Below are 144,179 nucleotides of genomic sequence, written 5' to 3'. Positions count from 1 at the left end.
TACTGATTCAACCCTCCCCTCTTAGTACATTAGCTTTCCTGGTTGGACCTAACAGAGTGTCCCATACTTATTTGGGATTATCTTTATCCTGGACATCAATAAACTTAATGTCAGATAAGCTACTGATTAGGGCTTCCATGACTTGCCCATTCTCCTGTATTTCTCTCTTTTGATCATCAATGAGAGTACCGGTAGGAATAACAAAAGCATTCTCAACATAGCTCCAGTGTTGAGCACCCATGTTTCTGATGTAAATCTTCATTCTGTCCTTCCAAATTTTGAAGTTATCTCTATTGAACTTTGGACCTTCTCTCTTCATCATTACAATAGGATCTTTCCCTCAAGTGGTTAGGCTTACAACATAGAGGACCTGGAGGATGCTCTGATACCAATTGATAACTCAATGATGAACAATAAGTACCTAACTGGTACTGAGAGGAGGGGGGTGAATCAGTACAGGCACAAGAACTTTTTCCAAACCAATTTGACTGCAAACACTGTAAATGTCTGACAGACAGTAACACCAGTCTAAAATAGAGTGTAACCGGTAAAGCTAAGAATGACTATGACAAGCATTAACCGTTAATCACTTAACTTTCCACTCAACTTAATACTACACTTCCATTTCACCTTATGCATGAATAGGTAATCTATCATCAGAAATATAATAATAGCTAGCTCAACATGATTTACCTTCAGACACAAATCACTTAAATCATCACATGAAAAATACTACACATGACACACAGATTTTTCACGTGGAAACCCAACTGGGAAAAACCACGATGGGGATGAATACCCACAAGCTGCTTTTGAACTCTTTAGAAGTCCACTCTGTGAGGAGCTTAGTTCAGTTAGAGACTGTTACAACAGGTTCTGCTAGGAACCGACCCTGTTAGAGATCACCTGGTTAAGAGATGGCTAAATACTCGGTTAAGGGTTAAACCCTGTTAGAGGTTACCTTGTTAGAGGATTTCAAGAACTCAATGAGTTTGAGTCACCTTGTTAAAGGATTTATAGCAAGCTAGTTAAGGCTAACCAGTTAAGGGATTTTCCAACTGTTGAAGTGGTTAAAGATCAACAGGTATTACAATGATCTGATAATAGCACTCAATGCCTAATGCAGATCCACTTAAGTTCCTTCCTTCTACACACACATTATGCAGGAATCAATCCTCTTATCTCATCTGGTCTGGAAAGAATCGCGTATCTCTACACTTAGATACACACACACCATTTTCTAATAGCCTAAACATGAAACACAACATTGACCTTATAGAAAATAGATAGGTTGGTAGCATAAACCCTAAACCCTAAACATTTAGGTTTACCAATGCAGTTGGTTCAATCCTAACCGTTAATCACATTTCATTGAATACAACGGCCTTGAGCAGATCTCAAGACATTCTCCATCATTCGTTCTTCACTACTTCATCAATGCGATAACCCATCAAGCATTCTCCACCATTTACAGAGAATTCACACATTCCCAAGGTAGATAGGATTGATCTCCTTCATGCAAGATCCTTCAAGCGCTCAAGCTTACGTGGCAACACGATCTGATCTTCATTACAATGCTGACTCATCACACAAGCTTGGAACACTTCAACCAGAAACCCTGAAGTTGAGGCTACCAACCGGTAGTCATGCAAAACCTTCATATACCGGTTCTCATACCAATGTACAGGTTTACCTCAAACAAACATACCGCTTCACCTTTTCACATATACTGGTTCACAATGTTATACCGGTTCTCGGTATCATACCGGTTCTCTTTGCCTGTTGCAACTTCAATATACCGGTTCACTCTTCAGCATATTGACATCATTAACAACATTCAATATCATTATGTCAACATATTCTGCACAAATGCCAACAGATAAAATCTCGAGCCTTAATTCAGAAAAAGATAAGAATTTTGAGGAGAGTTGGTGAACTCTGGAACCTAATTGCACCCCAGATGGACACCATGCTGAGTAATAAAGTAGATTGTATGAAGCCTATAGAACAACCAGTTCTAACAAACCTAAAGGAAGTGGAAATATATGCCTACATTTTCAGTGCATTCCTAATAGTTTTGGACAACTTGAAGAATGAGTGGGATACCCACTCAGGATTTTTGAAGAGCATTTTTGCTGACATCTTCAAGTATGTATAGAGTATCTGGTATATACTTTTGTATATAAGTTTTGGACAATACCCTAAATTTGGCATTGTTGTCAAAGGGGGAGAGTAGGAGTGAGAAATGCACAGTGAATGGCAAGTTTTTGTGCTTTTGATCTAAGGGGGAGCCTTAGAAATTTTGATCTGGTATCAAGGTTGTTTCAACAGTTAGTCATTTTTTTTCACGAGTGTTGCCATCAATGCCAAAGTGGGAGATTGTTGGCAATTGACACTCATCTATTGGATATCGATGTTTGATTAATTGTTTAGGGTTGTCATTGATGGAAACTCTTCATAAGAATCCTATCCGATTGCTATAGGTTTTTGGAGAAGTGGTCCGGTAACCGATAATCTAGCTTCGGTAATTCAAGCTAAGAAGAGAAATTTTTATCTAGAAGCTTTATGGTGATTGTCATGATCAGATTCATACATGGGATGATAAAGCCAACTTATAGAAATGATTTTATTATCATTTGGGTGATCTGCATGTGTTTTGATGATCCGGTTCAAGCTGACTTGATAAATGTTTTGTTTGTGGTTATGGATATATAAGACTGATGTAGAAGATCTTTTTGATGAGTGAGAGAGTGTGTTATGAGTCAGAAATGGCAGAGAAACTTATTTGGCGTAGTTTCACATGTGCAATCTTGATCTGGTAGCTGATTGAGATAGAAAATAGAGCAAGGTTGCAGAGAAGATACAGTCAAAGTTTGTTACTTAACCAAAACTCATCCAGGCATCAATTGATGCTATTTTGGAGTTCAATAATTGTAATTCATCATTGTAAATGATCTGTAAGGCAGAGTGCCTTCTGGGGTTGTAGTCCTTATTGTAATTGAGTAGTGAGCTCTAGGCAATGTGTTTGAATGCATGTACATTCCCCTTTTATAATATTGTTTTGCTATTGGCCATAGTGGAATAATATTATGGGTTCAAATATCACCATGATTTTTCCCATTTGGGTTTCCACGTAAAAATCTTTTTCTTATTATTTTGTTGATTATCATGTGTTTTTGCACTTTACTTTGTTACATGTGTTTTTGGTGGTTTCAGAATAAGTCAGGAGATTTGTTTACTGGTGGAACACTGATTCACCCTCCTCTCAGTGTTCCTTGATTCCAACAATGCAGACATGCCCGAACTAGACCCAGAGCTTGTATTACATCACTTGTCACTTCTTCTAGGAAAATGCTCTATCAACAAAATCTCAAAAAGATGCATCCTCAAATAGCCCTATTAGTCAAAGTGGAATTGCAGAAAGATGTAGGCTTCATAAGACCTATAGACTATGCAAAATTAATTTTGTATCTTGTGCTTGTAACTAAACCTACTAGAGGTGTTGGTGTAAATAAATATTCATTATGTATATTATTACACTTTACTTAAGTTAACTTAGGATAATGCATCTCTTCGTAGTTTGGATTTGAGACACTTAGGGAAGTGTGCACATAGGGATAGAGCTTGTAGGAGAAATTCCACCTTTTGTGGTCTTGTTTTGTTGTTACACTCCACATTCGGTGGGTCATCCACCTATTGTGGAATATTATATTATTTCTCCTACCTACCCCTAGTATTTCTTACCTACCCTTGTTTCTCATTGAGCCACATGTCATAATTGTGTGCTCGTACATCCATATGGCCTTGCCTATATAAGCAAGCCTATATTCATTGTATTGGTATGAATCCAGTTGATCATTTTCATATTGATGAGAATACAGTTTGTTCTTGTCATTCTTTTGTCTCTATTTTTATACTTTTCATTGTGCCCTTGATCTTGGCAAAATCTCACATGGTATCAGAGCCATTAGGGCTTCATTGATTGGTTTTTGGAGACATCGTGGAAGGCTTCTATTTTCAGATCTAAGGAACTGCGCTTTTTGGAGGCATCTTGGAGCATTTTCAACCTCACCATTGCGTCCGGGAGGTCGTTTCCATAAAAATCGAGTATAAATTTGACCTATTTTGGCGAAAATCAATTTTTGAGTGTGGAGGAAATTTTCTGCCCAATTCAAGCGATACGGTATGGAATTTTCGGATTTTTTTCAAAAAAAAAAAAAATTCTGAAAATTATTTTCCAGTTTGAAAAAAAATTTTGAAAAAAAAAATAAAAAAAATTTGAAAATTATTTTTGGAATCCGTACCTTCTACCCAGTCAGCAGTGCCCGGTCAACATTTTCTTTGGAAATTTTCAGACCCCTCTCCGTTGAGCAGTTTGGATTTTTGGGTCAACTTTGGAGGCCCATAACTTGCTCAATTTTGCTCCTTTTTGGGTGCAATTTTTTTTGATTTGAGTTAATGTTTCGTGCTCTTCGCAGTGGTGTAGTTGTTTTCTAGTTTTGGTGCACAAGGTTTTCAGAATTTTTGGATTCTCTCAATTGTACCTGTCCAATCCCCAATTCTGCAACTTCAAAGGCCTTGTTTGAGCTCATACGACCTCCTTTTCAGGTGCCATTTTTTTGAAAGTGCATGTTTTTTCATCTACTTTTATAATCTATAATCAGATTTCAGAGATTTTGAGTAGAAGTTGTACTTTCAGATATTGGTCTTATTTGGCCTATTAGGTACTTGTAAAGTGCTTGGATCTTAGTTTAGATCTCTTGCATTATTAGTTTGAGTCTCTTTTGGCCTTATTGAGGTAGTTGTAAAATTGAAATCAGAAGCCCACTTTGCCATTTTTTGCAAGTGGCCCATTGTATACGCACTAAGTATAAAGTGCCAAATCATCACTTTTGGGGGGGTTCTTTGATTGAGTGAATTTGGGGGGGTGTCTTGTGTGATTGTACCTCTCTTTCCTTGTGCTCTTTCATTTTTGTTGCAATGAGTCATCATAAATTTCCACCTTTAACTCCACATAATTATGCATCATGGAAAATTAAAGTATGGAGCAAATTAATGGAAAAAGGTCTCATGCATTACATAGATGGAACAATAGTAGCACCACCTGATCCTAAGGTTGATCCTAATGCTTATTTGGAATGGCTCACTAAGAATTGCATGGCTCTTGGAACTTTGCGCAAGTATGTATCAGATGACCTCATCTTTCATATTGAAAAGTGTACTACAATCAAAGATGCTTGGGATATGTTTCAGAAATTGTATGGTCAAGTTGATGAAATCAGAGGTTATAAGATTGACAATGAGCTCACCAACTTGGATCCCAAGAGTTTTGATACAATCCAAGATTATGTCACCAAAGCAAATGAGCTAAGAGCAAAGCTTAAGGATTGTGGAATTGACAAAAAGGATGCTCAGTTGATATTCAACTTGTTGGACAAGCTTGCACCAGAATATGCAGCATTTGTGTCTAGCTTCCAAACTCGTCATTTGACAGTAGGGAGTTCCTATGTTATGCCTTCATTTGATGCTTTCATAGAAATGTTGATATTGGAACAATCTAAGTTGTTGAACATGGGGCTTCTCGAGTCTTCAAAGTCCAAGGCTTTGGTGGCTAATCAAGGGAATCAAGGAAGTCAAGGCAAAGATTCCAACAAGAAGAAGAAGCAATCTAAGTCACAACCAGAATAGGAAAAAGGACAATCATCCTCTCCATCTCAAGGTGATTTTTCATCCTCTTCCAAGAAGGGAACACCACCTAAGAAGGATAAACCAACTTGTGCATATTGCATGAAGTATGGTCATGATGAGCATCGATGCCACACAAAGCAAGTTGATGAGTTAACTAATCTTCTTAAGAAAAACAACATCAACTTGCCATCTGCCTACACAAAGAAGGATTCATCTCCTTCCTCTTCCTCACAGTCTAAGGGAAAAGGGCAAGCATTTGTGGCTACAACAGGTTCTTCACAACAGTGGATACTTGACTCGGGTGCCTCATATCACATGGGTTCTACAAAGGAGCAGTTTTCTTCATTGGAGCCATCTAAGGTACCTCACATTTACATAGGTGATGGTACACAAGTAGAGATTGAAGGGAAAGGTTCAGTTGACATGGATGATGGAACATTTGAGAATGTTCTCTATGTTCCTAACTTGTCTACCAACCTTCTCTCTATCTACCAAATCACTCACTATGGGAATGGGAAAAAGGTTGATTTTACACCAGATTCAGTTATGGTAAAGGAACTTGATGATGATGCCTTGGTAGCAGTGGGACAAGTCAATGATAACTCAAGGCTTTATTCATTTTCCCACTTTGTGCCAAGTTCACCTTCTAGGGCCTTGCTTACTCATTCAAATTCAAAAAGTAAGCTATGGCATGAGCGGTTTGGTCACCTCAACTACTGCTATCTTCAGCAGCTCAGCACTAAAGACATGGTCATAGGTCTACCTCGAATCAGTTTTTCAGAGGGTGTATGTTCAGGTTGTTCCATGGGCAAGCATCCCGAGGAAAATTTTGATAAGGAGAAAGCTTGGAGAGCTTTGGAAGTTCTTCAACTTGATCACAACGATGTAGCAGGTCCATTTCCAGCACCTTCATTTAGCAAGGCCCGCTATGTCCTCACCTTCATTGATGACTACTCCTGCTTCACTTGGGTCTACTTTCTTATTCATAAGAGTGAAGTATTTGACAGGTTTCAGGAATTCAAGACTTGTGTGGAGAAGCAATCCGGGAAAGTGGTGAAGATTCTTCGCATAGATAATGGAAGGGAATATGTGAACAAAAGACTTGAGGATTTTTGTACATTGGAGGGGATTGATCTTCAGCATTCTGTCGCATACACTCCACAGCAGAACGGAGTTGTAGAATGCAAGAATAGAACTCTCAAAGAAATGGCTAGATGTATGATTCATGCACATTCTCTTGATCCCGCCTTTTGGGCCGAGGCTATCAGTTGTGCCACACACATCCAGAATCGGGTTCCTCACAAAGCTTTGCAAGGTATTACTCCTTTTGAGGCTTGGGCTGGTAGGAAACCGATTGTGAGACATTTCAGAGTCTTTGGGTGTCCAGCGTGGGCTCGCATACCTCCACAGAAATGCAAGGCATTGGAACCTCAGAGTCGGCCTTGCATATTTGTTGGATATCCTGAGGGTGTTAAGGCATATAGATTGATGGATCCTGAGACACATGAGGCATTCATTGAGAGGAGTGTTCACTTTGAGGAAAGCTCTCCTAGCTTAGCCTCTCTACCTCCTCCACCTTCCTCCATTGTGGATAGTGATGCTAGTGATTAAGATGATGAGACTCCTTCAACTCAGACTCATAGGGTTACACCTCCGCAGGGTCCACTTGCAGTTGAGAAGCCTCATTCTCCACCTCCACCTAGACCTCGTTGGGCTCGACAAACACTTGAGTTAGTAGGTTCTCTTGTTGGGGATCCTTCAGATACATAGAGAACTCGATCACAACATCAGGATCTACCACACGCATTCATTGCTACCGCTTCCAATCCACAGACATTTTGGGAAGCATCAGGGGTTCCTGAGTGGGACCAAGCTATGGAGGAAGAGTATAGTTCCTTGATGAGGAACAACACAAGGGATTTAGTCCATCTCCCTAAGGGGAGAAAGATGGTTCGATGTAAGTGGATCTATCGGACCAAGTTTGCAATGGATGGTAGTGTGGATAAGCACAAGGCTTAACTTGTGGCGAAAGGTTTCTCCCAGGTAGCAGGTGTTGACTATACTGAGACCTTTGCGCCCGTAGCTAAGATGAACTCCATTCGCTTGACACTTGCTATTGCTATAGCTCATGGTTGGGTTGTACATCAGATGGATGTGAAGAGTGATTTTCTTCATGGTGATCTTGATGAGGAGATTTATATGGAGCAGCCACTGGGTTTCATCCAGGGTACTTCCTTGATTTGCAGACTAAGGAAATCTCTCTATGGCCTTAAGCAGGCCCCCAGGGCTTGGTACACCTAGATGGATTCCTTTCTTCTCTCTGCAGGGTTCACCAGGTGTCATTCTGATCCGAATGTCTACATTTTGCTACAGGTTGACTCTCACTTGATACTTGTGCTCTATGTTGATGACTTGATCATTACAAGGAGTACTGCATCCATCATTAGCAGGGTCAAATTTGCTTTGCATGACAGATTTGCTATGACTAACTTGGGTCTTTTGCACTACTTTCTTAGGATAGAGATTTCACAGTCACCTTCTGGGATTACACTATTGCAGCCCAAGTAGGCTCTTGATCTACTTGCATGCTTTCATATGGCTGATTGTAAGCCTGCACCGACTCCCTTTGTTTTAGGAGTCAAGCTTGAGGCTCAGTGTTCTTCTCCACCAGTTGATGTCACTTTGTATCGTCAGCTTGTGGGTAGTCTCATCTACTTGACCCATACACACCCCGATATTTCATTGGCAGTTGGCATGGTTTCCCGCTTCATGCAGGAACCACATGAGCTTCATTGGAAAGCTGCTAAATGCATCCTTCATTACATCGAGGGTACACATCACTATGGGATTCACTATGCAGCAGGCACATGACTTTGCTTGGTTGGTTACACAGACTCCGATTGGGCTGGCGATCTTGATGATCATAAGTCTACTTCCGGTTACAGTTTTCACCTTGGTTCAAGCCCCATTTGTTGGCAGAGCAAGAAGCAACATGCTATTGCTCTCTCTTCGACCAAGGCTGAGTATCAAGGAGCTATTAACGCAGCGACTAAGACCATTTGGCTTCAGCAGATTCTCATAGAGTTTGGGTTCACAACTCCACAGCCGACAGTTCTACATTGCGACAATCATAGTGCTATTGCTATCTCGAAGAACCCGGTCCAGCACTAGCGGACCAAACACATCGAGATTCATATGCACTATATCCGAGAGCTGATTCAAAAGCAAGTCATTGATTTGCAGTATTGTCCTACAGCGAAGCAAGTTGCTGACATATTCACCAAACCTTTCACTGAGAGTAAGTTCCAGCAGTTGCAAGCTCTCTTGGGGGTGCAGGATGTGTCATTAGGTGGGGTCAGCTGACTTCTCCTTCCTCTCTTATTGGGGGGACTTTTTCCTCTTTGAGGTTTTTTCCTTCTTCTTTGAGAGTCTTTTGTACTTTCATCTCTCTTTTGGGGGGGAGTTTTTTCCCATTGGGTTTTCTCCTTTCTCCGTTTGTGAGAGATTGCTTTGCATAGTTTTGCTTGCATTTACATTTTGTACATGGGTACCTATCATGGCCTAGTAGCCGGGACCCATCTTGCATTGTTGACTTAAGTCTTCATTCCCCTAAGTTGCACTTAAGGGGGGGTGTTGGTGTAAATAAATATTCATTATGTATATTATTACACTTTACTTAAGTTAACTTAGGATAATGCATCTCTTCGTAGTTTGGATTTGAGACACTTAGGGAAGTATGCACATAGGGATAGAGCTTGTAGAAGAAATTCCACCTTTTGTGGTCTTGTTTTGTTGTTACACTCCACATTCGGTGGGTCATCCACCTCTTGTGGGATATTATATTATTTCTCCTACCTACCCCTAGTATTTCTTACCTACCCTTGTTTCTCATTGAGCCACATGTCAAAATTGTGTGCTCGTACATCCATATGGCCTTGCCTATATAAGCAAGCCTATATTCATTGTATTGGTATGAATCCAGTTGATCATTTTCATATTGATGAGAATACAGTTTGTTCTTGTCATTCTTTTTCCTCTATTTTTATACTTTTCATTGTGCCCTTGATCTTGGCAAAATCTCACAAGAGGCATCATAATTTGTAGAAAATTAGGGATCTAAACAAGGCTTGTCCTAAAGATGATTTCTCACTCCCAAATATTGACATGATAGTAGACCTCATAGTTGGAAATAAAATCCTTTCCCTAATGGATGTTTTCTCTAGATATAATTAGATTAGGATCACACCAAAAGATTAGCATAAGACTGCATTCACCTACCCATGGGGGACATACTATTGGAACGTAATGTCATTCAGGCTTAAAAATGTAGGAGAAACATATCAAAGAGCCATGAAAAAACTATACCATGACATGATAGAAGGCATCATCGAAGACTATGTAGATGATTTTTTTGCAAAATCCAAAACATGATATAGTCACCCAGAGGTCCTTGCCAAAATATTTGATAGAATTGAATAGAATAAGGTCTGATTAAATCCAAAAAAGTGTATGTTTGAGATAACAATGAGAAAACTTTTGGGATTCATAGTTTGTAATAGAGGCATTCAGGTAGACCCTACCAAAGTAAAGGCTATTCTGGAAATGCCACCACCTGCCTATCTGAAACAACTACGAAATCTACAAGGGAAGCTGCAATCTATTAGAAGATTCATAGCATAGCTTGTAGATAAATGTCAAGATTTACAACATCTTTTGAAGAAAGGAGTCACCTTTAAATGGATAAAACTATGTTAAGAAGCTTTACAAGCTTTGAAGGATTACTTGTTGTCACCACCGATACTAGCGCGAGCAATATAAGGAAGGTCTTTGTTACTCTAAATTTATACAACTTCATCCCTAGGAGAACTTATGGTACAACATGATAACCAAGGGAAAGAACGGACCATTTATTATACAAACAAAATACTAGTGGGGTATGAGTTGTATTACACCCCTATAGAAAGTGCATGTTTAGTAGTGATATTTTCATTGCAAAAACTTCAACATTATATACTCAATCATAAAGTAAATCTCATTTCTAGCATCGATCCATTCAAATAACTCTTAAGTAAAGATGCATTGATAGGACGATTGGCAAAATGGGTCGTGATCCTTAGTGAATTTGATATTGAATATGTGGATTGAAAAGCCATTAAGGGGTATATTATAGTAGACTAGTTAGTAGAAGCCCCTCTTCGGGAAAATCACCCCCTACTGACAGACTTTCCTAATGAGTTAGTATTTACCTTAAATGCTTCAAGAAAGTGAAAATTATTCTTTGATGGATCGTATACAAACCACAAAGTGGGGGGTAGGCATTCTTTTTGTGACACCTCAAGGTGACTCAATGCCTAAGTAATACCAGATCAAATTTCCTTGTACAAATAACATAGTAGAATGTGAGGCCCTCATCATAGGACTTCACACTATAGTATAGTGGAAAATCACAGATTTACATGTGTATGGTGATTCACAACTCATAATTAATTAGATCATTGATGACTATTCCACTAAATATGACAAGTTGATGCCATATAAGTTGATAGAGGATGATTTTAAATAATATTATATTTGAATGATTTTCTTGAGTCCAAAATAAAGTAGTCGATGCAATGGTGGTTGTTGGGTCTGTTCTGGATATGTTGAGTAATGTGGCACATTTTGAATTCCTAGTAGAACAACTGATGGTTCTAGCTTATGAGATCCCTCAGTCAAAATGTGTATGCATGATAGTTGGTCTTGAATCCCCATGGTACAAGGACATATATGCATATCTCCATGATTTGTACATCCCTCCTGATCTCTCCCATCATCAACACAAGACCTTAATGAGGCAAGTATCTAGACATATCATCATTGCAAATGCTTTGTACCAAAAAAGCCTAAATGGGGCACTCCTTCAATGCCTTGATGTTGAAGAAGAATAATTGGCCTTAAGCGAAGTACATGAAGGAATATATGGTGCTCATTCCCATAGACCAACCCTAGCTAAGAAACTCTTGCACACAGGATGCTATTGGTCAAAGATGGAAAAATATGCCTACAAATATTTGTAGAAGTGTAAACAATGTTAAATACATGGGGATCTCATCCACGCACTAGCACAAGATCTTCAACCTATCACATCACCATGGCCCTTTTCATAGTGGGGACTTGACCTTGTGGAGAAGATCAACCCTACCTCCTCTAATAGGAATAACTTTATTCTAGCTGCTATAGAATACATCACCGACTGGGTTGAGGTGATTCCTCTTACATACACAACCGATAAACAATTATTAAAATTTATCCTCAATTATATTATTTGTTAGTATGGAATCCCAATATGCATAATCACAGATAATGGATGCCCTTTTAAGAATTAGGAAGTGTGCAATATATGTGACCAATTCCACATCTAGCATCACTTGGCTACTCCTTACTACCCTCAAAGAAATAGCCAAGCAGAAAAAACAAATAAGACAATCCTAAAAATTCTAAAAAATGTTGTTAATGAAGCTGGATGAGATTGGCATCTATAGTTCAATCCTTCTCTTTGGGCCTATAGAATAGGTTTTCATATAGCCACAGGGGCTACTCCATACTCCTTGGTCTTCGGGTCAGAAGCTATTTTTCCTATTAAGCTATAATTACCACCTCTTCATGTCTCCCTAAGACATATCATTTCAGAAGAAGATTATCAAGTGGAAAGATTACAAGAAATGGACATGCATTATGAAAAGAAACATGGTGCACTAAACCATTTGCAAGGATAATAGAATAAAATGAGAAGGAGCTATAACAAGAGGGTTAGAGTAATATTATTTGAGGTAGGAGATCTAGTTCTAAAATAAAATCAAAGAAATTTGGCAGAAAGAGAGCAACTGGGTAAGCTTGAACCAAATTGGTTGGGTCCCTATATGGTCACAAGATTCCTTGGCAATGGAGCATATAACTTAACAACAATGGAAGGTGATCCCTTGTCCAAACCAATCAACAACATACACTTAAAGAAGTATTATGTCTAGTAGTTGTTTAGTTTAACTTCCTTTCATTTGCTTTTTGTTTTAGCATTTCCTTGTTCTTCATAATTGCATTGTATTTTCCTATAATATTTTAGGTAGGATAATTTTTTTGGACAAAGGGTGCTTGTGTCATTTAGTTGCATGTTTGCACCTGCACAATCCCGATTCAATCCATTTCTTAGATACTCATTCATGAAATTATTGAAATTTGAGGTTGTTCATCTTCAGTGTCATCTTGTGGCTAGTGAAAAATCTAAAATCCTACTTCAATGCTATTGTACTTCTTGAACCCACATGAGCTTCATAGCTTACAAGACAATGTGAGAAAAATAAATAATGCTAAAAGAAATACCAAAAGTTTATGGCAAAAGAAAAACCGAGAAAAGAAAAGCAAAAATGCAATAAAATGCTTGTCTTTGGGAACATGCAAGTAACTCCATTGGGGGTATAGACACCTGGTTGGAAATGGAGCAATACTTGTGAGATTATAGTGATAACCTCATTAGCGTTATAGATGTTTTCTAGTAGCGAGTCTCTATACATGATGCTTTTGAAGTCAAGATAACTCACGTAGCTAGTCACATAGGATTCTATGGGTCACCAATGATCACACGAGTTGAAATAAACCCACTTGCACACACATAGGTAACCAAAGAAAAGTATTAGGATCTAATAGAATACCTTTCTTCTCCTCTGGATATAAATTCTCGCCACCTAGTGCATTTAGTTGACTAGTCCGAAGGTTTTGAGAATAGATTGACTCCTTATCTCTGAAATGTTTCTAGCAATCCTAATCTCATAGGTGTATGCCAAAGTGATAAATTCACACAATCCCCCTTGTTCAGATAGAAAGTTATCTTGGTTTTCCGTAGCTTTGCATATTAAGTGCATTCACCCATGCTACATAGTTTGTAGTTATCAAGTTAAGTACCTAGTTTGTAAATAAAGTATGCATTATTGCCAATTACATGTGTTGTATAAGAGTTGACAAAATTGGGGCATACTAAATTTTTTTTTTAAATCAAATGATGTCATGAAAAAATCCAAAAAATCAAATAATTTCCTTAAAAAATTCAAAAAATAAAATAAGAATGTCTTGAAGAAATCATAATAATTATATAATTTCTTGAAGAAATCATAAAAAAATCTTGAAAAAAATCATAAAAATCATAAAATTTCCTAAAGAAATCATTAAGATCATAAAAAATCTTTAAGAAATCATAAAAATCATAAAAAAGTCCTAAAAAATTCAAAAAAAAAAAATGTCCTATAGAAATCATAAAAATCATTAAAAGTTGTGAAGAAATCCCTAAAAAGCATAAAAGGTCCTGAAAAAAGCCCTAAAAATCGAAAAGTCAAAATCAAAATCTTGCAATAAATTATCCCGCAGAGATCAAACACTTTAGTAAATATCTAGTAAACACTTCACACAAAGTTTAACAACAAACAAACTATCCTATCAAAATCTGCAATCAAACCGATCATCCATGTTATCAATCAAATCAACCAACCCTATCAATCAATCATCATCTTGTCTTAACCAAGGAAGGGTACACTCAAAACCAGACATATTGGTCTTACACGGGGTATTCAATCTCTGAAATTAGACATTAACCATCACATCAAACAATCAAAACAATGGCACAAATCACTATGGCTACTGGATTTTGTCTTAGTTAGTCTTATTTTTTATCAATTGGTGACAAGTCACATTCCTATGCTACTTGAGATTGTTGGCATATGTGCAAGAGTATGATGACATGGTGATATTGTATGTTGTCATTGATGTCAATATGCTGAGAAGTGAACCGGTATATTGAAGTTAAGCAACTGGCAAAGAGAACCGGTATGGTGGTGTAAACTGGTATATGTGCAATAAGTGAAGCAGTATGCTTGTCCAAGTGAACCGGAACTGGTATGTTGGAATGTGAACTGGTACATGAAATGTGGTAGGACTATCGGTTGGTAGTCTTAGCTTCAGGGTTTCTAGTTGAAGTGTTCCAAGCCCAATGACATTGTGTGATGAGTTAGCATTGTAATGGAGATCAGATAATGTTGCCACGTCACTCTCATGCACGTGAAGGATCTTGCATGAAGAAGATTGATCCTATCTACCTCGGGAATGTGTGAAGTCTTTGCAAATGGTGGACAACGTGTGATGGGTTATGGCCTCCATGAAGCTGTGAAGAATGAACGATGGAGAATATTTTGAGATCTGTTCAAGACCATCGTAATCAAATGCAAAGTGCTCAATGGTCAGGATTGAACTGATCAATTACTTAACCTAAGTGTTTAGGGTTTAGGGTTTATGCTGCCAACCTATCTATGTTCTATAAGGTCGATGTTGTGTTTCATGTTGAGGTTGTTGGAAAATGTTGTGTGTGTATCTAAGTGCAGAGATATGTGATTCTTGCTAGACCAGATAAGAGGATTGATACCTGCATAGTGTGTGTGCAAAAGGAAGGAACTAAAGCGGATCTGCATTGGCATTGAGTGCTAGTACTAGATCATTGTAATACCTATTGATCTTAAACTACTTCAACAGTTGGAAAATCCCTTAACTGGGTAGCTTTAACTAGCTTGCTATAAATCCTTGAAGAAGGTGACTCTAAGCCATTGAGTTCATAAAATCCTCTGACAAGGTAACCTCTAACAGGGTTTAACTCTTAACCGGGTATTCTAGCCATCCCCCAACAAGGTGATCCCTAATAGGATCAGTTCCTAATAGAACCTATTGTAATAGTCTTTAACCAGACTAGGCTTCTAATAGAACGGACTTCTAAAGAGTTCAAAACAGCTTGTGGGTATTCATCCCCATTGTGGTTTTTCCCAGTTGGGTTTCCACGTGAAAAATGTGTGTGTCATATGTGATGTCTTTTTCATGTGATGCTTTGTTGTTTTCTATTAAGTGGTGAATCATATTGATCTAGCAAGTTATTATATTTTTGATGATAGATTATCTATTTATGCATAAGGACAAAGTGGAAATGAGGAAGTAGGTTGTGTGGAAAGATAAGAAGATTGACCAGTTCATGTCTTTCAAAGTTGCACTGTGTTTAACTAGTAGTAATCTGGTTTGGACCACTATTGGAGATTGCCAGTAGTTTACAGCTGCAATCAAACCAGTTAAGCATAATTTTTTGTGCCTATACTGATTCACCCCCCCTCTCAGTACTGGTTTGGTACTCACTTTTCATCAATGAGTTATTAATTGGTATCAGAACATCCTCCAGGTCCTCTGTGTTGTAAGCTTAACTGCTTGAGGGAAAGATCCTATTGTAATGATGAAGAGGGAAGGTCCAAAGTTCAACAGAGATAACTTTAAAATATGGAAGGATAGAATGAAGATATACATCAGAAGCATGGGTGCTCAACATTGGAGCTATATTGAGGGGGAACTCTCACCGATGACCAAAAGAGAGAGATTCGGGAGAATGTCCAAGTCATGGAATCCCTAATCAGTAGCTTATCTGACATTGAGTTTATTGATGTCTGGGCTAAAGAAAATCCCAAAGAAGTATGGGATACTCTTGAGAATATCTATGGCGGTGATGAGCATGTAAAACAAGCTAAGGAAGAAAGCCTTAGAGGGAAGTTTGAAGACATGTGGATGGTTGAAGGTGATACCATTCAACAATAGGTATACGAATCAAAACTGTTGTTGGAGATATAAAGAGTGCAGATGGTAAAATGGAAGATTCCACCATTGTCAGCAAAGTTTTGAGATCCTTAATACTAGTCTATGCAATAAGGGTTACTGCTATTCAGGAGTTGAGATCAATAGCCAAGACTAAGGTATCCCTAGACTCCATCATTGCAAAATTAAAAGCCTATGAGATAAATAGTTTTGATGACAGTGTTTCAGAAGACTGAATCAACTTTTAGAGCATCTACTACACCATCCAGAAAAGGAAAAGAAGCAAGCACCAATAGTGAACCAAGACAGAACAGAGAAATGGATGATGAGGAGATTCTAATGGAATTTGAAGCTCTTCTTGCCAAGATACTTGCTAAGGGAACCAGCAAATACATAGGTAAGCTTCCTTTGAAATGTTTTTCTTGTAACCGGATAGGACACATCACTATAAATTGTCCTAATGATGATAGCAAGGACAAACCGGAAAGGTTCAAGAAATTCAAAGGAGGAAACGAGAGAAACTATTTTGTAGCAGTTGATGAAGGTGTCACAAATGAGGAATCAGAAGATGAATAAAATGAAGATATTGTGTTTGTTGCAGTCAAGGAGGATGTGTCAGACAAGAAGGCTCTTGTCTCCCACTTTGATAATCTCAATGAGTGGATTATTGACAGTGGTTGCTCTCACCATATGACTGGTGACTGAAGCAAGTTTATATCCCTGGAAGAGTATGATGGTGGTGTGGTTCATTTTGGTAATGATGCTCCATGTATGGTCAAAGGCAGAGGGTCCATCTCTCTAAATGGAAAGAGTAGAGCTGACAATGTGTATTGGGTGGAAGGTCTCAGACACAATCTATTGAGTGTTGCCCAGTTGAATGATGGTGGACTCACTTTGGAATTCAAAAATGGAGTGTGAAAAATCAAAGGAAAGAATGGTGAATTGATGGCCACCGGTATGCAGACCAAAGGTAACTTATTTCAGCTAAATGCAAATGTAAGTACATGTCTTATGGCTAAGTTTGATGATAGCTGGATATGGCATAGGAGACTCTGCCATGTAAACTTTGATAACATTGTGAAGGCCAGTAAGACAAAGGCAATTAGAGGATTACCTATGCTAAGCAAACCAAAAAATCCTTTGTGCAGAGAGTGTCAACTGGGGAAAATGTCTTCCTCAACCTTCAAACGTAAATCTTTCACTGCTAACAATTTACTTGATCTTGTACATACTGATTTGTGTGGTCCTATGAAGACTAGGAGTGTGCAGGGAGATAGGTATTTTATGATTCTTCTAGATGATTTCTCAAGAATGATGTGGGTCACATTCTTGAAGGACAAATCTGAAGCTTTTGGAAAGTTCAAAGCCTTCAGAGCACTGGTAGAAAATGAAAGTGGTAGAAGAATCAAATGCCTTAAAATTGATCAAGGAGGGGAATTCACTTCTAGAGAATTCAACAAATACTGTGAAGAGAATGGAATCAAGAGGCAACTGTCTGCCCCCCAGACTCCATAGCAAAATGGCTTAGTAGAGAGGAACAACCAGACTGTGGTTGAAGCGGCTAGAACTATGTTGATCCAAGGAAAGGTCTCTCACACCTTTTGGAGAGAAGCAGTGAGCACTACAGTCTACATAATGAACCGGGTACTCATCAAGAAAGGAAAGGATAAGACTCCTTATGAGTACTAGACCGGTAAGACACCAGTGGTAAGCTACTTCAGAGTGTTTGGTAGTAAATGTTATATCAAGAGGAGTGAACATCAGAGCAAGTTTGATGCCAAATGTGATGTGGGAATATTCCTAGGGTATTCCACTAAGAGCAAAGCTCTCAAATGTTTCAACAATAGGACTCAGAGAATTGTTGAAAGCATCAATGTTAGGGTTGATGAAAACTGAGAAATCTGAGGAAACCGATAGAGAGCATGTAGGAGATGAATCAGTAGTAACCTTCTGGGAAACAGTTGCAAATGTGCCCAGTACCAGCAACTATGCTCCTACACTAGGAGATGCTGATGAAGATGAGGATGATGCAGAAAAGCAAGAGGAAGTTGTTAAGAGTATACCTAGGTATGTCAAACTCAATCATGATCCAAAGTAGATCATAGAAGACAAAGATGCAGGAATTCTTACAAGAAGAAAGGTCAGAGAAAACTCATGTACGATCTCTGAATTTGACCCTAAATCATTCAAAGAGGCACATAAAGATGAAGATTGGGTCAAGGCAATGGAAGAGGAATTTGATCAGATAGAAAAGAATGGTACATGGTCCTTGGTACCCAGACCGGAGCATAAAAATGTCATTGGTACCAAATGGGTTTTCAAATTTTAGCTGAATGAAGATGGGATAGTGATAAGAAACAAAGCCAGAATGGTGTGTAAGGGGTATGCTCAAGAAGAAGGGGAAGACTATGGAGAAACCTTTGCTCCAGTAGCTAGATAGGAAGGAGTTCATATGCTTCTTGCATATGCAACTTTTAAAGGATTCAAGGTATACCAAATGGATGTAAAATCTGCATTCCTAAATAGAATACTTGAAGAGGAGGTGTATATAGAGCAACCAGATGGGTTTTCCCTATCAGAAGATAGTGACATGGTGTGTAGGCTACATAAAGCCTTGTATGGACTAAAGCAGGCACCTAGAGCATGGTATGAACGCTTGCACTCCCATCTTGTGAAGATTGGATTTGAAAGAACAAGTGAAGATAGCAATATCTACTTGAAATTAGAAGGAGATCAGATTCTGATCTATGAAGTATTTGTTGATGGCATCATCTTTGGAGGAGATGACAAGATGAGTCATGATTTTGCCAATGAGATGAAGAAGGAATTTGAGATGTCACTCATAGGGGAGATTAAGTTCTTCATTGGACTGCAGATTCAACAAATGAAAGATGGAATCTTTATTACTCAGTCCAAGTATGTCAAAGAGGTGTTGAAGACCTTTGGCATGGAAGATAGTAAACCGGTTGGTACACCAATGGTGACCGGTTGTAAACTATCAAAAGAAGATGACTCAACACTGTTAAATGAGAAGGAATACCGATCAATGATTGGTAACTTACATTATGTAGTGCATAGCAGACCGGACATTGCACATGCAATGGGTATTATCGCTCGGTTTTAGCAAAGCCCAAGAGAATCCCACTTGGTAGCAGTCAAGCAGATTCTTAGATATTTGAAGGGAACTATTGACTATGGGTTATGCTATCCATACAATAATGATTTCAACCTGAAAGTGTTCACAGATGTTGATTGGGCTGGTAATGTAGATGACTGGAAGAGCACAACCGGTGGTGCATTCTTTCTCGGTGGTAGACTGGTCTCATGGATGAGTAAAAAGCAGAGTTGTATCTCTCAGTCTACAGCAGAAGCGGAGTATGTTGCAGCTTTTATGAACTGTACCCAAACTATTTGGATGAAGCATGTATTGAATGGCTTCAAAGTTCCTGTATTTGAACCGGTAAGTATATTCTATGACAATACAAGTGCAATTAACATTTCAAAGAATCCGGTTTTACATTCTAGAACCAAGCACTTTGAACTCAAGTATCATTTCTTGAGGGAAAAGGTTCAGAACAAAGAGGTGGCATTGGAACATGTTTCCAGTAAGGAGCAGTTAGTAGACATATTCACCAAGCCTCTACCAAAGGCTTAATTTACCTATTTGAGAGGTGAATTAGGGGTGCTGCCCCTTCAAGAGGTGAACTAAAAGTAAGTGCTCCACATTAGTCAAATCTTACTTTGCTATATCTTCTCAGGATTGATGTGTTGAAGGATGATACTCCTCAAGAGAGCAGCGTAGTGGAATAAGGAAGCTTGTGCCTCCACTTTGGCATTGTTGTCAAAGGGGGAGAAGATGTGAAGTGGAAAAGATATCTGTAGTATTAAGGAGAAGATGTGATGCAAAAAGAGTGATATCTTTATATATTGCCATCAATGCCAAAGGGGGAGATTGTTGGCATATGTGCAAGAGTATGATGACATGATGATATTGTATGTTGTCATTGATGTTAATATGCTTAGAAGTGAACGGGTATATTGAAGTTAAGCAATTGGCAAAGAGAACCGGTATGGTGGTGTAAACCGGTATATGTGTAATAAGTGAAGCGGTATGCTTGTCCAAGTGAACCGATATGATGTTGTGAACAAGAACCAGTATGTCGGAACATGAACTAGTACATTTAATATGGCAGGACTACCGGTTGGTATTCTTAGCTTCAGGGTTTCCAGTTGAAGTGTTCCAAGCCCGATGACATTGTGTGATGAGTTAGCATTAAAATGGAGATCAAATCGTGTTGCCACGTCAGTCTCATGCACGTGAAGGATCTTGCATGAAGAAGATTGATCCTATCTACCTCGGGAATGTGCTAAGTCTTTGCAATCGGTGGAGAACGCGTGATGGGTTATCGCTTCCAAGAAGCGGCGAAGAATGAACGATGGAGAATATCTTGAGATTTGTTCAAGACCATTGTAATCAAATGTAAAGTGCTCAATGGTCAGGATTGAACCGATCAATTGCTTAACCTACGTGTTTAGGGTTTAGGGTTTATGTTACCGACCTATCTGTGTTCTATAAGGTCGATGTTGTGTTTCATGTTGAGGTTGTTGGCAAATGTTGTGTGTGTATCTAAGTGTAGTGATACATGATTCTTGCCAAACCAAATAAGAGGATTGATACCTACATAGTGTGTGTGCAGAAGGAAGGAACTAAAGAGGATCTGCATTGGCATTAAGTGTTATTACCAGATCATTGTAATACTTGTTGATCTTTAACTACTTCAACAGTTGGAAAATCCCTTAACCGGGTAGCTTTAACCAGCTTGCTATAAATCCTTTAACATGGTGACTCTAAGCCATTGAGTTCATAAAATGCTCTGACAAGGTAACCTCTAACAGGGTTTAACCCTTAACTAAGAATTCTAGCCATCCCTTAATCAGGTGATCCCTAACAGGATCGGTTCCTAACAGAACCTATTGTAACAGTCTTTAACTAGATTAGGATTCTAACAGAGTGGACTTTTAAAGAGTTCAAAATAGCTTCTGCGTATTCATCCCCACTGTAATTTTTCCCAGTTGGGTTTCCACATGAAAAATGTGTGTCATATGTGATGTCTTTTTCATGTGATGCTTTGTTGTTTTCTGTCAAGTGGTGAATCCTGTTGATCTAGCAAGTTATTATATTTCTGATGATAGATTATTTGTTTATGCATAAGGACAAAGTGGAAATGAGGAAGTAGGTTGTGTGGAAAGCTAAGAAGATTGACCAGTTCATGTCTTTCACAGTTGCACTGTGTTTAACCAGTAGTAGTCTGGTTTGGACCGGTGTTGGAGATTGTTAGTAGTTTACAGTCTACAATCAAACCAATTTAGGAGAATATTTTGTGCCTATACTGATTCACCCCCCCCCCCTCTCAGTACTGGTTTGGTCCTCACTTTTCGTCATTGAGTTATCAGAGATGTCCCCAAGTGACTAGAGGAGTTGGGGTGATTTGTGGTCCTTTTTATTTTTTTGTTGTTTGTGGTGTAAACCAATGAAGTTCTGGGGAAATGCTTCTTTGGGTGTTTGTGTTGGTATGTTCATTTGGCATGTATCCTATACAAAAATGAAATTCAAGGATAACTATGCTTGTGACTATCACACATAGCACGACCCTTATTGCTACACCCAGAATGGAGGGGTTCACTCCTTGTTTTCAAATTGTTTGTTTCTACAATGGGATATCATTTACACCTTGGTTCCTTATATCTCAGTGTACAAAGTTCCATTGAAATATAATAAGGCCCAATGATGATAATGTTTCACTAAAATAAAGCTACAACAATTCAAGGCAGTCTATCATTTCCATTCTAATCAATCTTTTTTCATTCATTTTTTTCCATATTACTAACATATCTTTCTACTAACAATTCTTCCTCTAAGCATTGGATCATGAAGCAAAATGTACTCTAGCATACAAAAACAATAGTACATCATATATTCATTATTAGAACATAATCACATTTGCATTCATCATTAAATTTGCATATAAAGTCATTTATATTGCAATATTTATACTGTAGACACCTAAAAATGGTCAACGCTTACGGAGTCGTATTTTAACATTGGCGCATTGCCTCATTTTAGAGTTTTTGCGTCGCATTAACATTTCTCCTATGTTACGCACTTGGTCTTTATCATTTGCGAGCATCGAGTCTTTCTTCTACATTCTTCATTCTGTCTCACTTTCAAATTTGGTCTTGTCGACAACAATCTTCAATCATGATTTTGGTCAATCTTTGTCCTTGTCAATCTCGTCGTTTTACGATCGATTTGACATCGATCGTCATCCTTTTCAATCATGTCAATTTGAATCAATTAGTCATTGTTCCTCATCAATTGGTGCATTTATCAATCCAAAATCATGATCGAATCGATATCAATTATCCTTTGTCAAGACCTAATTGTCATCTTTGCATTTCTAATTCATCTTCCAAGGTTTTATGATTTATTCATTTAATCTTGTTTGGCATTTCTCTCTCTAGGATTAATAAATTAATTATATATCCTAAGTCTTCTCATCACAATTAAATGTTCATTTAATTGGCTAATAATTCCTCTCTTTGTGAATTAATTAATAAATGAAAAATTATTAATTAATTCACTTAATTTCCTAATTTTCATCAATTTTCTATTTTTCTATTTTCTAAATTCCTAATTTCAATTTCCTCCTATTTCTCTCCTAAATTCATAGGAATGACATAGAAATTTGTCATAATTTGTCATAATTGACAATCAATCAATTCTTGCATAACAATTTGTCATAAATTGTCATAAATTGTCATAAATACTTGCATAGCAATTTGTCATACACATGTCATAATTTTGCTATTCTTGATTTGAATTTCCATTCGAATCATTATCATGCTAATTTGATCTTTTTCTCCAATTTCTCTATAAATTGGATGAATTTCTTCAATCAAGGACCCCAATTGATTGCATTTTGAATCCCCTAATTAGATTATCGAATTTCTAATCAATCACATTTCGAGTACTCTTGATCAATAATCTTGTCTACTTGCTTTCAATTATGTGTGTGCACTTGTAGGTGAGATCCACAACAAAAACTATTTGGAGAGGAAAGAAGAACAATGAAGCTGCATGAAGGAAGCATTCAGATTTGCATATGGTTTGCATAGTATTTACTTTGAATGTTTTATCTTTATGTCTCTATTGAATGTGTTTAGGATAGATCATTGCAATTGTGCTTTCGTGATTGAGCTAATGATTAATATGTTTTATATTTGCTTGTGATGATTTTCGATTTCCTATGCTACATTAATTGGTGAACCTGACGTGAACATGCTTGGATCTAATATTTTTTTGAATGTTTTGTGAAGTTGCAGATTTTTTTGTGGAGAAATTGCAGATTTTTCTTCTAAAAAAAAATAGTCATAATCAATTGATCACGTAAAAAATTTCATGTAGAATTAAAATAAACGATTTCTGGGTATATTAGATCACGTTTTTCCCTTTCCAGATCATCTTATGGTTTGTGATTTGGATAAATATTGAGGAAGTTATGACATTTTTAATTATGCTGCTGTAAATGGTCAAAATTTTCAAAAACAAAATCATGCAACCTTCATCTAGATTAATTTAGCTTGGCAAATTAATCATGCATTCATGCAAATTTTATCTAGATTAATCTAGGGTGGTAAATTTGATAAATTTCACATAGATTAATCTAAGAGGACAAAGAATCACAACTTTTATGGATTAATTTTGATGGTGATTCATTTCTCTTGATTCTCTAACATTGCTGGTAGCTTTGTGGTGAAACGCTTGACAAAGAATTATTTCACAAACTACTAATGAATTGTTTGCAGGTTTGCTAGTCAAAGACCAAACAAATCAAACTTCTAACTTGGTGATTTTGTAGGTTGCCTTGTATTTCAACCGAACTTTTGTGTTTGTGATTCATAATTAGGCACCTAGTGATTTCTAAATAGGATGAAATGAATCTATGCTTGATTTGATTGTCGAGTTTGACATTGGAGTAGGAGAGTATGCTCTCATCCTTCTTAGGGTGATTAGAAATCCAGATCTTCAATACCATGCTCATGTCTTTGATTATGTGTCACCTTTAGAGGGCCTGCCTTCCCGACCATTTGCTTTTGCAAGCAAGTGATAATCGTGAGAAGGGAACGACCCAAAGTGAGTACGGCTAGAATACCTTGGCATTCTAACTCACTATAAAAAAAATACCTGATGAGCGAAAGCTTTGAAGGAAGGGTTACGTGGGAATTGTAGTTACTTGGGAAGTGATGAACCTTGGACTCTTTCTCATATCAACATCTAAGTAGGACCTCATGGTCTAAATCGTGCTTACGTGACTATATTTGTTTGGTATCTTGATGGGCTTAATGTCTCAATCACGCTTGCATGACATCAAGGAGTAACACTTAACAGAAATCTTTACTAAACACCTTGTTTTAGAGGCCAAAAACCCTTCTAGTTGCTTGAGAAGGACAAATTCGGATACTTGGAAGAGATACTAAGTTCGCCATGGGGAGATTTCCATTGGGACTGATGCTTGGCTGCCCTGAGAAGTGAGTGTCATGGAGGGGAGCCCGTGGGGTCAAGCATCTATGTATTCTCCTTGAATCCTATAACAAGTCTACCTCTCAAGTACCTAATGTCCTTGCCTACCATAAGAAATGTGGGAATGAGCATGATTGTCTTGAGTCTATGTTAAAATATCTTGTCTTCTTTACTTGTCAAAAGTTGAATTGCATCTCATTTCAAAAAACAAGACAAAAATTTATTCAAAACAAGGTTAAACATAAGAGCATTTCATCCAAAAAACTTCAATACACCTTCAAACATGGTTGTCAAACATTCTTCAAAATCTTGTCTCAATATTCATGTCACTTACATTTAGGTTCATCCTAGGTTGCATTTTGCAAAGTTCATTTTCAAGTACCAAGGTTAGGTTTCACCTAAGTCATACTCCTTTGCATATCAATAAGGGTCATCCATTTGCATATGTCCTCTTGCATTAGAGTCATACCATTGTCATACATTCATATTTGCATACCCTAGGTCTCTTTATTAAGTTTAAGTCATTATCATATCATATTAAGGTCATTTGCATATTAATTGTCCTTTTGCATATAGTCCCAAAACTAGGTTTTGTCATACTTGAGTAATCCAAATCTTTGATAAACCTTAAGTCATTGTTAGGAAGTCTAGACCTTGTCAAACCTTTTGTCCTTTTGTCATCAATATCATTTGGTCAAACCTAGCTTAGTATCCAAGCATATAGGGGAGACATTGTCATTTTGTCCTATTGTCACTTGGTCCTTTTGTCCTTTGAGGTCTAGGCATCATTTCAATTTCCTAAGGGTCTCTTTTAGATTTGCATTCCAAAAAGTTTGTCAAAATCTTGAAAAACAACCAAAAACATAGGTTGCATGCTTGCCATAGATTTCATTCTCATTCATTTAGTTTGCATTTAGTTGCATATCATGCATTATCCTTGAAAAATTCAAAAAATATTGCATTTGCATAGTGACATGTCTATTGAAACAAGGTTCCAAGCACCAATGATGCAACAAAGTTTGACATATCAACCAACAATGCAATCACAATTCTATCCAACCCAACAACAAAGCAACATTGATCAAAATTTTTATGATGAAACAAATGTCCAAATACAAAAACTAGAGGAGAAACTAGCTCAAGAAGAGGAGATATTGGAACAAAGAGTGAAAAACATTCAGAAGAATAGATCACAAATGTCCAAAATGTTTCAAAAATTTCCAGGTCGAAATCCAAAGATTGAGCCAATTGATGTAAGATCTCTTCTTGAACGATCAGACATACCAGCTCTCCTCTCACAAATAGAGATGATGAAACAATTTCAAGAAAGGAGACAACACCAATTTCAACATTATGTGCCTCCACAAAAAGAACAAGAAGGTGTTCACTATCAATCAGATTTTCAACCAATTGTCCAACATATTCAACCAACACAACCAATGGTCCAATTTCAACAATATGTCCAACCAACTATACAATGTCCACAAATGGTTCAACCAATGGTGGAATATCAATGTCAACCAAACATTCAAAAACAAAGGTTGCAACACACACCAAGCCAAGTTTCAAACATGTCAGAACAATTAAACCAAGTCCAATATCAAACCATGACATCAAATCAAAAACAAGTTCAAATTCCAGGTCCAATCATGTCAAAACCTCGAAAGAAAGGTGGCTTTATTGCAATGATCTTAAGGAAATTACCAAGTGAGTTCTTTGAGGAAGATCAAACTAATACAATTATGTCTAGCAATGCCTCATCCCCTCGCAAACAAATTGACTCTCCAGTGGCATCTATCCCTACACCTTTAGAAGTTTCACAAGAACCTTCCATATTGTCCTCATCAAACAATACACCCAAGGATGCAATTATCCAAGGGCTATCCATAATTGATTGCCAAGATAATCCAATTCATGATGCACATCCTTGTCATGTTTTAGAAATGCAAGACCCAATGCCACCGTGCACTTTATTGCCATTACCTGTTTTAGAGGACCCTATTCGAAGTCCTTCTTCCTCATGTTCAAGCATTGATTCCTTGCCTGAATCCATCACAAATGTTCAAAGTACATTTCCTTCATGCCAAAACATTGATCCCTTGTCAGAATCCCCCATGCATATCCAAAGTCCAACCTCATGTCAAGAGGATAATTTAGAGCACGAAGAAATGAGTCCTAAAGAAAATCAAGATCAAGATCCTAAAACCTTATCATCCCATCCAATTGTTGACCAAGATCCCATTTTCCCAGAAACTCATGATGATTCCCCTATTCTTGTCCATCCTATCCAAAGTCCTATTGACACTCCATTTCCCAAGCAAGCTCAAGATATCCCAGTCCATCCAATCCCAAACGATCCCCTTCCATTTCATGAACAAAATTTTCTTTCAAATCCCATTGACATTCCACTTCCTAAGAAAGATCAAGATATCCCTTCCATCCTTTTCGATGATCCCATTAAAAGTCAAGAGCAAAGCACCTTTAAAGAGGATTCCAATGATCTTCCTCCTTGTCAAGATCAAATTATTCCTTTAAATCCTCCACAAGATCCTTTTGTTCCTCCATCTCCTTTTCTTAATCTAGCATATACACTCCAAGGTCTCATTTCTTTTGATGATCCCATTATTTCTCCCATTCCATCTCTTGAAGAGCCTGTCATTGAACCATGTCCACTACACAATCCTAGTCCCTCTCATGATCCTAATCCCACTCATGATTCTAATGTGTCAGTGCAAGATGTTCATGAACCCTCGACATTAACAATGGGTTCTTCCTCTTTGGTCCAATCCGATCCACTTCAAGATCTCATTATTTCTCTCATATCATATCCACCACATAATGGACTCGTGTCTTCTTCCCAAAGAAAAGAGTATCCTACAAGTCAAGATATTCATAAAGGAAAAGGAGCAGCTCTCCATAAGCAAGAATCCCTTCATGTTAAAGAAAATATTAAGGGTCATGGACTCAGTGAAATTCCTCAAGACGTTGGTACCCCTACTAAATCCAACATCCCTTCAGAATCTAAACATATCCCTTCCCCTTCATACTTTCCATCCATCTTAGGTCCTTATATCCCTTCATCCTCTATGCAAGGTCAGCAAAGGCACACATCCTTGAGTAAATTTCATCCATCCAAAAGAACTCCATTTCATTCATATCCATACATGCATTCATTTCCCCATCCAAGCAATTTGGATGCCAAGTATAAAAGTCATAAGTCTAGCAATCCACATGTATTCAAGGATCAACATGTCCAATATAATCAACATGTCAAAACAAAGAACAATATGATCTATTAAGAAAAAGAAATATCCAAAAGGCCACAAAGGCCCACTGAGAAAAATAAAGCAAAGTCAAAATCTATATGGGTTCCTAAATCCCTTGTGCAAGCAATGCACTCCAAGGAACCACAAAAGCATGAAAAATAAAAAACCATGTGGATCCCCAAGAAGCTCTTTGAAGCACAAAAAGAACAACCCAAATTGGCATCTAAAATTGTTGTTCCTCCATCCAAACCTTCCAAGTCTATTTCTCCATCACCTTCTTCATCCGTTTTGGGCCCTTATGTTCCAAAATCCATAGCCTTTTCTTCGTCAAAATCTCAATATCCAAAATACATTTTTCCTCCATCAGTCCATCACCCCTCAAGGTGTGTGCCAATGTCAATCTTGCCTTCATTTCCATCCACTGAAGCCCAGGTCTTCCAATACCCTATCCATTATCCAATGCATATTTTCCATCCTTCCATCCCTCTGGTCCAATCCTTTACGTAAATCCTTGCCTTAGTTTCATCTCGTTTTCCATGTCCTTATCCTACCAACGTCTTTGAGCATAATTTTAAAGGTCATGGTCCATTTGTTTTCAAGGCTACTATCCAAAAAACAAAAAGATGCTTGAGTCCTTCTTCCATCCCCTATCATGTGTCCATCTTCTATTGAAAAAGTCAAAATACAAAACAAAAAATAAAAAAAAAGTGAAAAAAAAAAGACAAAAGAAAAAAAATAAAGAAAAATAATTCATCCACTGGTGAAAACCTGGCAAACGGGCGCCTTGGGCAAGTACCATGATGAAAACCTAGCAAACAGGCGTCATGCGTAATCTATGAACTTCTTGCACACCACACTTGGGGGCAGGTTTTATCCTATCATATCCTTTTGTCCTTCATTGTTTCATTATCCTATCATACCCCTGTCATTACCCTTCATATCCTATTGTCCCTCATGTCCATTTCCTCTTTCCACCTTTGATCTTGATAAGGCTGAGAATCTTCATGAGCATCATGCATCTTGTTTGCAGCTTTTAGTCCATCGTAGCTTTTGGTCTTTATCCATTTGCTTATTACAACCTTTCATCCATATTCCCTGTCTTATTGCAACTTTCTACCACTATCCCTTAGCCTACCCCGACTTTCAGTCCATGTCCCTTATCCATTCTTGGTCTTGCTTATCCTATCCATATCTTATCACTATCCATACATTCATTCCATCCTATTTCATTCCTTGATCTTGATCTGACATAAGGACACAAAATTTAAACATGGTTTCAAAAAAACCTCTTGACATGTCCCTCATGCCATGTTCCTACTTTACATTGTCATATCCAGTCTCTTGTCCCATCACGCAATAGCCCTTGAAAATTGCATCTATATTGTCTCCATAATAAAAGGCCTTTGTCTTCCCTCTATCCACCAACATTTTAGCAAGCCTATTTATTCACTTGTCATATTCATTGCCTTGCTAGACATTGGGGGCAAAATCATTAAAAAAAATAAAATTTAAAATGTCTTGAAAAAATCTCAAAAACATTTAAAAATGTCCTAAACAAATCTCAAAAACATTTAAAAATGTCCTGAAAAAAAAAATCTTCAAAAAAAATCGAATAATGTCCTGAAAAAATATCTAAAAAAATGGAAAAATGAAAATCCCTAAAAATCATAAAAAGTCCTGAAAAAAAATGAACACAAAAATATTTCAAAACGTTAAAATCCAAAAACAATTCCTTTGGCATTTTGCATTTTTGTCAATAAATATCCTCTTGGTGCATAAGACAGATCACTGAGCATACATCCAACGATTCACAATCCAACACTGTGCTTTACTGAAATCACGCTTAAACAGATGACCTTTTCAATCAAACCAGACTTTCAACCTGATCAAAATTGTCATATCACTCAACCTCAAAATCATTTGTCCTTGTCTCTACTATCATGGGTCTTATACAGGATGTGGTATACTCGAAACCAGACTGTGTCCTATCTTAGACGGGGTACCACATGTCCTGAAACCAGACAGCATGATCATCCTATCAACACTTTCAACTTTTGACAATGAAGATCAAGATGTTTTGTTTGATTTGTTGGAATTTGTACATCTTATCTTTTTACTGATTTATCTTTGGCTTCGATCATGTTCCTATGTTGCTCGATGATGTCACTGAGTGATTTAGAGTGACCAGGATGGTTCATGGTCCTTTTCTTTTTTGTTGTGATTGTTGTTTGTCTGTGATGTGTCTGTCTTTTGCAAAAAGGGTTGCATTTCAGCTCTGGCCTTCAATGCCATGATGCTACGCTTCCATTTTGCTATATTAAAATAAAGGTTCTCACCTACAAAGTGCATTACTGAAAGCAAGTTTTTCTTCATCTCTAACTGTTTTCTATCTCATTTCTTCTTACTAACATTTCTTCTGTCAGTCTTGGCAGTCCGTTTGATCCTATCATGTTCTATCATTCTTATCGATCAATTGGCCTCTTTTCTGGATGTTTCCGGCCAATTCCTCGAGGGGGCATGCATATGTCATTGTCATTGTCTAGGGCATTTTCATTACTGTTCTTTGAAACAACGCTTAAAATCGCATTGTCTCAAAGAGGGGAAAAATGTAGACACCTAAAAATGGTCAACGCTTGCGGAGTCCTATTTTAACATTGGCGCATTGCCTCATTTTAGAGTTTTTGCGTCGCATTAACATTTCTCCTATTTTACGCACTTGGTCTTTATCATTTGCGAGCATCGAGTCTTTCTTCTACATTCTTCATTCCGTCTCGCTTTCGAATTTGGTCTTGTCGACAACAATCTTCAATCATGATTTTGGTCGATCTTTGTCCTTGTCAATCTCGTCGTTTTACGATCGATTTGACATCGATCGTCATCCTTTTCAATCATGTCAATTTGAATCAATTAGTCATTGTTCCTTGTCAATTGGCACATTTATCAATCAAATCATTTATCAATCCAAAATCATGATCGAATCGATATCAATTATCCTTTGTCAAGACCTAATTGTCATCTTTGCATTTCTAATTCATCTTCCAAGGTTTTATGATTTATTCATTTAATCTTGTTTGGCATTTTTCTCTCTAGGATTAATAAATTAATTATATATCCTAAGTCTTCTCATCACAATTAAATGTTCATTTAATTGGCTAATAATTCCTCTCTTTGTGAATTAATTAATAAATGAAAAATTATTAATTAATTCACTTAATTTCCTAATTTTCATCAATTTTCTATTTTTCTATTTTCTAAATTCCTAATTTCAATTTCCTCCTATTTCTCTCCTAAATTCATGGGAATGACATAGAAATTTGTCATAATTTGTCATAATTGACAATCAATCAATTCTTGCATAGCAATTTGTCATAAATTGTCATAAATTGTCATAAACCCTTGCATAGCAATTTGTCATACACGTCATAATTTTGCTATTCTTGATTTGAATTTCCATTCGAATCATTATCATGCTAATTTGATCTTTTTCTCCAATTTCTCTATAAATTGGATGAATTTATTCAATCAAGGACCCCAATTGATTGCATTTTGAATCCCCTAATCAGATTATCGAATTTCTAATCAATCACATTTCGAGTACTCTTGATCAATAATCTTGTCTACTTGCTTTCAATTATGTGTGTGCACTTGTAGGTGAGATCCACAACAAAAACTATTTGGAGAGGAAAGAAGAACAATGGAGCCGCATGAAGGAAGCATTCAGATTTGCATATGGTTTGCATAGTATTTACTTTGAATGTTTTATCTTTATGTCTCTATTGAATGTGTTTAGGATAGATCATTGCAATTGTGCTTTCGTGATTGAGCTAATGATTAATATGTTTTATATTTGCTTGTGATGTTTTTCGATTTCCTATACTACATATACAATAGTCACATAATGCATCACTTTGCCCTTACAATCATATAGACTCATTAATCACATAATTACATTTATACATTAGATTTTATTTTATATTAAAAAAAAAGTAACATTGCATATAGTATCATAACATCACATAGGTCACCAACCATAGCATCATGAAAAACATCATAAAAATCATATACCATTTAAAGCATATAGAAAATACATAAGTAAATCATCATTAACCATAACATCACATCATAACAGAAGCATGCACATAGGAAAACAAATAACACATCATGTAGGGCACTTGCAAAATTGCATCTCATATATATATCAAAAATGCGTCAAAGTACAATAATACAAAATGGACCAAAGGCTCAATAAAAGTGTCAACCAATGTTGCCCCTATCAGGAGCCTACCCACTAGATCCTACACTCGGATGACCTAGTGGTGGACAAGGTGGACCCATTACACCCCCAATGTTGGATTGGTTGAAAGGACCAAAATACTGAGAGGGGGGCTGAATCAGTATTCCCATAGATTCTAAAAAAACTTTCTCCCAACTTCTTAACCTTTTATAGATATATCATATTTATCAATTGAACACATCAACATGAAAAACATAGCCACAAATGGAACACCAAATTTTATACATGGAAAACCCAAATGGGAAAAAATGTGGATAGTGTTAACTCTCAAGATAATATAACTAGTTATATGGTGTTTACAAAAAGGGTGGCTCACTGCCAGATGGCTAACTACCAAATTACAAAAATGACTCACTGATAGAAAGCTCACTGCATTAGATAAAAATAAACTGAAGAAATTTGCATCTCCAAATGCATGAAATCAAGCACAAATCAAGCACAAATCACAACTCACAAAACTTATAGTAGATCAGGTAAAAGATATATGTACCACTACCCACTACAGTGGATCTAATGAAGGATTACTGCAATACTGCTCTATCGAACCAAACACCTACAACAGATCTAGTAAGGGATTACTATAATGTTGTTCGCACTCTGACTCTGCTCCAATTGCTTTGCTATCCACAATTCGCACTCCACACACTACACACTTATCTTTTACCTATCACTCTTCACTTCACATACATATCCACACACCTATATATACTGGAAAGATTACACACCGGGATAATATGTCAACCAATCACAAGCAATATGCTACCCGGGACAACATGTTATCTAATAAAGCCTTAAACACAAACATGATAACCAAGCCGACCTCCACAAAATCTCTACATTCTTCCTTTACACAATTTATTCACCGATGCATATTATTTAATTATCATAATAGAACAAGGGTCAACCAAACCCATAGATATGAACCCATAAATAGAATACTCCAGGAACAACAACTCCAAACTTCAAAAATACACATGCCATGTGTACAATAGATACTAGATAATAAAACATAAAATTTATAATGGATGCAACTGATTTTAGAATAGACAACGGATACTAGAATAAGAATATGTTTCCCATAAGAGACAGAAAGAAGACTAATAACATAAGTTTATAGTTGTATCAGGGACAACAGATTGTTATTTTCATAATATTAACCAGAACATAGTCATTGCATAACCCCCACGGTTATTTCAGACATAGCAAAGATATTATATGTTATCAGTTTGATAGGGACCATACATTATGAGTTATGAGTATCACTTTCATCATAAACCAATACTAGTTGTAGATCATATATCACTTCAGATATCAACTGTATCAATTAGAGGGATAAATATATCGATATAGCAGATTATAACCACCATTCTTATTGTAAGTGGTAACTACTATTGTATATATCAGTTCTCATGAAGGTTTTGAGTTAACTACTTAAAAAAAGAAGTCATTTGTAACTAAATAATTCCTTATTCTTAAGAATTCATAAGAATGGGCATTACATTCACCAGCATTCCACACCAAGAAATTCAAGCAACCTTATCTAGTGTAGATAATATCACAAGGAATTTATACCCATGACAATATGTTCTACAACTTACACAAAAGAAAGAAAAGTCTATTGTATTGCATTAACAAAGTCTTGATAAATTCTTGTAGAGATCTAAAAATATCTGATGATGACTAGTATTACAAAACCTTCTCATATATATGAGAATCACGAGTCTTTTGAAATGAATGGGTGCACCCCTTTTGAACTAAACAATTATCATTTGTTAAAATTAGACATAAACAAATTAAGTATGCCAATATGATTGATATAATCATCATCTTGGTAACACTGGAAGTTTGAGGTCCATTTCTTCATTGTGCTCTCCATGGTATAGGATCTCTCTATCATCTCGATCACATATGGAGCTAGATCCCCATCCTCATTGACTCGTCCTCTGGCTCTGCTCATGAAACTTGTCAATTCAAGTTGCTAGTCTCCCAACGACATGAGTTCTCCATCATGGAACACAGCTGGCAATTGGATCAATTGTTCATTCTTCGGTAATTGGATGGCATTTTTCAACTTGTCCTTGAATTTATTGTGTGCCTTTAGCTGGGTATCTTCTTCATTATTATCCTCTGGAGTCATAGAGTTGTGAGTGGTCATGATCTCCTGGGTCCATTCATGCAACCTCATATGCTCTATGTATGCTTTGATGGTACCAGTGTGCATCTTCCATAAGTCTTCATAATACTTTAGCATAACCTTAAAATGAGCATCAACTATGTCATCAAAAAGCTTGACAGTGCGAGCCTGTGCAACTTTGAGAAATCTATTCCCCTTCTCGCTCTTATACCTCCAATATGTCACGTCCTGGATTGTTTCAAGTATATCTTTATCAGTTTCATAAGTAGCAAGTCCAACCTCTATAATCCTTGGGGCCGATTCCAATTGCAATGCCTTATCCTGCCAATATTGTTTCTCTTCCTGTGCTTTCTCATAAAGGCCTTTGATAGTTTGGTTTTCCCTCACCAAGACCTCAACTTCTTCTTTATTTATCTTCACAACATAGAGGTTTAACTGAGCAGTGATCCTATGGTCTGTTTTCCAACTTGATGGATCATGAGGTGGCCAAATACTTCATTTGTGTCTACCAGCAGGGGTCTCTTGTTTCTTGGATATAAAGCCCATATCAACAAGGCCTTTTGCTTTGGATTATACCCTGAACCTATAAAGTTCTTATCAACCTCCTCTGGTAACAATTGCTTGGCATTGTGCTTCTTTCTCCTGAAGCTATCAAACATAATAGCAGCTTTGATTTCCCACCTAGGGTAAATTATCACACTAGTGTCCTTAGGAAGCTGTCTTCCTCTTTCAGGGGTCAATTCTCTTTTCTCAGCATTGATTTACTCCTACAGCATTCATAGAGTGTCTTCCTCTATCATGTTTCCCATCTTCTCCCTGATCATCCTATCTTTGTATTGATATAAGAAGGTTTCAAACTCAGGAGTGTTAACAAACTCCTGATCTGAAACAAATTCCTCATGCTCGAGTATTCTGACACCATCAATTTCCATCTTGTAGGGTCGTCCCATTTCTAGATCCATGTAGTGATCAAGTCCAAACCCAAGGGGTGACACATCTTCTTCTATGATAACAAATTCAGAAGTGGATTCAAGGGATAAGCGGGCAATTGGAGTAGTCTCCCTAGGATCTTAAATCCTTTCTCTAAAGACATACAATGGCATATTATCTATAATCTCCAATTCATGAGAGATTAGTTTGTTTTCTTTGGCCACGGGGTTGTCAATTCCTTCCAGGATTTCTTCGTTGATCTTGCCCCTCCTCAATTTCTATTCATATGCTTTAGCTACCTTATCACATGTTGACCTCTTCTTGATTGCTTCCTCCCTTTCCACATTCCTGATGAAGTCATCAATCATTAATGGCACATGTTCTATGGCTTTCAATCTTTGTGACATTCTAGCCCCCCACATATATCCTTTTGTATCAAAGTTGGGCCTGGGGTCTCCTTTCAAAAGGTGGAAATATTCTAACTTATTTTGCAATAAACCATAACTTTTTGAACTCTTAACAAGAAAATAAGAAAAAAGGACAACAAGCCATGCACAATTGACTATTTTCCATGATCTATAATATTTTTGGCATTGGCTATAGACAATTGCCTAATGATTTCCAAATAAGCAATTCTGTTCAGGATAGTCATAGGAAATAAGTAAGGTTCTCCATCAAACCCATACACCCTAATCTATGTGTAATCCAAGAAATAGTACCAATCCCCCCAGTTATGATTAATGTGGCTTTCTTCATCAAAATATTTAGGTCGAAGGAATTTCTTAACCTAAGGGGAAAGTGAAAAATCACATGGATGTCAAAGCAATTTGTATAAAGGTTTCACATAATATTCTTCAAAGTGCATGTACTGGCTACTAATGTATCTTTGGTCCCAAGCTGATAACCATAATTGCACTGGCTTGTGGATTCCTTCTCTATCATACTCCCTAATGGATAGACCTTGAGTCCACAACCCTATATCTTGACCAATGTATACATGTGCATAAGGTGAGAGTAGTATCTGAAATTCACATTAATCATGTCTCCCTTTAATTTTTCTAACCCATGGTTGATGGCACGAGCTAAGTAAGAATCATAATCAAATGTCCTTGGCTCCTTTGATTGGATGTCGACACAAATCACCATAGCAGCAATGTCCATTAATGGGGAGGCTTTCGTGCCCAACACTTGTGCAGTATAATAATAGGTGAACTTAAAGTAGGGAGAAAACAAGTTAACATCAAATGGGGCTTTATCAGTATTTGCAAACAAAGTCATAGCTCCTTCGGTCTTTGGTCTGTGTGGTGGGAGTCTCTATCGTTTATACATTCTCTCCATGTTTAAATACTCATCCACCAACTTTTTGGCGTCAAATTCATCCTCATTCCCCCATTCCAGACCAAAAAATTGCTCAATGTACTCTTTAGTAATTGGAAACAGGTAGTTCCCTTTATAGTCACAGATGGTTTGTGTTTGTGGGTCATACCTATCTACCAATGTTGTTATCAGCTCTACATTCAAAAAGATGTTGGGAATGACAAGTCTCCCTAGATTCAACTTCCAAATATTGCACACTGGTTCTACTACAAACCTTCTAGCATAGCTGAAAATGAACAATTCATTCCCTCGAACCTCTATCCACATGTCCCCTATGTTTTCAAATCTATCTTCCAATCCCTCATCATCATTCTTAATCTTTCTAGATGGGTGACTTGAGAGAGGGAATTGGTCTATTAGGTCCTAGTCTAAGGGTTGATCTTCCTTTTTCTTTCATTTTGGCTTTTCTTATTTGGTTTCAGGAGGGTGAGGCTCTTTGTTCTTCTTTGTTTTATCTTTCCTAGACGACGAAGCTTCCATCTTTATGTTCAATTCAAAAGAAGACAAGAAATTCTGAGAAGCACTTACAGTTTTTACTTATTTTTGTGAAGAATTTTGTGACCCCTACTGCACTAGTTCCTTCTTTCCTTGACAAATTTATCCACTTGAACAATTATGGTATTCGAGTAGTTTGATTATGTTAGGAACTGAGAAGGACAACTAAGAAGGGGGGGGGTGAATCGGTTGTCAACCAGTTTTAAATAAATTACAACTCAAAACCAATTAATCCAAATTGAAACTTAGTGTCGGTAAAACAAACTTAATGCCAATAAAATAGATTAACTGTTATAGCAGTACCAGTATAACTTAATGCATGAAACAGAAAGAGAAACAACATTCAGAACACATGATACAAATATTTTGATGTGGAAACCCTATAAGGGGAAAAACTACGGTGGGAAACCCTACCCACAATCAGATGATACTACTGTAGATAGTAAGTGTATACAAATGGGGTCTGGACATGCAGAAAGGCCAACCACCTAGAGCTCACTACTCAATCACAAAATAGGAGTCACACTGACTACAATTGGATGGTTAAATCCAATAACAATTTACTGCTTCAGAATAGCATTTGCAATGTTGGATTCAATACTGGTTTAAGCTCTGACCATGAGTACCAAACACCTTCATAACCTTTCTTCAACCTTTAGATAATGTCTGCATGATTCACACAGGGATCTGCTTATTTTCGCTCTTCAATATTTGCACACACTCATAATGATAATCTTCAATAAGATCTTGCAATCATTTATACAAAACCTAAGACCAAATGTTAAGGTCGGCTCACTAAAGATATTACATTTAAATCAATTATAAATAAGTCTTGATACGATATAGTATGTCGGCTCAATACATTTACACATTATCCAATCAATAAACCATTTCCAAAATGTTTCGTGCTGATCTGGAATAGATATCATGTACCGGTCCATAATCTAGACTTATCTGTCGGTAAAGGCAAATATGTGAACTCGATTAGACCAATAATAAAAACACCAAATCCAAGCATCCAATCCATGTCTTCGACATAACCAAATGATCTCCAGATGATAACAAATCATCATCACTATTAGTGAACAATATAACCTGTCGGTGAAGCATATACCGGTGACTATGCATAAGCCACTAACCATGTTAGGACCACAATGTGTCAATTCAACAATAAACTAATATAACCATAGTGCCAAATCAATAATGTAGACCTCCAAAAGGATAAGTGTTGACATCAGTGACAAAACCAATGCAACACATGACAAAGTCATCCATAATACCAACAGATTATTTTTGGAACTGCAACGGTCATTAAGAAATGCATTTTGAATTTATGATGATGTGACTCATTTGGATTCGTGTAATATTTCCCGGCAGATTGATTGTGTTGTTTTGTTGATTTCTGCCTTTTGATGCATGAGCATGCCATGTTTCCTAAAGGCAACTCTTATTTCGATGAAACATACCCCTTTGATGAATTTATTTTCATGTTCTTTGATGCCCTAGTTTCATCGATGCCCATTTTCAGTATAGACCCATCACTATTTATTTTGTTTTGATGAAACTCTCTCTTCACTCAAGTGTTTTCACCTTTTATCGATATGCATTTTCTATTGACAACCATATTTTGATGAGTTATCCATTGAATTCATCGATATTGGATTTTCAATGAAAGGTCTCATTTTGCAATGCACTCTAATGCTTTACTTGATAGCTTATTTTCATCTAAACCCCTTTTACTTCGATGAGATCTCATTCTATTTCATTGATCTATGAATCTGGCCAGAGGGCCCCACTTCATATCCACTTTGATGAGTCTCATGCTTTGGCAGATGCTTTTGGGATTTTACTAACATGTCATTTTCATCGATGAGACCATCTCTATGAGACTGTGCCCATTTTCATCAAACCAAATACTTCGATGGAACTCGGTCTTTTGATAGATACTTTGAGGGTCAAGCTAATGTGCTTGTCTCGCTTTCTTTTCGTTTTGATGGAACATGCTGCTTTGATAAATTGTTTATCCCATTCATAGAAACCCTTGTTCTATCAACGAGTTCCTTTTTCTGAAATTTGGCATGATTCCATCACAATACATATTTTGATGAAACTTTTCCTTCGTGAAGAGTTCATTTGATTCTTTCGACATCATCCTTTCATCAAAAAAGTTTGCTTTGGCAAGACCATTGTTATTTTCATTGATGTTAGGTTTTCGATGAAACTTTAGTGTTGCTAGGTGCCTTTTTTATTTCCTCAACATCGCTCTTTCACTGAAAGGCTTTTCTGGTTACATTTTAATGCCTCTCGGGTTACCCTAGTGAGGGTTTTGACAACCTTCCACTAAATTGTGAATATCTCAACCAATACTTAATAGAATCAGGTGATTCGAAAGCCAAAATGAAGTGGATTCATGCCTCCATCCAACCCAATAGGTTTCAGAACCTGACAATAATTCTATGATACAAAATAACATCTGTAATCAAACTGTTATGCAAAATTTTATAAGAAAATGTGTGCAAAAAATTACTTTTATTGACATTGCAGTATTTATTATAATTATATGACTATTACAGTGAATTCATAACTTTGGTCTACTAGATGTCTTTTTTTTTCAGTTGTAGAATCATTGCAATTTTTTTGAAAATTTATTTTTAAGTTATTTTAACACACGAATTATTAAATTAATGATTGTTTTATTATGTAAATAAGGGTAATCATTACATATGTATTAATATAATGTGTTATTTTTTCTTTTTGTAGAAACGTACTGATAAATTCAATGAAGGTGATAGAGTTAGGTTGTTGGATCCATTTGATAGTGTTGTTGTTGGCATTGGATTGACTCCTTATCTATTCTACATGGAGTAAACTTTTAAAGGAACAGGCGACACAAATGTGAACATTTTAACTATCACAAGTAACATACCTCTTCCTTATGAAGACAAAATATATGGAGTCGTACGTCTGAAAGAGAAAGAGAGAACCTTCGCAAGGTGGCCATTAAAATATTTGCAGAAAATGTTATAGTTTTTAATTAAGTAAAAATAGGTTTTAGGGACCTGAAACCCAATTACAATTTGAAAGATGAGCATTAAAGAGACGAAACAAAACAACTGCAAAACACCAGCACAAAAACCAACAGCTAAGAAAAAGACAGCAAGAAGCCAACAAGAAGTTGGCTCCAAACCTAGCATTACAAATTAATTGAAAACTTTAATAGATTCCTCAGCATTTTGAACCAAGAGCATCATCGCCTTGGCCGCTTCCCTCAGGTCGTTGTTTTCCTCTCTCAGCTGGCTATCTTTTGTAATGATCTCCATCCCAGTAGTGTTTTGCCTTGTTCTATGCCTGGGAGTCTAGTGGGTGGTGCTGGAAGTTGGAATATCATCAATGACAACCAGATTATTTTCCTGATTTTTCCTTTCCAGATGATCCACCAAAGCATTCATGTTCTGTGATGAGACTTTGAGGACCTGGAGACTATGGTTCATGAAGTTTTTTAGAGCCTTCTTGGTACGGGCAACCCAAGAGTTGATGTTGTCTTTATCCTCTTCAGCCTGTTCTTTCAAGGTTCTTATAACATCCTCTAGGTGTTTCAAATCCCCTTTGATCAAATCTTTTTCTAGCTAATCCTCCATCTCGATTTCCTCTTCAGCTTCACTGGTTTCCATCTCATCATTCTTTTTCCTAGAGTCCTTAATCAACTTATTAATCTTGTTTTCCAACTCCCTCTATTTACTTTGCATGCTAGTAATGTTGTCGACAACCCATTTCCGGAAGTTGAAGGACTCCAAAGTACAGTTATGGGCGGTATTCAAGATGGTGTTCGTAGAATCCCTACCCTGTTCAGTGCCCACAGAGTTAGGATTGTCATCCTCCTTAGAATTCAGAACAACATTCCTGTTGTTCGAGCCTATAGGGTTAGAGTGAGGGTTTTTAGAGTTACCCCCTTCATCCTCTTCACCAATGTTCTCATCCTTTTCATACTCCATATCAGTTTCAAAATCCTTACCCTTTTCCTCCTCCACATCACAGTGCACCTCCGTATCCAAATTATATGTGTCAGCTCTCCTTTTTTGTGGGTAGATGCATTGGGTTGTTCCACATCCGAATCCGAATCTTTTCCACTCTCAGAGATATGTACATTCATGATCAGAGGGTCATCTTTGGTCACCCTAGCCTTGTCCTTCAGATATTCATAAATGAGCAATATAAGCCCCTGATGGGCTATAGGGTAAGAGTCAGGCTTTTTAGCATGGTCAGCAAGACTCTCATTCAGAGAGGACACTAAATAAAAAGGCAGGGATATTTTGGCCCCATGACGGAAGTGGTTCAAAATAGAAAAGTGATAGTTATAGATTTTTGTAAATCTACCGTCAACAGTTAAATACTCCATTAAAACCCTTAAAACTTTTCGCCAAAAGGGCTTTACCTGCTAGGGAATGTAATAGGAAATTTTGTCTTTCTTCACAAGCTTGCCCTTCTCATCCTTCAATTTCAGGAAGATTTAGAGCGCTTCAGCTGCATACTTCCAATCTCTGTAAAATTTGGTGCCCTCCATCTATAGACCCATGACCTCTGCGACTAGGTTCTCATCAATTTGCCATATCTCCCCGAACAGGGTAACTCTGTTGTTACTCCAGCCTCTGGCAAAACTGTGAGAAACAGAATTTCTGCTTCCGTGAAGCTTTTCCATATAGTCAGTAAAGCCATATCTGTGAAGTCTTCTCCAGACTTTTCGTTCGCTCTTCCAATTTTCGCATCCTGGGGGCTTGTTCCTGTTTAAATTACCACCCATTTTGAGCTCCAGGTAGAAGTACCAATAGCTATAATTCATAGTCCGTAGATGAAACCCCAAATGCTTGTAAATTCTAGAGTTACTGAATAGAGACTCTTTTGTTATTTTGAAACTTATGTTTATGGCCGCACAAACGCAACAATTATGATTATAATCTTCTTCATGCATATGATCATGGAAATGATGCCAAAAAGAACTCATTAACTAGCAGTTAATCCGCCCCCAAAATCTGTCTTTGGAATTCGTTCCCCAAAATATAATCATGATATTAACTTGACCCATTGATACGATCAAAATATAATTGCTCTTTAACCTCCCTTTTACAATGAGTTTCTCCAATATATTTAACATCATTCTCTAAATTGACCCCTTCATCAGCTAAGAGATCCGCTACCTTATTGCCTTCTCTTAGAGTATGAGTTATGCTAATACTAACATAGTTATTTAGCAAATATTTAGCACTTTTAACTAAGTTAGTAATATTCCAAGAAATAGAGCTTGTACCTTTGAGGGCTTGGATGATGTTTAAGGAGTCCCCTTCAACCCAGATTTTTTTGAATTTGAATCCCTGAGCAAGCTGGAGGATTTTTAGCATGGATAGAGCTTCAGCCACATGATTATTTTGGACCCCAAAAGGAGAAGCAAAAGCTACAATGTAGACTCCCTGAGCATTTCTGATAACTCCTCCACCACCTTTGTTCCCAGGGTTGCCCTTAGCCACCCCATCGAAATTCACTTTTATCCAATCATGATTAGGAAAGCACCAAACAATATTATCTCTCCTATTCTTATTGTTAGATCTATAGACTTTATGTATTAGGTTCCATTCAGTGAGGATATCTTTTTCCATATCATTCATATCAGTAACAAACCATTACTTATTGTTCTTGTGAGGAATATTGATGTTCTCTTTTATGGCCCTGTAGATTTTTTCAAAAACCACCTGAGAGTTACACTTAGCTTCCCTAAATATTCTATTATTTCTTTCTTTCCAATTGCCCCAGCAAATCATGGGAAGGGTCAAGGACAAAAGGTTCTTGATAAGCTGGCATTTAGTAGGGAAATTCTATTGCCAGATAATATCATTGATACTCTTGTTCATAACCCAACTAACTTTCCATTTCTCCCACATTTTACACCAAATTTCCTAGGTAAAGGAGTAGTGAAAAAAGAGATGATCAACTAATTCTTCCTCTTTCTGGCATAGCTTGCATCTATTAGGGAATTTAAAACCTCTTCGGACCAAATTGTCAAGAGTAAGAATAATATTGTGAGAAGCAATCCAAAAGAAAATATTGACTTTAGGGATCAGAATGTTGTTCCAAACTTTACTCCAAATGGGATTACTGGTCTGAGAAAAAGTGTTTTTGTAGGCTGAAGCAACCATAAATTCACCTCTAGGATTACTTTTCCAGAGAAAAACATCATCATAGTCTTTGTTAAGGGAAAAGGACAACAACTCCTTCTGGAGTAAGGAAAATCCATAATGTATAACATCAAGCCTCACCCATTTGTCCTCCTTCTAGTAGACACACACCATAAGCCCAAACCTCCTTTTACATTACTTAATAACTTGACTATTGTCTTGATCATAAAGAGCTTCATTCTTCATCCAAGGGTCCTCTCCCAAAACCTTATTTTGTCACCTTTTCCAAGGACCCATCCAGCTCCATCTTTGGCCACTTTTATGGATTTGATAATACTATTCCAAATGAAGGATCCAACAGGAATGTCTTCAGAGTCAAGGACCCCTTGGATAGGCTGATTTTGAATATATTTATCAAACCATATTTGATTCCAATCTTTCTTAGTATCATAAGTTCTCCATAATTATTTTGCTAGAAGAGCTTTGTTAAAGGTTTTTAGAGCTTTAATCCCCAACCCTCCTTTGTTCTTTGGTCTACAAACTTTGTCCCAAGCAACCAAGGATATCCTCTTTTTTTCTTCAAGTCCTAACCATAAAATCTCTTCTAGATTCTTTCCAATGCTTTAGAAAATTTAGTCGAGATGCCAAATAAACTGAGGGCATAAACAGGGAGGTTCTGGAGTGTAGCTTGAAGGAGCTGCAATTTCCCAGCCTGAGATAAAATAGAACCTTTCCACCCAGCAAGTTTTTTGTTGAATTTATCAATAATCATATTCCAAAAGGATTTTGGGGGAGTTAAACCCAAGGCAAGACCTAGATAGGTGGAAGGGAGCATGTCCACCTTGCAACCAATAATTTTAGCAATTTTCTGTTGTCTTATGACCGGAGTATTCATGAAATATATAGCCGATTTGTCCCAATTGACTTGCTGACCAGTAGCCAAAGCATATGAATTAAGAGCAGTTTTGAAGGCCTCAGCCTCCCTAATAGAAGAATATCCCATTAGGATAGTATCATCAACAAACTGTTTATGAGAGCAAAAAACATTAGCAGAGGAAGGTTGAAGACCTTTGATGGTTTTACTCAATTTCAGATTGTGAATCAATCTACTCATACTCTCAGCCAAAATGGTGAAGAGAAGAGGAGATATGGGATCTCCTTGTCTAAGGCCCCTTGATGTTTTAAAGAATTTTGTAGGAGATTCATTAATCAGAATAGAGAACATAGGAGTGGTGATCAACTCTTTGATAATTTTGGTTATCTTTTCATCAAATCCAAAAGCCTCCATGATTTTGAAAAGAACATGCCACTCCGCTCTATCATAAGCCTTCGCCAGATCCAAATTTATCAAGAAACCTTCTTTTTTAGCAGAATTGAGGGAATGAATGTTCTCATGCACAAGAATGATAGAGTCCAAAATCTGCCTACCAGGAACAAAACCTTTCTGCTCCTCAGAGATGATGAAGGGGAGAATAGCCAAAACTCTAGTGGTCAAAACTTTGGATATGATCTTATAGAAAGAGTTACATAGACTTATTGGCCTAAAATTTCCCATAGAATTCGCCCCAACAACTTTAGGGATTAGGGCAATAAATGTGGAGTTGAGTTCCTTAAGGATTCTTCTAGCTCCAAAAAATTCTTTGACCGCATTAACCATGTCTTTTCCCACAATATGCCAGAATTCCTGGAAGAAAAACATAGGGAAACCATCAAGACCCAAAGATTTATCCCCTTGAAATGAAAAGACAACTTTTTTAATTTCTCCAGTAGACGGGATAGCAGATAGGGCCTTATTCTGAATATGATTAATGATCTTAGGAATGATATTAACCAAATTATGTTGGTGGGTATGATCAATGTCCTTGTTACTAGTGAGGAGCTGATTGAAGAACCTGACAGCTTCATCCCTGATTTCCTCCTTATTAAGAAGAGTTTTGTCCTCTACAATAAGTCTTGAAATTCTATTCGCTGCTTTATGTTTTAAAGATGTCATGTGGAAAAATTTAGTGTTTTTGTCCCCAACCTCCAGCCAAATCGCCCTAGATCTCTGCCTCCAATAGATTTCTTCCCTAGAAATAATGTTGTGGAGTTTGACTAGAACATCATCTTCCATGGCTTTGGAATACTTTTTATAGCCATCTTTCTATATTGAATTTTGGATCTGATCCAGCTCCTCCTTTAGCTTTTTCTTTGAATCAAAAATATCACCAAAGACCTTCTTGTTCCATATCTTAATGTTGACTTTGACATTTTTAAGTTTTTTGGCAACTTTATCATGGCAGTTCCATTTACATCAATATTCCACCAGTTAGCAATAGATTTTTCAAGATTAGGGTGGGAAATCCACATCTTTTCAAACCAAAAAGGGAAGCTCTAATTATTCTTAAAATTCTCAGCAACAAAAGAAATGGGATAATGGTTTGAACCAATTCTATTAATAACAGAAAGGGAGCATCTATGGGAAAGAATCCAATTATTAGTGACAAGGGATCTATCAAGTCTTACCTGAATGAGATCTTCACCATCCCTTTGGTTAGACCAAGTGTAGGATGCCCCATTGAGATCCATATCAATGAGAGCATTGATATTAATAAAGCTCATCAAGTCAGATATGTTGTCTGGTTGAGTATGAATACCCCCATATTTACCAATGTCTTGCAGAGGAGTATTAAAATCTCCCATCACAACCTAGTTGTTCAAAGGGAAAGATTTTCTTTTTTGCTGAATTTTATCCCAGAATTTGCTTCTAGCAGATTTGGAGTTAGGGGCATAGATATTAGTAATAACACATTCCTTTCCATCAAAGATGCTTTTAGCTTTCAGGGACAAAATATTTCCATCTACATCAATCATTTCTCTAGAGATGGTTTTCTTGTTCTAGAAAATTGCTACCCCTCCAAATGCTCCATTCGAGCTACTACCACAAACTCCTCCAATTTTAAAGAATTTTAATTTCTCCACTTTCTCTTTACTCATTTTGGTTTTTTATACCAGGATAATATCCGGATTTTGATCTCAAATGAGTTTCTTTAATATATCATTTTTATTGAGACCATTTAGGCCTCTGATGTTCCAAGATATTACCTTCATTTGGAAGCCTGAGGGCAGGATTCCTTTATAGTTTGCTGCCTTCCATCAGCTATGTTTTGCTTGCTCTCCTGGTCCCTATCCCATTTCATAGTTTTACGTCCCGGTGGGGATCTTGAAGCACCAAAATCAGCCTTGGACTTGGTTCTGGTTTTCACCTCATTAAGGCCTACCTTCTTAGTTTTTATTTTCTTTCCATTTCCTGTTATGTTTTCTTCTTGTTCCGCTCTAGGCTCATCTTGCATATTACTCCATAGTTCTCCTCTTTTCTGGGATGATGTAGGCGTATCAACTCCAATATTCTGGAATAACGCATTTAAATTTACCTGAGGCGATCCAAACTTGTTGCTCCTTCCAAGTTTAATTTCATGTTCTTCAAATTCATCTAGGCACTATTCATCTTTTTTTGATATAGAATCTTGAAAGACCTCATGATGAGAGTCAGTGATATTCTCAATCTCACCATCTTCAAGTGTCTCTTCATTGATTCCATTCTCCTTCTCTTGTGTTTGTAGAGCCTCAAAGGTATTGACTATTTTGATCTCAAACTTCCTGATTTCATTCTTTTTATTTTCCTTCATAGGGGGATTCTTAGGAAGGTCCATTCTATCTCCTTTTGATGGTTTTGATATATCCACAGAGCTTCCACTTTTTCCTTCTAACTTGTTACCTTCTTTGTTATTATTCTTTTCTTTCCAGACCTGTTTGTGGATATTTGTTATCACAGGTTTTTTAGGGTTGTTGGGACAAGCCTTAGCCCAGTGACCAACTTTTTTGCAAGAAAAGAACACAAAGGGGAGTGATTCAAACTCTATTGACTGTTCCCATAATCCAAGTTTGGAGCTTATATCAATAGTGCTAGGAAGGTCCATATTCTGTGAAATGTTGACACAAATACGTGCATAAACCAATCTCTTGCGAGCTGCTATTATTGGATCTATCACAACAAGCTCCCCAAAGGAGTTAGCAATTCCTGAGAAAAAATCCTCCTCCCAGTATTCCAACGGCAACCCTGGCAGCCTTACCCAAACCGGAGCAGTTTTAAAGAAAGAGTCATTGAGTTCCATGTTAGGAGACCATTTTCTCATAGATAAAGAAGATTTACCCAACATCTAGGGGGCACCACTTAAAGTAGCTTCCATATCTTCCCCACAAGAGAATGAGAATACAAAAAAGGCTCTAGGTAGGGTAGAGACATCAACCTGGCCTTTCATTCTCCATTTTCTCTTAACAAAAGACCTAACATCCTTAATATTAGGTTGAGGTCCAACAAACTTCCCCACCAGAGAAAAAGCCATTAAAGAGATGCTATGATCGATAACTAAATTAGGAATCTCAATAGCAAGTTTACCTATTTTATTATCTGATATATCTTTCACAAAGGGGAAAGATGATTTATCAGTTGGTTTTCCAGATGCTTTCCTTGCAAAAAGACTACTCCAGGGTTTGAAAACTTGCCCCTCCTTGATATTTTCTAAGTCAATTTTCACTGCCTCGGGGCTCAATTCTTGGGAATCTTTCAACTTTTTGCAGTCAGGAGGAGGGTCCCATAGCCGTGGTTCCCCATCTTGTCTCCCATCCTCATCATCCATTGCTTGTCCTTGAGCTGCAGTGGATTTAGAACTAGAGGATCCAGCCTCACTGTTCCCTCCATTTTCCGATTTCAAATTTCCACATGCAAACGCTATTCCCTCCATGGTAGAAAATGATATAGTTGAATATGTTTATCATGTTTCCTATTTTTTTATGCAGTACTTTAAATATTTTGAAAGAGTTGGAAACTCTTAGACAACTGTGACATTTTTTATTATATTTACATATATACCCTTAGAGAGATTTGACATCTTATAACTTGATTTATATATACATATTTACATTATATTTTTTATTGCAGATTACCTTGTTTGTCATGATGTTCGATCAATCTTTTAATTCTAACATGTAGCTTGTTCGTATATGTAATATTTTTTTTTTATGATCTAGTTCGATTTTAATGTTATATTATTTTTGCATTATAAAATGATTAAATATACTACCAATAAATAAAATTAAATATACTACCAATGGATGTAAATATATGACTAAAATAATGACTATGATGACTAAATAAATGACCATTTAACAACAATCAATGATCAAATTAATGACTCGATATATAACTAAATTAATGACGAAATATATGACTAAATAAATCACTAATATGACTAAATAAATCACTAGAGAATAACAATCAATGACTAAATTAATGATTAAATATATGACTAAATTAGTGACTAAATATATGACTAAATTAGTGACTATCATGACTAAATAAATGACCAGATAACAACAATCAATGACTAAATTAATGATTAAATATATGACTAAATTAGTGACTAAATATATGACTAAATTAGTGACTAAATATATGACTAAATCAATGACCAAATTGATTACCAAATCAATGACCAAATCGATGACCAAATTGATCAATCAAAACAACTAGTGGTCACGTGACCAAATTGATTTATGACTGGCAATAAACTACTAGTGATCACGTGATCAAATTTAGTCATTTATCTACAATTTTTGGTAGTTTTTTTTGTCATATATTGTTGTTTTTGTACTAGTGAGCTTAGAATTCCAAAGGAGAGAATCTTTCAGAAGTGACTCCAGTAAATCATTTACGCCTTGCTGCATCATATATCATATATAACTATCTTCCACCAATACTAAAAATGTATACATCATCTACACATGTCATCTGCATATACCATCTAGACCAAACTAAATAACTAGTTTGACATCAATGAGAACAATGATAATATTCACACAAGTCTAACAATCTCCCCCTTTGTCATTGATGGCAAAACATCTCAAAAACATATCTACATACAGCTCTCCCTAACTCACATATCTCCTTACTCCAAAAAACTTCTCTAATTTCCTTTCTCCCCCTTTGACATCGAGGACAAAGGATGCCTTTGATGAAAAATAAAAGAAAGAAAGAAAATGAATTCTTTCAACTACAAAAAGAAATGTCAAAATTGTGTGCCAACCTAAATGAACTCGCAGTTGCTCTTCTTCAGAAAGATTATCTTGTACTTCTCTTTTAGTTCTAGAAGAAGGACTTCCCAAGAATGAATAGCTAGTTTAATACTAATAGACATACTCCCACACTCTACCAAAAAATCAATAGCATGAGAAAAGTTGTCTGGAGCAGATGGATTCTACTCATATTCAATTGCATTGTCAAGCAATGTTGAAAAATGCTTCAATTTTTCCTCAACAATTTCCTTTACTTTCTAGAAAACACTCACAAAATCTTCTCTCCGCCTTTGCAGAAATAATAGTTCATCTTGAAGAGAATTTATCTTTTTCTTCTTCTATTTGTCCTTGTCACTCAAAAAATCAAATGATTTACCTAATGAACTTAGTTCATTCTCAATAGCATCAATCTTAGCTTTGTGCTCCACTGCAGTTGTCGGCCATGAAAGTCAATACTTGTAGATTTTGCTAGCACTCCAAGATACAGTCTCTCATATCATTAATTCACATAGATAGGGATCCCTTCGCATCATCATAGTCCTTCAATAAACTATGCATATCAACACCTTTCTCTTCTGAAACCCTAGTATCAACAGATTTCTTAGATAATTTTTCCTTAATAATTTCACATAGGGACTGTGAAAGCATATTACCAACATCCTCGATTTTGACATTATTCTGGACAAAATGATTCATCAGAACATTTTCAATTCTATCTAACTCAACAGAAGTTATCCACATCTTACCAATTTTCTTCATTCCATCAACACTACCAACAATCTCCAGCAAATTGGATTCATCATCAAATTCTTTTTCCTCCTTCTTTGCAACAACCAATTCTCCCTTAGCTAGAGGAGATCTCAAATCCTCAATTATTACATCTTTTTCTTTCTGATCCTTCTTTCTCTTTTTATATTTTGGGACACTCATAGACACAAACTCTCTTCTTTTCCTCTTACCAGAGGAAGAAATTCCTTTAGTAGAATTGGTAGCAGGGGATTCCAGACCAACCCTCCATATATCCAAGAAATATTTGAACTAACCATTGCATGCCTCTTCTTTCTTGTCTAAACCATTCAAATATCTAAATATTTGCCTCACAACTAGAAAATAAGACTCCCATATCAAATTTTCTTTAGTTGAAAGGGATCCCAGATAGTACATAGCTAAGAAAACAAGCAACGATCCAAACTAGAAGGGGTAATTTTGTTCTTTTTTCATCTTAATATTTTCTAACAACAATTCACACAAGTCAAACACTCTCTCTTCCATAATAAGCATACGTGCCAAGTAAACTACAATAGCTAAGGTTGCACCTTCCCTATTTCTAAAATAGAGTTTTTAGGAAATGCGATATGCAACATACCTCACAATAGGGTCAATGATTTTGTCAATGATTAATGCTATCACCTATTACAATGGTTAGGGTTTCAACCCCTTTATTCTGCACACAACTAAGGATCACTTTGGTTAATGATAAATTATAATCTCATTCATGATTGGATAGGGTTTATCCAACATGATGTTGTCATTCTACACACAACTAAGGATCACTTTGATTACTTCCGCATCATCAAACCAGGGAAATTTTGTCCATAGATTGAATCCTTTATACTCTAACTTCTTGATTTTTTGCAACTCTACATCACTCAAACTCTTTTCCACATTTCTAATCTTCTCCAGGTCAAATTCATCCCCAAAAATACCTTTTCCACAACCTAAAATTTTGTTCTTCTCGATTCTCCAATGACCATTTTTCCTTTCATGATTACTTTCTCTTCTCTCTTGCTCTCTTTCTCTTCTACTATTCACAATACTTTCAAACACTAATAACATGATAAAGAAAAATGACTTCAAAAATTGATACTTATCTTGCCAAAAATTGCCTTAGTGTTTTGCCACCAAAAAGTGTCTTGTCGATGATGTTAACACAAACCTCCGATTACTGGATAGCCTCTTTACCATAGTCATGCTATATTGATGGCATGATCCACTCAGATAGGGAGGAACAAAAGATTTTTCTTCAAGAACTCCCCTTGAGTTGAAGCAATATGCTCAGAGACCAGAGGAAGAGGTTCCTGCATCGAATTCCTGTATACCAAGCTTACTTCCATTATCTACTTCCTTCTTTCTCCAAACCAATTTTTCTTTTTTTCTTTGATCCATGATTGTTAATTACACTCTTCTCAACATATTTCTCCATATTTCCATTTCAGCATTGATTAACATAATGTCTGAATTGCTTATACTTGTAACAACTAATGTTCTTCTTCACTGAATTCACTAAAAGGGTTCTAGATCTGTACTGATTAGCTTTATGACCATAACCTTTGCAAGTATGACATTATCCATGAAAAATATTGTATTCCTTATTTTCTCCAACCGGATTATGATTCTAACAATATTTTTCTTTATTACCAAACATCTTTCAATTATAACACTGAATGCTTCTACAATTTGCAACCTTATGACCAAATTTATTGCATTGAAAATAATAATCATTAAAACATGGGTACCTTTGTGCATTAGATTGGCAAACTAGTAGTCTTCTTGCATTAGTACTTTGATTCTAGGTCTTGCTTGCATCTTCTAATTTATTCTCAGCTTCTACCTTAACCTCTTTGCACTTCTGTTTGGCATTCTGATTTGAACTTTCACCGTGTTGGAGCCCTAATTTTTGGCAAAATTTAGTGTTAATTTCCTAAAATGTAAAATCCTTCAAATAGTCACTTCCCAAGACTTTGTGCATAGTGTGTCATCACCAAGTTTTTGTATTTAATTAACCAAGGAGAAAAAGATCTTTACCAAAGTTCTCTTTGTTAGCACCAAATTTTTCCAATATGTGGATATTGGTTTGAGAAGAATGGTTTAATTGATCATCAAATGAGGTTATTATTGTTATAAGTTCATTAATGAGAGACATAAATAGAAAGTCATATTTAATGCCAATGTCTAAGTTTACAGTGAAAACATAAGGAGCTTAGTTCCAAGTCTCTCACAACGGTGGCAAGATTGATGAAGTAAAACTTATCTCTCCCCCAAAAATCTATGTTATGCTCACAATATTTTTCATTGATGTGACTCTCTCTAAATATTACTGAAGCACATGAATCAGTGTAGCACCACAAGTCTACAAAGCTAAAAAAGAGTCTTGCCGAAGGTAAGAGTTACATCGAAAGAGAACTTATCAGTAAAAAATCTCAGTTGTTCTATTGAAAGAATAAATTTTGGTGTAATAATAAAGGTCTACCAAGATTAGATGGAGTCTTGAAAAAACAAACAATGGCATCAATAAGAGATATTTTCTATCTAGTGATGTTAACACTGACAGAAAAACATGGGGAAGGAATGATGTGATATCATTAAGGAGACCTTCTGAAGAAGAAACCAAGGCCCTTACTGTTGCAATTGTAGAACAAGAAAAAAGTAATTACAATCTGAGAAACAGAATGGTAAATCAAGAGCATAGGAAACTAGCTAGCCTTTTCATAAAAGAGAATGGTCCAAGAGATCCTGAAAAAAAGGAGATAAAGATATCATTGACCCTACCCACAACTTCATTTGATATTAAAAATGCACTATCCCAAATGAAGATATCAATGACCCTACTTGAAATGATGAGGATTCCAGAATACAAAGACAACACTTCAACTTTGATTTCAAAAGTTCCTTGCGAGTTGAATGAAACTAGGCCAACCAAGAATATCATCAATAGATTCATGGGGAAATGATAAGAAGGTTTTTGAAATATACCTAGGAACTACTCTTCCTAATGATCCATCCTAGGTCGATCCATTCTATTTGACACTGTTGATAAATACAAAATTGATGAAAAATTGTATGACCAATTCTGGAGTGGAGATAAACGTGATGCCTTGAGGAGTTATGAAGGAACTTGGTCTGGAAGTCAATGATCACTATAGCACATGTTGTGCTATCGACAACCAATCTATTCATGTTGTAGGAGTCATAAAAGGCATAGAAATAAAAATAGCCTCATGTCCAGAAGCCACTTATAAGATAGATATTACAGTCATAGATGTACCCCCTAGTTATAGAATTCTTCTCTAAAGGTAATGAAATGGACTAGTAGGAGGAAGCATTGAGTTAGATTTATCATATGCTACAGTGCCATTAAATGGGAAGTAACTAAGAATTGAAAGGGAGCCTAGATCATCTTACATCATCGAGAACACTCAAGTCAATCCAATGGTGAATTTATGTGACACAGAGGTAGGGAGATTCGTTGTGCAATTCATATCCTAAATTGCAAAATAGTGATCCAATTATAGCTCACAACCAGAAATTTCTTGATGATGTGTGGCAAATGTTTTTCGATGGAGCATGTAGTAAGGAAGGAAATGGGGTAGGAGTAATTTTTATCTCCCTTGAAGGAAAAATATTCAGGTATTCTTTTCTACTGTCTTTTGAGTGCACCAATAATGTTGCAAAATTTGAGGCCCTTTTGATTGGATTGAATTTGGAAATCAAACATGGAATAAAGCTTTTAAGTGTCTTTGGGGATTCCAAGTTGGTTATCCCACAAGTAAGGTCTAAATATTTGTCAAAGAATAAAAGACTCAAACAATATAGGAATGTAGTTTGGGACTGCATTGAGATGTTTGATGCTTTCTCTGTTAGTTGGGTGGAAAGATCCAAAAACATGACAACATATTTTCTTTCCAATATAGAATTAAGATAGGATGACCTTACTATAGCCAACATATCATAAATTGAAATCAAAACTAGTCTTTCCTAGATAATATTTGTAGCTAGTAGGTGTTCGAGGATGATGATGATCTGGTAAAATTATTACAATGCATTGATAAATATGAAGCACGGGAGATAGACTTCAATGATTTTGTTGAGAAAATTGATGGAAAGGATATGGTCTTTGGGAAAGAAGTGGTGAAGCTAAAAACAAATAAAATCCCAAGAGGACTAGTTGCTTTGGAAAGGATTTTTGATGGAAATGATGCCCCAGTAAAAACTATGATAGTTGAGAATGATAAGTGGAAGAAGTAAATTTGGGAATAGAGCATTCCCTAAAGAAGGTGTACATTGGGAAAAATATAACTCCCAAGGTTAAAGATATGCTAATAGCCTTGTTTAGGAAATATAGGCATGTGTTTGCATGGTCCTATGAAGTTTTGAAGGCCTAAAGGGAAGAACTTTTCCAGCATGAGATCCCACTAAAACCTGATGCCAAACCTTTTAGACAAAAATAAAGACCAATAAACCCAACTTTGGCACCTAAGATGCAGGAGGAACTCATGAAGTTAAGAGATGAGGGAATAATCAAACAAATTAGACACTCCACTTGGTTTTTAAACCTAGTACCGATAAAAAAGAAAAACAAAGATATAAGGCTTTGTGTGGATTTCAGGAATTTAAATATTTCATCCCTTAAAGACAACTACCCACTGCCCAATGTGGATGCACTATTGCAGAGGGCTATAGGTTGTGAGTTACTATCCATGATGGATGGATTTTTAGGTTATAATTAGGTCAAAGTCAAGGAATCAAAATAATATAAGATTTCCTTCACAACTCCATGGGGCACCTATGTCTATGTCAGGATGCCATTTGGATTGACTAACGTAGGAGAAACCTTTCAGCAGGCCATGGACATGGTGTTTGTAGAATTAATTAATACTATCATGGTGGTTTACCAAGATGATCTAACAACCTACTCAAAAAAGGAGGAAGGGTATTGTTTGCACCTAGAGAAGATATTCCTCAGAGCACTAGAATGTGGAATTCTCTAAATCCTAAAAAGTGTCAATTTGCAGTCATGGAGGAAAAGCTCTTAGGACACATAGTATCCAAGGAAGGAGTAAGGATAGACCTCGACTGAGTAGCAGCTATTGAAAGGATTCCTATCCTAAAAATAATAAGCTATTCAATCATTCTTTGGGAAAATCAATTGTGTTAGGCGGTTCATTTCAAATTTTGTAGAGATTGTTAAACCAATATCTAAAATGTTAAAGAAGGGGGCAAAACGTGATTGACTTCAGAAGCAATAGATTCATTTGTATCTATTAAAAGGGCAATCAAGGAGGCTCCAGTCTTGAAATCACTGGATTTTAGTAATCCATTACAAAAAAATTCTTTGGCATCTTTTCATACTATTGTTGTTGTTATGTTACAAAAGAATGATGGGGGACATGAGAAGCTACTAACCTTCTTTAATAAGTCACTTCAGGAAGCCAAGTTAAAATATGATATCAATGAGAAGAAAACATATACTCTAGTCAAAGTTGTGAAGAATTTCAGACCATATTTAGTTGATGTAGAAGTGGTGGCCTATGTTCCTAATGTAGCAGTGAAGGATATTTTCAGACAAATAGAGGTAACTAGAAGGAGGTGCAAATGGATAAATAAAATCCAAGAGTTCAACATAGACATTCATATCACTAAGTTAGTCAGGGGATAGGGTTTGGCTAAGCTAATGGCGGAGCCAAATTTGGAAGTAATACAAGTGAATAATGTGGAGTGGGAGGATTCTTCTCTTAGCCTTGAAAACACCCCATGGTATACTAACATAATATACTACCTGAAACACATGAAGTGCCCCAAGGAGATGAATGAAAACCAAAAAAGGACCTTGAAATTACGAGCATCCAAATATGTCATACTGTAGGGGGATTTGTATTGGAAAACTAGGGATGTAGTGTTATTGCTCTTCTTGGATGAATGTCAATCTAAGAAAGTCTTGGAAGAGTTGAATTTAGGTGTATGTGGGGGATATTTCTCAGCCAAAACTACTACTCATAAAATACTCAAATCAGGATACTATTGGCCTAGCATTTTCAATGAATCCCATGACTATATAAGGAGATGTGAGCCTTGTCAAAGAATTTCAGGAAAACTCAAATATCATGGAGCTTTACCTTTGAGGCCAGTACATACAAAAGCACCTTTTAATCAATGGGGTATAGACTTTATAGGAGAAATCTCAGAAGATTCAAGTGGAGAACACAGATGGATATTGTTTGCCACTATTATTTCACTAAATGGGTTGAAGTGATCCCCACTAAGAAAGCTACTAGTAAAGTGGTGATAAAATTCATGGAAGATAACATCATAACAAGATTTGGAGTACCCACCAAGATCACTATTGATAATGGTATGTGTTTCCGTTTTGATGAGTTTAATTCATTTTGTGGTAGTTATGGCATCACATTTTTTTATTATTCACCATACCACCCCTAAGCGAATGGACAAGATGAATATAGCAAGAAAACCATTTTGAAGATAATTAAGAAGATATTAGATCAGAACAAAAGCGCTTGGGATTCAAAATTTAAAGCTTGCACTTTGGGCAGATAGGATCACAATAAAAAAATCTATTAGTAAGTCTCTATTTGAGTGGGTTTATGGTACACAAGCAAGGATGCCCATAAATAACCTCTTGCCCATGCAAAAATTAATGATTGAGGAAGATTTAGATATTCCAAAACTAATGGATGAAATAATAGAGAAGCTTGCAGAATTAGATGAAGTTAGACTAGAAGCACAAAAAAGGAATATCAAAGAGCAACAAAAACTGAAATACTTGTATGACAAAAGGGCTAAGAATAGAAAATTCCAGGAGTGCAAGCTAGTTCTGATGTGCAACACCAAGGCTCGAGAAAAAGGGAAACATGGCACATTTGATTCGTTATGGATTGGTCCATTTGTGATCATTGGAAGGAATGGAGCATATTCATATTTTTTACAAAATATGGATGGAGAAATATTGAACTGCCAGCACATGGACAATTCCTGAAGATATTTTTTTAAATCATTTTCCATGTGCAATAGTTTAGGTTTCATTCCCATGTATTATACCATTCCTTTAAATTGTCTAGTCCCTATCCCAGGGAAAAATAGATTCTTGCTATACTCGCAGGAGGCATACATCTCCAAACAGAGCCACTATTGGAACCCTAATTTTTGGCAAAATTTAGTGTTTCCTTAAATGTAAAATCCTTCAAATAGTCACTTCTCAAGACTTTGTACATGTGTCATCACCAAGTTTTTGTATTTAATTAACCAGGGATAAAAAGCTCTTTACCAAAGTTCTCTTTGTTAGCACCAAAATTTCCAATATTTGGATACTGGTTTGAGAAGAATGGTTTAATTGAACATCAGATGAGTTTATTATTGTTACTAGTTCATTAATGAGAGACATAAATAGCAAGCCAAATTTAATGCTAATGTCTGAGTTTATAGTGAAAACATAAGAAGCTTGATTCCAAGTCTCTCACAAAGGTGACAAGGTCAGTGAAGTAAAACTTATCTCTCCTCAAAAATACCATGTTACACTCACAATATTTTTCATCAGTGTGTCTCTCTCTAAATCTTACCAAAACACATAGATTAGTGTAGCACCACAAGTCTACAGAGCTAAAAAGAGTCTTGTTGAAGGCAAGAGTTACACTAAAAGGGAACTTATCGGTGAAACATCTCACCTATTCTGTCGTAAGAATCAATTTCAGTGTAAAAATAAAGGTCTACCAAGATTAGATTGAGTCTTGATGAAATAAAATTTTATGCCAAAAATATGACACACTTGCTAGGTCCCATGGTTACATAATTCAAAAGGACATAAGAAAAATTATAGTTTAATATACCAAAAAAAGGCCATCGACAAATTTGGTCAATTGTCTTGAAGAACTATAGGTTTTGGCATACGTGTAAGAATATGCAAGAAGCGAAAAGGACTATAATGATAACCAATGTTATAACAAAAAGAATAGTATCAATGAAGCTTGTAAAATGTTATACCAATAAAATAGATTTTTGCTACACTTGTGAGTGACGGAGAAGGACAGAAAAGCTTTCACCAAAAGAGTAACCTACACCAAAGGCCTGGATGACGTTGTACAAATTTATTAAGTCTCTTTGACATTAATGTTATGCCAACTTGCTGTCATATCACACGAATTTTTGAATTCAAGCATTAAATGACCGTTTTGTAACTATTTCCATAATGGTGCAAACTCTTTGGCTTAGACTAAAAGGATAATCCTGCACATATTTGATCACCGTGAGAAATCCCAAAGATTACTAAGGTGAAGGCGAGGACAATTAGGGGATAAAGGAAGAATAGCAATTCAAAATCGGTATCAAGACTCCAAGTAAGTACCAAATTCAAAAGGGCATCCTGTTAACTTGATTATTTCCCTTCTTCTATAAATGATGAAGGGTTCTTCTAAGAAACCCAGGGTGAGAAATTAGAAGGAAAAATAAACTGAAGTAGAAACCCTACAAGAAATGAAACCAAAAAGGCAAGAGGGAAGACATCTAAGTCAAGATTTGATGGACCAATTCCCCGAGTCTGGTCCAAAATCCAAGAGGTCTTCCTAATCAAAACCAAACATGGAGAAACTAGGTGACAAATTTGAAGACTTGGGAGACATATGGACACCTATGACGGGCTATGAATTATTGCTATACCATTTCAGGAAAAGAAACAGGGTCGAACAGATATGCAATCCATGGGTACATAAGATAGGGAAATTGGTGGTGCCCAATGTGTTTGTAAATGTTGATATGATGATATTATTGGCCAAGACCTACAAACCACAAACAAGATTATTTGTGATGGTACCAAAGAACCATTGCTACCAATAACTAGAGATTTCATGTCTAGTGTACTTGATTTAGATTTAACCCTTGATGAGCCAATTGATGTAACCCTCTTAGCCAATGAATACACTAAGCTCAAGGAAGTATATAAGAGATGGAGAATACTAGCCATAGACCCAAGGATGGAAAACGGTCTCATGATATTTGATGAAAATGAGGAACCATCGTTTGATGTGGATTTGTTTGAAGAATACTTTAAGTACACTTACTATTCTATTTCTCAGATTTGGGTATTGAAGCTAACCCACTCATGGATGTAGTAACAATTATATTGGCCACAGATGTGTAGACACATGATGCTCGACCATTAAACTATGTGTCACATATGGTAGATAAGATAAAACACGGTTTGGAAAGGATTAAAAATAATTCTAAGGAAATTCATTTCAGACATTACTCTATGTTAATGCATATTTTTTTATATGTTGGGTAGGGCATGAATTTATGGACTGACAATCTTAGGATTATGGAGTATGATAGATAAGGGGTAAGAAATCTAGTACAAATGTGGACTGTCATATGGGATCAAAGGTGTCAATGGTCTCAGTACTTATGTTTTGAGAAGAATTTTGTCAATCCCCTACATCAAAGTTTAGGTCACTCATGTGATTACATCCTTACCCTAGAGATTCAAATATTCCTCAGGCCAAAGGAGTGTGATGATTGATAATTGGTCAATCAAAATTGGGGAGACTGCTATGATTCTATAGAATATACTAAAATAAAGGTGTATGGGTTTTAAGGTGCCCCTCTTTTGCTTCCAAGAATGGTACCAAAGAGGATTACCTATCTAGAAATTGTAAGGCAATTAGCTATATCAAATCTTTCACATTTGGGGATGCATGGGAAACAGTCCCTCATGCTAGGGTATTTATGTTTTGGAGAATTCACCATATTTTCCACTAAGGGGTATGACCTTATTGGAGCCAAGATAGCTTATTACAATTTAGTACAAGATGAGCCCCAGACCCGCTTCAACCCTGAAGGATTCATCAGTTGGGCCAGACAGTCACAAAAATTATGCTCTTATGAGTATGTGCCACTTGAATTGGAAGATATTATTATAAATCTAGAAGAAGTGCAGCAATAAAGAGATTGGAGGCCTATGACAAGATCACCAAGGCTGAGGAGTGGAAAAGGGGCCATGGTCTTTTGAGTTTTGATAATTATTCAAGCATTCAAGATCCCATTGCTCGAATGAATGAAAAAATTCTCCACTTAGATGAGATAATCGAAGTACTTCCTTCAAACATTTTGAAAAGAGATTTAAGGAAACCATTGGGAAGAGGCATACAAGTTGGATCTCCTCTCATGCATCTGTCACCACAAGCAACCACTTTATTACAAAATGAAATAGATGAGATCTAACGACAAGGTCAAGATTATATTCTAGGAGAAAGGGAGATTGTGGTAGAGCTCCTTGATGATGAGAAGGATATCAGACATTTGGCTTGTTAAAAATTCATTTCACATGATGAGTTTGTTCATTCCCAAGAGTTAAAAACATTTTTGTACCAATATAAATGAAGGTTGCTTAAGCAACAAGTTAATGAGATTACACCAGAAAATGAAAATGATCTGCTTAAAAGGCTTCAAGAGGATGTAGATGCTGAGATAATTACTATGAAACCCACCAAAGGAAGGTGACTTCTACAAGATTTTTGTGTTATTGTTGTGTCAGGGTTGGACATGAGTTCTTCCATGTTGTTTTGAAAACTTTGTGAAGAATCATGATGCCCATAATAAAATGTTGCTTGAAGATGTTGACAAAATTTATTCTAGCTCTAGTTTTGATGCTTTCAAGAAAGTATTGTTACAGTGGGCTTTGTACCCAAGGAATAAAATGCCCACATTGGTGAAAATTGACAAATTATTTGGTCACATTATGGTCTAGAGAGTTGGTGAAACAGATCCAATAGATACAACAGATTTAAATGTAATTATGGCATAGTTTAATAAGGCACATATCAAGCATGTGGTTAAGGAAAGAGACATCTACAAAGAAAAGCATGAGAAGGAAACAGAACACAGGTTGCAACTTGAATAAAAATTAAAATCAATCACTAACAAGGAAGAGTTTTTATTTGAATGTGAGCAACAGATAACAAAAGCATTGTAGGATACAAATTACTGGAGGTACCAAGCAGAGAAACTTCAAAAAATAATAGAGAAGAGGGAGGAGCAAAGAAAAAGAACCATATATGATATGATGGTAGGATTGATCACTCATAAGTTTAATGAAATTATGGCATATGATAATGAGTATTGGATTACTTATGTAGGTACTTTAAGAACTTCGTAGGAACATACTAGATTCACATAGATGATAAAAGAGATAGTTGACAAAGTGCAAGATCCTGAATCCTCCAAGTTGCCAAAGGATGTTAGAAAGATGTGGTCTAAACATCGAGAATACCATGAAGAGATTGAGGACAATATGATTTAACTAGATACAGAGGATAGAGAAAGCCTCCCTTCCATAATAAATAGTGAAGATGGTTCGTTCATGCCCTGAGAGCAGAGGAAAGAATTATTGTCAAAAGAACTCCCATGAGCACTGGATGAGATCAATGATGAAGAACATGTCCTGGATAACATGAAAATCATCTTGAATAGGCTCTACATGAGGGAGTATATTATGAGACACTTTGTCTCAAACATAAACACTTATAAAGATCAAGAGTACATAGACCATTTAGGGGCAGTTAATTTGCTCTTGTTAAATCATTAAAAAAATTGTTTAGTTTACACTTTGTAACTAAGTTTTGTTTTACTCTCCAAAATACATGATGTTTCAAGTTAGTTTGATCTTTCCCTATAAAAGGAAGATCATTTATTTCATGAAAGATATATGAAAAAAAAAATTATGCTTATGCAATCAATGTATTAACTGGCTGTTATCTTTTACGGTGTATCGAATATTGTGGAGTCATGTTCTTTTTGACTTGTTGTTTTGATTAAAGTAATCAATATCATTCAGATATTTCTTATGCTTGGTGGTTATTTCATTATTTCAATCTGCTACATTTAGGATTGTGTAGATTGATCAAGGAGGTTTCTGTATTCTTGAATGATTAAATGTATGTGTGATAATCATCGTGACTAAATCAAACCATAAAGCATAAAGGAAAAGAGTAGTTGACAAGCTTCACATCAGGTGTGACTGTAAAAATTGTCCAATAAGGAGAAGTTGGGGAGTGAATTCACTTGACTCTATACCCGATAAATGATAAGGCACTGATCACAATTATAAATTCAGAATTTAACCAAGATATTTGTTTTCTTTTATCAAAGTACGATTAGAAATAGAAAAATAAGGTCATTCTTATTTTCATGCTAGTTAAAGAGTGATTTAAAATAAGAATATAATAAAATAATTTACCTAATTATCACTCGCCAATTATAATACAATTAAGGAGAAGTTGGTGATAAGGTATACCCGCCTTGGTTTGGCACAACCTGAAGAGAAGGGAATTAAGATCAAATTGATCATTTCCTTAGTTGGCCAAAATAATTTGCCTAACTTGATCATAGATCTTGGCATCCTCTTAGAGTTTGGAAACCTACAATTTTGAGCTCCAACACACTGAGCTGAAATCCAATTCCAGTCTTGTCTAGATGAGCTTTCTACATGTGATCGATTCTTCTAAGAGATTAATGCTATCAAGAACCTTATTCTCTACCTTCAACTTCTTCACTTCTTGTTATATCTTCTCACATTCTCATGTCTTCAACCTGATGGATTCTTTTAAGGTTTCCTCTACTTTGTCTTTCTCCTCAATTTCTTGCATTAGATCTTTAATTGTCTCATTCGCCTACTTCAACTGGTTGTTAATTTCCTTGTGCCTCAATTTAATTTTCTGAATTTTCTCTCTCAACTTATGTACATATTCATTCACTACTTTAAACATTCTCTTATTCAACACTTTCCAAATCTTCAAGGGTTGTTTGCAATTCCTCATCCAACTGAATTTCTCCAATCATGCCCAATCGTGTCATGATTCAACCAACAAGGATCTCCCTCAAGTGATTAAGCTTTCAAGCAAGGGACCAAAGCTCTGATACAAATTATTGGATTGGTTGAAAGGACCATAATACTAAGAGGGGGGGAGAATTAGTATTCCCATAGATTCTAAAAAACTTTCTCCTAACTTATTAACCTTTTACAGATATATCAGATGTATCAATTGAGCACATCAACATGAAATAGCAAATGCAAAAAAAACATGAAAATTACAACCATAAATGGAAGACTAGATTTTATATGTGGAAAACCCAAATGGGAAAAACCACAGAGAGTGTTAACTCTCAAGATAATATAACTAGTTATGTGGTGTTTATAAAAAGGGTGGCTCACTGCCAGATGGCTCACTGCCAAATAACAAAAACAACTCATTTCCAGAAAGCTCATTGCATTAGATAAAAAATGAAACTAAGGATAGTTGCATCTTCAAATGCATGAAATCAGTTCTAGATTAAGCACATATCACAACTCACAAAAACTTACACCAGATTCGGTAAAAGATCTATGTACCACTATCCACTGTAGTAGATCCGGTGAAGGATTACTGCAACACTACCATGCCAAACTAATGTTAGGATTCCCAAAGATACCGAGAGGGGGGGGGGGGTGAATCAATATCTAACCGGTTAGCAGATTTTATGATCTTATTAAACAAATTGTATTCCAAAACAGTGTATCAGTAAACATGAATTAATGCAGTAAATATGAACAATAAGCACAACATAGAAAGCACACCATGACACAATATTTTTAATGAGGAAACCTGGTGTGGGAAAAACCTCAGTGGGATTTGTGACCCACAATATTCACTCACTGTCCAATGAATGGATATTACTTACAATAGGGGCCTGCAGATGCAAGAAGACCAACTGCCTAAAGCTCACTGCTTAATTACAAAAGGAAGTCTCACTGACTTAAAAAATGGATTATGCAAATCCAATATAATGTACTACTTTAGTTTAGCATCTGCTATGCTAGGTTCAATACCGGTTTAAGCTCATACAATAACCATAAACCTTACTCCAAAATCTACCTTAATATTCGCACATTACCTCTGCAATAATCTTCCCATGTTTGCATCTTTAATGATCTATAAGTTCTCATACTTATATATGAGTCTTAGTACAATTTGCCTTGTTGGATTACAAAAAGATATTACAAATAAATACAATAGGCAATAAACAAAATCCTGTCGGCTAGGGTGCCAGTAATCATCTTTGCCGCTGCCAATAAACTATCTACTGGTGTAAAGTCTGTGAGTGCTGGTGCCATAGGATTGAAAGGTTGCCATCAATGAAAATACCTTCAATCACCTAAAATTTATAATTGGAGTGTGCAATTCCAACAATCTCCCCCTTTGGAATTCATAGCAACACCCATGAGAAAAATCCAAAAATGTATCCAAAATTTGAAGTCCAAAAATCTTACCAAAACTGTGTGCTCTCCCTGAGCAGATGATCTCTTTTGTCCATTATTTTTCTCATCTCTACTACTCCCCCTTTGGCATCAATGACAAAGGTTGTCAAAAATGTCAACTGAGTGTAGTTATCAGCTGGAGCCCTATAACCGGTTGGTTACAATATGAAAAAGTTCTGCTAGTACAAAATTTAGGCTCTAAGTGAACCTTTCACTATCCTTCAATGCTGCTTCAGTCCTTTGAATTGTACCAGTGAGGGTGTGCATTTTCTCTTCCGATGTCTTCAGTCCTGGAACAAGTGCCTCGGAGATCTCTTTTCTCAAAGAGATGAGGTTGTTAAGTTTCAGACCAAGTCTACACTTAAGCTCTTTAGCCTTGAATTTTATTCTTTCCTTCTCTTTTTCAAATTTTTCAATTTTCTCCTCAAAGCCTGCTATTTCCTGCTCTATAACCGATATGGGTTCTGATGAACCGATGAGATTATCAACAATATCATTTATTTATTTTTGTGCTTTACTGATTTTCTTGTCTATATCCACTGTCAAAATATCAATCTTGCATGTGTCTTTGTACAACTCTTTAAATTCCATTATTGTTTTTCTAAGTGCTGGTAAAAGGGTATCAATGTGTCCCATGCACTTCTTTACTGTCTCATCAAAGAATTTTTCCTTTTCCTTGTTTATTTTCTCACTAAATGTTTCCTCATTAATCTGATCAACTATCAATAAGTTGTTGGTGATATACTTAGACAATGTGTCTAATTGACTCAAAGAATATTTATTTTCCACATTGCACTTGGGTGCAATCAATTTTAATAAAGGAATTGTATCATCAATAGCTTTGTCTGCAAGTTCATTACAATCTATGATTTTCTTGATGGAATCCAATAATACCTTTGTTACATTAGTTGGTCTGAATTATGTCATGGAAGAACCAGATGATTGTCCAACTACCTTAACAATCTGCATTATGCTGGTGTGAGTAACCTCTTTGCTTGTGTTGACCTTTGATAGGTCAGTTTGTGTCTGCATCTCAACTAGAAAAGGCTCAGGTTTCTCAACAGTTGTCGGTGGCACTGTCTCAGTCTCAACTTTTTTCTCTTCATGTTTCTCACTGTGTACCTCAGTTTGTTTCTTTGTGCTTTCTGCTACCGGTTTCTCAGATGAAGTCTCAATATTCACTGTTAGTTTCTCAGTATGCACCTCTAAACTATCCACTGTCGGTATCTCTAACTCTGTGGGTTTTTCAATGTGTGCACCAATGGTATCAGTCACCATTCCAAAAGCCAGGGGATCAACTATTTGTTCAGTTTGTGTCTCAATCCCAATTTCAATATTTCCAACTGTATGCTCTACATGTGTTTCCACTGCAATATTCTCATCTGATGGCTCAGTAGCCACATCTTTCTTCTCACCAGTGGTTTCCTTATCAACCACAATATTTACCTCTTGTGTATCAATGTTCATAGTATATAAAACTTCTGAATTAGGATTGGTGTCCTCATGTGTTGATTCCAACTCAACATTATCAATAGTCGGTGGTGTATCAACAGTTTCAATTGGTGGAGTATCAAAAGAAGGTGGGGTAAAGTTGACTGTCACTTTTATGCTTGGAGGTCCACCTACCTTGCCTTTACCTTTGTCCTTATCCTTTTGGTAAACTCTGAAAGCTTTGGTTCATTTAAGTTCTTCTTGCTTTTCTTTCTCCACAAAGAAGATATCCCATTTATCTGTTGTCTCTTTAGAGATTTCATTTACTCTTCCAGCCATTAAACCTACATGTTGGTGACCACTATAGAATACTGTCCTGTTTACCTCACTTATTAGCTCATCAATTTCTTCTACTGATTTAGCTGGGTGAACTGCAAGTAATTTTTCTATCTTTAACTTCTTATCCAATTCCATAATAGCTAGTCTTTTTGCATCAAGTCTCCTATACAAGTCACTCGGTAAATCATCTACAACTTCTATAAAAAATTTCTTGTAAATGTCTAAGTGTAGAATGATACTATTTTCTATACTTTCCTTTTCTTCATTAGTAAAAGTATCATACAATTTACTAACATTACACAAGTTTCCATCATCCGTTATTTCATTCAAAAGATTATCTAAAGGAGGAATAACTTGTTTTTCCTTCTTCTTCCTCGGTGTCATTTTCTTTGTTGGGGGCCTTACTGCCTGTTGTTTCCTTCTTGTTCTCTTTGGTGTAGGAGAGGGTCCCGGTGAGGGTTTTCTTTTCCTTTCTACTCTTTTAAACTCAGCCGAGATTTTTGTTGGTATTTTGGTATGGTTTTGTCATTGATGTCAACACCTACTAAACACTTATCAACTCTGGCACTTTGGAGAATCAACAACATTCACTGGCAAGCAAAGTGACTCATGCACAGTCACCAGTATCTAGTACACCGGTAAGATATAATGATCACCGGCACTTGGAATAGCATGGAAAACACTTGGTAATGTCGAAGACATCATTTGGATATCTTATCTTGGAGAATTGGTTATTGGTATATTCATATTTGCATATTTACTGTTACCGTCAAATAGGTCCAGGTTATGCACCGGCAGGTTTATCTTTTCCATATCAGCACAACACGTTATGGAGATAATTAATTATTGTTGTAAATGCATTAAGCTGACATGTTGAATCGGTTATTGCATCAAATATTGTATTGTTTGTAAAATATTTTTATTGTAATATCTTGTAGAGCCGACCTACTAAAATTGGTCTTAGGTTATGGTATAAATGTAAGATCTTATTTGTAAGATCAGATGTGGAATGTGAAAAAGGATTGTGTGAAGGTATATGCGAGAATAAGCAGAGCTATACACGCAGACATCATTTGAAGATTGAAGGAGGGTTTTTGTGAAGACAATCAGAACTACACCGATACTGAATCTAGCATATGAAGATGCTATTTTAAGAAGTACATTCTTATTGGATTTAACCATCCAATTGTAGTTAGTGTGACTCCCATTTTGTGATTGAGTAGTGAGCTCTAGGCGCTTGGCCTTTATGCATGTGTAGACCCCTTTTATGTACACTTACTATCTGCAGTAGTATCATCTAATTGTGGGTAAGGCTTCCCACCATGGTTTTTCCCCTTACAGGGTTTCCATGTACAAATATTGGTGTTATGTGTTGTGGATGACTTTGTCTTTATTTTTCATGTACTAATCCTTACTGGTATAGCAATTAACTATTAAAACTGTCTACCAGCGTATTGAACTGGTTTACCGGTATTAAGCATTAAGTTGGTTAAGTTGTTTTTGGTTTGAATTTATTTGACAACTGATTCACCCCCCCCCTCTCAGTTGTCTCTGGGACCTAACAATTGGTATCAGAGCATAGTCCTCTTTTGCAGAAGTTTAACAGCTTGAGGAGATCCAATGTCTACTAACTATTTCAGGAAGGACAGTCCTAAACTTGATGGAACCAACTATGACATATGGAAAATCAGAATGGAGACACGTCTAAATTGCATTGGAAAGGATATCTAGGATGTTACAAAGAATGGTTATACTGCTCCTACTCTTGGTCAGCCTAATCCACCTACCTTGGGAAAAGATGAAGAAAACGATTGCAAAGCAAGAGAAGCACTTTTGAGTGCATTATCAGATCAACAGATCATGGGACTATCAGATAGGTCTACTGCTAAAGCTATTTGGGATCATTTGGAAACACTGAATGAAGGAGATTCCATAGTCAAAATTGCAAAACTTGAAAGCTTTCGGGTCAGGTATGAACATCTGAAAATGGAAGAAGATGAAAGGATTTCTGCTTTTATGGAAAGAGTAAATGAGATTGTTTTGGGTATTAAATGTTGTGGAGGAACCTTAAGTGAGGATGAAATTATTTCAAAAGTTTTAAGAGGATTGCCACCGGCATATAAAATGAAAGTTACTGCTATAAATGAGTTAAGAACAATGCCTAATACATCAGTAACTAAGGATACATTGATTGGGAAACTTTCAGCTTTTGAAATTGAAGAGTTTGGTCCTATTGCTGCTATAAAGACAAATTTGGTCTTTAAAGCATCAACATCATCTGCTCCATCATTTGAAAAATCTGATTGGAAAGCCTTTTATGCAAGAGAACTTGAAGAAAGAAGGAAAGAAAATGAAGAACTTGAAGAACTTGAAGCACTATTTGCAAGGAAAATGCCTAAAGGTCAAGTTGGAAGTAAGTATGAAGGTAAAGCACCCATTAAATGTTTTAATTGCAATAAGATTGGTCATATGGTTTCAAGATGCCTTGATAGACATGCTAGACTAAGAGAAGAAGCAAGAAGAACATACAAGCCTAACCCTGAATATCAGAGATACATATTCAAGAAGAATAAAGACAAATTTTGTTACATTGCTAATGAAGGTGTGACTGATGATTCTGATGAAGATCCGATAGACAATGGATGGGTTTTTGTTGCTATAATAGAAGATCAACCAGCACCTATGGCTCAACCGGTAGTATAGGCCTTGGCAACTAAAGTTGAAGTAAAGGGTGAATGGATCATTGATTCAGGATACTCACATCATATGATAGGAGACAAAGGTAAATTCTTGGACTTTCAAGAATACAATGGAGGCTTAGTGAGATTTGGATATGACAAAGCTTTTTTGACCAAAGGTAAGGGTACAATATCTCTTGATGGTAAGCATAACACTAACAATGTTTACTATGTCAAAGGATTAAAGCATAATCTTTTGAGTGTTGGTCAATTAGTTGAGAAAGGATTTTAGTTACAATTCAAAAATGAAAAATGAAAAATCATGAATAGAACTGGTTTAGAAATTGCAACTGGTAATCAAACTAGAGGTAATATCTTTCATTTAAATAACAGTGAAAAGACATGCTTAATTGCACATATTAATGAAAGTTGGTTATGGCATAAGAGACTCTATCATGTAAACTTTGATTGCATGGTGAAGATCAGTACTATTAAGGCAGTTAGAGATTTACCTAAAATTGTGAAACCTCACAATACAATATGGAAGGAATGTCAATTTGGAAAACAAGTTAGAGCTAGTTTCAAAAGTATTCCAGAAAAATCCAATAATGCTCTTGATTTAATTCACACTGATTTATGTGGTCCAGCTAGAACTAAAAGCTTACAAGGTGATAGATATTTTATGCTAATCATTGATGACTATTCTAGAATGTGTTGGGTTATTTTTCTCTGAGAAAAATCAGAAGCACTGGGAAAGTTCAAATTGTTCAAAGCAATGGTAGAAAATGAAACCGATAAGAAAATCAAATGTCTAAGGTCAGATCAAGCAGGAGAATTTACATCTAAGGAATTTAATACATTCTGTGAAGTAAATGGAATTAAAAGACAACTATTAGCACCTCGGACACCACAGTAGAATGGAGTTGTTGAAAGGAAAAACAGAACTATCTTGGATGCAGCAAGAAGTATGTTATCAAAATAAAACCTACCACATGTCTATTGGAGAGAGGCAGTCAGTACATCAGTCTATAAATTCAACAAAGTTCACATCAAAGGTGAAACTGGTAAGACCCCTCATGAACTATGGTTTGGTATTACTCCTACTCTTAAATATTTCAGAATTTTTGGAAGTAAATGTTATATTAGAAGATATGAGTATATTAGCAAATTTGATCCTAGAAGTGATGAAGGAATATTTCTTGGTTATTCATCTAAAAGCAAGGCATATAGATGTTTTAACAAAAGATTGCAGAAAATTGTTGAAAGTACAAATGTAAAGATTGATGAACAATTTAGAGGAACTTCAAGGTATATAGACTTTGAACCGGCAACAGAAATTTTGACAAATGAACCTACACTAAATCCACTGGTACAGAATGAAGATCCAGTTACCCCGGTATCATCTAAGGATTCCATAGTAACTGAGGAACAACAACAAACAAAGACACCCCGATATGTAAGATTGAATCATTCTGAAGATCAGATAATTGGAAACAAGTTTAAAGGAGTTATGACAAGAGGAAGATTGGCAAATGAAGAGGTATGTCTTATTTCTCAAATTGAACCATCATCAGTTAATGAGGCATATGAAGATAAATTTTGGATTAAAGCTATGGAAGAAGAATTAGAACAAACTGAGAAAAATAACACTTGGACATTAGTTCCCCGGCCTAAAGATAAAAATGTAAATGGAACCAAATGGGTATTCAGAAACAAACATAATGAAGATGGTAAGGTTATCAGAAATAAAGAAAGACTAGTGTGTAAGAGATATTCTCAAAAAGAAGGAATTGATTACAATGAAACCTTTGCACCGGTAGCTAGAATTGAGGCACTCGGATTATTTTTGGCTTTTGCAGCACATAAGAACTACAAAGTATATCAAATGGATATTAAATGTGCATTTTTGAATGGAGATCTTGAAGAAGAAGTTTACATTGAACAACCTAATGGATTTTCTTTAATAGACAACAAAGATATAGTTTGCAAGTTAAGAAAAGATTTGTATGGATTGAAGCAAGCTCCAAGAGCTTGGTATGCAAGATTGGATAAGTATCTTTTGAAGATTGGTTTTTCTAAAGGAAATACAGACAATAATTTATGCTATAAAGTGACTAATGATGACATCCTGGTTATAGAAGTATTTGTTGATGATATAATCTTTGGAGGAGAAGATGGATTATGTAAAGAATTTTCTATTAAAATGCAGCAAGAATTTGAAATGTCTATGATTGAAGAAATAAAAAAAAATTTAGGATTGTAGATTTCACAGACTAATAAAGGTATATTCTTGAGTCAATCCAAGTACTTAAAAGAGTTACTCAAGAAATTTGGGATGGAGAACTCTAAACCGGTAAGAACACCTATGACCACAAATGACAAATTATCACTAAGGGATGAATCTACACCTATTAATCCAACTAGATACAAATCTATGATAGGAGGTTTACTATATTTAACACAAACCAGACCTGATATTATGAATGCAGTATGTATTGTTTCAAGATTTCAAAGTAATCCTAGAGAAAATCATGAATCAGCAGTAAAAAGGATTTTCCAATACTTACAAGGTACTATAAATCTTGGATTATGGTATCCTAGAAATGAAAACTTTGAATTATGTGCATACACAGATGCAAATTGGGCAGGAGATGTGGATGATAGAAAAAACACCACCGATGGAGCATTCTTTCTTGGAAACAAACTAGTTTCTTGGTTGAGTAAGAAACAAAGTTGTACATCTTTATCAACAGTAGAATCAGAATATGTTGCAGCAGCAACTAACTGTACACAGGTACTATGGCTTAAGCAAATGTTGAAAGACATAAAGGTAAAATGCAGGGAACCTATTACTATCTATTGTGATAACACTACAGCAATTGATATATCTAAGAATCCGGTATTACATTCTAAAACCAAACATGTTTCTATCAAACTAAATTTTCTAAGGGAAAATGTTGAAGCAAAGGAAATAAAACTGGTTTATGTGAATACTAAAGAGCAGATTGTAGATATCTTTACTAAACCTTTGCCTAAGGAGACTTTTGAATATCTCAGAGATCAGCTTGGGGTCATACCCCCACTGGTAGAGACTTAGGAAGTTGATGTTTGTCATCAACCAACAAAATTAACAAAGAAATATTTTACTCCATCTCTAATGGGAAGCTACTTCTCAGGGGGAGTAGTTGGTATACTAAATTGATTGGTATTTTGTATATGGACTTGGCTTGGTAAGAACTTTGGCATTTGATGTCAAATGGGGAGAGATTGGTATGGAAAAACACAAGGAAAACACATGTTGCTCCCAGGGGGAGAGATTGTTGTTTGGAAGAGATTATTACTCTCTGTATCTGTATTTTGATTTCTGGTTATGATCTCTATTTGGAGATTGTTGGTTTTTGGTATTTGGCATTTCTGTTTTGGCACTTTGATGTTTTTTTTATCTTGTGTTGCCATCAATGCCAAAGGGAGAGATTGTTGGTATTTTGGTATGGTTTTGTCATTGATGTCAACACCTACTAAACACTTATCAACTTTGGCACTTTGGAGAATCAACAACATTCACCGACAAGTAAAGTGACTCATGCATAGTCACAGATATCTGGTACACCGACAAGATATAGTGATCACCGGTACTTGGAATAGCATGAAAAACACTTGGTAATGCCGAAGACATTGTTTGGACATCTTATCTTGGAGAATTGGTTATTGATATATTCATATTTTCATATTTACTGTTACCGGCAAATAGGTCCAGGTTATGCACGAGCATGTTTATCTTTTCCAGATCAGCATGACACGCTATGGAGATAATTAATTATTGTTGTAAATTCATTAAGCTGACCTGTTGAATTAGTTATTGCATCAGATATTGTATTGTTTGTAAAATGTTTTTATTGTAATATCTTGTAGAGCTGATCTACTAAAATTGGTCTTAGGTTATGGTATAAATGTAAGATCTTATTTGTAAAATCAGATGTGGAATGCAAAAAAGGATTGTGTGAAGGTATATGCGAGAATAAGAAGAGTTATACATGCAAACATCATTTGAAGATTGAAGGAGGGTTTTTGTGAAGACAATCAAAACTACAGTGGTACTGAATCTAGCATATGAAGATGCTATTTTGAGTAGTACATTCTTATTGGATTTAACCATCCAATTGTAGTCAGTGTGACTCCCATTTTGTGATTGAGCAGTGAGCTCTAGGCACTTGGCCTTTCTACATGTGCAGGCCCCTTTTATGTACACTTACTATCTGCAGTAGTATCATCTGATTGTGGGTAAGGTTTCCCACCATGGTTTTTCCCCTTGCAGTGTTTCCACGTACAAATATTGGTGTTATGTGTTGTGGATGAATTTGTCTTTATGTTTCATGCACTAATCCTTACTGGTATAGCAATTAACTGTTAAAACTGTCTACCGACATATTAAACTGGTTTACCGGTATTAAGCATTAAGCTGGTTAAGTTATTTTTGGTTTGAATTTATTTGACAACTGATTCCCCCCCCCCCCTCAGTTGTCTCTGGGACCTAACAATTTCACTGTTAGATAAAGTTCCAACCGGTGAAAGATGAGCTTCTGGTTGTATCCCTTCCAGATCACTTTCCTTAATACCAGTGATATTCAATATGTTTTCCTTGATCTCTTTGGCCTGTTTTGTTGCTTTTTTGATAGATTGTTCTGTTTTCTTCCTTCGTTTAAGTGTATGTACCTTTCTCTTAATGGTTTCAGCATTTCCAAATATTTCCTCTTCAGGTTCTCTAGGGGCTTCAAGTAGGGCTTTAGCATATGTCTCAATTATATTTTCATCTACCTCATAACCCATTTCTATCACCCAAATGGTTCTAGGAACCACTGCTTCCATCCAGATTTCATCTTTCTTTATAACAAAACATATTTCTTTCTAATATTTGTCAACTGTGCCCTGAGATAGTCTTTCCCTTGTTTTCATTCTAGCCTTAAATGCTTGGAAGTGTTCAACTATGTTGTTTTCCCTGTCATCTCTCATGCCGGTAAAGATATCCAATAGTTGTTTTCCTACCAGTCTGTCAAAACCAAATTCTTTCCTACCTATACCGGGAACTTCCTTAGTAATGTATAGCATTAGGCACACAAGTAAATTACCAAATCTTAAAGTACCTTTCTTATCACCTTTTATTTTCTTCATATTATCAATCAATTCATCCTTTAGCCATTCACATATGTCGATCTTAGTGTTATTGTTCACCGTGTCATAAGCACTCTTGATACATAGACTAGAACCATAGTTCAATTTGCTAGTATCTGTAGTTTTATATCCTATTATCATGCTAATGAATCTGACATTTATATCTTTGACATCATTGACTCTCAAGGATCTGTTGTCATGGGTTGCACCGGTTAGGGTCATCACAGTGTTGTTTGGAACTTTCTTAGTTTTTTCAGGCCTGCTACTGGTGGAAGGTAAGCCAGTCATTGCCCTAACTGCTTCTCTTGTGATATTGTGGATGGATTCAAGCCAAAAGAATTCCCCATGAACTCTGCTAAGTACAATTCTCACAACTTCCTTAGGAAAATCAGGAATGCTAAGTGTATATGGTGAAAATGGATAACAATAATAACGATATTGAAAGGCTAAATGAATTCAACCACAAAACCCTAGCCTAACAACAACAAAGATCCACCATAACATATGAAGATTACCTAAGACAATGCAAATCAAACGAAATCACAAAGATTATACCATCACATGTCCAATAGGGTTTTGATCTCCATTCTTCCTATCTCCATTGATCTTGCTTGATATATTTGCTCTCAGATTTTATATGCACAAGAGCTCAACAAAGAACGGAATGTGGTTGCAAGTAGGATCGTAGTGTCTTCAATTGCATAAATTGATTCATTAGGGTTTGATAATGAGGGAAGTATCTCCTTATATAGAAGACACTATATGAAATGGAGGGATAAGATTGAGAGGTGTAAAAGGAGGTCGGCTATGATTAGAGGGTAGGTAGAGGAAATAATAAAATAATGAAAGGGGTACGTAGTGTATGAATTAAGAGATGAATGACATGTGTCATGGGTAGAAAAGGTTAATGAATTAATTAAATAAATAAAGATTTATTTAATTAATAGAAGAAGTGGGATAATTAAATAAATAAGATATTTATTTAATTTAGGAAAAGGATAATTTAAATAAATAAATGTATTTATTTATATGAGAAATAAGGCTAGAAGAGGATAAATGAATTAATTAAATAAATAAAGATTTATTTAATTAATAGAAGAATTAAGCTTAGATAATTAAATAAATAATATTTATTTAATTAGACATGACAATTTTGGGTGTCTACATTTTGCCCCTCTTTGAGACAATGCGGCTACTCGCATTGTTTCAAAGAAGATAAGATGAACTGATACAGAGTTGCCCCAAGATGGGAATGATATGCCCCCTCGAGAGATTGGATGAAAATGTCGGAAAAGATTGCAGACAATCTCTCGATAAGAAAGAGAGGCTAGAATGGACTGACCGGATAAAGTGACAGAGTAACGGGATAATGAAGACTGACTCGGGAGACAAGGGCTAGGGCTAGGGTAGTCTATAAGATAGACCACGGGGGAAAATACATCTTCATTGTCATCCACACATCCAAGAGATCAGAGTGCAGAGCAAAAATAGAGCAGCAGCAGTCAGCAACGATGGCCTTCGTTCACAGATTCGACCGTGTTCACCGATTCCAGAGGCCAGCAGAGGCAGGAGAGCCGGTAAGTACCACCAAACCTCCTCGTACTTTGATGCATTTATTATTGTCATTAATGCATGGTAGATAGGGAAATAAATGTGCTTATAATAGGGTCCAAAAAATGTCCAAAAACGTCCAGGCGTGTCTGCGTTGGTGCCAGGCGCGTCTATGCTCGTGAGGCACGTCTGTGTTTGTGCCAGGCACATCTGCGTTTGTCAAGCGCGTCTGTGTTGTTCAAGCGCGTCTGTGCAGTCTTCAAGTGTGTTTGTGTCAGGTAAGCGCTTTTGTGTCCAAAATAATGTGAATTTGTGTCTTCTAGGTCAAATCGGCAGTTCTGTGATGAACATATGCTGTCGATTGGATAAGCTGCTGAGAGGATACACTCAAGCAGGTCCTCTAGGGAAGACTAGAATAGATCAAGGCACTTTGTGATGAACAGTGAGTACCAAGATATAGTACTTTGTGATGAACAGGGAGTACTAATGTAAGCAGCACTTTGTGATGAACAGTGAGTGCAAATGTGAGTAACACTTTGTGATGAACAAGGAGTGCCACACACGTAGTACTTTGTGATGAATAGGGAGTACTACTAGGATAAAAGCAACACTTTGTGATGAACAATGAGTGTCACTAGGATAGATAGCCATATGCATGTAGATAAAAAGTAGCATTTTGTGATGAATAGTGAATGCCACTATGACTAACATGATTGATTTGCTTGACTGTAAGAGTATTTGCCGATGCTAGAGTCATGGGAGAGATTCTCGTCGACTCAGAGATTGTGACCTGAGTTGATAGCCGAGGAGCCAGCTACTATCGAGGCTATGGGATTGAGACACGTTCTATATGTGCCTGAGTTTCGGGTGAACATGGGACTGTTGACTGCGCTGGCAGAGAGATGGCACTCCAAGACATGTACTTTTCATTTGCCGATGGGTGAGATGACAGTCACCCTTGAGGATGTATACAGGATCCTGCGGATACCAATCGATGGGAAGCTAATCCCATACAATCAAGATGGAGACAAGGAGGCCCTAAGACGAGTGTTCTAGGACCCAGGACTAGAGATGAGGGTTGGACATGTGGCTTGGGATACGATGACAGCTACAGGGCTAGCGCTGCCAGCAGTGGTAGGAGGAGTGATCAGTGGGTTCCTGTGTCTGGATAGGGCGGCATGGGGGTTGGCTGTAGGCTGGGGAGGAGCATTGGAGACACTGGTGACATAGCACACTAGATATGTCTGGGGACCGTGTGTGCTGGCACACCTATACTATGAGCTGCATCAGTTTGTATACCATGGATCAGTGGGATTGGGCTGCGGGGTGACATTGTTGTAGGTGTGGGCTTATGAGCATCTGCTAGTGACGAGGCCGATACACTTCAAAGGCAGAGGTCATGGATGCAATTTTGTGCAATTATATGACATGATCATGTCACAGCCATGGATTGGCAGGTTGGAGCATTAGCGGCAGGTGATAGATGACATTGATGTGGTCATATGGAGGCCATATCTGGGATGCGAGCAGTGGGAGGATGATGCAATTGAGCTTCCCTACACCTTCCAGAGTAGGTACCTGATTGGGCGGATGCCCTATGTGCTAGAGAGGTAGCTAGTGGACAAGGTTGGCAAGCAGTTTGGCAGGATCCAGAGGATGCCACAGGGCTCAGGCATGTATGCACAAACTGTGAGAGATCAGGTGTAGTTTGGGCCCCTATTATCATATGATCAGGTTGTTACATAGCTGATAGAGATGATGCCCCTACCCTGGGACATGTGGCTAGAGATTGAGGATGCTAGCATGGATGTCGAGTACACAGCATATTGGGCGGAGCATCCATTCCCATGCCTGACGGATCTGGGAGAGCCCTTAGATGGAGATGGTGGTGGGGATGATGATGATGGTGGGGGTGATGGGGGCCAAGGCCGACGGAGGAGGAGGGGAGCAGTTGGAGAGAGGAGGTTTGCACCACAGAGGGAGGGTGGAGAGGAGAGGTAGGCTCGGGTGGTGAGGGGTCATGGTGGATTGCCGCTACAGGTGCCAGGAGCACAGGGTCCCAGATAGGTACAGGTACAAGGACAGGGACAAATATAGGGATAGGTACCAGTATAGGCACTAGTATAGGTACATGCATAGGCACAGAGGCAGGCACCCATACAGGGGGAGCCACAGGCAGAGCCGGATGGGGCTGATGCAGAGGAGGATGAGCTGATAGAGCTGAGGGAGATCTGCCAGGGATACACAGATGAGATCCAAGAGTTGGAGAGGGAGAGGGATAGGCTCAGAGATATTGAGAGGGAGCGGGATCAGGCTATTCAGCGTTATACAAAGGCTGAGATAGCACTGAGGGCTGGGAGATAGGTAGCGGAGGACACAGGCGCCGGATATGCCTATGTCCTGCGGGCAGGGGAGGAGATTGCCTACTGGCAGGATCTCTATTATGGTGCAGTGCCAACGGATCAGCGGGTGAGGAGCTTCCATAGACCATCGCGTACAGCGACAGCTATGGGAGGGAGCCGGAGGAGACATGCATCGAGTGGTGGGGTTATGGGTCCTCCACCACCACCAGATAGAGGGGACAGGAGGGATGATCCTGGAGCGAGTCCTTCAGGGGCTCAGATTCCATCGAGGTCAAACGGCTCCGAGGGAGGGAGTTCATCATAGCCATAGAGGGCTCCCTATGTATCAGTATTGTACCATTTTTGTATGATGATGTAGACACCTTCGGGTGATTGTAGCCATATGATTTTTTTTTGACCTCATTGTATTATGACACTTATGATATATATATGAGATGATTCATCTTTGTGGCAGCTATATGCATGTGTACCTATGTGATGAGATGTTCTTATGTGATGTTTGTTTTATGTGATGGATGCAAATATGTATATGATGCAATGCAATATATTTATTTTCTTATGTTTTCTATGTATATGCAAATGTAAATGTGAATGTATGTAATGCAGATGAATATGATAATGCAAATGTAAATTGTGGTAACAGGTGTTGTGTGCAGGATGTGATGCAGTTGTGATATCTATATGTATGTATGAAATGCTTATATGTGGTAATGCAGGTGCAACTACATGAAATGCAAATGTTTTTGGCGTGCCATTATACTCAATCATGTGATAGCAGGCTATGCGGACTCGAGAAGGACGATGGAAGTCAATCAAGAAAGGGGGATGGAAGACAAAAGATATGAAAGTGAAAGAGCTTCTTGTGCGTTATCATCATTGAGCTTTATTATGGCAAAATAGGTTATGACAATCGAGGCATATGTTCGACCTAGAAAGTCATTGTACCCATTTGCATGGAGATAAGACAGTCATAAACAAGGAATGCCCCAGTTCATACTAGACTCACAGTGTCCTCATATCCTTGGACAAGTCATAGCATTACTAAGAGACAATCCACAGACAACAAATATAAATAGGTGACGATACCCCATCCTCGCCTTTCTAGTCAAAGACATCCTGGAGATAGAATCTCTAGTCAGAGACATCCCAGAAAAGCTAAAAGACATGTCACCAAAAAAGAATGAAATCAAAAGAAAACCAAGACTCGACACCAACATCCACTGTAGTCCTCAAGTTTAGTTTCTCTTGTCACCTGTATAAGTCTTATTTGATTGTGGTCACAATGTTTACTTTCACAAAAAGGATAGATAGCACTAAACCATATGTTGTCTGAGTCTGTTGAAAGATTTGATTTGTTGAAGCCCATTGTTGCTGTGGTGTCTCATCTAAAACTGACTGAATCCATGAAACCGATACTTTATTGCGGAGAAGACAGAACTTTATTGCGGATTGGTGATGCAGATGCTGCTTTATTATGGATTGTGCGTGGATAGACTGAAGAAAGCTGTAAGAAACTGTACTCCTCGAAACATGTGATGTTCTCAGTTCCACACCCATCACTAGACGTAGGATTTGCCTTAGCCACAGATAGGATCTGATTTATTATGGATGGAAAGGGAGGTGAAAAGGGAGGTTTATTATGAATGGCTAACCAATCTTGGGTAGATCAATAATAAGCCATGATGGGAATGGGTAAGTTTATTATGAATGAATAGGTTGTGAGTGTGTGCAAAGTGAAAGGATGAAAGTGAATCCTGAAGGAGGGATGAGCAATGTCTCTACACATGGCGCTAGTGACCCAGTTTTCACCATGGTACTTGCCTAGGGCGCCACCGAAGTGGTTTTCACCATTGGACGAAATTATTTCTCTTTACTTTTTTTTCTTTTTCAATGTTTTTTTTGTCACAAGGCGCCTATTTACCAGGTTTTCACCAAGTAACGATTTTTTTGTTTTATGATTTTTTTTTTGTATTTTTGAAATTTTTGAATTTTTCTGTATTTTTGGAATTAGGATACTTTGAAGAGCTATGTGTAAAACCTGCGAAGGTGCATGTTGTTGATAGGATCCTCCAAAGGTTCACCTTCTGTAGTTGAGAGCTGATATGCACCAGATCCATATGCTGCTGTAATGATGTAAGGACCAAGCCAATTTGGTTCGAACTTACCTTTCTTCTCTCTGTCCTGCTGATTTTTGGGGTTTTCTCTAAGAACCAAATCACCTACCTCAAATGTGCAAGGTTTGACCTTGTGATTGTAGCTGCGACTCATTCGTTGTTGGTAAGCCTTGAGATGATTAAAAGCAATTTTTCTTCGTTCATCCAGTAGTTCCAGCTCTTGTAAGCGAGAGACCCTATAGTGTTCATCACTGATGATGTTTTGCAAAGAGACCCGTAAAGAGGGTAGCTCGACCTTAATAGGCAAGATGGCTTCAGCGCTGTAGACAAGTGAATAGGGTGTAGCTCTTGTAGGTGTGCAGACACTTGTGCAGTAGGCCCAAAGTGCAGGATTAAGTTGGATATGCCAATTACGGCCAGCATCGTCAACTGTCTTCTTTAGGATTTTAAGGATTTTTTTATTAGACGCCTCAGCTTGGCCATTACCTTGGGGGTAATATGGTGTGGAGAAATGATGGGAAATATGGAAGCAGTCACAGAGTTCACGAACATCCTGATTTTTGAAGGGACACCCGTTATTAGTGATAATGGAAACAGGAATACCGTATCAGCAAATGATATAGTTGAGGATGAATGTAGCAATCTGTTTTCCTGTGACTTGTGTGAGAGGCATGGCTTCAATCCATTTTGTGAAATATTTTGTGGCAGTGATAATGAATTTATGCCCATTGGAAGAAGGAGGGTGAATCTTGCCTATGAGATCGATTCCCCATTGACAAAAGGGCCAAGGAGATGCAATTGGTTGAAGTTCTTGTGCTAGCGCATGTATGAGGTCTCCATGAATTTGACACTGCTTACATTTCTTAACAAACTGATATGAGTTTTTTTCCATATTGGGCCAGTAATATCCAGTCCTGATGAGTTTCTTGGCCAAGGTAGGACCACTAACATGCGGACCACATATCCCTTCATGCACTTCACGTAACGCAATCTGAGCTTCATCACTTTCTAAACATCTAAGAAGAGTGCCATCTAGACCTTGCCGGTATAGGATATCAGCTAAAATGACATATCGAGAGGATTGGCGAATAAAAGTGCGACGTTGGTTATTTGATAGATCAGGGGGTAGGATATTGTCACGAAGGTATGTGAAAATGGAACCATATAACTGGGACTCAGGACCGACGACACATATCATCTCAGTAGGCATGATCTCATATGAAGGAACCAAAAGGTTATCCACCAAGAACTCATAGCGGGTCTCATTTGGAGGTAGATCAATCAGTGAAGCAATTGTAGCCATGGCATCTGCGGCGCGATTCTGCTCTCTTGGTATCTTCTCAAAGTCTATCTTTGTGAAGTGTTGTTTCAGGTCATCCACCATTTATTTATAAGGCATTAATTTTTCATCTTTTGTTTGGTAATCATCAGTTGCTTGACGGATGACAAGTTGAGAGTCCCCAAAAACACGAAGTTCCTGGATCTTCCACTGAACTGCAATTCGTAATCCTGTTGTTAATGCCTTATATTCTGCTATATTGTTAGTGCAAGGAAATGATAAGCGGTATGATTTTGGTATAGAATCCCCTTGAGGAGTTATAAAGAGGATGCCAGCTCCTGCCCCATGTTGTGTGTATGAGCCGTCAAAGTACAGTTGCCATGGCTTTGCATGTGACATTGTTAAAATGGATTCATCTGGAAATTCTAAACTTAGAGGAACATCATCTATCATGGGAGCATCTGCTAATTGATCTGTGATGGCTTGTCCTTTTATTGCTTTTCTGTCCACATACTCGATGTCAAATTCACTCAGGATCATTACCCATTTGGCTAGTCGCCCAGTAAGTGTTGCTTTATTGAGAAGGTATTTCAATGGATCGATCCTTGCAACTAACTTAGTCTTATGAGTGAGCATTTAATGTCATAATTTCTGTGAAGCAAAGACCACGGCGAGACATGCATGATCAATTGGTGTGTAGTTTAGCTCATATCCTACCAATGTGTGACTGATATAGTATACTGCTTTTTCTTTGCCCTCAGCAATTTGTTGTGCTAAGAGTGCCCCCAGTGTTGTTGAAGTAGCTGAGATGTATAATAATAGAGGTTGATCTGGAACTGGTGGCATCAAAACTTGTGGATTTAGAAGATAATCTTTGAGCATCTGGAAAGCCTGTTGATAGTTATCATCCCATTTGAATTTGATGTTTTTATGTAGCAGGTGCTGAAAAGGATTACACTTGTCTGCAAGTTGTGCTATGAATCTTCGAATGGACTAGAGTCTGCCTTGTAAGGATCGAAGTTGACTGATATTTCTTTGTGGTTGCATCTCCAAGTTAACAAGATGGGAATCCTAGGAGCTTCCCAGAGGTTACCCTAAAGACACATTTCTTGGGGTTTAATCTTACTTTGTATTTTTCCAAACGATCAAAGACAACTGAAAGTATGTCCAAATGTGTATTTCTGTCAATTGATTTGCCCAAGAGGTCATCGACATAATCTTCCATGGTTACGTGCATGATATCATGAAAGATAGTAGTCATGGCTCTTTGATATGTAGCACCTGCATTTTTTAGCCCGAAGGGCATGACATTCCAGCAGAAAGTTCCCCACGGATAAGTGAATGATGTTTTATGTTGATCCTCGGGCGCAATCCTTATTTGATTATAACCAGAGAATCCATCCATTAATGATAACATTTCATGACCTGCTGTGAGATCAACAATCAAGTCAATATTTGGTAATGGGAAGTCATACTTTGGACAAGCTTTGTTGATGTCTCTGAAATCTGTACAAATTCTGATGCTGTGATCTAGTTTACTGACAGGCATTAAGTTAGAGATCCATTCAGGATAATCAATTGGGCGTATGAATCTGACATCCAATAATTTCTCAAGTTCTGCTTTGACTAGTAATGCCACTTGTGGATGCATCTTTCTTAATTTCTATTTCACTGGTTTTGCCCCTGGTTTAACTGTCAAATGATGCATTACCAAATCTAGGTCTAATCTAGGCATATCAGCATATGACCAGGCAAAGTTGCTTTGTCGTTCTTTGAAGAAACTTATGAATTTTGACCTTTCTGACTCTGTCAATGATTGAGCTAGGAATATGTTGTGTGGAACCTCTTCTGTACCAATGTTTGTTTTGATAGTCTCCTCTACCAACATGGATGACTTTTCCTCATATGATGTTGGGAGAATGTCAAGCCTTCCATCTTCGGGTGCCTCAGAGAGGTTTTCGCCCTCAGATACGTCCTTTCTTTTTACTTTTTTGGGGTCAGACAGCACCATAGTGTGGTTTTCACCATAAGACCCTTGATTTGTTCTTATTTTCACATTTTTGCGATTGGAAGGTCTAACACCCTCACCAAAATATGCCATGCTATTGAGTTCTATAGTGTATCCCGCTTTGTCGTCCCTAGGAGGAAGATCATCTTGTATGCCCAGATAGTGAATAAAAGCTTCATCATTTTGGAATGTGTCAAACTGTGCAGGTCCTTCATGATCCCAGTCAATGAGTTGGTGGTGAACAAGGGGAAGGCCTTTAATTTCTTCGAAGTTAGCAGGGCTAAGAGTGAAGATGCAGTTATATTTGAGTATGTCAAGGTAATTATCGAGGTCATCGACGACACTCTCCTCATCAGTCTCGATCGCGAACGAATCCAAATTATCATCACTAGTAGCACATTCTGGGACATGTGTTCTCATCCTATGTGATTTCAACCTAGAACCTTGAGACAAGGACTGTGTGGAATCCTCATGGGTTGTTTCTTGACCAACTCTGAACTTGTTATAAAATTCCTCTTCTTTTGTTGGTTCATCTGGCTCTTTGAATATCTCGGTGAGCTCGTAGTCACTGGAAGACTTGTCTGAACCCCATTCCCATTCATTGGAATCTGTGGAATAGCGATCCTCTTGTTGAATTTTGGCAGCTTTGATTTGTAAGGCTTCTTCTATCCTTTGGGTGTGGACCTTGGAAGTTAAGAAACCAAGTCCTTTCGAGCATTCCTTTTTGAAAGTCAATTCAGGTTGTAAAGGTTCAATGATGCCTTCCTTTCATAACCCAAGAGGGCTTTTTCCATCATACCTGAATTTTTGTACAATTTTGAAGCCTTTGCCATATTTCTCACGTGGTAGACTAATGTGATCTTGTGTGTCATCTTCATTGTCTTTGTAAATAATTTTGTATAAATCTTCCTCTTCCAGTTCACCCCATCTCTGAAAGGTAGTAGGGTCCCATTTGAGTATCATGATGGATACTTGCTTGTTAGGATGTGGTCTTCCATATTCTTTTGGGGAACTCATGACTTGTTGTAAGTACATGGTTTGATTTAAAGTGTATTCCCCCATGCACTTGTCTTGGAACTTGCCTTTAAGCTCACCTTGTTTTGATGTCGAGGGTTTTAATGACTTAGGATTAATGTATGCCGAGGAAGGAACAACTTCACGATTACTGGGAATGATGGTCTCAGTCTTTGATCTCAGGTTATTGTAGTATATGAATGGATTAGGATCACCGTTAACTGTTACTTCCACTCCATTATGAGGAAACTTAATGCATTGGTGATATGTGGATGGGACTGCCCTCATTTCATGAATCCAAGGACATCCTAGTAATATGTTATAAGTGAGATCTAGATCCAAGACTTGACAAACCACATCCTTTGTAACTGGCCCAACTCTGAGAGGTAGGGTGACTGTGCCCTTGGATGAATGCTCTTCATCATCAAATGCCTTGATGGTGATTTGATTTGTAGAATTCACAGCTTTATCAGAATATCCCAATTGTTTAATAGTGCTCAATGTACAAATATTTAGACCTGCTCCTCCATCTATCAGGACTCTTTTTATTCGATGTTTGTGTATGAAGCCTTCAACGTGTAGCGGTGCATTATGTGGCTAACTTACGGAGGTGTCATTGGCTTCTGTGAATGTAAGGGAATGTGGAATGGAAAGGTATCCCACCATGACTTGAAACTGGTCCACGTTCAGATCAGTAGGAATGGCAGTTTCGCTCAAGATTTTGTCAAGAATGGCTTTATGAGCGAGGGATATGAGTAATATCTCAAGGATGGAGATGAGCACGGGTGTCTTCCCTAACTGTTCTACAAGGTCATATTCAGGTTTAGTTGATGAGGAAGCGGTGTTTTTAGTTGGAGCACCTTGCAAAGTGATTTTACCTTGGTGGGTTGTGACATTACATTTAGAGGTAGGTTCAGAAGAAGATCCAACACCTTTTAGGACAATCCTGGGTCTCCGAGTAGAATTCTCAGACATTTTTTCCTTGATGATAATGGTAGAGACATAGTTGTCCATCGAGATGTGATTGATAGTTGAATCATAGTTATAGGTTGCTCTGGTATAGTTGGTTTGGTCATCTGTGGCTTTATCTTTTCCCTTGTCATGTTTTGGGAATGGTTCCTTAAACATTTCATGTTCTTGATTAGACGAATGTCCCTCAATCTCAATGTCACCTCTATCAATGAGATCTTGTATGATGTTCTTCAGTCGATGACAATTTCCTGTCTTATGACCCTTGCTCTTAGAAAATTCACAATATTCATCATCATTCCACCAATTTGGTTTAACCTTTGGTTCATATGGAGGAAAATCTGGAACTGTGATTACTTTGTTTGTCACTAGCTTTTTGAAAACTAACTCAAGTGGTTCTCCCAATGGAGTGTACTTCCTTCATGATCTAGAAGTTGTTTGAGTATTCACTTGATTGTTTGTAGAACTTGATCCCAAAAAGATGAATTTGGGTCGCACTGTGTTGGCGTCAACAACACCATCATTGACTATGTTCTTGTTTTTATTCCAAAATCTTGGCTTGCCTTTTCCTTTAAAGTCCTCTTTGTTTTCCTTGAATATCTTAATGACTCCTTGTTCAATTAGGACCTTTTATGTCGCTAAGCCTTTTTCAATGACATCCTTGAAGGTGGACAAACAAGCTTTTCTTAAGTCATAACCAATGTCTTTGTTAACATTTTGTGTGAAAATCTCTACCATTTGTTTTTGTGGAATTTCACAAGAGCATCTACTAGCTAGATTTCTCCATCTTTGTAAAAAAGATGCAAAAGACTCTCCCTCTTTTTGCTTGGTGTTGCACAAAGTAGTGACTGATACGTCTATCTCTATGTTGTAGGAGAAATGTTGGATAAATGCCCCTGCTAGATCACCCCATGACTTAATACCAGGTGGGAGTTGGGAGAACCATTCCATAGCTTGATCACCTAGGCTTTGTGGGAATAATCTCATCAAATATGTCTCTTCTGCTGCTACCTCAATGCAAGCTATAAAAAACTATCTTATGTGTGCCTTAGGATCCCCTTTTCCTCTATACTTATCAAATTTAGGCGTCACAAAGTGTGTAGGAAAAGGAGGCATTGGAATGGTCTTGTCAAATGGATAAGGACATATGTCTCTCATTGTGTATGTTGGCTTCAGTGTATTTATGTCCTCCATTTTCTTTTGTAAGTCCCTAATTTGTTGCTCCAAATTGTTCTTAGGTGGAGATCGGCTTCTTGGACCATATCCCATGCTTGAGGCACCAATTGGAGGAGGAGCATGTTGCATATATGGATGATATTGATCATACACATGTTCATATGGAGGAGGTCCATAGTGATGTTGCGTATATGGACCACTTGGTATAGATTCATGTTGAGGAACACCATATCTATTTTGTGCATGTATACCATACTCTACAGGCATGTCATGTTCTAATGTGTTGCCCCCAAATTTGACACGGGGTTTCCTTGTGTCCAAATTTTGAGCATGCCTTTGAATATCCAATTGCTTTGGTGGTTGATCCTTAGCATTGGTATGTGATTGAGCATATTTGTCTGCATAAGACTTCCATAATGGTCTGCGAAGGTGAGTATCATATGCTTGACCATGTGTGTATGGGACCTCTGGTTTTTGAAACAAAGATGATGGTGATTCAGGTACCATATGTGGTCCTCTATTGCCTCCACTATTAGGTCTCCTTTGATCCATGTTGGAGTGAGCTTGTTGCAAAGGTCGATTTTCCATTATTTGTGACATGTCAAAATCATGAGGTATCTTGGTTCCACTTTGTGCCATCATTTGTAAGAAGTATTGTCTATCCCTCCTCATTATTTCCTCAACCAATCGATTGAAATGGGGATTCATAATGGATTCTTCCACATCTACTGAATGTATGGAAAAGTTGTCCATATTGTCATTGTGTGTATCATTGTTGTTTGTAGTGTCCATTTTCTCAACATTTGGAATGTTTCTATAGGCATCCATATCAGGTAATGTAGTATGATCAGAATTGAAAAAGATATCATTCTCATACTCATAAGAACTCATGTTTGCGGACTCTTGAGCCTCTTTAGTTTCTCTCCTAGATTTTTGGGAACAGGTTTCAACCATGAACTAGGTATTGACCGAGATGTGTGAGACTAGAGGAAAAATGGAAAAAGTATGTAAGACCAAGAGTTGGATGGAATGTAAATGAATTTGAGGTGTACTTGCAATGTCCAAAGTGTAAGACCAAGTATGTATGTAGTAGATTAGGTGTGACTTCCAAAGAGAGGATAGTTTCTCTTGATGAGGTAAGTTGACCTTGACTCTAAGTAAGACCAAATGAGACCCAAAGGTAAGAAACCTTGATGAGGGACCACTTAGCAAAGTGTTGTTGTATTTAGTGTGTTGACAAAGTATGATGAGGACAAGCAAGTGACCTTTTGACTCAAGTTTAGACAAATGTGAATGTAATGTAAGGTGTAAAGCAATGATGGACTTTGTGAGACCCAAGGACATGTTGACTGCTAAATGAAACCCTGGAGAAATGACCTAGGAAGCTCAAGATTTCCGAAACTGACTGTGGTTGTTTGTTGGACTGTAAAAAAAATTTCAATTCTGAACACAGACGCACTTGTATACTTCACAGACGCGGTTTCCTGACACAAACATGGCTCTGTTCAACACAGACACGTCTCTAATATTTTGTGCAAAGTGTAATGTTTATTCTGGGAACACAGACGCAATTCTGTGAGGCACAAACGCGGTTATAGAATGCAGACATGACTTCGTGACACAGACGCGGCTAAAAACACCACAGACGTGACTTAAAAACACAAATGCGCTTTCTCAAAACCTGGAAAATAAAATACTACCAGTAACACAGACGCTAAATGAATTCAACCACAAAACCCTAGCCTAACAACAACAAAGATCCACCATAACATATGAAGATTACCTAGGACAATGCAAATCAAACGAAATCACAAAGATTATACCATCACATGTCCAATAGGGTTTTGATCTCCATTCTTCCTATCTCCATTGATCTTGCTTGATATATTTGCTCTCAGATTTTATATGCACAAGAGCTCAACAAAGAACAGAATGTGGTCGCAAGTAGGATTGTAGTGTCGTTAATTGCATAAATTGATTCATTAGGGTTTGATAATGAGGGAAGTATCTCCTTATATAGAAGACACTATATGAAATGGAGGGATAAGATTGAGAGGTGTAAAAGGAGGTCAGCTATGATTAGAGGGTAGGTAGAGGAAATAATAAAATAATGAAAGGGGTAGGTAGTGTATGAATTAAGAGATGAATGACATGTGTTATGGGTAGAAAAGGTTAATGAATTAATTAAATAAATAAAGATTTATTTAATTAATAGAAGTGGGATAATTAAATAAATAAGATATTTATTTAAGTTAGGAAAAGGATAATTTAAATAAATAAATGTATTTATTTAAATGAGAAATAAGGCTAGAAGAGGATAAATGAATTAATTAAATAAATAAAGATTTATTTAATTAACAGAAGAATTAAGTTTAGATAATTAAATAAATTAAATATTTATTTAATTAGACATGACAATTTTGGGTGTCTACACTAAATATTTCCACAAAACCTAGGGCTTCTATTATCTTATGTTCCAGTTTCACAATACCATTCTCATCACAAAATACAGTCCTATACATGTTCATGATTTCATCAGCACCAAGTTCCTCAATATGACAATGTATGTATATCCTAGGGTCTTCTGCATATGCAACTCCTTTGGGTATTTTAGAGAATGCTCCTAGGGTATCATCCTACTTTGCTATTTCAGGTATGATCTTAAATATGAGCCTAGGGCGATTAACCACTTCAACAACAGTAGGGTTTGCAATGAATTCAAGTACAAAGGAGGAAGCAATTTGATAAATACCTTAATCTGCCTTTAGGTTTGAATGCTTGAAAGATTTTGCTTCACTTCTCGTTGTGGATGCCTTCGCTTGGGTTTTTCATGCTCTTAGGAACTTTGAATGCTCAATGAGTGACAAAGAGTGAAAAACACTTGCTTTATAATGTCATTTCCTTCAACTACCATAATAAATGCATGTCAGCTAAGTGAAAACTTAACTCATCTGCCGGTAAAGAAGCATTTCATCTTCTTACCATCAATCGAAGGTAAACTAGCATGATTTTCAGTTATTTGCCATACCCCCAAAAGATTTATTTTCAATTAGATGAAGAATCTCCTGCAGGTGGAGTGCTACTCTATTCTACTAGTGAAGGAATAGCCTCGTCATCATTCTGATCTATCTTTCTAATCCATTGTTTTGAAAATTCTTGCTTTACCTCATCAACCTTTTCTTTACCTCTCAAATTGGGTGCTTTGTTATTTGTCGATGATGCCTTACTTCTATAGAATTTTGCAATATGTCCAACCTTGTTACAAGCATAACAAGTCACATTATTTTTTTGAATAGCTTTTCCATATCCTATGGCGGTATGTGTTCTGCATTGATTAGATAAGTGTCCAAATCTCCCACAAACATAACATCTTACATTCATTCTGCAGTTTTCTGAATTATGACCAATTTTGTTGCATTTAGAACATTGATCGGTGGGTGCATTAGTGTCCTGATAGTTTCTAGATCTACACTGATTTTCTCTATGACCATACTTGCTATAGTTAAAGCATTTCCTATTAAATTTGTAGGCATTAGGTTGTCTTACCGGTTTACTATGATCATGATTGTTTGCAGTACCTAAGCTTTCACCAACTTCAAAGCCAAGTCCATTAGTATCTCCATTAGGTTTCTGATTTTTCAATATATCGTCAAGTTCTTCTGAACTTTTATTGAATTTCTCTTTATGTTGATTTGCAGTAGCCAACTCATTTTCCAAGAAATCCTTATGTCTCATGAGTTCAGTTTTATCATGTTCCAAGTGAATCAGTGTCTTTAACATATCATTTTCATGACTGAGTCTTAGATTTTCATTTCCAGCATCATTGATTCTCCTAGCCAAATCATCTTCATTCTTCTTTATGTCTTCAATGTCTTTACAAAATCTCATAGTCATATCTTGCATCTCATTCCTCAAAGTCATATTTTCTTGCTTCATCTTTCTTACAAGATCATTAAGAATTTCCTTTTCATCATCATCATTATGTATCTTCTCATGAAGTTCTCTTCTTTTGTTTCTAGCAATAGTAAGATTCTCCTGAAGTCCTTGAATGATTTCCTATGCAGCCTTCAGATCATCTTCAAGTTTGATATTCTTCAACTTTTCTGCATCATAATCTGCAAGAGTTGTTTCCAATTGCTTTCTCAAGTTATCCATCTATACCGATGTCAGAATCTCCCTCAATTTGTTAGGCTTTTGAAAAAAGAGCACCAAGCTCTGATACCAATTGTTAGGATTCCCAAAGATACTAAGAGGGGGGGGGTGAATCAGTATCTAACCGGTTAGCAGATTTTCTGATCTTATTAAACAAATTGCATTCCAAAACAGTGTATCGGTAAACAAGAATTAATGCAGTAAATATGAACAATAAGCACAACATAGAAAGAACACCATGACACAAGATTTTTAATGAGGAAACCCAGTGTGGGAAAAAACCTCAGTGGGATTGTGACCCACAATATTCACTCACTGGCCAATGAATGGATATTACTTACAATAGGGGCCTGCACATGCAGGAAGGCCAACTGCCTAAAGCTTACTGCTTAATTACAAAAGAAAGTCTCACTGACTTACAAAATGGATTATGCAAATCCAATATAGTGTACTACATTAGTTCAGCATCTTCTATGCTAGGTTCAGTACCAGTTTAAGCTCATACAATAACCATAAAACTTACTCCAAAATCTGCCTTAATATTCGCACATTACTTCTGCAATAATCTTCCCATGTTCGCAACTTTAATGATCTATAAGATCTCATACTTATATACGAGTCTTATTACAATTCACCTTGTCAGCTTACAAAAAGATATTATAAATAAATACAATATGCAAAAAACAAAACCCTGTCGGCTGGGGTGTCGGTAATCATCTTTGCCACTGTCGATAAACTATTTGTCGGTGTAGAGTTTGCCAGTGTTGGTACCATAGGATTGCAAGGTTGCCATCAATGACAATACCTTCAATCACCTACAATTTCTCATTGGAGTGTGCAATGCCAACAACCAAACACCTACAGTAGATCTGATAAGGGATTACTAAAATGTTGTCTGCACTCAAACTCTACTCCAACTACTTCTCTATTCACAACTTGCACTCCATACACTACATACTTCTCTATTACCTATCACTCCTCAATTCACATACATATCCACAAACTTATATACACCAGAAAGATTACACACGAGATAATATGTTGACCAAGCACAAGTAATATATTTTGCAGTACAACACATTATTCTATAAAGCCTTAAACAAAAACATGATAACCAAGTTGGCCTCCATAAGATCTCTACATGCTTCCTTTACACAATTTATTCACCAATGCATATTCCTTAATTATTGGAATAGAACAGGGGTCAACTATATCCATAGATATGAACCCATAAACATAAAACTCCAAGCACAACAACTCCAAGCTCCAAAAATACACATGCCACACATACCATAGATACCAGATAATAAAACATAAAAGATATAACCAATGCAACTGATGTCGAAATGGACAACTAATACTAGAATAATCATAAATCAGAATTTTGGAGATGAGGATCTTCTGGAAGTGATTCTAGTAGATCATCTACACCTTGCTACATCATATCTCATGTATAACTATCTTCTAGCAATGCCAAAACTGTATACATCATCTTCAAAGACTTGATTATGCTCACATCCCTCATAAATGCCACAAACCTTGATTTTCCATTCATTATGCACCTTGATCCTAACCCAAAATAGGGTAGGACTAGGGCATGGCACCCTATCCCTCATGAGGACTATGACACCATTCCATGGTCATCCCTAAATTGGGCCCTCTTTAAATCCATTTTTGTAATTAAAAAATGAGTGAGATCTCCCTCTCTGTATCAACTCATGTCAGAAAACTAGCCATTTTTCCCGATGGGCAAGTATATAAAGAGGTCTTTCCCTATCATTTGAATAAACACAAACATCCATCAATTAGAAAGAGCATACATAAGATCAAGCATTCAAGCATCCAAGTAATTCAGCATTAATCAGTCTTCCTTCAAGCCTTGGAACTTAGCAGTAAAGCCAAGATTCAAGAATTGAAAATGACATTGTTCATCCTACTTTGTTGAAGACTTCATAAACTCTATTTGCATGTAGAGGCAAGCAAAAATTCACAAGGAGGTATCATCATTCAATTTTCAGTCATAATTTGACATCTCCCTCAAAAGGAGAATCTTTCATTACAATCATTTCAATTACATTTATTTTAATTTCGTAGTTAATTCCAAATATGGTTTGACCTAAGGCAAGCCCCTATTCCCAACCTTTTTCCCCTTCTTTATGTGTGCAGGAAACAAGTACGAAGCTGTGATCTTCAGAATAAGCACTATTTGCATAAAAGAATCAACCCTTTTCGGCATGCAAAAAAGTAGGAGGACCAGGATGCCCAACATCATGATCCTGACATTTTTGGAGCTTTTTCAAGGATCATATCTGAATCTTCTTATATTGCTCGGATCCAGGTGCATGCAAAAATCTCGCATCTGTAGGTCACTATTTTCTCAATTTAATTGTCATTTTCCAGCACTTTACCTTCTTTTAGCATTTCAACTCACAAAAGAGGAAATAAAAAATTAATTCAATCCATTTAGTATTCTATCCTTATCTGATTTGTGATTGAATCTAGTGGATTCCCTTTCTCTTTTGAATGTAATGGTCCTTAAGTGAAGAATTTAGTGGTTTTCTCCCTCTGGTGGTGGAAACCCTAAATTTTCCACCTTACATTTTAGTGAACCTGACTCCTTACACCCTTATTTCTGGTTTATGTTGTCAAATCCGATTGTTTATGCAATTTAAAATTTAATTTTTCATTAACAAGTTTGAGTTCCTTGTAAATTTAAAAAAAAATAGAGGTTAATTTCACTAAAAACCCTAATTTTTAATTTTCAAAATTGAGCTTGTGAATTGAATAATTTGGATTAGTTGTTTCAAAAATGAGTCTTTTTCAATTTCAAAATTCAAATTTTCACTTACAAATCAAATTTCACATTTAAATTTTAAAATTAAGTGGTTGATTGCAAAAACCCTGTTTTTCAAAAAGTTTAAAATTAAGCTTGTGGGTTGTTTAAATTTTAAATTTTAAAATTAAATGGTTAATTAAAAAAGCCCTAATTTTAAATTAAATTTAACCTTGTGCATTTCCCAATTTTCAATTCATCATTTCAATTTCAACCTTGATCTATTTTTATATTTAAAATTAAGAGGTTCTTTTTACAAAGCCCTAATTTTAAATTTAAATTCCTTGTGGACAATTTAAAATTTAAATTTGAAAATTAAGTGGTTAATTAAAAGAGCCCTAATTTTTAGATTTAAACTAATTATTTCAATTCTCAAATTTTAACATCACATTTTAAATTTAAATTTTAAAAATTAAGAGGTTCTTTTTACAATTCCCTAATTTCAAATTTAAATTTCCTTTAGATTATTTACAATTTTTAAAATTAAGAGGTTATTTTAGCCCTAATTTTATATTTAAATTTTTATCTACTAGTGGGCAATTTTAAATTTAAATTAAGATGTTATTTTAGCAAAAATCTAATTTTAAATTTAAATTCCTAGGGCGTTACATTATTGTTCTTTATTCTTTCAATCAATTTGAATAATCATTTCAATTATAGTTTCAAATATAGTTTCAAATTTCAAATTTCCCTCCCTTAGTGCATGATTTTTACTACTATTAGTCCAACAGGTATACTATACCTATGAGAAGAAGTTGTAGAATTAAGGCTTCCCAAAGTTTAGATACTGAGGAGATGGAGCCTAATCTGGATAACTTATTTCATGAGGAGGTTGGAGGTTCTTCCAATCCTACAAACGTCCCCATTTATCCTCATTATTTTCATAATTCTGATGATGTAGATGAATCACTAACTAGGGTTTTTCGTTGACCAATTGGTGAAGATTGACAATCAATTTGAAAATCTTCAACAAGGGATGAGTCAACAATACCTGGAAAGTGAAGCTCTCCCATTGATTGAAGGATTAAAAAGAATGGTTCAAAGTGATAAACTTGGTGTTGATGTCTTGCGTGGTATTTCTCATATTGTTGATACTAATATGATGCCTATGAAGAGTTGTGTTTAAGTCCTTGATTACACACAACCTCCTAGTCAAGTTAATCACTCCATTCCCTTGACTACCCCTATGGATAGCGTTCCACCTTTACATCAAATATCATGGCTACGTCTATAAAAAATGTCATACCTACAAGTGTTATTCAAGGGGACAACTCCTTTAATCATAATTCTTTCATCCCTCCTCAAGTGAGTCTTCCATTTGTTACCCAATCATCTCCCATACCTACCTACAATAGTGTCCCACCTCCTTATAACAATATCCCTCCTTATTTTCAAGCTCCTCCATCCTTCAACAATGTTACTCCTCCTTCATTCAACAATGTTACTCCTTCTCAATTGAACATGCCCAATTTCAATCCTTCTACCGAAGCTACCATCAATAGTCTAGCCCTAATAGTGTCTTCCTTGCAACAACAAATAGCTTCTATGAATAAATCTAAGTATAATGTGCTCACATGTGATGTAACGAGCTCATTATCTAATGGCATTGTTTGTGTTGTCCCTCCTAAAAATGTGGAAGTTCCTTAATTGGAGCTTTATAATGGAAAAGGTGATCCCTTAACTCATGTAAAAACATTTCAAACTTTGTGTAGTGAATTTCCTCATGACCAAAGATTGTTGGCTAAATTATTTACTAGAACACTAAGGGATAAAGTTTTGCAATGGTATCATTCTTTGCCTCCTTATTATATTACTTCTTTTCAATAATTAGCTAATTATTTCATTCAATAATTTCACAATAATATTGGTCCTAAAATAACTTTGACTGATTTGATGCATTGTAAACAAGGTGCTAAAGAAAAAGTGACTGATTTTATTGTTAGATATAAGAATTTGTATTCTCAAATTTCTTTTCCTGTGCTTGATCAAGATATTCAAAGTATTTTCATTTCTAATTTTCAAAAAGATATTAGGGATAAACTTCTCTTTTCTGAGTTTACTTCCTTTACGCAGCTGTGTGCAGTACTTTACAATTATTAGCTTACCGTGAGTCAATTGTAACAATCCTCTTCAATGGCTCTGAATGATAAAAATGAAAGCGCTCAACAACCTCTTGTGAAGTTCAAACTAAATAATGGATTCATCAAATTCAATGACAACAACAACACTCAATTAGCAGCCACAAAAGGCATTCCTCCTTTGTCCAAATACTTTAAAAAAGATTCACTCCTCTTAATGAATCTGTTGGAACCCTAAAATTTTCAAATTTTAGAGTTCCAAATTTATGCCAAAAAGAAGATTTCTATGCCCAATCATGTGTAACATCTATAATCAAGTAAGTTTGTTCAATTCTAACTTGTAGAGACCAGGTCTAATGCATCCATCAAGAGGTCAACTCAAGGTATGTATATGTTTTACAAATTCCAGAATCAAGCCAGGTATACCTTTTCGAACCATAATTATTTTTCATCTCAACACTTCAAGTCAAATTAACTATTCCTTTGTATTTCATGTATATCTCAAGACCTACGTTTCAAATTTTAAATTCATATGAGATTATTTGATATGCTTTCTAAAGGAAAATCTAAATTCAAAGCTTTTCAGTTAGATGTTAGTAAATCATTTTGTAGGAGCATAACTAAAGAACATGGAGCTGCATCAGAAGAGGAAAAGCCTGTATCCCACATTGTTTGTGGGATAGGCTCTTTTAACACTTAAATCCAAAGCGGCCCGTATGATAACTGTCAAAAGACAAATGGCTTTTGGCATGAAGAAGGCTAAACCTAGTGGACCCCACGCATGCGGATGCACATCTCGAGGCAACCAAATTTTTGTGATAGGCTGGCGAGGATGGAGGCTAAAGATTGAGCAAGTCAAGCAGATCTCACGGTCGAGCAAAAAGATCCAACGGTTGTCACTACAGCACGATGGGAAACCGCTCGATGAATATCCATTGCGACTTGGTGACAATGCAGAGCTTCATTCTGACGATTAGTGAGCTCATGCTAAGGTGGCAGGGTAGGGACTCTGGAGCCAATTATGATGTTCCATGTGGAAAAGCGTAGAAGAAGAACCCAGGTCCAAGTGGTGGGTAGGTGGATCTACGAGTGAACCAAAGAGTGACACGTGAAGAGAAGAGAGAGCCGCTCAGGCAAGGTTAAAGGCCAAATAGATAAGGAAGATTGGAAGGTTGACTGATTCAATCTAACGATGGTCGCTATACTACGATTGGAAGATGTGCGATGTTTATTTGCCGTGACATGGAAACCAAGTGGTGAAGCGCGCTAAGGAAGAAGTTTGGAAGAGATAATGTGTGAGAAGGTTGGAAAAGATCTAACAGCTGTCACCAATCCACTATGCAAAGATGCATGATGAATATCTATCGCGGATTAGTGAGACACAAGAGTTAAAGCTGAGGTGGGTATGGCGGTACTGAGATGGTAAAACCGGGTATTGCCCAAGGTGATCCGCGATCGAACCAAAAGTAGACACATGGCAGGGTGCAGAATAAAAAATCAAAATTAAATGTATAACTCAGACTACAAGGGGAAAATACGTTCTTATCGTATGGCTGGAATATTAACTCATGAATTTAATAAAAGGGAAGTATATTCTTTGCTTTACGTTATTATTTGAAAGTGTGTTAAAGATAAATTTTATGTGTATTTATCCTGAGTAAAGTGCCTTGAATATATATTTTAGGGTAAGGTATTATTCTATATGAACAGATGCTATGTTTGCAAAATATTTTTAAAGGGAAATACTTTGGTTTTAATGAATTATTTTAAACAAGTATTTTCAAACTAAAAGCTAAGGTGGAATATGTTTAATGTTCAAATCAAGGGATTTGATTGGTCTATCTTGTGTGTAGGATATATTAGGAAGATGATGAATATCTGCCAAGGAATTTTATCAAGGCGAAGAATACAAAAGCACATTATTAAAGCATCATTTAGTATTTTCAGAGTTCTCATTTGTAATTATTTATTAAACCAAAAGGTGTGTTATTTGGAAGGAAACTTTCTGTAACTCCCTTTTGTGTATGAAAGGGTGTGTCCTTTCATATATGCCTTTTGATTTACATACTTATGGGGAGTCATTCTTATATGTAAAAGAGAGGAGAAATCATAAGAACAACATACTGCTGGGGGGAAAGTCATAAGAACAACATATGACTATAAGGATTGAATATCATTTTGTATTAGAGAAGTCTATAGGGAGAAGAAGTATCATTTTGTGGAAGCAATTTGTAATGGAGTATCTGCAAGTGCAACTTATGTATACAATTATTTCTTGAAGATTAATATACAAGGTTCGTTGTCTCTTTTTACAAATATTGTGTACACTTTTGTGTTGACGATTATCTTTGTCCTCTTGATAAATTTGTTTATAGATTTTCTATGATGTCAATCACATGCCATTGCATTAAGTGAAATATTGAGTTCTTATTATTTGTGTAACACATACTGAACCTTCATAGTTGATGAGAAATTGTCTCTTGAGTTGATAAGATATTTTGTCCACAAAGTGTCATATATATCCCTGGATAGAGGCACTGGTCTATTATTGATCTTTTAAGGTTGTGATTTGTATGCATTCAAGGTCCTTGATAAAGAATTGTTCTTCCTAAATCCTATATGAACTGATCTATGCAAATTACATTTAAGTCCTGAAAGAAATTTCATTTTCAATATACATTCACAATCATTTCTTTTCAAAGCATTCAGTTAAAGCACATAATAAAGCATAGTTGTAGAACAATAATTTGCCAGTTGTGTAAACTTGCTAAAAGGTTTAAATCCATTATAAATAACCTCTTTTGTGCTTGAGAGGAAGAAGCATGCCCAACTAGGTTCAGTGGAGCCTAAATTTTAGAGGGATTTGGTCTTTGACCATCCTTGTTCATTGGGCAAGGCCGATTGGACTACTTGAGGATTTGGAAAGTCTTTTGGTTTTCTAATCTGTGGTTTTGGGAACTAACAGATTGGCGACTCTGTTGGGGAGGAATTATTAAGATTCTTCTAGGGAGTTAAATTGAAGATATTGGTAAAATATAATCTAGAATATCTAGTGATAGATCATTGAATTAGTAACCAGATGAGAGTTCCCCATCTGAGTCCCACAATCAACAAATTGGCGACTCTGTTGGGGAGTTGTCATACATAGTTTGACATTCACTTAGAAGCTCTGGTGTTTTTCATTGAAGATTTGATAAGTTTTGTTTTCCCCATCTGAGTCACACAACAAATTGGCAACTATGTTGGGAAGATGTCTGTAAAACATCAATTCCAGAATCTCATTTAAGGTGCTCTACTGGAAGGAAGAACCTAAGAGCTTAATAAGTAATTTTTCCTCCATAGGAGGTGGCGACTCTACCTAACAAGGTTTTATTCAATTGGTGACTCTACTGAGGGAGAAGACCTAGAGGGAGATGAAAGATTTCCTTTTTGAAAATGTTTCAAAGAAAACCATTTATTCCAGACGGCATCAGGCCATTGGATCTCAAAAGATTTCAATGTATTCCAAACAAGTTGTTCCCTAATCTTTCACAACTTGTACCAAAATTCCATGGGGAATATGATGAGTCAGTAATTGATCATTTGGATGTATTTTATACATTTGTAAAGGATTATGAGGTTTATACAAAAGATTATGTGATGAAACTATTTGTTAGGACATTAAAGGATAATGCAAGAGAAGCTTATGAATCACTCCCTACGCAGAGAATCTCATCATGGAGGGAGTTGGAGCAATGTTTCCTTGATGTGTTTTATGATGTAGGTGAAGAGGGAAGTATGAGCTATGAGCTAGAGGAGGACCAACAATACATAATAGAAGCAGAAGTTTGTATGTCTCCTTTGTATGAATTTCTTGACATAGAAAAACAAGAAGATGAATCTACAACACAATTATTTATGAGGATGTTCAATATATACACAAAAATACCTTCAAACATCAAGCACCCATTTTCAAGAAAAATGCATGAGTTGAGGATTTATCATGATCCTCAGGTAAGGCTTCTACTTGAGATTTTATATGAAAACATATTAGAGGAAGAATCTGATGATAAAGAAGAAATTATGGATTTAAGTAGGGAAGAATCCATATGTAGGTACATACATAAATAATAAAGAGGAAACATTCCTCGTTCCAGAAGAAACTTTGTATTTGTTAGATAAAGAATATGAAAGATATGTTCAAAAGAATGATCCAATTTTTTTTCAGAATAAATAGACTAATGGATTAGGGCACATTCAAGGTCTATTTGATGAAGAAAATGATGATTCCCAAGAAAATAATACATTAGGGGAATACATACACAGTGAGGAGTGTAATAGGAAATGTGTCCTTGAAAATCCTTTTGAATTTTTTTTAAATCCTCAGTATCGTGAAACTCCACATGAATGTGAGGAAATGTTTTTTTGTGAATCATTTTTTAGTCCCTCCTGTGAAATTATTGACTATCCAAGAAGTGAAGGCAAAATGGATTTACATTCAGTATACAAACATGAAGAAATTTTAACAAATAGCAATTATGAAGATATTGTTCCTATCAATGAGGCATATATCAATTATCAGGAGAATAATTTCAATAAAGGTATGCAGTATGATAATCTTTTGTGTAATGAACCAGAAGAGGGTTTGCAGAAAAATATGCATACATATTAAATTTTTTCAAGCCCATTATTTGAAAGATATAAGGAAAATATACCCCTGAATAGTTTTTCAAAAAAATCATATAACACAACATTGGGAAAAGATGTTACATACAGAGAAAATAATGAAATATTTTTACATGACTTTTATGAAAGTGATATATGTTTGGAAACCTTATCTAAAAAGAAAGAAAAAAGTATTTCCAAAGATGATAAAAAAATTTCAAGACCCTATGTAATAAAATTATGGGAGATAAAAAAATAATATGTGGTAATATGATTAAAGAGGATAAGGTACTCCTGCAAAGTATTCCTAAAAATGATATATGCCCAAAGTTAATATACAGAGAAAATATAATGTGTAGGGAACATCGGGATGCAATGATAATTGAAAAAATACAATGTGGCACAAAAGATAATTATGAAAATATGGGGGAGCTCAATTTGTATATTATGATCCGAGAGATAAATATCTCAAAAGGTTATGATTAATATTTTATTTTTCACCCAAGGAATATAATGCAGCCTGAAAATGAGTTATACGGTGAAAGGGGTATTCAAAACTATGATCACACCTAGGTAAAGATTACATATAATAATGGTGATTTGACTTTTTCAAAAGAGGAGGTATGTGATAAAATATTAAGGCTTCCAAAGGAATGTAAAAATAAAAGGCAATATAAGTACATGATTAAAAATTATAAAGAAAACGGATATGAATGTAATCATTTATATTCAAACCAAGTGATATTTTTGGGATATTTATGAGAGAAATACTATGATATAAAGGCAAGTAAGAGTAATGATCTTCAGGAGGTGCATGTTATTACAAGAGCAAAATCAGTTATTTGACAAAGGAAAGGGAATATTGTCATTTTTTGGGGGGCCTCGCGCCACCCAATTTTATTTAGAGGAGAACCTATAGAAGGGGTGCTATCTAATGGTCTACTTTTCCAGAGATAACTAAGATCTCTCTATGCTCACATGGAGCATAGGTCCCTAGAAAAAGCCACTGTTGCAACCCTAAAATTTTCAAATTTTAGAGTTCTAGATTTATGCCAAAAAGAAGATTTCTATTCTCAATCATGTGTAACATCTATAATCAAGTAAGTTCATTCAATTATAACTTGCAGAGACTAGGTCTGATGCATCCATCAAGAGGTCAGCTTGAGGTATGTATATGTTTCACAAATTTTGGAATCAAGCCAGGTATACCTTTTTGAACCATAATTGTTTTTCATCTCAATACTTCAAGTCAAATTAACTATTCCTTTGTATTTCATGTATATCTCAAGACCTACGTTTCAAATTTTGGATTCATATGAGATTATTTGATATGTTTTCTAAAGGAAAATCTAAATTCAGAGCTTTTCAGTCAGATGTTAGTAAATCATTTTGCAGGAGCATAACTGAAGAACATGGAGCTGTGTCAGAAGAGGGAAAGCCTTTATCCCACATTGTTTGTGGGATAGGCTCTTTTAACACTTAAATCCAAAGTGACCCATATGATAACTAGCGAAAGACAAAGGGCTTTTGGCGTGAAGAAGGTTGAACCTAGTGGACCCCACTCATGCAGATGCACATCTCGAGGCAACCAAAGTTTTGTAACAAATTGGTGAGGATGGAGGCTAAAGATCAAGCAAGTCAGGAAGATCTAACAGTCAGGCAAAATGATCCAACGATTGTCGTTACACCGCGATGGGAAATCGCTCGATGAATATCCATCACGACTTGGTGATAAGGCAGAGCTTCATTCCAGTAGTTAGTGAGGCCATGCTAAGGTGGTAGGGTAGGGACTCTGGAGACAATAAGGATGTGCCATGTGGTGAAGCATAGAAGAAGAAACCAGGTCCAAGTGGTGGGTAGGTGGATTCACAAGCGAACCAAAGAGTGACATGCGACAAAAATGGATAAAGAGAAGAGAGAGCCACTCATGCAAGGTTAAAGGCTGAGCAGATAATGAAGATCAGATGGTCAACTAATTCAATCTGATGGTGGTCGCTATACCGCGATCAAAAGATGTGTGATGCTTATTCACCGCGACGTGGCGACTGAGTGGTGGGGCCTGCTAAGGAAGCAACTCGAAGGAGATAACATGCGAGAAGGTTGGAAAAGATCTAACGGTTGTCGCTAATTCGCTATGCAAAGATGCATGATGAATATCCATCACGAATCAGCGATATAGAAGAGGTAAATTTGAGGTGGGTCTGGCAGTGCTGAGATGGTAAAACCGGGTATTGCCCAAGGTGATCTGCGATCAAACCAGAAGTAGACACGTGGCAAGGTGCAAAATAAAAAATCAGAATTAAATGTATAACTCAAACTACAAGGGGAAAATACGTTCTTATCATATGGCCGGAATATTAACTCATGAATTTCATAGAAGGGAAGTATATTCTCTACTTTACGTTATTATTTGAAAGTGCGTTAAAGATAAATTTTATGTGTATTTATCCTGAATAAAGTGCCTTGAATATATATTTTAGGGTAAGGTATTATTTTATATGAACGGATGCTATGTTTACAAAATATTTTTAAAGAGAAATACTTTGGTTTTAATGAATTATTTTAAACAAGTATTTTCAAACTAAAAGATAAGGTGGAGTATGTTTAATGTTCAAATCAAGGGATTTGATTGGTCTATCTTGTGTGTACGATATATTAGGAAGATGATGAATATCTATCGAGGAATTTTATCAAGGCGGAGAATACAAAAGCACATTATTAAAGCATCATTTAGTATTTTTAGGGTTCTCATTTGTAATTAATTATTAAACCAAAGGGTGTTTCCTTTGGAAGGAAACTGTCTGTAACTCCCTTCTATGTATGAAAGGGTGTGTCCTGTGATATATGCCTTTTGATTTACATACTTATGGGGAGTCATTCTCATATGTAAAAGAGAGGAGGAATCAAGAGAACAACATATTGTTGGGGGGAAAGTCATAAGAACAACATACGGTTGTAAGGATTGAATGTCATTTTATATTAGATAAGTCTATAGGAAGAAGAAGTATCATTTTGTGCAAGCAATTTGTAATGGAGTATCTACAAGTGCAGCTTATGTATGCAATTATTTCCTGAAGATTAATATACAAGGTTCATTGTTTCTATTTCCAAATATTGTGTACACTTTTGTGTTGATGATTATCTTTGTCCTCTTGATAAATTTGTTTATATTTTTTTCTATGATGTGAATCGCATGCCATTGCATTAAGTGAAAGATTGAGTTCTTATTATTTGTGTAATGCATACTGAACCTTCATAGTTGCTGAGAAATTATCTCTTGAGTTGATAAGATATTTTATCCACAAAGTGTCATATATATCCTTGGATAGAGGCACTGGTCTATTATTGATCTTTTAAGGTTTTGATCTGTATGCATTCAAGGTATTTGATAGAGAAATTTTCTTCCCAAATCCTATATGAACTGATCTATGCGGATTTTATTTAAGTCCTAAAAGCAATTTCATTTTCAATATACATTCACAATCATTTCTTTTCAAAGAATTCGGTTAAAGCACATAATAAAGCATAGTTGCAGAACAATAATTTGCCAGTTGTGTAAACTTGCTAAAAGGTTTAAATCCACTATAAATAACCTCTTTTGTTCTTGAAAGGAAGAGGCATACCCACCTAGGTTCAGTGGATCCTAAAGTGCAAAGGGATTTGGTCTTTGACCATCCCTGTTTGTTGGCCAAGGCCGATTGGACTACTTGAGGATTTGGCAAGTCTTTTGGTTTTCCAATCTATGGTTTTGGGAACCAACAAAATCTTTTCATAGTATTATGTCACAATTGTTACAAAAGAATGTGTTGAAACTTCCCCCTATTAAACCAATTGATACAGCTAAGCCTATGCCACCTTCTTATGATAATAAAGCCTTTTGCCAATACCATCATCAGCCCAGTCAGGACATTGAAAAGTATTATTACTTGAGGAGTAAGATTCAAGATTTGATTAATAACAATACCATATCTGTAGCTAGTGTGAATTACAAAGGAAACAAATCAGTAGCTCCTCTTAATCAAAATATTTAAATTTTCACTAATCCTTTACCTTCCCATTCCACTAATGTGATAGAGACTAGTTGTCTTGACTTCTCTCTCATTGATCTTGGCCTTGAGTTTAATAATGTGGTGAACCTTATAGATCAAACTGAACCTCCTAAAGACACATGCATTATATTTGATCTTAGTGAGACTATTGAAGCACTCGATGGCCCACTTTACATAATTGCAAAAATCAATGGCATACCCTCTCGAGGGGTGCTCATTGATCCAACTTGCATGGTTAATGTGATAACTGGAGAATTTCTTTATACTTTGAAATTGCATCAAGTGATATATGATGAAACTTATGTGATCGTTAGATTTTATAATGGCTTCTCTTGTCCTACTATTGGTTCTATCACACTTCCCATTGATGTTGGCACTAAATGCTTAGATGTTGTCTTTGCTATAATTCCCACATCCAATCAATTTCATGCAAAGCTGGGAGATCCTTGGCTCTCTTCCATGAAAGCGATCACGTCTATTATTCATAAGTGTTTAAAATTTCCTCATGATGATAAAACCATAACTATTAACCATAGGATATATCAACCCACGGTGAGGCACGAAGATGTTTGTCTTGATTATTTTTGGTCTAAACAATTCCAGCCTCTCAACCTAGAAGTGATGCTCTCTTTAAATTATATCAAAAATGGAAAAATAAGATGATTTTATCCTTAAGTAAATCTAGAAATCCAACACTTAGTCTTCCTCTAACAAATGATCATGTGCCTCTTCTTACAGATGAGTCTATTCTTCCTCTTAAGAATACAGATATTCTTTTTCCTAATGAAGTATCCATTCCTTCTTCTAAGGATGAGTCTATTATTCCTCCAAAGGATAGAAAAGCTCTTCCTTCTAAGAATCAACCTAAACATATCATTCATCCTAAGGATAGACCAATTCCTCCTCCTCATGATGAACCTAGTCTCCTTCCCATACCTCCTATTCCTCCTCTATATAGTGCAGTTTTGCCTCCTACATCTTACAAATGTTGGCATTGAAGTTGTCATTGATGTCAATAGTTGAGAAGATGTAGAGTGGATAAAGATGCAGAGATGATAAGTGCCACATAGAGAAAGTGTAGTTGGATAGAATGATAGCCTTACTCCTACTGGTTAGAGATTTACATGCATACTTAACACCCATTGGATAAAGATGTAGGTGGTATTTAGAGTTGATTGATGTCATTAGTTAAAAAGCTGCAATGGTTACAGTGATGCAGGATGATGAGGTCTTAGAGGAAGATCATATTGGATCATATGGTGTTGCATTTGGATGGTAGACCTATGCAGGTTGAATGTATATGCATGGAGGTTTCATGGAGTTAATGACCTCAAATAAGATCAAGAGGACAATGAAGTATGCTATTGAACGTATAGGTGATTAGAGGACCAAGGCCATAGAGTTGTGATGTCACAGGGAAAACATGATTGACCAAGAGCTTAAGTGTTGTTGCAGCATCATTTAACAGACCATGTTATATGCACACGGAGATACAGGAGGAATGCATGAAGTGTACCACTAGGACATGAAAATGTACAAGGAGGACTAATTCATTTGTATTGGAAATGTATTGTGAAATCTAGTCTAACTTAGAAAAAGTTAGTTGAAGTTGTGTATAACATGCTATGTTAGTCGCATGTAGTTACAGGGAGTATCAGTCGTAGTTGTCAATAACACGCAGTTTATTGCTATGAGTTACAAGTCAAAAAAATGTGAAAAATCCTTTCATTGGCACTTTTTGGCATAAATGCATTTTTGTCTCAGTGACATCATCTATTTCAATGTGACTTGGTCTATCGTTGTGAATCATTTCGGGCTATGAAGTCATTTATAAGCTATACCGTCAGGGTTACCTTTTTCAATAAGATGAAGTGGATGTATGGCTGACGTATATTGTTTTTGGTATGAGTTTGACTTTTTTCAAGACCCTTTCTCCCTTTTGGCTACCTCTTTCAATTATACTAAAATCCTTTGTTTCAGTGTATCTGTCTTCAAGTCTTGGCGATGGTGGAGTTGGTATATCTGGAAGTCAATAAAATGACAGGTTAGTCACCCTATCATCCTGCAACAAGATGCTAGATATTGTTGGTCATTGTTGCTTCTTAAATATATTATTGCCATTGATATCAACATATTCCTATAATTTTCTTTGGTGATTTTAGATTGGGAAGATTTTCTGATCCAGTTTGTAGTGTTGGTTTATTGATCACTATTTTACAGAGTTTGGTATATCCTCCGGTATATTCGGTGTGATCAGATCTAGTGTTGATATTTTTGAATATTTTTTGGGATGGTCTTGTGTTTCTTCATCTAAAATGGATTGTGATTTATTTCTCCACAAGTTATCTTTCTTCATAACGGTTGCTGATTGGTTGTGTTCTTGAACTTTCAGACATTGACCGATGAAGATTTGAAATGTGGTGTTGGTGAAATTGTTCCAAATGATTCTAATGTGCTTGTTGGTGTTTCTTCATCAATTCATATTTGTTTTAGTGATTTTCATTGATTTTTGTGTGAATTTTTGGTGGTTTTCATCAACTGGTATTGATGTGCATGTTATGTGGTATTTCTGGTGGTGTAGCGTATTGCAGTTGTTCTTGGTGTGATTCCTGGTGGATTTGTGCATTTGGGAATTTATATTAGGACCATGCTATGCTATTTAAACCATTATATTGGTCCAATGGTCGATCTTTGTATGGTGTGATATGATTTTGTAATTATGAGTTTAGGGTTAGGGTTTAGTCAACCTTGTTACCAAGGTTGATGATTTGTATATATAAGTGATATATTCATGTAGTTTGGATGTCGATGTTGTGTATGCATTATAAAAGAGAGGATTATGTGTGAACAAGTGATTTATCATTCAATGTTGAGTTTGAGGAGAGATTGGTGTTGCAAAGTAGATATCTGTACTTAACCAGAACTGTAATCAGGCATTTGGAGATGTTATTCTTTCAATTCATTTCTTCTAGATTGTAGTCTGAATCTTGTTGTAAGTCAGTGAGATTTCCCTGAGGGTTGTAGCCTTCCAGGTCATTATATTTGAGTAGTGAGCTCTAGGCAGTGTTCCTAAATGCATGTGCATTCCCCATTGTAATATTTTTATATACTACTACAGAGTATCATCTTACTGTGGGTAGGTTCCCACCGTGGTTTTTCCATTAACTGGGTTTTCCATGTCAAAATCTTGGTGTTGTGTGTTGTGATTTCAATTTGCCTATTTGTCTTATTGTTGTAGTTTATTAGATTTGTTTTTGGTGGTTAAGTTTTCTATTTTGGTGAAGACTAATTCACCCCCCCCCTCTTAGTATTCCTTCTTGATTACTACTAACAATTGGTATCAGAGCTAGATCCTCTGGTAGAAGCTTAATCGCTGGAGCAGATCTGAGATGGTAGCTCAAGGTGTTATCTTTAAGAAGGATAGTTTGAGGTTTGATGGAAGAAATTATACTATATGGAAGAACCAGATGGAAGTGCACTTGAAATGTCTTGGTGAAGATTATTGGAAGATTACAAAGAATACCTATATTTCTCCTCATAATGGACTGTCTACTCCTGATGAGATCAAGGAAGCAAAACATAATATTAGAGTGAAGGAAGCATTGCTTAGTGCCTTGACTGATTCTGAGCTGACAAATGTAATGGGAGTTTAGACTGCACATGAGATCTGGGAGAAGCTTGAGATCCTATATGAAGGTGATAAACAAGTGAAGGTTGCTAAGCTATAGAGTTTGAAAGGAAAATACGAGACATTAAAGATGCAAGGTGATGAGAACATACACTCTTTTATAGCTAAGGTGAATGACCTTGTTCTAGGTATCAGATGTGCCGGTGGAACCATTGAGGAAGATGAAATTGTTGCTAAGGTGTTGAGATCTTTGTCTCCTTATAAACATAAATTTGCTACTATTGATGAGTTTTGGAGTGTGACTACAATGACAAGAGATGTTTTGGTTGGAAATATTTCTGCATTTGAGCTAAATGAATTTGGAGAATCACATGGAAAGTCCGAGACAACATTTAGAGAATCTGCATCTATATTTAGTAAGAAGAAATATGATCCTGATGAATGCAAAATATCCAGATATGAGAGAGAAAGAAATGAGATGGAAGAGAAAGAAATGGAGATAGATGAACTTGAAGCACTGATTGCACAGAGATTGCCTAAAGGTACCAGTAAGTATGATGGAAAGTTGCCTTTTAATTGTTTCTCTTGTAATAATATAGGACATTTTTCTTCTAGATGCCTGGAGAGAATGGCTAAGTATGAAAGGCATGATAAGTTTGATAATCATAATATGAATGATAGATATGAAAAGCATGAGAAGTATGATAAGCCTTACAAGTCTAACCAGAAATTTAGAAATCAAAAGAACTATTATTATATTGTTGATGAAGGTGTTGCAGATGAAGAATCAAAGGGAGATGAAGTTGTGTTTATTTCCATTAAAAAAGATAGACATTTACCTATTGATTCCACTTGTTGTGCTATTGATGAGAAATAATTAGTTTCTAAGGTTGAAGAGAAAGATGAATGGGTAATTGATAGTGGTTGTTCACATCATATGACCAGTGATAAAAGAAAATTTGTGAGCATGGAGAGATATGATGGTGGAATAGTTAGATTTGGAGATGACAAAGCTTGTGTAATCCATGGGAGAGGTTCTATTTTTTTTTATGGTAAGCATAACACTGATGATGTCTTGTATGTTGAAGGTTTGAAGCATAGTCTTTTGAGTGTTGGATAGATGGTTGATAAAGGTTATGATCTATAATTCAAGGATGGTAAATGCAAGATCTTGAATGCCTTTGGTATAGAGATTGCATCTGGGACTGACTAAAGGTAACATTTTTCATTTGAATGCTGGTGAGAAAAGTTGTTTGATTTCTCAAATTGATGAGAGTTGGTTGTGGCATAGGAGAATGGGTAATGTAAATTTTGATTCAATGATTAAGATCAGTTATACACATGATGTTAGAGATTTTCCTAAGATTGTCAAGCATGCTAATCTGATATGTAAGGAATGCTAGTTGGTAGGCAAAAAATATACATAAGAAGGATTGCTAGATCTTGTGCATACCGACCTATGTGGACCTACAAATGTTAGAAGTGTGTAGAGTGATAGATATTTTATGTTGCTAATTGTGATTATTCTAGGATGATGTGGGTTGTCTTTTTGAAGGATAAATTAGAAGCATTTAATAAATTCAAGATATTCAAAGATAAGGTGGAGACTGAGTCTGGATTGAAGGTGAAGTGCTCGAGATCTGATAGAGGTGGAGAATTTTGTTCTGGTGAGTTCAATTCATTCTATGAGAAGCATGGGATTAGAAGACAGTTATCTACTCCTAGAACCCCTCAATAGAATGGAGTTGTCGAGAGGAAGAATATAACTGTTTTGGATACTGCAAGGACTATGTTGATTGAAGAAAATGTTTTGAAGATTTCCTGGAGAGAAGCTATCAGCATTGTTATTTATACATTCAATAGAGTTCACATCAAAGGTGATAATTGTAAGACCCCTTATGAGTTATAGTTTGGTCATGTTCCTACTATGAGATATTTCAGAGTAATTGGTAGCAAATGCTATATCAAGAGAGCTAAGGATCTACGAAAGTTTGATGCTAGAAGTGATGATTGAATCTTCTTGGGATATTCTACAAAGAGCAAGACCTACCGGTGCTACAATAAGAGATTGAGAAAGATTGTGGAGAGTGCAAATGTGAAGGTAGATGATAAACTTGGGAAAGAGATTAGAGCATGTTATTATGATGATGGTCAACATATTGTTTTAACGCCTATCCGGCTTGAAGAACCTAAGTAGAATGATATGGTAGAGACAATTAATCTGGATGTTGTTGCTAGTGAAGAAATATCGGAACTTGATAATCAAAACAATCAGAAGACTCTGAGGTATGTAAGACTGAATCATTCTGAAAATAAAATCATTGGTAATAAGAACAAGGGTGTGATGACTAGAAGAAGATTAGCTACTGAAGAAGTATGCTTGATTTTTAAAGTTGAACCTAAAGATGTTGTTGAAGCCTGTAAAGATGAAAACACTTGAGAACTTGTGCCTAGACCTAGGAATAAGAATGTTATTGGTACTAAATGGGTATTTAGGAATAAATTGAATGAAGTCAGTGAATTTTTCAGAAATAAAGCTAGATTGGTTTGGAAAGGATATTCTCAGAAAGAAGGAATTGATTATGAGGATACTTTTGCCCCGGTTGCCAGACTTGAAGTTGTTAGACTATTTATTTCTTATGCTACTTATAAATATTTCAAGGTATATCAAATGGATGTCAAATCTGCCTTTTGAAAGGTGATCTTGAGGAAGAAGTCTACATTGAACAACCTGATGAATTCTCATTATCAGATGATGGAGATATGGTATGTAAATTGAAGAAATATCTTTGTAGATTTAAACAAGCCCCTAGAGCCTGGTATGCTAGACTAGATAAATATGTGTTGAAATTGGGATTTACTATTAAAGGTGCTACTGATAGTAATCTATATTTTAAGATTGAAAATGATAACATCCTTGATTTTTGAAGTCTTTGTTGATGATATTATCTTTGGTGGTGATGATAACTTGAGCATGAAGTTTTTTGGTGATATGCAGAAGGAATTTGAGATGTCTATGATTGGTGAGATGAAATTTTTCTTAGGTTTGCAGATTGCATAGATAGGAAAAGGTATATTCATATCTCAAAATAAGTGTGTGAAGGAATTGTTGAAGAAGTTTGGGTTAGATGAATCCAAACCAGTTGGAACTCCTATGGTGACTGGTTGTAAACTATCTAAAAATGATGAATCTCCTAAAGATAATCAAAGTTTGTATAGATCTATGGTTGGTGGACTGCTATATCTTACTTAGACTAGACCAGACATTATGCTTGCTATGTGTATGCTTGCTACATATCAAGCTGATCTGAAAGAGATTTATGCCACTACTATTAAGAGGATATTCAGATACTTGAAGGGACTATGGACTATGGTTTATGGTATCCAAGGAATGATGATTCAATGATATGTGCCTATACTCGTGCCGATTGGGCTAGTGATGTTGATGACCAGAAGAACACTACCTGTGGAGCATTATTTTTTGGTAAGAAATTGGTTTCATGTCCTAGCAAGAAACAAGATTCAGTGTCCCTATCTACTACTAAAGTTGAGTACATTGTTGCCACTAGTAATTGCACTCAAGTAGTTTGTGTTGAACACAATGTGCTACTGAGAGGGGGGTTGATTCGGTGGTTTCCAAACCTCTTAACCATTTAATCCTAAGAGTGATTACCGATCAGCAATGCAAACACTTAGTAAACCTCCCAGTGAGATAAAGCAAGATATCACAAGGCAACCACACAAAGGCACATCACATAACACCAGTAATATGAGGAAAACCCAAATGGGAAAAACCTCGGTGAGAAAAGTTGTTGGAGTCTACTACTCCAATCCATCCTCACAATGAAAACACTGGTTACAACATTTAGCGAACCAACCCAAGGAGCACCACCCCTACTAATTTAGGGCACCAACCCCTACTGATTTATGGGAACCAACCCAAAGGAGCACCAACCTTGCACCGAGCTCCAAATTAATGATAACAATACATTATATAAACATATATAATAGGTGTATCTTGGTTACAAATGAGTTTTGTAACCTTTGCAAATAATCTCTCTCTATCGGTTTCTCTCCTACTCAACTTTAGTGGTAGTATTCTTTGTCTTCCACTCTACCTCCTCTCTATCAGTTCACACTCCCCTGCCTTACCGATTCACTTCTATCACCTATCACAGTGCCTCTTGCTTGTCTGGTCTCTTCTTACTTTCTTCCTCTCTCTTCTTTTCTTGTGTTTCTTGCCTTACCAGATCAGGCTCTACCAGTTGTTTGTCTTTGCACCCGGTTACGAGTAACTTCCACAGTACCAGTTAAACCTTTCTCTTCCCTTCACCTTGCTAGATCTCCTTCAACACTCTCCCTGCATGCTTCACTCTCTCTTCTTCCTTCTTACCAGTGCAAACCCTACTATTTTATACTATTGTTAAACACTATAACAATTTACCAGTTTCATTGGCCTTACAGGTAAAATCGCTTTTAAAACCTCTTACCGATTGCACCTCCAAATGCTCAATTGCTTCACTCTTATAGTTTGATCAACTCTTTGTTAGCACTCTTTTCTTTTAACTGGCATCACACCTTCTAGTAGCAACAATCAATGTTTGTCTTTGACGTGCACATATATAACTAAGCATTCCTGCCAAAACCTGAGTTTGAACTTTGGCTTTCTAGGGTTTCTTCCACCAATCATGAGGAGTATCGGATCCAATCAGATATCATTCTGTATGAAGATCAGAAACCTCCAAGAAATCAAACATCACCACCATATCTCCTTTCATCCAAAGCACATTTTCTATATTTAGCAAACACGAACTTTCTATCAGCTTGGCACTTACTCAATCACTATAAATGGTCTGACGGTTTGAATCACCTACTTCAATCTGCACCCAGACACTGCATCAATCAGTGCATGTCATTGATCTTCTCTATTCAACCTACCTCGAGCCACAAACCTTCTGCCATCAACTGTTGATTTACGAGGTCTATATTTAATGTTGAATAACTCTATAACGATTTTGTAGGTGCACACTCCATCTACCACTTCATGCATGTTTTCCATCTCAACTCCATGTGGCAACTTTGTTGATATCCACCATAGCTCACTATGTTGGTTAGACTTGGTCACCAATCAATAACACACAACCAATGTATTCTTCATACTACTGGTCCATCTTTTCCTACCAACTTTCTAACCCTTTTGGTATATCTTGCCTTATTGGTTAACCTTCATGCCTTCACTTTCCTTCTGTCAGTGGATCATGGCAGCCTGGTCATCACACATACCAGTCCTCAGCAGGTATCTAGGGTGACTCACCATGTGCATTTTCATCTGATTGAGAGTGCTTCACTTTGCCTCTTGGCTCTCTTACCAGTTGTATCCTTGATGGCACCACTCCATCAATCTTCTATTGCCCTGCATTGATCTATATATGCATTTTGGTTGATGTCAACATCCCAAAGTAGATCCATGTCTACAAATGTTACCACATACCTTCTTCATCTAACCTATTCACCTCTCAACTGGTTTGCCTAAATGGCAAACACTTCACTACTTACTCTCTCTTTTCTGTCCCAATAACTCATCATCCATCCTCTTGTTGATCCAATGTACATCTTTGGTTTCTCATGCTGAAGGTGTATGATATCTCACACTTATCATCCGTTTAGTGGAGGTAGATACATAGTGTCTCACAATCTGCCAATCACCGGTGGGAGAGGATCTATGTCACCTGTTATCCAATGGTGTGACTTCCCTATTATTGAGCAGATGCAACTTCCTTACCATCGTCAAACAGTATTCTTTCTTCATTCTTCTCTTCATCCACAGATAGTATCATTTACTGTTGGGAAAACTTCTAGATGACAACACACTAGCATATTGGTGGCCTATACACTCTTCATCTGTTCACCCTACAATCTTACTGGTCACCATCTTACCAGTTAGTACTAACATTTATACTAACTTTTTCACTAGTTACCGATATCTTCACTTCCAATATCAACATGTATACTGGTGACTCTAGCTTGCATACTGGTTGACCTCAACTATACATACTATCGGTTGACATCCATGATAGTTATACCAGTTGACATCAATGACCACCATGCCGGTTGACATTAATGACAACACAATTCCAACAATGTTTCCCTTTGGCATTGATTTCAACACATGTAGTATCCGACATACTACAAATTCTCTCTCCCCCTTTGACAACAATGGCAAAGGAAACTGACAGAGTTTCTCTTTCCCTTTTCTCTACTAGTTGCTTCTCCATTTTTTACCACTATATTTTTCATCATCTCAAACAACAACACTTGAGATGGAGGGTTCAGACACCAACTAACTCCTATTTTATATATCAATTTGATACCAATTTCAAAAGCATCCAATTTTTTAAAGGTGTGTCAGTGAATACTACTTACCTGTCAGTTATACTGCATATGCTCCATCTGATACCAATTGTTGATGCAAGCACTGATACCCATTGGTCCTAATCTGATAATAATGGTACATTCTTAATTTTTGGGGCTTTCTCTGACATCAATCTATCGATAGTAATCAGGTACCAATCTGATATATTCTCCCCCTGTGCAGTTAACTCTCCCTTGAACCAAAGATCTCAGGTCTTCTCTGTATGTCAGGTCATGACCTAGTACTTCAATCTGCACCTTGTATCGGTAGAAGTGTGCATCTATGATCTGCAGATGATCTACCACTTCCATGATGTCCATCACAATCCTGTGACATCCTCTTTCATGACCACAATGCCAACCTACATCAACATCATGTCACATATCCAGTTGATTGATTCATCGGGATGCATGCACATGAGATCAATTACCGGTCCAACACATTTCAAGATAATGCTTCTCTAATATTGCCTAAGGCAAAAATTCCTCTTTTCAAGCCACCAGAGTCACTGCAATGTTATCGAAATACATTGACTCACATATTCTGCAATATCTGTTACTACCCCTACCAACAACATACTGCACATGCTGGTTTACTGTAACGATCCAATATCCACTTGCCCTTCTTCCTGTGTCACATCCCACTACTGCCATTTTGTAGTTTGAACCATCCACTTGACACTTGCAGTAGTGATCCATCTCATTTGTGTGAATGTGTAGCCAAGATAGTAATTGCACGCACTTTGTCATCTCAACTTCTCCCTCATACCGGTGGCTATCCATCATTACCTTTGTCCTTTCAACATTGGCGGTGAATGATCTGATCAATATGTAGCTCCCCCTAAGGTTTTGCATCTCCTTTAAACTTTAGGATATGTTACCTATGCATTGAATGCATAGTGTCGGTTCATGGTCATGTTCTATTCCTTCTTCCTCCATACTTGTTTGGTATCCCTCCTGTCATTTGTAGTCTTTGGATAAGGTCTTATCTTCTTCTGTTGATTGGTATTTTCTTTACCAGGTTATGTAGTATGACTAGATACATTGCTATATAAGCATATTGCATTCATGACCATTGGATGATTGGAGGACCTTCAACTAACTTCTTGATCTTGCAGGAACACTTCTCCTTTGGTTCCATGCCATTCTTTTACTCTCATATGCTCTATTGAACACTATATTTGAAATAAAAAAATCTTCCCATAGGCGTGAAAACTAAAAGATTATCGACCAAAATATCATATCAAGCATCTCAAAAGGAGTTTCACTAAAAGAACACTTTCATCAAAATAGAGCATGATGTGTAAAACACTACGTAAAGATGTCTTCGGCGGAATATCACTTTCGATAAATGAAGGAAGCCACTCATCGATACTCCAGTTTCATCGAAAAGTGAAAAGCAAAAAGTGAAGTTGAGGAGATACAACTACCGAAGAAACTTAAAAGGCATTCATCGAAAAGCAAATCTCATCGATAACATTATATCAAACAAAAACAGAGGGGTTTTATCGATAAAGGGGATATCAAAGAAAAAAAGACTTTCGAAGAGCTTGCATGAACTTTCATCGAAGAACAGAACTCATCGAAATATGATTTCGATGAAACTTACGAATGACTCATCGAAAGAAAGTTCATCGAGGAAAAAATGATTTCGAGGAGACTAGAAAATGGTTTTTCGACATGGGCTATTCACCGATGAAGTAATACCGAGGAAAGTGAGATTTCGATGAAAGATCAAAGTATTCGGCCGAAGACAAGGGTTTCATCGAAAACTCGATTTACGATCATTTCAGTTGAACAGTAATTCCCGCAAAAGAGTTAAAAGCCCAAGTGAAGAATGTCACATCTGCAATTAAGTTTAAACATTTGAATAGCCGTTATAGACGCAGAGACATTAACTGTGCACAAGTTGCCCATGCAATTATAGCTGAACTGATTGAATCTTCATAAGAACCAGATTGATGCCAAGAGACTGAAAGTTGCAAGGAATTTGCTGAAGCTCGTGAATGACAATCAGAAGAGTTAGACAATTCTCCAAGTAAGTGTGATTTCTCGTATTTACTGAAATTATGGAACCTTCTTCTTCTTCTAAAATTAGTAGAAAAGGGAAAGAATTAAACCCTAAAGAGAAGCCCAAAAGACAGAAAAAGGAAGGTAGAGCTTTGACTCAGGATTTGCTAGACTAGTGCCCGACATCTAGTGTGAGGTCTAAAAAGATCAAGAGTGAAGAAGAAGGATAGGAGGATAGATTTGAACATCTGGGAGACATATGGACTGAAATCAGAGGACATGAGTTGTTCCTATTTAGTTACAAGAGAAGGGATGCTCCTAAGCCCATAAGTAACCTATGGAAGAAAAACTTAAGGAAATTGGTAGTCCCGAATGTATTTGTGGATGTTGAATTAATGAAAGCTCTGGTAGATTTCTATGATCCAAGAACCAAAACCATATGCGACTACCGAGGGAATCCCTTGGTGGTGATTAAAAAACAGACTATTGATATGGTATTTGATCTAGACTGGGAAGTAGAGGAGAAAATTGATATGCAGAAACTGTCGCGAGAATTCTTTAACTTGGAAGACATCTACAGGACATGGAGATTACCCATTCACCAGCCAAAAGTGGGCGGGTCCTTTGTTCCATTCAGCAAAAATGAAAAGGTGCCATTTGATGTCAAGCAATTCCATCTGTATTTTAAGTATACATACTATGCTGCAGCCCAAGTATTAGGCTTAGAGGCTCATCCTCTCATGGATATTGGGGTTATGGTTCTGTGTGCTGATTTACAATCGAAAGACCCTAGGTCATTTGACTATGCCACTTATGTTGCAGATGCCCTAAATCATGGGTTGGAAAAGTTGAAAGGAGACCTTGTAAATGTCCATTTCTCATTGTATTCTTTATTGATGCACATCATTCTTTATTGTGGACAAGAAATCAATTTCTGGTCAAATGATTTCTGCATCAGAGCTTATGATAAGAATGGTTTGAAGAAACCAGTTCAGTTGTGGGTTTCTGCATGGGATCAAAGATTCATGAACAACCAATACTGGCACTTTCAGGAATATTTTGTGAAACCCCTTAGTGCGGCCTTTGGACAACATAGAGATTATACTCTGTCCCCTGAAATTAAGAGATTCCTCAGGCCAAAAGACTTCTCTCCAGAATCTCAGATTGATCACAACTGGGGTGACTAGTATTGCCACATTAATCATACAGAAATCAGGGTATTTGGGTATGAAGGAAAGCCATATATGCTTCCAATTACAGTACCAAATAGGGTGGCTAGCCTAGAGATTGTGAGACAATTATCTACTGTCAGTGCTAAACATCTTACGGATTTTGGTAAACAATCCATTGTTCTAGGGTTATTGGTGTTTTCTGATTTTATTATTAAAAGTTCCAAAAGCTATCATTTACTTCAAAATAAATTAGATTATTATGGCATGACTCTGGGTGATCCAAGAGAGAACTTTGATCCTGAGGGATATATAAGAGCTGCCAGGACATCACAAAAACTAAAAGCCGGAATACATGTGGCTAAAATGCCAGATGATTTAATCAAGAACCTTGAAAGGGAAGAGGCCAGGGTTTTGAGAGAAAGAAGCGAAATGACTTGGGAAGCCTTCAAATGGAAAAGAGCAAGGGGGATGGTGGATGGAGACTTACTTGGAAACCTCCAAGACCCTTTGGGGATAGCCAAAAGGCTACTTCAACATGAAGTAGAGATTATGCATAGAGTGCCCCCACAATTCCTTCATTTTATCAATACTGAAAAGGATAGTCAACCATTGGCTCACATGTCACCAAAATCAGCTGCTAGTAGCATCCCTGCTGACTCTCCTAGAGAAGATTATCCCCCTGGTTTTGAAGCAGAGGTGGATGTGGACACTGGTGAATTCAACATTAAAGATGTAGTTGATATAAGGATGACAGAGCATGAAGACTTTGTTGCTGATGACGGATTCGCCTCTTCAAGGGAATTCCTTTCATTCTTGTACCAGTATAAAGGGGCCCATGTGAAACAAAGCATGGCTGGAAGACCAGAAGAAGAACAGATGAAAAGACTACAGGATGAAATCGACACCCTCATGAAAGATATGACCCCTGAGAAAGGGAGGAAAATATTAAAAGAGGCTGGTGTTATCATCTTTTCTGGTTGGGACATAAATTCAGCACTTCTGTTTGACAGATTCTTGAAGAAGCAGGACTTGAATCAACAAGTGTTGCCTCAAGAGATAGATAAATTGTTCCTAGGCTCCGGGTATGATCCTGATCAAAAGGCTCTCCTACAATGGGCATTATATCTGAAAGGAAAAAGGCCAATTATTGTGGATATCGAAGAAACCTTTGGACACCTCATGATTCATCAGGTTGGAAAGACTGACCCTAGGGTCACTACAAAGTTGAACCTGGATGTAGCCAAATTAAATATGGATTAGACAGAGTTTTTGGTCAAGAAAAATATTACCTATAAGGGCTTGTATGAAAAATCTAAAGAGGAGAATCAGAAGTTACAAACGAAAATATTACAACTTGAGACAGGGACTCCCTTAAATGAATATGCCTCATATCCCACAGGACAAAGCTTGGATGATGTTTCTAATGCTCTGTATTGGAAGTATCAAGCAGATAAGGCTACCAAATAGGTAAGTAATATCCAGCAAAAGATGGATAGATTGGTTAATGATATCATTGAACACCGATTCAACACCATGCTTATACATGTCGAACATTACTGGAGGGTGTACACTGGAACCATAAAAGCATTAAGAGAGCATGAAAGGTTAAAAGCATGATTGCATGAGGTGATAAACAGTGTTGATGTGATGACGCCAGAGGAGAAGGCTGAAGGGACCTCATATATAGAAGATCATGTTAAATTCGAAGATATGCTAAAATGAGATCTTAAAGAATTGGATGATGGGAGCCCTATTGGAATGCCCTTGTTTTATAAAGAAGGAGGAGTAATGTCCATGGAAGATTTGCGGAATGAACTTGTAAACATCAAGGATCGGGCTCTGTCAAGGTTGGACCGAAGCAAAGACATGGCCCCTACCATCAACCAGATGATCTTCGAATACCTTTCACAGGGAGAAGAATTGAAGAAACAGAGTGTTAAGATCAAGACTTTTAAAGAAGATGATTATATTCATCATTTAGGAATTCTTAATCTCTTTTTACTTAAGTTTGTTAGGAATATTCAAATTAACAATTAGTATTTTGAAAAGACACGTCTTTTCATAAATGACTTTTGCTCTCATATATATATGAGAGAGGTTTTTGTAATATTGCAAGAAGAGAGACACAAGAACAAGAGAGCAATGTATGACAGCCTGTAAGTTTTCTGTTATACAAATTTTGATGGAATACATGCTATGATCAGTTGTTTTCCTTTGCGTGTGTGTTGTGGATTATTACATTTTGTTTTTGGCAATCGCTTGTGATATTATCTAAAGAGATAAGGTTATTCATATTCTTCGAATGAAATTTATGTTGTATGCTATAAGATTGAATTAAAAGTTCTGCTTGTAATTATAATTGTTCTTCGCAGTGCTTACTTGAATGGTCCCTTAAAGGTAGGGTTAAACTCATTCAAGCAACTTATGATATAAGAATTAAATTGATCTCAAAGGAAATAATAACCGACAGGTCCATAAAAGGGTGGGTTAAAAAACTGTCTCACAAGTTCGCACTGTAGCATAGGAAATAGGAATCATCAAAGCAAGTAAGTAGATCAAAACACTAGACATGATAACTCAATCATAAGAACACTCATTGCAATGATCTAATCCTAAGCACACTCAATAGAGATATGAAAACAAAGCATTCAAAATGAAAGATTATGCAAACCAAATGCAGAATTGAATACTCCTTCCATTCAGCTCCATTATTCTTCTTTCCTCTTCAATGGATTTGTGGATCTCACCTACAAGTGCACATACAATTGAAAGCAAGATTGATGAAAAGCTCAAGAGTACTAGAAGCGTAAGTTCGATAGTTTGATTAAAGATTCAGATTAGCTTTGATTGAAAATCATCCAATTTATAGAAGAATTGGATAAATGACAAGATTAGCATGATGCAATTCAAATGGAAATTGCAAATCAATATGACAAATTATGACAAATTATGCACTTTCCATGCACAATTTGATTGATTGATAATTCATGACAAATTATGACACATTCTATGTCAAAATTGATTGATTGTCAATTATGACAATTTATGACAAATTGAAATGTCATTCCCATAGAATTAGGAGAGAAATAGGAGGAATTTGAAATTAGGAAATTAAGAAAATTAGAAAATTGAAATTGATGACAATTAGGAATTAGAAATTGATGGAAAAATAGGAAATTAGGAACTAGAAGAAATTAGGTAAATTAATTAATAATTTGTCATTTATTAATTAATTTACAAGAGGAAGAATAATTAGCCAATTAAATAAAGATTTAATTGTGACTTAGGATTAATAAATAATTTAGTAACCCTAGAAGAAGAAATGACAAATTAGGTTAAATGAATAAATCATAAAACCTTAGAAGACGAATTAGAATTGCGAAAATGACAATTAGGTCTTGATTGAAGATAATTAATGTCGATCATGATTTTGATTTTGGATTGATAAATGACCAATGCGATAAACAATTTGATTGAGAAATGCGCCAATTGATGAGGAACAATGACAAATTGATCCAAATTGACATAATTGAAAAGGACGATGATCGATGACAAATCGATCGCGAAATGACAAGATTAATAAGAGGAAAACGATCGATGACAGAATATATTGCAAAATGACAGGATTGAAAATGACCACGATCGATGATAAATCGATCGCAAATGACAAGATTGAACATGACAACGATCGATGACAAATCGATTGTAAAACGACAAGATTGATAAACCGATCGCCAGATGACAAGATTGAAAAGAGGACAAAACCCTAATTAGGATTGACGATGTCCAAAATGATAAGATTGATGATAAGATTGATAAGAGAGCCACGATTGATGACAAATCGATCGCAAGATTGACACGAGGACAAAACCCTAATTAGGATTGACGATGTCCAAAATGATGACAAATAAGCACACACATTGATGCAATAGGATAAGATCGATTAAAATCATGACTAGATAGTGTTGTCGACAAGACCAAATTTGAGGATGAGATGACTGAAGAATGCAGAATAATGACTCGATGCTCACAAATGATAAAGATCAAGTGCGAATCATAGGAGAAATGTTAATGCGATGCAAAAACCTAAAATGAGGCAATGCGCAAATGTTAAAGTATGACCTCGCAAGCGTTTGACCATTTTTAGGTGTCTATATTTTTCCCCTCTTTGAGACAATGCGATTTTAAGTGTTGTTTCAAAGAATAGTAATGAAAATGCCCCAGACAATAATAATGACATATGCATGCCCCCTCGAGGAATTGGCCGGAAACATACAGAAAAGAGGCCAATTGATCGATAAAAATGATAGGAGTGAACAGACTGACAATCGGAGATCAGACGCATGAAGGACAATCAATTGACGACACAAAAGACCATGATCAACATAATATGGAGAGAGTGCACGTCCATCTATGCACTAACAAAGATCTATAAATGAAGCAAAGAGAATGAAATTTGCTCATTTGCACTAGCCCAAGAAGAGGATTTGTTGCTCTAGAAAAGGACACTTGCAGAGAGATGGTGAACATTCCAATGGCAGATCACCTCGAAGAATGTGTACGCACATACAAATGACCAGATGATGTGGGAGCAGCGGTATGTATCTCAAAAACCCATGTTTCCAATTTCATGAATTTGACTTGCTTGTGGGACATTGCAGGGCCCATAGAGGATGCAGAAACTGACTTCTGCACTTGTGTAGGGTCTTCTGTGCTTGTGTCATGTCTTATGCGCTTGTGTGAGGTCTTCTGCGCTTGTGTGAGGTCTTCTGCGCTTGTGTGAGGGTACACAAGCGCAAGAGTCAAAACACAAGCGCAAGAGTTAAGACATCATCCCGGTCACTCTAAATCACTCAGTGACATCATCGAGCAACATAGGAACATGACCGAAGCCAAAGATAAATCAGTAAAAAGATAAGATACACAAATTCAAGCAAATCAAACAAACATCTTGATCTTCATTGTCAAAAGTTGAAAGTGCTGAGAGGACGATCATGCTGTCTGGTTTCAGGAAATGCGGTACCCCGTCTAAGACAGGACACAGTCTGGTTTCGAGTATACCACACCCTATATAAGACCCATGATAATGTGTCAAGGATGAATGATTTTGAGGTTGATTGATATGACAACTTGGATCAGTTTGAATGTCTGGTTTGAGTGAAAAAGTTCATCTGTTAAAGCGTGATTTCATTAAAGCACAATGTTTGATTGATTGCGAGGCATTGGATGGATGCTCAGTGATCTGTCTTATGCACCAAGAGGATATTTATTGCAAAATGCGTGTTTTTTGGATTTTAATGTTTTGAAATGTTTTTGTGTTCATTTTTTCAGGACTTTATATGACTTTTTTATGAGATTTTTTTTTTATTTAAATTTTTAGATATTTTTTCAGGACATTATTCGATTTTTTTGAGATTTTTTCAGGACATTTTTAAATGTTTTTGAGATTTTTTCAGGACATTTTTCAATTTTTTTATGAAATTTTTTCAGGACATTTTAAATTTTTTTTTTGAAATTTTTTCAGGACATTTTAATTTTTTTTTGTTTTTAGTTTTTAATGACTTTGCCCCCAGTGTCTAGCAAGGCAAGGAATATGCCAGGTGAATAAATAGGCTTGCTGAAATGATGGTGGATAGAGGGAAGACAAAGGCCTTTTATTGTGGAGACAATACGGATGCAATTTCCAAGGGCTATGGCGTGATGGGACAAGAGACTGGATATGACAATGTAAAGCAGGAACATGGCATGAGGGACATGTCAAGAGTTTTTTGAAACCATGTTTAAATTTTGCGTCCTTATGTCAGATCAAGATCAAGGAATGAAAAAGAGTGTATGGATAGTGATAAGATATTGATAGGATAAGCAAGACCAAGAATGGATAAGGGACATGGACTGAAGGTCGAGATAGGATAATGGATAGTGGCAGAAAGTTGCAATAAGCCAGGGAATATGGATGAAAGGTTGAAATAAGCAAATGGGCAAATGACCAAAAGCTATGATGGACTAAAAGCTACAAACAAGATGCATGATGCTCATGACGATCCTCAGCCTTGTCAAGATCAAAGGTGGAAAAGGGGATATGTACATGAGGGACAATGGAGGAGTATGACATGGTATGACAGCATAACGAAGGGCAATAGGATATGAAGGAGTATGACATGGGTTCAATAGGATAATGGAACAATGAAGGACAAAAGGATATGAAGGAGGAAACCTGCCCCCAAGTGTGATTGTGCAAGAAGTTCATAAATTACGCATGACGCCTATTTGCTAGGTTTTCATCATGGTACTTGCCCAAGGCGCCTGTTTGCCAGGTTTTCACCAGTGGACGAATTATTTTTCTTTACTTTTTTCTTTTTTTTTTTTCTTTTTTGTCTCTTTTTTCTTTTTTGGATAGTAGCCTTGAAATAAATGGACCATGACCTTTAAAAGTATGCTCAAAGACGTTGGTAGGATAAGGACATGGAAAATGACATGAAACTAAGGCAAGGATTTATGCAAAGGATTGGATCAAAGGGATCGAAGGATGGAAAATATGCATTGGATAATAGGTAGGGTATTGGAAGAATTGGGCTTGAGTGGATAGAAATGTTGGCAAGATCGGCGTTGGCACACACCTTGAGGGGTGATGGACTGATGGAGGAAAGACGTATTTTGGATATTGAGATTTTGACAAAGGAAAGGCTATGGATTTTGGGACATAAGGGCCCAAAATGGATGAAGAAGGTGATGGAGGAATAGACTTGGAAGGTTTGGATGGAGGAATAGCAATTGTAGATGCCAATTTTGATGTTTCTTTAGGCTTTTGTGCTTCAAGGAGCTGCTTAGGGATCCACATGGTTTTTGATTTTTCATGTTTTTGTGGTTCCTTAGAGTGCATTACTTGCACAAGGGATTTAGGAACCCATATATATATTGACTTTTGTTTTTGAGCAATGGGCCTTTGTGGCCTTTTGGATATTTCTTTTTCTTTATAGATCATATTGTTCTTTGTTTTGACATGTTGATTATATTGGACATGTTGATCCTTGAATACATGTGGATTGCTAGACTTATGACTTTTATACTTGGCATCCAAATTGCTTGGAATGGGAAAGGAATGCATGGATGGATATGAATGAAATGGACTTCTTTTGGATTGATGAAATTTACTCAAGGATGTGTGCCTTTGCTGACCTTGCATAGAGGACAAAGGAATATAAGGACCTAAAATGGATGGAAGCGATGATGGGGAAGGTGGGCATTTGGATTTTGACTTTGAAGGGATACCAGCGCCTTGAGTGTGAGCTCTGTAGCCATGACCATTAGTATATTCTTTGATATGGAGGGATTCTTGCTTATGGTGATCTACTCCTTTGCCTTAATGAATATCTTGACTTGTAGGATACTCTTTTCTTTGGGAAGAAGACGCGAGTCCATTATGAGGTGGATATGAGGTGAGAGAAATAATGAGATCTTGAAGTGGATCGGATTGCACCAAAGTGGAAGAACCCATTATGCATGTCGAGGGTTCATGAACATCTTGCACTGACACGTTAGAATCATGAGTGGGATTAGGATCATGAGGGGGATTAGGATCATGAGGGGGACTAGGATTGTGTAGTGGACATGGTTCAATGACAGGCTCTTCAAGAGATGGAATGGGAGAAATAATGGGATCATCAAAAGATATGTGATCTTGGAGTGGATATGTTGGATTAGGATGTGGAGATGGAGGAACAAGTGAATCTTGTGGAGGATCTGAAGGAATAATTTGATCTTGACAAGGAGGAAGATCATTGGAATCCTCTTTAAAGGTGCTTTGCTCTTGACTTTCAATGGGATCATTGGGAAGGATGGAAGGGATATCTTGATCTTTCTTAGGAAGTGGAATGTCAATGGGTTTTGAAAGGACATTTTTTTCATGAAATGGAAGGGGATCATTTGGGATTGGATGGACTGGGATATCTTGATCTTGCTCAGGGAAGGGAGTGTCAATAGGACTTTGCATAGGATGGACAAGAATATGGGAATCATCGTGAGTGTCTGGGAAGATGGGGTCTTGGTCAACAATTGGATGGGATGATAAGGTTTCAAGATCTTGATCTTGATCTTCTTTAGGACTCATTTCTTCGTGCCCTAAATTATCCTCTTGACATGAGGTTGGACTTTTGATATGCATGGCAGATTCTGACAAGGGCTCAATGCTTTGGCATGAAGGAAATGCACTTTGAACATTTGCGATGGGTTTTGGCAAGGAATCAATGCTTGAACATGAGGAAGAGGGACTTTGAATGGGGTCCTCTAAAATAGGTAATGGACATAAAGTGCATGGTGGCATTGGGTCTTGTATTTCTGAAACATGACAATGATGTGCATCAGGAATTGGATTATCTTGGCAATCAATTATGGATAGCTCTTGGATAATTGCATCCTTGGGTGTATTATTTGATGAGGATGATATAGAAGGTTCTTGTGAAACTTCTAGAGGTGTAGGGATAGATGCCACTGGAGAGTCAATTTGCTTGCGAGGGGATGAGGCATTGCTAGACATAAGTGTATTAGTTTGATCTTCCTCAAAGAACTCACTTGGTCATTTCCTTAAGATCATTGCAATAAAGCCACCTTTCTTTCAAGGTTTTGACATAGTTGTATTTGGAATTTGAACTTGTTTTTGATTTGCTGTCATGTTTTGATATTGGACTTGGTTTAATTGTTCTGACATGTTTGAAACTTGGGTTGGGGTGTGTTGCAACCTTTATTTTTGAATGTTTGGTTGTTGTTGTTGACATTGATATTCCACCATTGGTTGAACCATTTGTTGACATTGTATAGTTGGTTGGACATATTGTTGAAATTGGACCATTGGTTGTATTGGTTGTATATGTTGAACAATTGGTTGTGTCTGTTGGAAATGTTTGAACTGTTGAACAATTGGTTGTGATGGTTGAAAATTTGATTGATAGTAAACACCTTCTTGTTCTTGTTGTGGAGGCACATAATGTTGAAATTGATGTTGTCTCTTTTCTTGAAATTGTTTCATCATCTCTATTTGGGAGAGGAGAGCTGGTATGTCTGATCGTTCAAGAAGAGATCTTACATCAATTGGCTCAATCTTTGGATTTTGACCTGGAAATTTTCGAAGCATTTTGGACATTTGTGATCTAATTTTCTGAATGTTTTTCACTCTTTGTTCCAAAATCTCATTTTCTTGAGCTAGTCTCTCCTCTAGTTTTTGTATTTGGACATTTGTTTCATCATAAAGAGTTTGATCAATATAGCCTTGTTGTTGGGTTGGATAGAAGTGTGATTGCCTTGGATTAAAATCTGATTGCATTGTCGGTTGATATGTCAAACTTTGTTGCATCATTGGTGCTTGGAACCTTGTTTCAATAGACATGTCACTATGCAAATGCAATATTTTTGGAATTTTTCAAGGATAATGTATGATATGCAACTAAATGCAAACTAAATAGATGAAAATGCAATCTTTTAGGCTGCCTTCTTGTATTATTGTTTTCGGTGAACCTATCTTCTCCCAACTTTCTTTTTCCTTTAGGATCTGCATTATTTCTTCTTGTTGCATTGGTCTTCATCTTTAGCCTCATGTCCTCACTGGTTGTAGTTAGGTCAACCTTCTTTCTTGGTGAACTTTTCACTATGAAGGTCTGATCCTTGTTATCTACATTAGAGGAGACAAACTGAATGTTCTTGTGGGAGACATCCTTGTTGGTTGAGCATTCACCGACAACATATCCTAATCTTTTGATATCCTTGGAGTGTTTTTGTTTACTCAACATTTTGTCCAAGGCCTCAGTGTTGCCATCATACCAGATCCTTACCTTGAGCTCATCTTGACACTTCTCAAGGTCTTTCCTCATATTTTTATTTCACCTTTTAGGTTCTGACATTCTTTGTCCTTTGTCTCCACTTCTAGCTACAACTCCTCACATATTCTCTCCTTGGCATCCAAGACTGATTTCAAATCACCAACCATTTGTTTGGCCTCTTCAAGTTGAGTTGTCAACATGCTAATGTTCTTGTTTGATTCCTCAAGATATTCTCAATTGATTGCATTCATCATGAACTAATATTTTATAGTTCTTCAATTTATTTCTAACATTTTTCAGCTCTTCTAGTACACTTACCATCTCACCCTCAAGGTCGACTTCTGATTCATCTTCTTCTTCATCACTACCAAACAAATCTTCCTGGTGGGATTCATCTGCATTATCACCTTCTGATGGGTGCTCCTCACTTTGATTTTATTGTTCCATGAAGAGATGAGTTTCCTCTTCACCATTTCTACAACTGCTAATAGATCTGCCTTCAACACCTACACATGTGTCTGCTTTGTTGTTTTTCTTGCTTCCACAGTCTGATTTAGCAGTGGTAGGCTCATTTGCATAAAGCTTCTTTGATCTGTCCCATACGCTTTTTGCCAATTTGCACCTCTCCACCTATAAAGAAACATCATATGAGAGCTCACAGAGTATAGCCTTCATTTCTTCATCATTACACCTGTGTCTTCTTTCTTCTTCTGAACTAATGGGCGGACTGACATGAATAGGGAGACCATTTACAACTGACATCCAAACATCATTCCCTAATGAGGGTAGGTATACTTTCATTCCACAATACCAAATGGAATAGTTAGACACATTAAACACTGGAGCATAGATTGAATCAAAACAAACCATTGTGTCCTTATACCAAAATCTACCCAAGATGGAGAAATATTATCAAATGGGAACCTATGCTCTGATACCAATTGTTGAACATAATGTACCACTGAGAGGGGGGGTGAATCAGTGGTTTCCAAAACTCTTAACTATTTAATCCTAAGAGTGAGTGTCGGTTAGCAATGCAAACACTAAGTAAAACTACCAGTGAGATAAAGGAAGATATCACAAGGCAACCACACAAAGTCACATCACATAACACCAATATATATGAGGAAAACCCAAGATAGGAAAAACCTCAGTGAGAAAAGTTGTTGGAGTCTACTTCTCCAATTTAGCCTCACATTTAAAACAGTGGTTACAACATTTAGGGCACCAACCCAAGGAGCACCACCCCTACTGATTTAGGGCACCAACCCCTACTGATTTATGGGCACCAACCCAAAGGAGCACCAACCCCTACACCGAGCTCCAACTCAGTGATAACAATACATTATATCAAGATATACAATAGTTGTATCCCGGTTACAAATGAGTTTTGTAACCTCTGCAAATAATCTATCTCTACTGATTTCTCTCCTACTTAGCTTTACTAGTTTTATTCTCTATCTTCTAGTCTACCTCTTCTCTTTCAGTTCACACTCCACTACCTTACCAATTCACTTCTATCACCTGTCACACTACCTCTTCCTTGTCTGGTCTCTTCTTACTCTCTTCTTCTCTCTTCTTTGCTTGTTGGTGTTGTCTTGCCGAATCAGGCTCTACTGGTTGTTTGTCTTTGCACCTATTTACCAGTGACTTCCACACTACCAGTTAAACACTTCTTTGTCCTTCACCTTGCTAGATCTCCTTCAACACTCTCCCTGCATGCTTCACTCTCTCTACTTCCTTCTTACCAGTGCAAACCCTACCAGTTTATGCTACTGTTAAACTCTATAACATTTTACCGATTTCCTTGGCTTTATAGGTGAAATCACTTTAAAAACCTCTTACCTGTTGTACCTCCAAATGCTCAGTTACTTCACTCTCACAGGTAGATCAACTCTTTGTTAGCACTCTTTTCTTTCAACTGGCATCACACCTTCTAGCAACATCAATCAATCTATGTATTTGGCGTGCACATATATAATTGAGCATTCCCACCAAAACCTGAGTTTGAACTTTGGTACACTAGGGTTTCTTCCACTGATCACGAGGAGTATCAGATCCAATCAGATTTTGTTCTGCATGAAGATCGACAACCTACAATAAATCAAACATCACTAGCATATCTCCTTTCTTCCAAAGCACGTTTGCTATATTTATCAAACACGGTCTGTCCATCGACTTGGCACTTGGTCAATCACCATAAATGGTCTAGTGGTTTGTATCACCTACTTTGATCTGCACCCAGACACTCTGCATTGATAACTGCCTGCCATTGATCTCCTCTATTTTACCTACCTTGAGCCGTAAACCTTCTACCACCAACCCTTGATTTACGGGGTCTACATTTAATGTCGACTGACTTTGCTACCTCATCGATGCACACTCCATCTACCACCTCACACATTTTTTCCACCTCAATTCCATGTGGCACCTTTGTCGGCATCCATCATAGCTAACTATATTGGTTTGACTTGGTCACTGACCAATAACACACAATCGGTGTATACTTCATACTACCAATCCATCTTTGCCTATTGATTTTCTAACCCTATCAGTATATCTTGTCTTACCAGTTAACCTTCATGCCTTAACTTTCCTTGTGCCAGTGGATCATGTCAGCTCAATCATCACACATACCTATCCTCAACAGGTATCTAGGGTGACTCACCATGTGCATATTCATCTGATTGAGAGCACTTCACTTTGCCTCTTGGCTTTGTTACCGGTTGTATCCTTGATGGAACCACTCCATCAATATTCTACTATCCTACATTGATCTACATCTACATTCTAGTTGATGTCAACATCGTAGAGTAGATCCATATTTGTAAATGTTACCACATACCTTCTTCTTCATCTAACTAATTCACCTCTCAACCGGTTTGCCTAAATTGAAAACATTTCACTACTTACTCTCTCTTTTCTGTCCCGGTAACTCATCATCCATCATCTTGTTGATCCAGTGCACATCTTTGGTTTCTCATGCTCAAGGCATGTGATATCTCACACTTATCATCTGGCCAATGGAGGTAGATACACAATGGCTCACAATCTACCAATCACCGGTGGGAGAGGATCTATGTCACCTGCTAGCCAATTGTCTGACTTCCCTGTTATTGAGTAGATGCAACTTCCTTACAATCCTCAAGCAGTATTATTTCACTGGTCTTCTCTTCATCTACAAAAAACATAATTTACCAGTGGGAGAACTGCTAGATGACAACACACTAGCATACCGGTGGCCTGCACACTCTTTATCTATTCACCCTGCAGTCTTACCGGTCATCATCTTACCAGTTAGTACTAACTTGTTCACTAGGTACTGATATCTTCACTCCAAACATCAACATGTATACTGGTGACTCTAGCTTTCATACCGATTGACCTCAACTAGACACACTGTCAGTTGACATCCATGATAGTTATACTGGTTGACATCAGTGACAACACAATGCCAGCAGTTTGGATGAAGAAAATGTTGAAAGATATCTGAGTTATTCATTATGAGCCTACTATTATTTACTATGATAATTCCAGTGCTATCAACATGTCAAAAAATCTGGTACAACATTCAAAGACTAAACATGTGGCAATCAAATATCATTACTTGAGAGAGAAAGTCAATGAAGAGAAGGTGAAGTTGAAGTATGTATCTACAAAGGAACAAATTGTTGATATTTTCGCTAAGCCTTTTCCTGCAGATAGATTTGTCTATTTGAGAGACAAGTTAGGGTTATCCACCCCTTCTAATGAAAACTATATACATTGAGTTGCATCAACCTGGTGGATTTTAGAGCTTTATTCTTTTATCTAGATTGGTGTGTTGGTGTTGCTCCTCTGCTGGAGGAGTTTGTGTTTTGGGAGAGAGATTCATGTTTTTGTTTTGGAGAGTTTGGTTTTTCTATTTCGAGATCTTTGGCATTGTTGTCAAAGGGGGAGAGTGATCATGTGAAAAACTTTTTTCTAAGTCCTGATCTTAGGGGGAGTTTGTTGGTGATATCTTCTTTTCTTTGCATTAATTGTTTTTCACATCCATATGTTGCCATCAATGCCAAAGGGGGAGATTGTTGAAAATTGTTTCTGATTAAGGAAAATTAGGTTTTAAGAGACCTAAAACCCACTTACATAACATAGAGCTAAGCAATAGAGAAACTAGAGAAGACATAACAAAGAGAGAAAGGTTGCAAAAGAACAGCATAAAGAACAACAAGCAAAGAAAAGAACAGCAAAAGGCCAGCGAGAGACTGGCACACCTAAAACAAAATTACATTTCAGGTGAAAATATTTATAGTCTCTTCCACATCCTTGACCAACATCATCATCGCATTAGCTACCTCTTTCAGGTCTCTATCTTCCTGCATCTATTGATTGCCTTTGGTCTTTAGCTCCAGGTCACTTGCACTTTGCCTGGTTTTGTGTCTGGAAGAGTGTAGAACAAAACTAGAAGCCATCTCGTCATCAATAATCACAAATTATTTATTTTTCTTATCCTTCTCCAAGAAAGAAACCAACGCATTCATGTTTTGAGAGGACACCTTCAACACAGCCAGACTATGCTCCATGAATTTCTTCAAATCATTCTCATTTTTTTAAATCCGATTGTTTATTAGACCATTATCAACTTCCCCCTTTTCTTAGATAATCCTCATCACATCCTCTAGGTGCTTCAAATATCCCTTTATAATGTCACTTTCTGGCCAATCAAGAATTTCTTTTTCATCCTCTGCAGCACTAGTATCCTCCGCATTATCCTCTTTACCTTTAATGTTGAAATCCTTAATCAAATTTTCAATTTTAAAATCCAGCTCTCTCTATTTTTCCTGAATGCTAGTGATGTTATCAATCACCCATTTCTGGAAATTGAACATTTCCAAGATGCTATTTCTAGCAGCATTCAGAATGGATTATGTGTTCTCCAAATCTGGGCAGAGTCCTCAGACCTAAGGTTTCCCTCCACCCTGTTATGTTGAACATCATCCCTGTTATCTAAAACATAGGGATTATCCTTCGCTTCTGACTCTTCAACATCCTCCTCTCTGCTCATCCCCTTCCTCACCCTCAACCTCCTTCTCCTACTCGTTCTTCGCCTCTTCTTCCACCTCCTTCTCCTACTCTTGCTCAGAACAAACATTCTCTTCAATGTCTTCTTTAGCTTTATCACTAACCCTCAATTTCATTTTCGGAGGAAGATTAGAAGAATACTCATAAGAATCAGAGCCATCATAATCCTCAGAAATGTGGGCATTATCCACAAAGGGATCATCCCTATTAGCCTTAGCTTTACCCTTCAGATGCTCATATATTAACAAAATAAGGCCTTAGTGAGCAATGGGGTAGGAATTAGGTTTCTTGGCATGGTCAACTAGGCTATCGTTAAAGGAGGAAGCCAAGTAGAAGGGAAACGATATCTTAGATCCATGGTGAAAAAAGTTAAGGATAACAAAGTGGTAATTGTAAACTTTCAAAAACCTACCATCAACCATAAGGTACTCCATTAAAACTTTCAACATTTTCTACCAGAAAGATTTTACCCGGTTAGGGAAATAATAGGAAGCATTATCCTTTTTGGCAAGCTGAGCCCTTTCTTCTTCATTTTTTGGGAAATTCTTGATGGGTTCCACCAAGAACTTGCGGGCTTTGTAGAACTTGATGCCATCCTTCTACAAACCAGTTATCTCAACCACCAAATCTTCATCCACTTTCCAAGTCTGGCCAAACAGAGTAACTTTATTATTTTTCCAGCCCTTGGCAAAACCATGGGAAATAGACTTCTTGCTCCCATGCAATTTCTCCATGTAATCATTGAAGCCATATCTATGCAACCTTCACCATATTTTTGTTTTAGCTTTCCAGCTATCACAACTGTTAGGCTCATTGCGGTTAAGATTTCCTCCCATAATGTGATGGTTTTTCAAGTTGAAACCCTCAAAGGAGTGCAAACTGACCAAATGTTGAAGAAATGAGACACTGGAATCGAAAACCAAGGTGATTTTCTTGTTATTCAAGTAGTCTTTTAAAACATTCAAAAAAACCCAACACTATATGATAAGGCCCTTCACACCGGTACTCATTATCACGATGCTTGAGATAGGTAATCAACTGACAATCCACCTCTCTAAAATCTATCATTGAAGTCCAAACCCAAAAAGATAATAATGAAATTAATATGTACCATGGACTCTATCAAAAAATAATTTCTCTCGGACTCCACTCTTACATGACAATTCTTCGATATAATTAGCATCCTCTGCTAAAATGACCCCCTCATTGGCTAACAAATTGGCTACCATGTTACCTTCCTTAAAGGTATGGATAATAATCACACTATCATAGGCGTCTAACAAATTTTTAGCATTATCAATGATATTTTGAATATTCCAAGAAGGGGAAATAATACCTTTGATAGCCTGAATTTGATAACTCAATGATGAGCGAATAGTACCAAACTAGTACTGAGAGGGGGGGGAGAATCAGTATAGATAAAAAATACGATCCTAAACCGGTTTGACAGCAGACACTCCAAATGACTGGCAAACAACGACACCGGTTTGAAACAGAGTGAAACTGGTAAAGCTAAGAATGTCTGAGACAAGCATTAATTGGTTACTCACTTAGCTTTCCACTCAACTCAATACTATACTACCATTTCACCCTTATGCATAAACAGGTAATCTATCATTAGATCATAATAACAGCTAGATCAACATGTTTTATTGACAGGCATAAAACACAGAACCATCATATGCTTGATAGACAATAGCAAAGTGTCACAAGATAAAAGCATCACACATGACACACATATTTTTCACGTGGAAACCCAACTGGGAAAAACCATGGTGGGGATGAATACCCACAAGCTATTTTTGAACTCTTTAGAAGTCCACTCTGTTAGAAGCCTTGTCCTATTAGAGACATTACAATAGGTTCTGCTAGGAACTGATCCTGTTAGAGATCACCCGGTTAAGGGATGGCTACAATACCCGATCAAGGGTTAAACCCTGTTAAAGGTTACCTTTTTAGAGGATTTCAAGAATTCAATAGTTAAAGGATTCCGAACTCAGTAGCTTTGAATTGCCCTGTGAAAGGATTTTCAGCAAGCCGGTTAAGGCTACCCTGTTAAGGGATTTTCCAACTATTGAGGTGGTTAGAAATCAATAGGTATTACAATGATATGGTAACAGCACTCAATGCTAATGCAGAATCACTTAAGCTCCTCTTCACCTTCTGCACTTACACTCTATAGGTATCACTTCTCTCCTTTTGGTCTAGCAAGAATCACCTATCCCTTCTCTTGGATACACACACACAAATTTTTCCAACAACCTCAGAAAGAGACACAACATTGACCTTATAGGAAAATAGATAGGTTGGTAGCATAAACCCTAAACCCTAAACCTGTTCGGTTAAGGAATTCAAACGGTTCAATCCTAACTGTTGAGCACACTGCATTAAATGCAGTAGATCTTGATCCAAACTCAAGACATTCTCCATCATCCATTTCCACAGATTTTATGGCAGCTGATAACCCATCACATGTTATCACCATTTTACAAACTTTGCACATTCCTGAGGTAGATAGGAACAATCTCCCTCATGCAAGATCCTTCACGCACATAGGCTTGCATGGTAACATGATCTATTCTTCTTTACAATGCTAACTCATTACACAATGTCATCACTTGAGCCACATTGGCTTGAAGCACATCAACCGGAAACCCTAAAGTTGAGACTACCAACTAGTAGTCATACAATACTTCCATATGTCAGTTCCCATAACTATATGTCAGTTCATCATGAACAAGCACGCTGCTTCACTTTGGCACAAATGCCAGTTCACAGTGTTATACTGGTTCTCACATATGATAGTTCACACCTCTTCAACATATTGACATCATTGACAACATACAATGTCATTATGTCCAATCACCGGTTCACATAATGCCAACAATCTCCCCCTTTGGCATTGATGGCAATATACAAAGATATCTCTCTACTTCACATCTTCTCCCCCAATGTCTATAGATATCTTATCCGCTTCACATCTTCTCCCCCTTTGACAACAATGCCAAAGTGGAGGCACAACTTTCCCTGTTCCATTATGCTGCTCCCCTTGAGGAGTAGCATCCTTCACACATCAATCCTGAAGAAAGATTTGACTATGCAATACATGACTGATGTGGAGCATATACCTTTAGTTCACCTCCGAAAGGGGTAGTACCCCTAATTCACCTCTTAATTATATGAATGTAGTCTTTGGGAGAGGCTTGGTGAATATGTCTGATAATTGCTCCTTACTGGAAACATGCTCCAGTGCAATCTCTTTGTTCTGAACCTTTTCCCTCAAGAAATGATACTTAAGCTCAAAGTGCTTGGTTCTAGAATGTAAAACCGGATTCTTAGAGATATTAATTGCACTATTATTATCACAAAATATACTTACCATTTCAGATTCAGGAACTTTGAAGCCATTCAATACATGCTTCATCCAAATTGTCTGAGTACAGTTCATGAAAGCTGCAACATACTCTGCTTTCATTGTAGACTGAGAGATACAACTCTGCTTTTTACTCATCCATGAGATCACTCGACCAGCAAGGAAGAATGCACCACCGATTGTGCTCTTCTGATCATCTACATTACCAGCCCAATCAGCATCTGTGAACACTTTCAGGTTAAAATCATTATTGTATGGATACCATAACCCATAGTCAATAGTTCCTTTCAGATACCTACGAATCCGCTTGACTACAACCAAGTGGGATTATGTTGGACTTTTCTAGAACCTTGTAGTAATGCCAACTGCATGTGCAATATCTGGTCTACTATGCACTACATAATTCAACTTACCAATCATTGATCGGTATTCCTTCTCATCAACCAATGCAGAGTCATCCTCTTTGGATAGTTTACGACCGGTCACCATTGGTGTACCAACCGGTTTTCTATCTTTCATGCCAAAGGTCTTCAACACCTCTTTGACATACTTGGACTGAGTGATAAATATTCCATCTTTCATCTGTTGGATCTGCAGTCCAATGAAGAACTTAATCTCCCCTATGAGTGACATCTCAAACTCTTTCTTCATTTCATCTGCAAATTCATGACTCATCTTGTCATCTCCGCCAAAGATAATGTCATCAACAAATACCTCACAGATGAGGATCTGATCTCCTTCAGACTTCAAGTAGATATTGCTATCTTCACTTGTTCTCTCAAATCCAATCTTCACAAGATGGGAATGCAGGCGCTCATACCATGCTCTAGGTGCCTGCTTTAGCCCATATAAGGCTTTATGTAGCCTACATACCATGTCACTGTCTTCAGATAGGGAAAACCCATCTGGTTGCTCAATATACACCTCTTCTTCAAGTACACCATTTAGGAATGTAGATTTTACATCCATTTGATATAATTTGAAGCCTTTAAAAGCTGCATATGCAAGAAGCATACAAACTCCTTCCAATCTGGCTATAGGAGCAAAGGTTTCTCCATAGTCTTCTCCTTCTTTTTGGGCATATCCTTTGCACACCAATCTGGCTTTGTTTCTAATCACCGTGCCATCCTCATTCAGCTTATTTCTGAAGACCCATTTGGTACCAATAACATTTTTGTGCTCCGGTCTGGGTACCAAGGACCATGTACCATTTTTCTCTATCTAATCAAGTTCCTCTTCCATTGCCTTGATCCAGTATTCATCCTTATGTGCCTCTTTGAATGTTTTAGGCTTGAACTCAAAGATCATACATGAGTTTTCTCTGACTTTTCTTCTTGTAAGGATTCTTGCATCCCTATCTCCTATGATCTGCTTAGGATCATGATTAAGCTTGACATACCAAGGAATGGTCTTGATAGATTCCTCTTGCTTTTCTTCTTCATCCTCATCTCCATCAGTATCAGCATCTACATCTACCGGTGTAGGAACACTGTTACTGGTACTCGGTTGAATGACAACTGGTTCCCAGAAGGTTTCAACTGGTTCACTTACCACTTGCTCACTGCCAATTTCCTCAGTTTTCTCAGAGGTTTCATCAACTCTTACATTGATGCTTTCCATAATTCTTTGAATCCTATTGTTAAAATACTTAAGAGCTTTTCTCTTGGTGGAATATCCTAGGAATATTCCCTCATCACATTTCGCATCAAATTTGCTCTGGTGTTCACTCCTCTTGATGTAACATTTGCTACCAAACACTCTAAAGTAGCTAACCATAGGTGTCTTACTGGTCCAATACTCATAAGGAGATTTATCCTTACCTTTCTTGATGAGTACCCAGTTCATTATGTAGACTGCAGTGCTCACCGCTTCTCTCCAAAAGGTGTGAGCTACCTTTCCTTGAATCAACATGGTTCTAGCTGCTTCAACCACAATCTGGTTATTCCTCTCTACTAGGCCATTCTGTTGTGGAGTTCGGGGGGCAGACAATTGCCTCTTGATGCCATGTTCTTCACAGTACTTGTTGAATTCACCGAAAGTGAATTCCCCTCCTTGATCGTTTCTCAGGCACTTGATCCTTTTACCGCTTTCCTTCTCCACTAATGCTCTGAAAGATTTGGAACTTTACAAAGGCTTCAGACTTGTCCTTCAAGAATGTGACCCACATCATTCTTGAGCAGTCATCAGTGGGAACCATAAAGTACCTATCACCCTGCACACTTCTAGTTTTCATAGGACCACACAAATCAGTATGCACAAGATCAAGCAAGTTGTCAGCAGTGAAAGATTTACCTTTAAAGGTTGAGGAAGACATTTTCCCCAATTGACACTCTCTACACAAGGTATTATCCAGTTTTCTTAGCACCGGCAACCCTCTAACTGCCTTGATCTTACTAGCCTTCACAATGTTATCAAAGTTTACATGGTAGAGTCTCCTATGCCATATCCAGCTATCATCAAACTTAGCCATAAGATATGTACTTATCTTTTCATTCAGATGAAATAGGTTACCTTTGGTCTGCATGTTGGTGGCCACCAATTCACCATCTTTTCCTTTGATTCTACAAACTCCATTCTTGAATTCCAGAGTGAGGCCACTGTCATTCAGCTGGGCAACACTTTAAAGGTTGTGTCTGAGACCATCAACCCAGTACACATTGTCAGCACTGCTCTTTCCATTCAAAGAGATGGACCCTCTACCTTTGACCATGCATGGTGCATCATTGCCAAAGCGAACCACACCACCATCATACTCCTCCAAGGATATAAACTTTCTCTAGTCACCAGTCATATGGTGAGAACAACCACTATCAATGATCCACTCATTGGAATTATCAAATCGGGAGACAAGAGCCTTCTTATCTAACACATCTTCTTTGAAAGCAACAAACACAATATCTTCATTTTCTTCATCCTCTGATTCTTCATCTGTGACACCTTCATCAACTGCCACAAAACAGTCTCTCTGGTTTCCTCCTTTGAATTTCTTGAACCTTTCTGGTTTGTCCTTGTTGTAGCCATTAGGACAGTTTACAGCAATATGTCCTATCTAGTTACAAGAAAAGCATTTCAAAGGTAGCTTGCCTTTGTATTTTCTAGTTCCTTTAGGAAGCTTCCTGGCAAGGAGAGCTTCAAATACCATCAAAATCTCCTCATCATCCATTTCTCTGCTCTGTCTTGGTTCACCACTAGTGCTAGCTTCTTTTCCTTTTCTGAATTGTATAGCAGAAGCTTTAAAAGCTGATTCAGTCTTTTGAATACTGCCATCAAAACTATTTAGCTCATAGGCTATCAACTTTGCTATGATGGAGTCCAAGGATACCTTAGTCTTGTCTATTGATCTTAGCTCCTGAATAGCAGCAACCCTTATTGCATAGACCGGCAATAGGGATCTTAGGACTTTGCTTACCACAGTGGAATCTTCTATTTTACCACCTACATTCTTGATATCTCCAACAATGGTTTTCATTCTTATTCCATACTGTTGAATGGTCTCACCTTCAACCATCCGCATATCTTCAAACTTCCCTCTCAGGCTTTCTTCCTTAGCCTGTTTTACATTCTCATCACCGCCATAGATATTTTCAAGAGTATCCCATACCAATTTGGGATTTACCTTATCCTGAACATCAATAAACTCAATGTTAGATAAACTACTAATTAGGGCTTCCATGACTTGCCCATTCTCTTGCATCTCTCTCTTTTGGTCATCGGTAAGGGTACCGGTAGGAGCAACATAGGCAATCTCAACATAGCTCCAGTGTTGAGCACCCATGCTTCTAATCAATATCTTCATTCCATCTTTCCATATACTGAAATTTTCCCTGTTAAACTTTGGGCCTTCCCTCTTCATCATTTGACTGGGATCTTTACCTCAAGTGGTTAAGCTTAAAACACAAAGGACCTGGAGGACGCTCTGATACCAATTGATAACTCAATGATGAGCGAATAGTACCAAACCAGTACTGAGAGGGGGGGTGAATCAATACAAACAAACAATACAGTCCTAAACCGATTTGACAGGAGACACTCCAAATGACTGGCAAACAACGACACCAGTTTGAAACAAAGTGCAACTGGTAAAGCTAAGAACGTCTGAGACAAGCATTAACCGGTTACTCACTTAGCTTTCCACTCAACTCAAGACTATACTACCATTTCACCCTTATGCATAAATAGGTAATCTATCATCAGATCATAATAACAGCTAGTTCAACATGTTTTATTGACAGGCATAAAACATAGAACCATCATATGATTGATAGACAATAGCAAAGCGTCACAAGATAAAAGCATCACACATGACACACATATTTTTCACGTGGAAACCCAACTAGGAAAAACCATGGTGGGGATGAATACCCACAAGCTGTTTTTGAACTCTTTAGAAGTCCGCTCTATTAGAAGCCTTGTCCTACTAGAGACATTACAATAGGTTCTGCTAGGAACCAATCCTGTTAGAGATCACCCGGTTAAGGGATGGCTACAATACTCGATTAAGGGTTAAACCCTATTAAAGGTTACCTTGTTAGAGGATTTCAAGAATTCAATAGCTAAAGGATTCTGAACTTAGTAGCTTTGAATTACCCTATTAAAGGATTTTCAGCAAGCCAGTTAAGGCTACCCTGTTAAGGGATTTTCCAACTATTGAGGTGGTTAGAGATCAACAGGTATTACAATGATCTGGTAACAACACTCAATGCCAATGCAGATCCACTTAAGCTCCTCTTCACCTTCTACACTTACACTCTGCAGGTATCACTTCTCTCCTTTTGGTCTGGCAAGAATCGCGTATCCCTTCTCTTGGATACACACACACAACTTTTTCCAACAACCTCAGAAAGAGACACACCATCGGCCTTATAGGAAAACAGATAGGTTAGTAGCATAAACCCTAAACCCTAAACCTGTTTGGTTAAGGAGTTCAAATAGTTCAATCCTGACCATTGAGCACACTGCATTAAATGCAGCAGATCTTGATCCAAACTCAAGACATTCTCCATCGTCCATTTCCACTGATTTTATGGTGGCTGATAACCCATCACATTATCACTGTTTTACAAACTTCGCACATTCCCGAGGTAGATAGGAACAATCTCCCTCATGCAAGATCCTTCACACACATAGGCTTACATGGCAACATGATCTATTCTTCTTTACAATGCTAACTCATCACACAATGTCACCGGTTGAGCCACACAGGCTTGAAGCACATCAACCAGAAACCCTGAAGTTGAGACTACCAACCGGTAGTCATACAATACTTTCATATGCTAGTTCTCATAACTATTTGTTGGTTCATCATGAACAAATACACCTCTTCACTTTGGCACAAATGTCAGTTCACAGTGTTATACCGGTTCTCACATATGCCGGTTCACACCTCTTCAACATATTGACATCAATGACAACATACAATGTCATTATGTCTACATACCGGTTCACATAATGCCAACAGAATTATATTGAGGGAATCCCCTTCTAGCCAAATTCTTTTAAAATTAAATCTTTGAGCAAGCTGAAGGCATTTTAACATTGCCAGAGCTTCTACCACATGGTTGTTTTGAACTCCAAAGGGAGAGGCAATCGCAGCAACACAAAAGCCATAATAGTTTTTTATGACCCCTCCCCCTCCAACATTCCCAAGATTTCCTTTAGCTACACCATCAAAGTTCACCTTAACCCAATCATGAGGAGGGAACCTCCACACAAAATTATCTCTTATACTCTTCATATCAGATTTCCAGACCTTGTGTATCAAATTCCATTCAATTAGGATGCTTTTCTCATTATCAGTCATGTTAATATAACTACACTCCTTATTACTTTTGTGAATGGTATTGATGTTTTCTTTAATAGCCCTACAAATATTTTCAAAAACCACCTGAGAAGAACACTTAGTCTCGCTAAAAATTCTATTGTTTCTCTCCTTCCAAATATGCCAATAGGTCATAGGAAGGACAAAGGACCATAGGGTCTTAATCATGGGAAGCTTGGTTGGGAAAATTCATTGCCAAAGGACTTCCTTAAAACTATTTTTCATTACCCAATCAACTTTCCATTGAGTCCACACTTTACCCCAGATCTCCCAAGTAAAAGAATAGTGAATGAACAAATGATCCATAGACTCAGCCTCTTTCTGACATAACTCACACGTATTAAGAATCATGAATACTCTTTGAACCAGGTTATCAATGGTAAGTATATTGTTGTGAGTTGCAAGCCAAAAAAACATATTAACTTTAGGAATGAGGAATCTATTCCAAACTTTAGTCCATATAGGGTTGCAGGCCTAAGTAGCAATTTTTTTATAAGTAGAGGCAATAGTAAAATTAACCCTCAGATTACTCTTCCATAAGAAAACATCATCAAAATCTTTGCTGACAGAAAAAGATAGCAACTCATGTTGGAGCAAAGAAAATCTAGCATAAACTGCATCAAGTCTAACCCATTTAGTCTCCTCCCAATAATTATAGACCATAGAACCAAACCTCCTTTTACAGTCTTCAATGAAATGGCTACAATCCTGGTTAAAAAGAGGCTCATCTGTGATCCAAACATCCTCCCAAAATTTGATTTTATTACCTTTTCCAAGGACCCATCCAACTCCAGCTTTAGCAACTTTAATAGATTTGATCATACTATTCCATATAAAAGATCCAGTAGGGATATCTTCATAATAGAGAAGAGAATGAATGGGCTGATTATGTATGTATTTGTCAAACCACACCCTACTCCAATCTCTCTTAATACCATGTGCCCTCTAAATTTGTTTGGCTAACAAAGCTTTCTTGAAAGGTTTAAGAGATTTAACACCTAACCCCCCATTTCTTTTAGGAGAACAAACTTTAACCCAGGCAACCAAAGCAATCCTTTTCTTATCTTCCACACCAAAGCAAATAAATCTTTTCTGAATTCTTTCTAAAGCTTCAGCAAATTTGATCGGTATTCTAAACAAACTAAGAGCATAAATAGGCAGATTCTAAAGAGTGGCTTGAAGAAGCTGAAGCTTACCAACCTGTGATAACATAGAGTCTTTCCAACCAGCCAATTGTTTGTTGAACTTATCAATTAAAGAATTCCAGAAAGAGTTTGGAGGAGCCAGACCAAGAGGGAGGCCCAAATAAGTAGAGGGGAGCAGCTCAACCTTACAACCAATTATGTTAGCAATCCTCTACTGCCTCAACAATGGGGTGTTGATGAAGTAAATACCAAATTTCTCCCAATTAACCTGTTGTCCAGTAGCAAGGGAATAAGCTCTAAGAGCACCTTTGAAGGCAGAAGCTTTGCTAATAGAATAATATCCCAACAATATTGTATCATCAACAAACTATTGATGTGTGCAGAAGACATCAGCAGAAGAGGGTTGCAACCCTTTGATGGTTCTATTCTCTTTCAAATTTTGAATCAATCTGCTCAAACATTCTGTGAAAATAGTGAAAAGAATACACGAGATAGGATCTCCATGCCTGAGTCCCCTTGAAGATTTAAAAAATTTGAACGGAGATCCATTTATAAGAATAGAAAAATTTGGTGTAGATATCAGCTCTCTAGTGATTTTAATAAACTTCTCATCAAATCCAAAGGCCTATTGTTGGTTATTGTTGTTGCTAGGATATGTTGTTGTCATTGATGTCAACATATACCTATGATTTGATTTGGTGATTGCAGAGTGGGAAGATTTTCTGATCCGGTTTGTAGTGTTGGTTTGTTGATCACTGTTTTGCATAATTTAGTATATCCTCTGGTATATTCCAGTGTGATCAAATCTGGTGTTGATATTTTGGGATATTGTTTGGGATGGTCTTTTGTATCTCTGTTCCAGATGGATCATGATTTTGTGCTCCACAAGTTATCTTTCTTCGTGACAGTTGCTGATTGGTTATGTTCTTGAGCTTTCACACATTGACCGATGAAGATTTGAAATGTGGTGTTGGTGCAATTGTTCCGGATGATTCATACTTGCTTGCTGGTGTTTATTAGTCTTTTCCTAATTTTTTTGGCAATCCAAATTGATTGTTATGTGATTTTTTGGTGGTTTTCATCAACCAGTATTGATTTGTGTGTTATGCGGTATTTCTAGTGGTGAAGCGTGTTATGGTTGTTCT

Source organism: Cryptomeria japonica, chromosome 8 (genome assembly GCF_030272615.1).
Source record: "Cryptomeria japonica chromosome 8, Sugi_1.0, whole genome shotgun sequence".
Lineage (NCBI taxonomy): Eukaryota > Viridiplantae > Streptophyta > Pinopsida > Cupressales > Cupressaceae > Cryptomeria > Cryptomeria japonica.
Note: the sequence above shows the minus strand (reverse complement) of the source record.